Genomic DNA, 144,179 nt, shown 5'->3' on the forward strand with positions numbered 1-144,179 from the left:
GTCAGATTTTTGGAGGCAAGAGCTAGAGAAAGATTTGCTATTTTAAGGGGACAGAATTCCAGTTTTGCAATGTCATAAAGAATTGTGGAGGGTGCTTGCACAACAGTAACATTGCTGCCTCATATGTTTAATAGGAAGGTAATAAATAAGTTTTGTTGTGCATAGTCTATTGATTTATTTTTATTTTTGAGGACACATTCAGTGGTGTGTCCTATGTACTCAGGAATTATTCCTGGGGGCTCAGGGACCACATGAAGTGCCAGAGATTGTACCCTGGCTAACATCCTGCAAGGAAAGCAGCCTACCCACTATATTATTACTCTGCCTTTGTGTTCATATTTTAATAATAGAAGACATAAAAGTATTTGATCTGTCATAGCCTCTCTTGGAAACCACAACCTTTTGTAACCATGTTCTGCTTTGTGTAAAGAAAACTAATCTGAATGTCAAAGCACTTTTGTAAGAAGAATCATTGGTGTCTGCCTGTGCATCAGGATTTTATTTTGTTCTTTGACTTTTCTTCTGTGATGCCTTTAGCTACAACCTGGGCAGCGGTGTGGCATCTATCATGGTGAATGGCTCCTTCCACGATGGTCGATGGCACCGAGTCAAGGCTGTCCGGTGAGTCTTGACCTCAGGGAGTGGACCGTGAATTCTTATTCCCTCCAGTCTCATTATCCTTTCCTTAACCTTCCCTGGCATACTTACCTTTGAGCCTGCTCAGTCAGGACAATCTACTGATTCCCTTCCATGCTCTTCACTCACATGACAGGCTAGACTCGACTTTACACAGCAGCCTTCAAAGAGCAGAGCTTTCTGATGATTAGACTACAGCATGGTGGCACATTTCAACACAGTGGTGGCATTATCTAGTGGGATGCAGTTATGTCTATTGTGGCAATATTTCTGGTTCTGGGGTCTTTGAGGAATCCTTCAAAACCACCACCACCACTGCTTCCCCATCTTTCTCCTCCTCCTTCTCTTCCTTTTCATTCTCCTTTTCCTCATTCCTTTCCTCCTTGTCGTTCTCCTTTTTCTCTTCCTTCTTTTTCTCCTCTTCTACTTTTTCTACTTCATTTGTTTTACATCGCATTAACTTAAAAACCAAGTGTACCCTGCCCCAATCACAAATTCCTCCTCACAGAGGACACTCTTCTGATGTACTTTGGGTGAACTATTTCCTTTAAGTTTCTATTTACCAATGCCAAATGAAATCTATGGCTGTAATCATAGGGAAAAAGTAAAAATGGCTGGAAGGAATGAGTTGAGGTCTTTGTCTAGTGTAGGATGGCATGGGAACTTAGTGGTAGAAGTAATGATAATTATACATGCTGTAAACCAATGACAAATCAATGAAAAGTAACACATAAATGACAGTTCTGTTTCCTGTAGCCTTACTTTTTAATGCTCTATTTTGAGAAAATGATTCCCTGGCCCATACATAAATATACAAAAAATATCAATTCAGGGGTTGGATGGTGGCGCAAGGGGTAAGGCGTTTGCCTTTCCACATGGCTAACCTAGGATGAATCACGGTTTGATCCCCCAGCATCCCATATGATTCCCCAAGCCAGGAGCAATTTCTGAGCAATAGCCAGGAGAAACCCCTGAGTGTCACTGGGTGTGGCCCAAAAACAAACAAACAAAATCAATTCTTAGAAGTTTCTAGGAGATGAACTAAGGAGCTTTCCTGGATCAGGTTATGTGAGAATTTCCAACTGACCTTCTGAGAGGTCAATAGGTCATAGCAAAGCCAGGAATCATGGTCACCTCCAATTAGGATCTCACTAAGTTTGTGGTAAGAGCAGCTTGACTGAATCCCAGTTCTCCTATCCAGTTCTCTTGACTTAATATCCTAGTGTATGTATAAGAATATAGAGTCAGATCCCTGCCCGTTTACTGAAAATCTTGTCTAGAATGTCTGTGAGAAAGTCCTGACTGACTTGTTTAAAAACTGAATACTGGGGCCGGAGAGATAGCATGGAGGTAAGGCATTTGCCTTTCATGCAGGTGGTCATCGGTTCGAATCCCGGCGTCCCATATGGTCCCCCGTGCTTGCCAGGAGCAATTTCTGAGCCTAGAGCCAGGAATAACCCCTGAGCACTGCCGGGTGTGACCCAAAAACCACAAAAAAAAAAAAACCAAAAAAAAAAACTGAATACTGAAAATCACATGAACACTTACTGGCGTGAGCATAACTATAAATCAAAATGATCCTCTTCAAGCCTGACTCCCAAATACTCCTGAATTTGTGGTTTTAAGTTCTTCATTTCTCTTTCCTACTCATCTTTAAAATATATAACTCAGAAATATATAAAGGAATGTGTAATTCTTGAGTTTTCACCTTCATCCTACACATGATTCCTTATAATTCTCAACCTTGGAAATATGGAGGAATTTGTTGCTCTTTTTTGTTTGTTTTGTTTTGTTTTGTTTTTGGGGGGTTACACCCAGCAGCGCCTAGGAGTTACTCCTGGCTCTATGCTCAGAAATTGTCCCTGGCAGGCACAGGGGACCACATAGGATGCTGGGATTTGAACCAAATGCTCTACCTCCATGCTATCTCTCTGGCCTCGAATTTGTTGCTCTTAATTTCATAGGTTAAATAGTCTATCAACTAGAGAAACAGAAATAGAAGCTTCTAAGCCTGATCTACCAATTAGAGAAATTAGAGAATAGAGTTGGTAGACCAAAACACTTTCCTTCTGTTCATCAAGCTTGTCTTCATGAAGATACAGTAGTAGACTCAGTGTTATCTGATTGTTTTTATCATTGACACTTCTCCAGTGGGTGACAAGATACTGTGAGGGGTGAACAGAAGGAGCAGATACTAGGATCTGGACAGATGGAGAAAGTAAGGCAGTTATTACAGAGGTGCATTCAGGTCTAGAAGGTATAGAACAGAAGACCTGAGCAAGAGCTGGTTCAAAACCATAAACATCAAATGTGGCACCAAGATCTGAAATGAATGTTTTAATTCTCCGCAACAGACTCCAGGATCAGAAGAGGGAACATTGAATAGTAAGGCATCTCCCAGGGGAACCTGCTTATATCCCTGTCTTTTCTGAGTATTTCTGGTATTGCATTCCAGCAGGAAAAACATGTATTCTCACTTAATATCATTTCAGGACACCCGGCATTTTATGTACTTTATCTTAGTTCATAGTCACAACAGCTTGATTATGCAATTTTATTTTATCCATGAGAATGGTGATACCAAAAACAATATCAACATAATCTTCTGATTTTTTTTTTTTGGTACAACATGTGTGTATCAGGTGCTATGTGCATTGCTTGCATAGTCTCCACAATAATCCAGTCTCCACAATAGTCCTGGTCAGTGGCTATTGTTTTTAATCCTACTGCAAATGAGGTTGTAAGCTCCATATTTGTTGTTCATTCACATGCTGCTATGACTCATGCTCTGTTTGGGACATGCATTGAATGATATCAGCATCCTTACTTGAATAGTCTTGCATTTTTCTTATTTTTTGATTTAAACACTGTGGTTACAAAAATGTTCATACTTTGGTTTCAGTCATAGAATGTACACTAGCCTTCACCAGTGCAATCTTCCTGCCACCAATATCTCCCATTTCCCTCCCTTACTCCAGCCCCTGCCTGTCTTTTAGGCACTCTGCCTCTCTCCCTCATTATCATTGTCATGGTAGTTGTCATTGCGGTCAGTGCTCTAACTGCACTAACTGCTCTTTGTGGCAAGCTTCGTGTCATGAGCTAGTCTTTTGGAGAATAGGCAGTGAATAAGAAGGGTAATACAGATGTACATTGCTTACTGTGCTAAAAGATGGTAGTAGCTCTAGTTATTTTCAACTACTCACAGAGTTCTTTCCTGACCCATGGGAAAAATAAGGAGAGAAAGTGCTCTGGAGAAAGTGAAAAATGGATCTTTTAAGCCAGGAGATAGCACTGGAACATGAGGGAAACTTGGCTTTATCCCAACATTACATGAACCCCAAAGCACAGATAAGACCCATAAGCAGTGCAGGGGAAGCAGAACTTGTGCATCCAAGTTGTGCAGCTCAACCCTATTTCTTCCACCCCAATAATAATGGATGTCTTGAATATTATTGACACTAGTTATAACTAAATAGTCTATACTGTGTACATTAAGACTGGAAACTGTGAGGCTGCAGTGACAGTACAGTGGAGTGCTTGCCTTGCACATGATCAACCTGGGTTTGATCCCAGAACTAGATATGGTCCCTGAGTCTAAAGTATATATGAGTCTGCCAGGAGTGATTACTGAATACAGAGACAGGAGTAAGCCCTGAACACAGCTGGATGTGACCCCCAAACAAAAACAAAACAAAAAAGACTAGGAATTATACAAGTTTGTAGGTTAAGAATAAAGATAACTAGCATTGTTGCCTCCTTAAATTCTAGGATGGCAGCAGACCCACTTACCACAGTAGGCTAGTAGAAAATCCAACCATTCTCCAAGGAAGTGATTGAATTTGATCACAGTGCCATGACCACTGCCTCACTTGCACAGACTGCCCCCCATACACCCAGAGCTCCAAGTTAGCCCAAGTGAATCTCTAAGGTAGCAACCAGAAATCACTGCACTTTTTTGGGGGGGGGAGGGGGGGCTACTGGCAGTACTCAGGGGTTACTCCTAGCTCTGTGTTCAGAAATTGCTCCTAGAAAGCTCAGGGGAACATATGGGATGCTGGGGATCGAACCCAGTTCATCCTGGGTCAGCTGCATGCAAGGCAAACACCCTACTGCTATGCTATCACTCTAGCCCCAATCACTGCACTTTTAAAAAAGCATTTGATAAAGAAGATGGCCCTTAGAAAAACTAGACATAGCAAAGTAAGTAGGAGGAAGCAGAAACCATGAATAAAAAAGTGATCCCAAAATATTGGTTACAAATATCATCAGAGAGTGAGGTTATTAATCCAATAAATAGAAGCAGTTATTTGAAAAAGAAAGAGCAACGATGAAAGGTCAGTATAGAACTTATTTAAAAACAAAGTATGGTGTGGATTGGTAGCAACACAAGAGCTCAGAACCAGATATATTTCCATGAGGAGCTAGTAAAGTCGGGAAACCAATTGATAAAAATGCAAAGCCTTTGTCATGGAGAGAACACTTCACTGTATGTGTATAGAGGGGGCCGTTGTCCTTTAGCAACAACTTAAAAATCACTCTTTGCCTTCCCTGGGAGTAATCTTTAAACTACAGATTGCAGATTTTGTGCTTTGACCTACAACCAAACTCATCACATGCCAATGTTTCAGAACTCACTTTCTACTTCCTTGACCCCAAAATGACCCCAGCTCAAGCATCACCATACTCATCCCAGGCTAACCTGTCACTAAACTTACATCTGGGAATCCTGTCAGGAAAATCACCTTAAATCATCCCATCACCATACTCACTTCAGTCTACCCTGTCAGTAAAATTTCTTCAGGTCACCACAGCACCATACTTACTTCAGGCCACCCTGCCAAAACTGTTTTCCCCTTTGAATTCTCTGAGTCTCTCTTACCTCAGGAACATTCTAACAACTTTGCTCCCTGTGATGCTCCACTTTGCTCCACTTGCTTCTGGCTTCAGCTTTCACCATCCTGTTACCCACTTCAGAATTTTCTCATCTTTGTCATTCTACAACCTCATTTTCTCTCGGCTCACTTTTTTCTCTTCTCTAAACAGACTCCAGAACCTGTCTCCAACAGGGCTTCCTTGTGAGAAGTCTCCCTACCCTTTCACCAGTAACTTTCCTTCCTCATCTTCACCAAGTGTCCCTCTTTGGCATTCTATCCAAATGGCGATCCAATTGTCACATACAATTAGATTTTTTTTTTTTTTGGTTTATGGGCCACACCCGGCGGTGCTCAGGGGTTACTCCTGGCTGTCTGCTCAGAAATAGCTCCTGGCAGGCACGGGGGACCATATGGGACACCGGGATTCGAACCAACCACCTTAGGTCCTGGACCGGCTGCTTGCAAGGCAAACACCGCTGTGCTATCTCTTCGGGCCCCACAATTAGATATTTTTAATCTTGCTCAGTAGACCCAATTCCTAATAGTTGGGAATATTTTTTTCTTTCACATTTGCAGCTCTGTCTTTTAGCATAGTGACTGCCTGGAACACTGTAGGGACTTTTAATATACTAAAATGAATGTGTTCTTGAATGAAGCTCTCAAAATGATTTTTACAGGGATGGCCAGTCAGGAAAGATAACTGTGGATGACTATGGAGCAAGAACAGGCAAATCCCCTGGCATGATGAGGCAGCTCAACATGAATGGAGCCCTATATGTGGGTAGGTGCCCTTTGACTAACCTAAATGACTGTTATGCTTTATCTTGTTAGTCCTACACTCACTATGCTGGGAGTCCCCAAAACTGTATTCTTCACTGGTTCAAATACTTAGAAATCAGAACTTTCTCCATATATTCCCCTCCTCCATTTTCTGAATTTCTGACTTATGCCAGAAGAGCAAAAACATTTAGATGGTTTTGTGCTTTGGACTGATCTACCAAGAAAGTTGTTCTCTTTTTGTTTATGGAACAGAAATCTGCTAAATATAGCTTCACTAATTCCCTCGGAAGCAGGAGAATCTATCTTCTTGGCCCCTCATACAAATGGAATGAGTGGTATTTCTATGAACAGTGCAGACTCTGCTAGTGTTGACACATTAACATGAAAAGAGATCTCTATCCCAATGATACTCTCTAAAAATAGAGTTTAAAAGAACTGAACAGCAGTGCATTTCTAACTCCTACTTTTTGTTGACGTGATGCAATATTTTTCAATGCACTGGATTATACAATATTTAGTAGATATGGTCAGAAATCATACAGAACTCGGACATCATAAATATAGTCATATATCATACAGAACTCATACATTAAATATGTACATATCTGGAACCTTTGACTGTTTATCAAATTGACAACCTGTCTAAGATTCACAGAAATATTAAACAGTCTGTGATGGGTAGAACTGTTGATCATCCTTATACCTTATTTTTATTCTTAAGCCAAAGGATTTCCTTGGTCAGTAGACATAGAAGTGTCCCAATGAGACATCTTTCCCACGTGCTAACCTCTGTTCCCTCTTATTTCTTGGCAGGTGGAATGAAGGAAATCGCTTTGCACACTAGCAGGCAATTCCTTAGAGGACTGGTGGGCTGCATCTCTCATTTCACACTATCCACTGATTACCACATTTCCCTTGTGGAAGATGCCATGGATGGAAAAAATATCCATACTTGTGGAGCCAAGTAATACCAGTTGGCCTTGCTCAAGGGACAGAGCCTTCTATCCTGGGTCTACCAGCCCGAGATCTGCCTGATGGCATACCCAGAGGCACAGGGAATAAGTGTGTTTACTCTCATCATGAGCCTGTGCACCCTGAGAAGAAGCTGGCACCAAGCCAGGATTCCCTGTGAGGCCTTTCCTACTGATTCTCTGTGGGCCAAACCATGGCTGACTCTGTGTAGGAAGCATCAGACTTTGTCCATTAAATATGGAGTGGCTTCTCTAAGTCACACATTGATGGAAATTTCAGAGCTTGTCTGCTGTAGCTCAATGACTGTGTTGTGACTCATACTACTAAAAAAAGAAAAAAGAAAAAAAAAGGAGAGAGAGAGAGAGAGAGAGAGAGAGACCCAAAAGGCAGTATTAAAATACTTCTCTCCTTCCCTGATTCATGATACTCTTCCTGACAGCAGAATAACTCTGTGATCTTTAACCTTGAATTTTTTACCTTGGCCTATGAATTATTAGGATTAACCCCTTCCAGTTCTCACTGACTGGTTCACTCTTCCTAGTCCATGGAAATAAAGATGAGGGAAGACAGGCATGGAGTCATAATTATAATGCTGTCTCCTAAGTCTACCTTAATGAGAAATCCATAATTTTATAATGTAAACCTAAGAGAAAAGCACCATGATTTTGTAGTTGTCCTTTTGTATGTGTATATTTTTATAGCTGCATATTGTCCACAGAGTCTACTTTACAAGTGTGAGTAGACAATGCTGAATTCTTTGCACACTTCCTAAAAAATGTGTTCCCAAGGAGATTTGTTTGACCCTTTGTGCTAGAGGTGGAGTGTAATGGCTAATTTGGGGATAGGTACCTAGGGGCGCTGATTTCTTTCTTAGTAAATGTTAATGGCTTTAACATTACTTAACCATTATTTAAACAAGCAGATAAGAGGGAGCATGTGTTATGGAGGTGGGTCATTGCCAATTATGTATTAAGGACGTGGAGAGACGGCATAGTAAACTTGAATAAAGGAGACAAGAAAGCTAGATCCTATTCATTTGGTCCTTACTTCACTGTGTTTCTGACCCTTACAGATGCCTTGCTCAGATATGAGCTCACTTCTACATGAGTGTTTCTAAGTCTGTGTTAGGGGTGTGGCAAGAAACAGAGAGATGGGGTTGCTTCCTTTCACACTGCCATTGGCCATGTATCCTTGTTGGTAGGTCATGTGATTGACTGCTGGGACAGCTGGTTCAGTGGCTGGTTTCTAGGACTGGGATCACTAAGGGAAAGGTGATGAACGCTGCCCTCTGAGAGGGAGGGAAATATGATCCAATGCACACAGGAGCCTATAATTAGTCCCAGGCAAGACTTTACTCCTCTCTGTGCAGCCTGCAGTCAGCATGGAATTCTAAGCTTTGTGCAAAGCACAGTTTAAAGACACATTACAAAGACGAAAGAAAGAAGTCAGGCTAGAGGGTCACCTTATGGTTCAACCTTATGCTTCTGACCTCTAGGAACTTTGATAGCCAGGATTAGTCCAGCTATAGGCAGTGATTCTTTACCCGTGTCACCTATGCAGTGCAATTTAATGAAGGCCACATGGAATTTTCTTTATTTCACTGCCTTCTAGTGACCCTTAGCTCCACACTTTTCTTCAGAGAGTGCTAGGGACTGAACTTCCCCAAGGAAAAAGGGATGTCACTCCAAAATAATGAGCTGGGGATCTGTTGTTTCTGGCCAAAGAAAGCAAAGAATGAGTTCATAGCCAATTGACCTAAAGCCAGAAATTGTAGCTGAGCTATTGCGCTGTGCAAGTGCGATCCAGAGGAAAATACAATGACCCAGGGAGGGGAGCCTGAGAGCATGGGTTGAGGCTGCTGATGTCTGAACCATTATCTTTCTGGGTGGGATGCAGAGGGGACTCAGAGGGAAGGGCCACCATGGTGAAATCAGGGAAGTAGAAATTCTGTTGGCCTGAAGGAGGACATTGTAGGGTAGGGGTCCCAGTAGTTACTAGCTTACCCCTGGGAGACTCAGCGCAAGACACTGGGTAGGACAGGCTAGAGGAGACTGTCGCTTCCTTTTTTCAATGTCATAGACAAATAGAGATGGGAGAGGATTATCACAAAAGTGGTAAAACGATAATAAATGAGATTATCAGAGAAGTGATAGAAACAGTGTTGAGGCTTCTAGATTAAACAGAGAGTCAGATGGCAGGAGATCGTCAAAGAGATCTCCCAAGGTGGTTAGTTCTGGTTGCTCTTTGCCTGCATTGATTACCTGCAGAGCTCACAAGCACATATCAGAAATCTAGCTCGTGCACCTTGAGCAATCAGCTTGGCATCTCCACTTAGCCTATCTGGGCTTGAGGAGATGGTTATGCTACTCCCCACTAAACTTGCGTAGATAACCTTTAGGTAGTCCGTGAGAGATGGCCTTGCATGGCCTAAGGAGGAGCCTAGAAACTGCCCCCAAGGGCTCCTCCTCTTCCTCCTGTGACCAGGAGGCTAGCCTGACATGCCCTTCTCACAGAGACTGACAAGGGCAAAAGAAGAGGTGAAAGACCTTTTGCAGCCTAAAACTCCCCTGTGTCATGTCAGCCAAAACATATTCATCAGAAACTCTTAGGTTCAATGGATAAGGAAACAAACTCCTGCCAAAAGGCCCTTGGCAAAGGTCATGGATGCAGGAAGGAATGAAATTTTGGGTATTAATGTAATCAATCTACCACAGCAAGTCAAAAGATGTAGAAAGATGTGCAATAGAGACTGACATCTGTTCTGAGGGAAGACTTGGGGTGGGGTGGGGATATATTGGGATGTTCCCAGCTACTGGTCCAATAAAGTAGCATCCACACCTCCTGCAGCCTTGCCTCCATGTCCTGGTATCTGTCACTCTCCCACCTGACACCAGTCAGCCCTTTGAGAAGCTGGGCCTCCCCAGAGTATGGGCTCTGTCCCAAGGTTCTAGGGAGGTAGCTCTATAAAGATGCTGCTGGAGAGTGTGGGTTCAAGAGCCAGGTTTGTTTAGGGGTGTTAATTCCATCCTTGTCCAGTGAGAAAAGAATTCCTGAGAAACTTTTGTCTCACAACCAAGATCATGGAGAATACTCTGAACTTCTTGCATGATCTAAGCAAATTTAACTGGAAGGGGTGAGGTGGGAGGAAAGCAAAACATTATTTTTTTTTCCTATTGAACTGACAAACTCCTAGGTTTCCTCTATGTGGTGGTTTTTATGACAGGAAAATATGTGGGGTCTTCTTGACCCTCATACTGCCCTTGAAGTGAGAGGCCCCAATGACTCCAGCCTCCCAGACACCAGTTGGCCTGCTGTCTACCTTTCCTTTTATTTCCTGTCTGGTTCCTTGCAAGCTCCAGGCCAGCTCCAATACAAATAGGACCCCTGCTTTCCATATGCAAACACCCTGAAGTTCAGAGCCACTGGGACTTTCCTTCAGGCTCTCCCAGCCCCACATCCCACCTCTGAGCTTCTCCCTCATAAGGAGCTGTCGCCTCCCTGAGTGGGAGGCAGAATTTCGGAAACGTGCCCAGAGCTGGAGCTGGCAGGCTGCTTGCTTTCCACTTGGAGGAAAAGCTACATTTTTCACCTTTAACCCAGAAAAATATGGTTCTCAGCTTGTTTTTAGCAATGAGAGTTCCCAGAGGAAGGCAAACCAGGAGCAGGAGGAGTCCCGGAACCTCTTCAGCCACCTCCTGGTCCCGGAACCTCTTCAGCCACCTCCTGGCCCCAGAGGGTTGCTCATTTCTGGGAGGGGAGCACCCAGGGGCAGCCCTCAGAGCCTGCTGTGAGGGAAACAGTGGCAGGAATTCTCATGTCAAGGAGAGACAATAACAATTGTAAGGATGGGTCTGGGCAAGCCTCAGTTATTCAGTGTCTAGGACAACAGATAGGCAGAGACCTTGAAGGCAGAGTTGAGGGCAGGGATGCCCTTTGCTAGCTTAGACCCTTTGCTGAGTAACTGTGATCACTTAAGTGGAATATAAATAATGTAGAGCAAAGAAATGCATCATCCACCAAGACTCATGCTGTGCCTCAGGAACTCTAGGGATTCTCAGAAGCTGGGGACAGGCAATGTTGGCATGGTGAGTGGTGAATTCTTTAGGCCATCGAATGGTGTGAAGAGAGTCAGAATTCCTATCCTGATATTAAGGATGGGTCTTGAATTCTAAAGGGGACCAGGCAGGAAGGAAATGCTCCAGGACTGTTCCCCTGCAGGAGCCCTGAAGATGCCCAGCACAGGCAATCAGTCAAGATCCACAAGAGGATACCAGTGCTGCTTTAGTCCAGCTCCACCTGGGGAGGATGAGCCTCCTTCCCTGCATCCTGACTGAGTGCCCTGCTAATGGCATTTACTCAAGTAGCCAAGGAAGAGGGGAGCTTCTTATCTGGGAGAGTAGTTTAGAACACATCTCTCCTGCAGGGATCTAGTAAATGTGTTGTGGGGGCAGTGAAAGATGTCATTAGGAAGCTGTCCCCTTGCAGGTAGCTGTATTCAGGTAGCAAATGAACGAATAAAACTGAACAAGATACTTCTAAGAACTCCTGAGGGTCACTATTCTTTAATGTCACTTCAAAGGCGACATTTTTCTCCCCAGAGTCAAAAAAGGGATACACAGAAGGCTCTCCACTATTTTTGTTTGTTGGTGGGTGTCCTAGAAGGTACATGGTTCTCAATTTTCCTGAAGAAAAGGAAAAGCCTCTCAGCTTTGAAGTTAAATGCTTTTTGGTTATCTTCCTTCTTGAACTCTGCCAGAAATTATGGGAGCACAAAAATCTCCAAATATGTGCTATGGTTCCCTCTACACTCCCCAGCATCTGCCTCAGCTGCCTACCTAGAAGACCCAGTGGATAGGCCACTACTCCAGGGCCACAGCTCTGCCTTGACTCCAGGAGGCTTGGGGCTGGAATGGCTCAAAGAAGGATGGCCAGGGCGGCTCAAAGAATTTGCTCATATACACTCATTTTCAGGAACAAAAATAACAGGCAGCAGGCCAGAGGGATTAGCAAAGGAAAACCCTGCTAGGAATTTGGCTGAGTGAAGAAGCTGTCAGACCAAGAGAGGAGGGAAGAGGAGATGGCAGCTTCTGATGTCAGCTGCCTGGCGTCGGCCCTCCCTGCTAACTGCCCAATTCTCAATAAATTGGGGGTGAAAAGGGTGTGTGTGTGTGTGGAGAATAGGGGTGAAAGGAGGGGCACTGTTCAAATGAGCAGGGATGTAGCCACATGGCTGGGCTTTTGGAAAGAAAAGAAACAGGAAAGGAAACTTGTTCCCCACAGGGGCTAACAGGATTCAGGGATCGGTCCAGGGCTAAGGTTGTTTTCATGGCAGAGCAGCTGCCGCTGGCCTGCAAGCATGAAACTTCAGAGCTGATCTATAGGCTTTGGGGTGGTTAAATGGAGGGTGGAGGAGTAAACTGCTTCTCTGTATCTTCATGAAGGGCATTGTGGTTGCACATACTTTTATGCAAGCATCCCCATGTTTGGTCATTTTGTGAATGTTGTCTGAGGCTGGAGTCTGTATGAATGAGATGCACATGAGAGAAGAAAGGATCAAGAAGACTTGGCTCCTTCCCTCAGAGCTGGTCAAGACTGTGATCTCACTTGGGGTCCAAGCATATGGGCTGCCTGCTTCCTCACAGCCAGCAGGACAATCTCTTTCAAAAAGAGCCAGTCCCTCTTGTAGGAGCCTTTTGATTACCCGGGTTTACACTGGGTATTCCCCACCTCTTGCTTTACAAAAAAAAGCAGTTTCCCTTTTATGAATTCCAAGTCCTCTGCAGTGAGGAGAGCATGGGAATGACATACTATCAAAACTTTCTGGGCCATACTCCAGGTATGTGCATCAGGGTTCAGAGACCTTGTACCATTTTAGGATTGTACTTTCCTTTTTTAACACTTAATTCCTAGTCTCTCCCATCTCCAGAGGATACTTCATTAGAAACCTGATTTATTTTTTCAGGAAGCACTTTTTTTTTGGGGGGGGGGCACACCCAGCGGTGCTCAGGGGTTACTCCTGGTTGTCTGCTCAGAAATAGCTCCTGGCAGGCACGGGGGACCATATGGGACACCGGGATTCGAACCAACCACCTTTGGTCCTGGATTGGCTGCTTGCAAGGCAAACGCCGCTGTGCTATCTCTCCGGGCCCTCAGGAAGCACTTTTGTGGTGGGTTGTCTCATCTAATAAAGGTGCTACAGTTGGTTTGTTCCCTAAAAACATGAATCAACCAAAGATGCCTAGAATAAGGACTTTCATCTCAGATTAAAGAACTAAAACTTCAAAATCTACATTTATTGTTCCTAAACATTTAGAGTTCCTTGGGACTAGGGATCCTTTTCCAATGACTAAGGGAAACTGAATGGTGATGAGCTATGGGTACCCCAGAGACAGAGGAAATTGAAGCTCACAAATGCCCTTTCTGATGGTCCCTCCGTGTGAGCTCCTGCTGGCCACGCTGGCCTGTAAGATGCAGGATTCTGCATTTGGTCAGAATTTTCATTCATCAGTTGGTAATGAGACCATATTTCACAAAAAGGCTAATTCAGAAGCACTCAAGTATAAGATGCTTAGCAAAAAATTCAAAGGTTGTTTCTTTCTTTTTTTTTTCTTAATCCCCACCAAGTTTATGCCAAACATTGTGCTTTCCTTTCAAAGACATTCATTGTTTAATAAAAAGCATAAGCAATGCAGATGACTAGAATGTGGAAGAAGTTAATTGATTCATCTTTACACAAGAATTTCTTATTCTCTTTTTGGCTTCTAGGGCCACACCCTTTGGAACATAGGACTTAACTCTAGCTCCATATTCAGGGAATATTCCCAGATTGTTCCAGGCACCTTATCAAACTCAGGCCAACAGTTCAAGACAAGTGCCCAACCCATTGCATAATATCTCTGGCCCACTACCTTGGACTTTTAAATAGTTATTTAAAAAACTCAAGTTATATTCTTTTGAATATCATATTCTATTGGTGTGAAATTTTCAAACTATGTTAAAAACTCAAACTCAGAAACAAAATATAAACTATAATCATCATGTACATGTACACTATATAGTTACATTCATAAATGGACAATGCCTAAAGGGATAACATCTGTTAAAATAGCTAATGCTATATAAAATTATGTAATTTATTTTGGTTGTAACTTATTTTCTAGTTTTTTTTTTGCACTTAGCCTGTAGTGAATATTGTTTTATTTTCCTCTGAAAGCTACCTTCTATATAGCTGCTCCAAATAGAAATTTGTGGTGGAAATATGGCAATAGATTATATGAGACCATAGATTAATGTACTATAAAAATATGGTCTCATTACCAACTAAAGAATGAAAATTTTGACCAAATACAGAATCCTGCAGCTTACAGGCTAGGGTAGCCAGCAGAAGTTCACAGTGAAGGACCATCAGACAGGACATTTTTGAGCCTCAATTTCCTCTGTCCTTGGGACACCCACAAATTTTACAAGGATTTAAAAGCCATCTTTAAACAGAACCTCCAGGGGCTAGGGTGAAAATACAGTAGGTTGGGCCTTTTTCTTGCACGTGGCTGACCCAAGTTTGATTCCCAGAATCCCAGATGGTCTCCTAAGCTCCTCTAGCAATGATCCCTGAGCACAGTGCAGAAGTAAGCACTGAGTATAGTAGGGGTGGTGGTGGTGGTGGTCAAACAAAAACAAACAGAATTTGTTTGGTGCTCAAAACTAAAACAAACAGAATCTCTGTCCACCTGATTGGACCAGAGATGGGCACATGACATAGGGTAGATAGATCAGAATCCTCAGTAGGTACTAAAAAGGACACCCATGTCTCTCTGTAAGGCTGAAAGTTTGGAAGAGCCTAGAGCCATAGGTCACCCTCTGAGGACAGTTAGCCTGAAAGAAGTATGATGAGGTATGGAGAAGAGATATGTATCACTTTTAAGTAGAATAGAAATTGCAGCCCAGTAAAAACTGAGAACATTCCAAGGCTCACTTGCCCATGAAGAAGACCCAGAGATGTGGTAAAGATGGTCTCCTAGAGAAGAAGATACACTGCACTGTGGGGAGAGAGGTGGAATTGGAAGCCACCACTTGGTCTTGCAAACTGTCATCTGGAAGGATGCAAAGAAACTAACCTAGGGAGTGGAAATGCATTCTAAAGTAGAAATAAGAAAGTATAGGAAAGATCTCAAGCAGGTCGTCTTTCCCCTGCAGTCACCAGATCAAATCCTTCAGCCTCCATTGCACTTTCTTCTAGGGCAGAAAAGCATCACTACTGACATTCTCACACCAGCCATGACTCACTTATATCACCTAGGACTGCCTTGGGTCACCACAGGGGGACCCTGTTCTCATCCTTGGGGTGCAATTTTGATTGGGCCAATTCTTTTATAGATGGAGATTAACCTATAGGCTAATAACTTTTCTATACAATTAACCTCTTTCTGATATCCAGGAAAACACATGAGGCCCCTTCACTTTTAAAGACCCTTTACCCAGTGTTGGTGACAGATACTATATGCTAAGCTCCGTCAGGCAGCTCACTGAGACACTGTCCATTTCTGTTATCAATGGCGTGTTAGAACTGAGGTGGGTGCTGCGGGGCTGTGGGGTATTAGCAAGGGAGCTACTAGAAAAGGGAGAAAAATAACCCTGAGATCTGTAAAGGGAAGGAGTTACCTAAACAAACAGGAAAGGCTGGACTTGGGTGGGACCAAAGCCCGAGGGTGATCTAACAGGCCTTTTGCTTTATAAAAACTCCTATCTGGGGAACTAAGATTTGGAACCCAAGGTTAAAGGCATTCCTAACTTTTAGAAGCTGGTCAGGAATGATAGTTAAAAAAGATCATTCTGATCAAGAAATGGGTACTGAAAGGAGATAAAGGGATATGGAACCCCTTCACTAACAATACTGCAAATCAGTGTCTAAAAGAAAATATCAATGAGGGAGAGTGAGGAGGGGGGAGGGAGCGCACGAGAGGGAGAGAGAGAGAGAGAGAGAGAGAGAGAGAGAGAGAGAGAGAGAGAGAGAGAGAGAGAGAGAGAGAGAGAGAGAGAGAGAGAGAGAGGGAGGGAGGGAGGGAGAGGGAGGGAGAGGGAGAGGGAGAGGGAGAGAGGGAGAAAGAAAAGACAAAATGTCTGCCATAGAGACAGGTAGGGGGGAGGCAGAGCAGAGGGAAAAAAAGAAAAGAAACGGGGCATTGGTGGGCATTAGGGCCAGGAAATCTGCAATGGTGAAGGGTGGTGTACATTATATGACTGAAAATCAGTTACTTTGTAACTGTGAAAAACTTTTATGAACAACCTTGTAACCACAGTGTTTAAATAAAGTAATTTTTAAAAAAAGCTGGTGGGGGCTGGACAGATAGTACAGTGATTAAGGTGATTACTTTGCCTTGCATGTGGCCAAGCCTAGGTTCAATATCTGACATTGAGCCACACCAGGGATGATCCTTGAGTACTACCACTGGCTGCATGTTTCTCCCAAACAAAAACAAGAAGACAAAACTATTGGTCAGACTACATGCAATGCAATGCAATGTAATGCATTGCAGATTATATGCAATGCTCTCATCTTTCAAAGGGAGGCATCTGCACCTAAGGGGTTTAGAAGAGTGGGAGGTGATGCAACTTCTCCAGTCCTCCAGGTAGAAAGTGACAAAGCTGACCAGACCCAGGTCTGTAACTCACCCAAGGTGGCAGGTATGCAGAGCATGAGACCTACCTATGTCAGTCATTACATGAAAGAGACAGAACCACAAAAGTTCATTGAGGGAATTAGATTCCAGGCACAGTTCTGAAGAGATGTGTGGTCTGTACTGGTCATTGGGAACAAATTGGGAACTAGAGGGTTCACGGATTCTCAGCTTTGCTAGTACAATATTTAAACCACCCCTAAAGAAAAGGTAAGGCTAGAGGCCGAAGCAACAGTATAGTAATTAAGGCAGTTGCCTTGCATGTAGCCAACCCAAGTTTGATCCTTGCCATCCCTGAGCCTATAAGAATAAGTACTTAGTGCAGGAATAACCCTGGAGGAGAGCATTAACAGGTGTGATTTCAAAACCGAAAGGAAAGAAAAAAGGTAAAGCTAAAGCTGAGGTGGCCCTAAGGAGAAGGATCACAGCACAGGTTCCGTCTTTGAAGTCTCTAAGGTGGAGATACAATCAAAGTCTTCTGGATTCTGCAGCTGGATCAAGATGACTGGGGGCATGAAAAAACTTTGTAATTTTAAACTGAAACTTAAAATTCCTTCTCACCCGAAAAAAACATTGTGTTAAGTATAAGACAGAATATGGAAAAAGATATTTGTTTTGAGAATGATGCATGCATGATTTAACCTTTGACACTTTTACAGTCAACTCTTACGTGCCAATGCAAAATACAACCACTTTTAAAAGTTCTGATCTGGGGTTCCTGCCTCTGGCAGAGACCAGTAGAACAAAACTTTTGTAGCCGTTTTCAGTATTTTGTTTGGTTTCGTTTTGAACAGAAAGGGGGAAATTGCAAATGCCACCCAGCTACTACTCGAAAACAAAGGAACTCATCCATCTTCCTCTTTCCTTTAAACCTATCCCTCTGATATGCAAAAGACACCTGGATCTTACTCCACCTTCCCCTACCTGGTTGAATTTGTACTGGAAATTAAAGAAAAGGTCATTCTGGTTTGGTCATGTTGCGAGACCATGAGGTGACTGACTCCAAGACTCCCTCCTGATTGGCTTGGCTTATTAATTCTTCTTGGCTACCCTGCTGCATCAGATCCATCTGCTCGGGGGTGGAAAAATGTGTGGGATGATTTCACAACATGGGGATTTACTTTACAACTGGCACGCTGGCCCCTGAAATTTTACAACTGGTGCTAGAACAGTGACCCAAGAACCCAAAAAGATACCAACGATGGTAATAATCACCCTGGCCTCCCACAGATGGACTATGTGCAAGTGCCTGTCACTGGAACATTGGTGCACATGGCCACTGTTATGAATGGCTTTGTGCTACTCTGGTCCGGTAGCAGAAGTCCCTCATTTGGGACATAAACAGGCAGTAAAGAGGAGAGAGCTGAAGACTCTGAGCAGTGTCCAAGAAGCTGATGAACACCACCTTTCTTCTACCAAATAAGCTTTATATGAGGACCTTTGCATCCCCAACCTGCAGCAGCTTATCAGGGTCACTGATGGGGTAGAAACAAAACATAAAGCCCCATTGGAGGTGGACCAACAGCAGGGAGATGAGTGGGTTTCTTCTCCCAGATTCCAGCCCAGGAGCTGAAGGTCTTTCATCTCAGTTGACTTTAGCAGCCTGCTAAAGAAGATGGAGTTTTCAAGCCCAACCAAAGCCCAACTGAGGAGAAGCTTTCAGAATCTCCAGCAACTTTCTTCTTGGTTATTTTCTTAACCTGATTTGTGTGTTCTACCTGTAGAGATATTAATAACAGCTACTCTTCTGTTCTATGCCCCTCTTGTTGGACCATGCATAAGGCATTTCCATTAAGCAGGAAAACAGCAGGCTCAGCAGTTGAGTGTTCTGAACATTCCTGACGTGGAGAGCTTATTAACCCCAGGAAAGGTTTGTCCAGCAGGCCCATTATGAATGTTTCTGCCCTACGTGAATTACTGGCAATATTTCTCAGATTTAGGTCAGAGTACTGACATTACATTCCCTTCATATTTGGCTTATTTCTCCCTTGAAAAATTACAGCCCAAAAATGGCCTCAATATTCTTTTGCTCAGAGAATTCTCAGCACCGAAGTTTCTCTCTCTTCAGCCCTATTTACATCTAAAAGCCAAGGCAATCACAAAATTTACATTTCTTTGACCTGGCCCTCTGCTATCCCCAAAAGCAACCTCTGCCTGCTAACCTGCAGACCTGTAAAACTGGTCCAGCTCCAAATATCAGGTAAAATATCCTTTTTATTATGTTACTTTCTCCCTTCTAACTTCTTGGATAGACCCTTTCCACCTGGGCTGCCTAGCCAGTCATATTATTATGTAAATACCAACAGGCCTTTTAATATTTCTGTTTTTTCTCTACACTCCTGCCTTTTGTCAACGCTGAAATTCCTTTCATGCCTAAGACTGTGGTTTTGCCTTATATGTATGCCCAACATGGAGATTAAATTTTGTCACACGCTTGCCAGAATGTGTTGTCCACATACTTCATGTGTGGTCATCAAATCTTCAATATTATTCCGTATGCCAGCTGTGTTTTTTCCCCACTCCCCTGAAGCAGGCTCATTGAAGTCCAGTTGGCATTGCCAGACAGAAGCCACAGGCAACACCACTGCAAACAGATAATTTTGTGTCCAACTCTCATGATTTAATATTAGTTTGCACAGTTCAGGGGAATAATGTTGTTAGATGCTTGATATGTTTATTATTTAGCAACTTACTCTCAAATTTTATCTGTAAAAATGTTCTAATGCCTGTCCATAGAAGTCAATGGAAAAGGAAGTTGGATAGAATAGACTCTTATTACAGTGCTCACCATAAGAATATTTTAGCAAAATTATTTTCTTTTTTTTTTTTTTTTTTTTTGGTTTTTGGGCCACACCCGTTTGACGCTCAGGGGTTACTCCTGGCTATGAGCTCAGAAATCGCCCCTGGCTTGGGGAGACCATATGGGACGCCGGGGGACCGAACCGCGGTCTGTCCTATGCTAACGCTTGTAAGGCAGACACCTTACCTCTAGCGCCACCTTCCCGGCCCCCGCAAAATTATTTTCTAACACATGTGGGGTGATTTCACAATGTGGATTTATTTTACACTCATCCTTCAAATGCTGAGGCAGGCAATTATGAGCTCAATAACCTGCAGTTATACTCACACATTTCCACCTCAGTTCTGATCAGATCATCCATATAAAGATACATAACCCATGTCATTCATTGTTTGGTTAGTTGATTTTTCAGGCTCTATTGGTGAAAATCAGGGTTTATTCTTGGTAGAGCTTGTGGGACCTTATGTGGTATTAGGGATCATCAAACTGGAGTTAGCCTCATCAAGGTGAATATCTTTTAACCCCAGAACTATATCTCCATCCCTATTACCAGTGTAATTGTTATGGAGACTGAAAGTATTAATAGTAACAAAGCAGAAGCCAATTTCTCAAGGGTTTAAAACATGAGGGAGGGAAAAACACTATGCACAAATCTGCTCATGTAAGTTGTAAGAAAATATATTTATTTTTTCCATGACAATACTATGATAAAATTGTTAAATACATGCATGTTTTAAAAAAGACATAAGTGACATCTTTAGTTAACAGCCAAGCATACTAATTTTACATTTTAGGTGTTTTAGTAATAGGTTATTTATAGTCTATATTCTTGCTATAACCATGTTTTTCCAAAGATATGGAAACTAAATTCTGCAATTAATGAATGTATGAAATGTCCAATTTTTATTTTAACCAAAGTATGATTTTCAAATTTTCACAAGGCAAAAAACATTTCATTTATCATCCCAGTAAGTGAATCAATTTTATTCCATATTAAACTTTAAACTTTATGAAGTCAGACTGAATCACACAAATCTATTGTGATCTACTGTTTCCTTCCTGTACATGTTTTATTTAACTGTTTACTTAAATAATGCTTTGACTAAGCATAATTTTAAAAACAGAATAAAACAACTGATCAACCACTCAGGTTAAAAAAGTAACCTAAAGTGGTAAAATTTCAAGAAATGAAAGGACTCTGGATTTATGGTTTGTTACTATCTTTAAGCTGTATTTGCATATACCTGACCAAACAAATATTAGAGTAAACAGTTACTAGTATGTACTTTTTTAAAAAAAACTGAAACTATTTAACATATAACATCCCCTTAAAAACACTCATTCTACAAACAATCTTATAAAAGACAAAAACTTATATCTGTTCACAGTATGTGTAATTTGTAAACAGTATAATGAAATTTTGAAAGTAAAAATAAAACAAAACAGTAATTACTTAGCATTGTAAGGGCTTCTCTCTTATGGTCAGCTAATGAAGAAGAAGAAAAGATAATAGAAAATATATCCACCTCATAGCAAAGCTTTCAATAATTTCACTTTTGGACTTACATTTAAAGCAGTTATCTCAAAATTGGGATGTGTCTATCCTTTTTTTTTAAAATCTAGGTAAAAAACCCTTCAAGTGATTCTGAACTAAAATATATTTAAGAAAAACACATGCTTTTTGGGGGGGAGAGGGACAAAATAATAAGAATAAAAATACAACCCGAGGATTTTATATGGGATTTATTCACTTACAAATGAATAGGATTATTTTAGTTATATATTATGGCTAGCTATTCATAATATTTCTATTTTCCTAACATTATGTTTTAAGAAAAATAAAAATGAACTATGTGAAAAGTAATGGTGGGAAATATATGAAATCAAAATGGGTAGAGAATATTAGAAAGATATTTTTAATGAAAATAATTCCGTTTCCTTTCAACAATCAAATGCAAAGTACTAATCTTAAATCTAACAACTAACATGTCCACATGTTTAAAAAACTTGAATGAAAGTTTTTATCACTTTGTCTAGTAATATTCACATTATAAAAATCAATACATTTGGAATGGTCAAGAAAAACATTAAGTTCAGAAATGGAAATTTACCCACTTAAAATGGAATCATTCTAAAGGGAAGTACATATTAAATATATAAAGAAATTCAATACATTGAGTGAGGCATTGAGTAAGCATACAAACTATTTTTGGCTTAAGTGTAACATAAGCTCTATGTTGTTAGTCTTTTGTTTTAAAAAATGTTTGATTAGGGCCCGGAGAGATAGCACAGCTGCGTTTGCCTTGCAAGCAGCTGATCCAGGACCAAAGGTGGTTGGTTCGAATCCCAGTGTCCCATAAGGTCCCCAGTGCCTGCCAGGAGCTATTTCTGAGCAGACAGCCAGGAGTAACCCCTGAGCAACACTGGGTGTGGCCCTCCCAAAAAAAACCAAAAAAAAAAAAGTTTGATTGGCAATCTTAGAAGATACAAATAAATAAAACAAAAATCAATTTCTTTATCAATTTAACATTTAGAGCTTTTCCATTCACTTCTTGTTTTCAGAACAATCATAGAAACCAAAAATAATACAAGTATTACTGCTTTGAATGTGGTTTACTATTTACTCCAATATAGATTTAGTTAAAGAATCTGAATTTTTTTGTTTCTCTGGTTCCTTAGCTGGTAGGCACTTGCAGATTAAAAAAAAAAAAAAAGCATTCAGAGGACTTGCCGTCTTAAAACACTACTTATAATGTTCATTAAAATGTTGTACAATTATAATCTATTTTGGTTAGGTAAATTCTGTTTATATCTTTGACATATAATTCCAAATATTATTAATCTTCTCAATTTAAGGAGAAAAAATTCTAATCATAGTTAAAAATAGAATCCTTTCATAACTCAATGATATAATAAAATTTTGAGTATATTCTAGATCCAATTACATCCTCTGAAATTTTATCATGTAATAAAGCCTTTTAAAGATACAATTGAATGTTCTTCATCCTTCATATAAATGACCTCAAAAATAACTCATATGCATTATAATTAACAAGTAACAATTAATAAAAATTAATTAAAAAAACTAATTAAAAGAAATCTTACCACCCAAGTAAAAGAAAAGGTTTCATGATTAATAGCCCCAATGTATAATTCATGAAGCCAGACCAAATTCAAACCAAGAAATTTCTAATGATATTCTGTCAATTTTAAAGTATGAATTCTAGTAAATTTAGCCATAAATCATTTTCTCCTGTGAAATGCTTTCTTTTGAGAGTACACAATCAGATGAGCTTAGTACCATGTAACTCCGCTTTATCAGAAACATCAGTTTAAAATTTCAGTTTAAAAGCTTGGAATCAACAGTTTATCTAAAGAATGAGTGCTTATATTATTCAAGTGAGTCAACACATCAATGTGCTGCTTGCCAGAACACTGGTTGGGTGGTATAAATAAGCATCTTCCCAGCTGTATCTCTTCTGAGTAAAAATAACAACGAACACTAAACTTTAGGGAGAAATGATTTCCTATATATACTTTTAAGTATGTGTCTCCCAAGTTTTCTTTCACAGCATGGAACCACTTCTAGATTCTGTTAGAATTTATTAATTGAGTCTCAGACCTGCTCAAGCTAGATCTTGATATATACATACATACCAGATCTTGATATATACATACATACCAGGAAAACTGTTTAATCTGTACATGCTGGGACAGAACTCAATTAACAAAAAGGTGACGACTGAACTTCCACTATGAACAATGTGACTGGCTTAAGAGCTCATACTATACTTTTGAGGTGCCCAATTTTACACTTTCAAAATAACATCAGGATGTTATTTTAAACACAGACAGATTTTAACATGGTTCAAAAAAAAAAAAAAAAGACCAGCAAAAATGTTCTTAGAGTAAATACAAAATGTGTAGCATATCATGTGCCTGAGCTGTAGAAATATTTGCAAATACGTCTTCTTCTGAATATGGACATGCTAGGAAGGACTAAATTTTAAAATACCCTACAATTTAAAGTTCCTTTCAGAAAAAAAATCCCTGATATTCTTCATTAATTATGCACATATAGAAAGACTATAATGTTCTTCAAATATGTATAGTATGAAGACAATTAAGAATAATAGAACTAGTTTTTAATAAAACTGAGCTGCAGGAAATTTTAAGAATGACTTTTCCCACTGTTTCTGTGTAGTAGTACTAAGGATTTTAAATAAAATCTTTCAGATCTGTGAAAGCTGGTATGGAAAATGAGGCAGCTACTTCTTTCTGCCCTTAAACTTGTACAAATAGCTACCCTCTGCATCTATTCTGCAGGAACAAAGCGCCCCAATTCCTCAGCACAAAAAACACAGATCTCAACCATCCAGCTACTCAGGCACAATCTTGCATCCACATCCATAAAATACATAAAGTACAAGGTCTATCTCATGCCCAAAACCTAGCCAAGTCCCCTAATAATAATTCTATATTAATTATTATTTATTTAGGATGGACTCTTGTGAGAGAAAGCCAGTTGTAATGACCACCATCATCTCTACTCCTCACAAAGGACACTTGACTTAAATTTGATTTTTAAGTGAATGGTCTTGATGTAATGGTACTTGGATCTGATCACGTCCCACCCCATAACAGATAGTGGTCCAGGGAGGTATATAAGAAAAAGACTGACAGTTGAGCGGGGATAGGGAAAAGGCAGGAGCAGAGCCTGTCAGCCAGAAGGCCAAAAGACCTGGACCGGAGATAAAGCATTATGGAGAAGCAGCCTGCTTCCTGTCTATTCCCCCTACCCCCCATCTACGGGCTTCCCTCAGCCTCTATGGCCCGTAAATTACCTATCTCTCTTAGAAAACCCAGGGCAGCAGAAGACTTCAGAATGCAGACTGGAATAAAAGAATAAAGAATACTTAGTTTCTACCTCTTTCTCTCTCCTGGTGGCTACAAATAATTAGGCAACATGTGAAAATGCATTCAATATGCAGTTCAGCACATATAATGAAATAGAATTCTAGTTCTAACATTTAGAAAATTGTTATCAATAACTGGGCTTTGGATGGGGGAAAAGAAGTGATTTCTCAATGAATTCCTTAGTTAGGATGCCCCCAGGAGTAGGACTGAATCAGACTGAACAGTCTGGCTGGGCCTTTCACAAGTGGGCATGGGCCTGGCATCTACCAACAGTGTACCTTAACCAGTGCCACCTATAACAGGATCTGTAGCAGAGCACATTTTCTCTCTTCCTTTCTGAACCCTCTGAGTTGAAGACGTCTCTATCACCTTAGGCAAGGCTGGGAGAGAATCAGGTCTAATATGTACAGTTGGTCTGGCTTGTTATTAATTCAGTGGGGACTGGGATGGGAGTCAGGAAAACCTGCTTTGATCCCAGATTTAAAGCCACATGCCTCAAAACATAGAGCACTTTAATCAGAACTTGCCCACAATGTTGGAGTTTCTTATTAAGCTAGTCATCTTTTAGGTGCAGAATTCTAGAGTCAGGTGAGGAAGACGCTATTACTATACCCATTCAGAATAGGAAAAGTCAAAGTCTTGGACAGAGGAGGACTTGAGAATCCCAGGGACAGTTGCAATTAGCCAAACAAATGAGCAATCTTATTTAGTCAGTTTCAATCCCTATTCATAATAACCGTCCCTTGACACACCATGATGGCTTTCTCACAACATGGCTTTTATACTGATACTACTCACAAGCTAGATGAAGGGCCGCCGGTAAATCACATGCAAATATGCCACACAACTTCAGAGAACCAGACACCAGGTTTATCCTCTTAACTGGTTCAAATTTTCTAGTACTTCAGACTTCACCAGCACAAGATCAGAGGCACGAGGGAGAACAGAAACATGGAAGAACATGTTTGGAGCTTCACTCTGCCTTTCTCCAAACCACATTCACTCTAGGGTCACATTGGGCAGCCGAGGTAGCCATGCACATAAGTTCGGGTGCTGTACCCTGCGCACAGTCGCGCCTGGAGACCCAGGCCCAGCACTGGCCTTTTTACACAGCAATAGTCCTCCACTAGTCACTCTTGACAGCATTCTTTTTGTAGGTTTATGTTTAAAATTCCAGAACCAGATCAATAGTCTGATGATCACATAAGAGGAAGGAACCCATCTCCCCACACCTACATACTATCAGGAGGAAAACCTGCTCCAAGAACAAAGGGCTGGTCTCCGAGGTAAGGGAGCCAGTCAGAAATGCCATGATATATTGCTTAGTAGTCGCATCAAATAGTAAATAATTGGAGTTAAATGCCATGAATAATATTGAATATGCTCAAGTAGCTAAAAAAAATTGACACTAGATGACCAAAAAAAACCCTCAATTAAAAAATTTAATATTTCTTGATATAGTCTTAGAAATCTAAGTTTTTTAGATTAAGGCAATTGACTGCATAAAGGAAGCTAGCAGAAACTCTTAATAAGAGAATATGGGAAGGTTCAGAATAACCTAGCCAAGCATGAAAAACACGGTTCTAATTTGGGCTGGTCAGTGTTACGCTTGCTTTCCAAGCTCGTACCCCTGAGACAACTGTTTGATTACCCATTATACAGTAGGTACAGAAATCAGCATACTTTATCAAACAGAACGAAAGGAAGGATGCTACATTAAACTTCAGGTTTGTTTTTGTAAATGCTGTGGACAGAGGCGAATCATTTGTGAAAAGATACAAAATCTGTGCTTGGTTTTCATCCAGAATGGAACAAATGTCAGGCAGAGAAAGGCTGCCTGCTACTTGGGACATTTGCTCCTGCTTGCTTGTAACCCCTCTTGCAGTTCCACGAAGTATGCAGATGAGTAAACCATCAACAGAACAGGATTCGGCTGCTGTGGAATTGGTTTTGCACACATGGGACTTGACAGTTTTAGCCTTGAAATGTTTCCGGAAGGTAGCGCAGTGAGAATTCTTTGGCTCAAATCACAAATAGCTGCAAATCTTGAGCTGAGTCGTTGAATTTCGGAGTTACTATGCCTTGGCTCTGAGACTACAATAAAAGCACATTAATACTGTGAGTGTAACTTGCACACGGTGATGGCCACCACCTCGTGGACAAATACTTCACAGAATCCCTCCAAGAGGCCCAGTGCTGATGCGGCAGACACTAGCAACGGGAGCTTATTGAGATGGCAGACTGAAGGGACAGGTGACATGGTTAATCGTTGGGTTTGTTCTGAAAAAAGTTTGTAAAGGACCACCCTCCCCCGCTAGATTTTGGAGAGTCCTCATCTCTCTGAGGAAGCAAAAACTGCCGGGAGTTAATGGAGCACGGACTCCCGAAGGAGACCACCTCACTGTTGCTGTCTATGGACCTCGGAGAGTCTGGAGACACCAAGTTCCAGGTATTTACATCCGCCTGAGGCCGGTATCCTGCAGTTTTGTCTAAGTCATCGCCTGCAGTGGGTTCTCCTAGGAGGGAAGTCACGGGGAGGTGCATCTGGGGCTTATAGCCTGCTGCCCCGGCTGCCTCACTGTCCTGCTCATCCTCAGGTTTGGTCTGTGGCTGGTACATGGATTGGACGTCGATGTAAATGACCTGTGAGGTGCCGCCAGCTTCCTCCATGCCAGGTGTTGGTACTTCTTCCTCAATGACCGGTGGGCAGTAGGAGACGACCACATGGTTTTCAGGTTCGGCCTCAGAGTTCTCTTCTGGGCGCTCAGCCACTGGTGAGATGATTTCTGTATCTTCAATTTTAGGGACTGTCGATGGAGCTTCCAGAACTTCAACATTATTGGGGGTGCAAGGATTCATTTCCAAAGTTTTAAGGCCACTGTTACCCTAGAAACAAATGTATAAATAATGATTACAGGGCACTGCAATGTGCCCCCTGGACAGAGGGACACTCATGTGCACTGTTCCACCATGCAGGTTTGTAAAACATGGCCCGTGTGCTCTCACCATACAAGTCAGAGCAGTGTTTGCCAACCCTTCTCTGGATTTACCCACTTCTGACCTTGATTCCTTGCTGAGCTTCAAAGTCTTAACAGTTGCTCCCATTCTGCATTCTGGCTCCCCTCTCCCCCAATTTTCACCTGTGTCTCTCAGGTAAGAAATGATGTATCTGAGCAAAGCCACATCTTCCAAGTTACCCACCAATGGCCAACCCCTACCTCATCCTCTACCCCTATTCTAATACCTTACTATTTGTGTGCTATTAATAGTAGTGGAGCAAAGACATAGTTCAGTTTATAACCTATAACTTTGGAACTCAGCAGTTAACTTTCTGTTAACTCAGCTAACTTTCTGTTAGCTTATCAATGAACTTTACTTAAAACAGCATCTGGCTGTTTAAAACTATCCCCAAAGGACAGAAAGAAGGAACTTCAAAGATTAATGTAAGAAAGATTACCTCACAGACACTCTTTTGAAATTGAAGTGCTTTGCAATTTTCTGGATTTGGAATATCTGGGTAGAAGGTTTCTTTAATCCTTTAAACAAAGAATATATTTCATAATTATAAGATGACAAAAAGACTAATAGATCATCACACTTATCTGAAATATCTCCTGTGAGTACTATGATGAACAACTAAAATTAAAAATAATAATAAAAAAGAAGATCCTAGGGGTTGAAACAATAGTGCAGTGATCAGCATGCTTGCCTTGCACATGGCCAACCTAAATTTGATTCTCGGTACCCCATACTGTCTTTTAAGCACTCTCAGGAGTGATCCCTGAATGCAGAGCCAGGAATTAGTCCTGAGCATTACGTGGTTTACCTAAATCACCACCCTTCTCCCCACCAAAACAACAACAAAATCAGAAGAGCCTCTTAGCACAGAGAGGTTTCTATTTGAAACCCAGAAACAGTTCATCTGTTTCTATGACTAAAATTTTTTGGTTGTTGGGGCCACACCCAGAGACATTCAGGGGTTACTCCTACCTATGTGCTCAAAAATCGCTCCTAGCTTGGGATGCTGGGTTTTGAACCCAGGTCCATACTGGGTCAGTCGTGTGCAAGGCAAATGCCCTACCGCTGTGCTACAATGTTTCTTATAAACATTAAAAGCAAAGAAGTATAAGAGTGATTGTGAAACCAAGTCCAAAGTAAGACCCGGGTACTCCTTCAACCATATGATCATTGTAGACTTGAGACACACAGCCCATACTCAGCTCATATGCTCAACACAGTGCTCACTTACTCCTAAAAGACTGTAGTCATAAAGAGGAGCTACCAATCTCTAGCAAAAATGAAATACAAACACCCACAAGATTTTTTTCAGCACTGTTTGTCTTTGTGGGTGTGTGGGTGATTTGAGTCACACTTAGTGGTTTTTAGGGGCCACTCCCAGCATTTTTTAGGGCACAAGGGAAGGTGCTAGCTATGGAACACAAGTAAGGTATGTTACCCCTATACCATCTCTGTATCATTTTTAACAGCTAAAAATAAAATAATTTTAAATTTTAAAGGAAAAATAAGTCTGTCAATGTAAGATTCTAGTATCTAACCCATTTGCTTATTTCAAATTTTTTAAACTGAAATCATTTTCAAGGTGATTTTTCTACGAGAACAATTATCATTAGAGGCTACCAGATAAGCCAGGATAAGTAAAAATCCATTCTCCTTTTTATTATAAACAGTGAGAACTGGCTAAACATAGTATCAGGCATTGGCCCTGAGTTTGGCCCAGTTCCCTCCAGGAGACTCATTCTGGCACCCATAGAACCTCTAGTTTCTCTAACCTCACCTTCTCTGACACATACCTCCTCAACTCACCCCAAGATTTCTGCACCTCTCCCTTCACCTTAATCTCCTCTTCTAACTTCTCATCTCTTCACCTCTCCCAAACTGCTGCTTACATACCTCACCATCTCCTACCATGCTGCCTTACCTCACAGGGCACCTCACCTCCTGAACAATCCTTTCCTCCCCTCCCCTCTCCTCATCTCATTCCATCTTCCCTTACTTGCTGTTCTCACTGTTCTAGTTTACTCAGACACACAGACCTCACTTTCTCCAGAAAAACAAGCTCCTTTTAATTTCTGCATCCTCATCATAAGCATATGATAAGCATATCCTTGCCTGCTACTCCCCCCCCCCACACACACACACATGGAGCTTGGTTCAAATGTACTTCCAACAGGGAAGCTAGCCTTGGCAAGCAACTTCAGGGACGTGATTCCACCTCTGACTTCCTCATGATACCCACGGCCCTCTTGGCTATGTGTTCACATACTCAAAAACCAAATAATAGAGCAAGCATGAACAGGTACCATTACCATTCTCGTTTCCGATAGCAAAGGATACTGGTGACCAAGCCCACAATGACAGCCACAGCCACAGGGATGAGAATGGCAATGATTAATCCCACAGCTGAAAAGAGAACATTGCAAAGGCAATTTTTCAGTGTGAAGTATACAAGAGGTTTGTATTTGAAGATATAAGTTACATTACTTGAAAGGGGGTGGAGGAATTCCTAATCAAAAACTGCTGGAACAAAATTATCAAAGTACCACAACAATCATTACATTGACACTTCAGTCCTTGAGGACAGGCATTCTCAAGGTTGGCACTACCAGTCATTTCTGCACCATGTTTGGGAGGAGACGGGGGTGGGGCTGTCTCAGGCATGACTGAAGTTCAGTAGTGCTTCTCAGCCTCAAAATCTGCTAACCAGTAGCACTTCTCATTTGTGACAACCAATAAAGTCAGTAGCCACGGACACAGAGATCACATCCCCTGACACTCTAGAAGAGAAGAGCTGTGTGTGCCCTTACTCTGGGTAAAGACTGTGCCAGGAGCAAGGTTAGACTGTCACTCTGTCTTCGATTTCCCTCTCCATTCTGAAGCACTGTGCTTCAGAAACTTCTCGGTCATTTCACAGGAATAATTTGGATAAAACCACGATAGACCCTCAACACAAATGAGAACTTCGAACTTCAGAGGTTTCGAGCTATTACATCTTAGGTACTCAGCTGGGAAATGGCTTCAAATTAGCCCCAGCTAAATACAAAGGCACTCATGACCTTGTGAGTACTGTCTTCAAAGCCATCACAAACTCTGCAATATGATGTGAAATTTCAAAATGGCTGTTTACATAAACATCCCTAAATAGCACCTGGTGCATTTAAGAAAGAAAACAAAACAAAAATAAACAAAATAAACAAAAATAAAAAAAAAAGAAAGAAAACATTCCCATGGCATATCTGACTCACAATTTTCCTTTGTCACCACAAACATGCTCCTCTCTGGACCCAATCCACCATCAGTGTAGGCTCGTAGGACCAGATGGTAACTTGTTTTACCCTGCAAATCAGCAATTCTCAGTGTCTTCTGGGATACATCAGTAATATTCTTAACCTTTATGCCAGAATGAGCTGTTTAGAAAGAGAAGAAAAGAATCACTGATTTCTACATCATTTTAGACACATTCAAACACTGAGGGTTTCTAAACACACTAAAGAAAAGAAGAGATTTCAACATCATTTTAAACACATACACAAAACATCCCTGATTTCTAAGCACACCCATCTCCCTTATCAGTGAGTCAGGCTGCTATCCCTTTGCAGTGGGGAGGCCCAGGGACCAGCTAATCAGGTTTAAGCTGCATCTCTGTAGCTGGCAGCAATGGGCTCTGGGTGAGCAAACTGGGTATGCACACAAACGTGTGAGAATGCATATGGTAGGTCTTGGGGCTGAAATCTCTGGTAACACACATGTGAGGCACACACAACAACTGAGCTATATCCCTGGCAGCCAAACTCATTATTTATAATAACTGAGTTTGAAATAACTATGAATCCAGGGTACCATGATATGAAAACATGGTTTTTGTAAACTAGAATTGCTGTGCCTACAGAAGACTATCACCACAAGTACCATCTCTTTCTTGCATTAAGAACATGAAAAGTCCTGCATTCCCATGGAGAAGGAGATGCTGTCACTGGGACTGATCCTCCTCCTTATGAGTTGAGTAGGACTTCGAGGAACAAGTTTGCAAGCAAAGAGACTCACTACTCCAAGCCAAAGTGGCTGAGTTTATGACTTTTCAAATAAGGCAAACAGTTTGGTACTAGTTAGATCATATTCAGTGGTGCTCAGGGATTACTCCTTGCTCAGTGCCTGGAGGGGACACTCAAGACTAATGGGGAACTATGTAGTGATTATCAAACCTAGGTGACTGTAAGCAAAACATGCACTCAGCCTTCTCTGGTTCAGGGATGTCTTTGAATTACTTCAAAAGCATAAAATCCTGTTAAAACTATTACTTAAAATATTTTCACCAAAAGGGAGCTGGAGCGGTGGCACAGGCGGTAGGGCATTTGATTTGCAAGCACTAACCTAGGATGGACAGCAGTTCAATCCCCTGGCATCCCATATGGCCCCCCAAGCCAGGGGCGATTTCTGAGCACATAGCCAGGAATAACCCGAGCATCACCGGGTGTGCTCCCCGCAAAAAATATTTTACCAAAAATATTTCACACTCTGGGTGTGGCCCCAAAACCAAAAACAACAACAACAACAACAAACCTGACAAGTTTGACCAGCACCTCCTCTTACCTACAACCCTGTGAAAAGCATTTCTTGGAGCATCTGCTTTCATAACTCAAAATAAACTTAGATTGGCAGTGCTTAATTTCTCTCAATCTTAGATATCATATATTCAAGGTCCCTGTTGTGTGATCATTATCCAGGAAAACCACTACCCCTCCCCCCAATTCATACTGTGACACCAGTATATTCAGTGAATTGTTTATGCTTTTGAGATCGTATAAATATGGATTAATGCTAAGGCAGATGCTCCCTTTCTTGTTTCCTGTTGTTATGACTGCATTTTCTCCTCATTTGCTTGATGGGCCAATTCCTAAACTTTCCCACACCCCCCACTTAATATTCAACACAATGTTTCATGTGGTCCCACATGAAAATTCCAGGGTCATCCCCTCCCCTCCACATTAGCTCACTTCCCTTCAAGAACCTCCTTTTCTAGGGTTTTCTAAGAGGGGTGCTGCCACCCAGGAATTCCTGGCCTGATTGCCTTCCTGACTTTGATGAATCCTTCTTGATGGTTTTCTGTTTTCTTTTTATTTTTTGTTTTGTTTTGTTTTTTGTTTTTTTGCAGGGGATGGGGGCAATACATAGCAGTGCTTAAAGCACTGATTCTAGGCTCTGGAGTCATTCTTGGAGATGTTGGGAGACTCTCTATGGTGTCCAGGATTATCCCCAAGTTAGCCATATGTTGAACTATTGCTCCAGCCCTTCTGATAGTATTTTATGCTTTTGGTTTTGGGGCCACTCCTAATTAAAGCATGACCAAAAGTGTAGGTCTTCTGACTCATGATCTACCTTGTCATTCCTGAACCAAGTTTTCTCATTAGTCTCTAAATTGGGAAAAACTTTCTCTGTTTTACATTTACTCTTGTCTTCTATTTGATTTTTTAATCTCTTCATCTCTTTATAATTTGCTTTATTTATTATTTTTAATTACAAGTTTTTCACAGTTAAATTTAAGGTACACAGTGACAGTGAATTAGGGCAATTCCCACCACTAGTGTTAACCTCCTTCACCACTGTTCCAGCATGCACCCCATACCTTCCCCCTTAGACCCCTGGACTGCTAGTGTAACAGGTCCTTTTTGTGTATAGCTTGTAGTTTGGATCTCTTGATTCTACTGTCGTTGACTCTGAGTTGGGTATTTAGGTCTGATCATTTTTATTTCCACTCAATGCTCATGAAACTGCTTTGCCCCTTGTACCATCCACTTTTTCTTTTCTCAATTTGTAGGAAGACATAGAAATATGATGCAGAACAAGATGATTCATGTTCTATAGTTCTGTTAAAAAAATAAAACAACAACAGAAAAAGAAAGTGGGCAAGAGCCCATGTTAGAAGCTATAAATATAAATTTACAAGAAAGAAAGAAAGAAAAAGTAAATTCCCTTGGCCTAAGAGATACAGAGTGTCCACTGTTGAAGCATACTGTCATGAGACCAATTACAGGCTCCTGACAAGTTCATTATCGAACCCTAAAGACTTTCTTTATAGTGCCAGAAAATGTCCTGCTCAGTTGTTGTCAAAGTCAGTCCTCTGTAATTGGAGATCTTGGTTTTTACACAGATCCTAGGATGAAATCTAGGTTAGAGTCTTTCTTTAGGGTTCCAGAAGTTCTGCTAAGTCACAGTTGTTGTAGTCAGTCGTCTGTAATTAGTGATCTTGGTTTTTGCACGGATCAAAGCTGGAGTGTCTTCTAATTTCATCTCACCATTAGGTGATGAGATAGGCCTTTAGGTGAAGTGGTTGTTGTTTCCTGTTGACAGGGTGATGTATGGTTTGTTTTTATTTTTTATTCTTTAAAAGTCTCTTGGATCATAATTTTTCATTCCAGTTATTTTCTAATAAGGTTCTTTAAATAAGTAATTTACTGAGAACTGACTATGGCATATATTAAACCTTGTTAGGATCTGATCATTTAGGTGATTGGAGACTTTCAGAAACCTTTCCTGGCTGCCCAAGCCCGGGATATACCGCCTCTTCATCTGCACCAGGCCTTCCTCTGGATGGCATTATACATTTCTTCTAATTGACAGTTTTTGTAGGAGGCATCCTAGAAGTACTTAGAAAATAACCTACCACTTCAGCACCTTTCATCTAAGAAGTTAGTATATTGCTCATCAACAGGAATAAGTAAATCTCAACTATAAATTCTAATCTGGATGCAAGAGTTCCTATTAGGAACTAGGATGCTTAGTCTCATAGCAACTCTCTTTTATATATTTTTTTAAATATATCTTTATTTAAACACTATGACTACAAACATGTTTGTAGTCGGGTTTCAGTTATAAAAATTGAACACCCCCCTTCATCAGTCCTAATAACTGAGTTTTATAAAATAATGACCTTCCAAGAAAACATCTCCTTGGCTATCCAAGGAATCTTCTTTTACATTTCTTTCCTCCATTTGAGTCTATTTTCTTGAACAACTTGCTTTTTTTCCTTTCATGTTATAGGCACTCTCAGCTCTCCCTTTCTTCTAGTTGCAAGTTGTGTTGAAGAGTGAGCCACTCAAGGGCTCAAGGGAAATGCTTTATCATGGGGATTAGTGACTTCACTTGGGAAAGTTCCCTAAGTATTAATATCTTTGATGTTTTTCCTAGGAGATCATTTAGTTTTCCAAAGAAAGATCAACTCACTTCCGGTCTCAGGCCCAGCTGCAGATTTCCTATCAGCTGGAAGGGTCAGGAAGGAGAGGCACGATCTACTAACTCACTCACTTACTCTGTGCCCTGGGGAGGGCTCTCTGGTTCTATTTCTCCTAAGAAACCTCTATCTACAGGTGATGACAAAGGCACTCCCATAAGCTGCCTGAAGCTGGTGTAAGGCTTGAGAATCCCAAATACTCCTTATACAGAGATATTCAATCAGTTCCTAGTGCTCATAGATTCATCCCACTAGCTGCCTCCTATCCCGATCCCGCTTCTGTAGCATGAGTCAAAGTGCTCTTCATGGAATCCTTGGCAGTTCACCAGGATTTCACCACCTACTGCTCCTCTCAGTCACACTCCATCTCCATCTCTCCCTTCCTCAATTGTCATTTTTAATGCAGACTGTTTTCTTTCTTATTTGCATTCCAGTTATGCTGTTGGAGCATGTGTGTGGAGGAAACCGGGGCCACTCATCAGGATGTGACACAGTTGCTTGCAGGCCAACAGGGTTACACTGGGGGCCATGAAGTTCCTAGGAGCAAAGTCAAGGCTCTACTGTTCTCTCTCTCTGTCTCTCTCTCCCTCTCTCTCTCTCTCTCTCTGTCTCTCTCCCTCTCTCTCTCCCTCTCTGTCTCTCTCCCTCTCTCTCTGTCTCTCTCCCTCTCTCTCTCTCTCTCTCTCTCTCTCTCTCTCTCTCTCTCTCTCCCTCTCTCTCTCTCTGCCTACCCTCCCCTTCTGCTGTACTCAAGTACTCCAGTTCTCTCTGTCTTTATGGTTCTATACTGTTGTTTTCTCTGTTACTAATTTTGTTGACACTGGGTGTCATGTGAGAATTTTAACTGGTTCACATGGGAAATTTCTGAATGTTAGAGAAAAATGACCAGATTCTGGTTGTTTGGAGAATTTGGTATTTAGTGCCTCCTTTATTAGAAGCAGTTCTGATAGTTCTGGACAGACAAGGCCCAGTGGCTGATGCAGGCACACATTTCCTGTGGCTGCTCTCAGAGGGATAGTGTGTGTGTGTGGGGAGGGAAACCCAACCTGTGCTTGGTCAGCACATCTCTGCAGCCTGGCTGTTCTCGCCATGTCAGGCAGATGTTAAATAATTAAAACGGCTTCTTTCCAAGGAGTGGTCATTAGGGCAATGGAAGCTCTCCAATCGTAGAGATGATAATCTTGTGATACATGGCTACGAACAAGAAACATCTGACTCCCAGAAGAAGTATGGTCCCGGGAAAATCCAGAAGCCAAAATGAACATTTCTGTCTTTGTATAGTTGAGAATTCTCTGAGGCTTTTGTACATTCACTCATCAACTGTCAAGAGTGATGACATCTGACACTCTCCTGGATAAATGCAATCTCACAGATGTCTATTCAGTCTCCAGCTCAGAGGACCCCATTTTCACTGGCTAAAAGCATGGAAAGCTTGGCCAGAACATCGCAGTATCCAAAGCTTCTCCCTGGGGTTCTGAGCTTCCCTCTCTCATTTGAAGTAGAATAAGTCTTTTATTTTTTCTTTCTTTCTTTCTTTTCTTTTTAAAAACCATCATAAGATGTTAACATGGGCTATGTAAAAAAAATGGTCCCTAGAGAAGAGACCATTATGACAATGATAATTGGGAATGATCACTCTGGACAAGAACTGAGTGCAAAAAGGAGGGAAAGTGATAGGCAAGATATTTTTATCTTCATGAAAAGAAAAAAAAATGATCTCTGTTCTATGAAGCTTATAACCAAAGAATTCAAAATAAATGATTTCTGAACAGACCACACCTGTCTGTCATTTATCATCTACTAAATTATTAAACTTCTCATATCCATAAAATGACTGTATTTGGATTTCTCCATTTTTAAGAAAGCTTTAGAAAACAGAACTAAACCACTTAGCAGTCTGTTCTTTTTTCTTTTCTTCTTTTCTCTTTTGTCTGTAGTTAATGAGGAACATCTATGGGATGTTATGTTTACTCTAATTATTTACTTACCCAAATCCAAACCCCCCAACTTTGATGTGTCTTTTTCTCCTTTTTCAAAGTAAAATAAATATCCTCTTAAAAATCCTCTAAGTTCTTCCACAGGAACATCCTCCCATCTTACTAGTATTGAATCTGCTGATGTATCCTCAACAATAAAATTTGGTGCAACAATCGGAGCTGTAAAAGAGAAGATATCAAGAGATGCAGGGTGGTTTATGAATAAAGAATAAGACAGTCTTTAATGAGCTTTTCAGCCTCAAGTGTTAAACACAGGATTGGAATTTCCATTTAAATCTTCAGGGATTTATAAACCAATACTTGTGTTGTGAGGCTTATATACTAACAAAGACAGACCTTAGACTTTTTAGACCAAACAGCTTAAACAAAAAACTTCTAAGATTTGAATATTTTTATCTTCCATGTTTATTTATTTTTGTGGTGCTGAGGATTGAACCTAAGGCTTCACTTAATATATCTTATTTAACACAAAATATTAACTGATAATTGCATGCCTCATTAAAATATTTTTCAGCTTCTATGTTATTACTATTATTTATTTTATTCAGTGGTACCAGGCATCAAATAAGGCTTCTCACAAGCTAAGCATGTGAACTAACCCACTGAGTTATCTCTGATGTGCTGTTTTAACTTTAAATTGGCAGGAAGTTTCTTTCTCATCATTTTGGGTATCAGGAGTCAGAATTGAGTAGTCAAGGGGTTGGAATGATAGCACAGCAGTAGGGTGTTTGCCTTGCATGAGGCCAGCACAGGATGGACCCCGGTTTGATTCCCGGCATCCCATATGGTCCCGGGTCTGTCAGGAGTGATTTCTGAGAGAAGAGCCAGGAGTATTCTCTGAGTGTCACAGGCTGTGACCCCAAAACAAAAAACAAACAAACAAACAAACAAAATAAACCCTAGAACCAAGTAGTTAGTTATCCTGGTTGGGTCTGCTTCCAAGCTCACATGAGCCCCTTCCCCAGTGTCCTTCCTCTGTGGTAAAAGGCTGAAAGGGTCTCCGAGACCTCCTGGTCACAGGCACCTAAGATCTTCAGCTCTCAACGACAGAATTTGTGAGAGGCCAGAACTCAAAACGACCTGTGGATGAGCAGGGAAGGGACCGGTGCTTGAGCACAGGGAGGCAGCCCAGGACCCATGCCAAGGCTGACTTGTATATGGACTGCACCCAGTGATACACATGATGACTCCTGGCTCTATGCTCAGTGTGGTGAGCACAGAATCAGGTAGTGCTCTGTTGATTGCTCAGGAATGCTGGAGACTGAACCCAGGTTAGCTGACTTTTAATCATAGAGTGAATGCTTAAACTTTTGATATACAAGGAACAAGGATTCCAAGCTCTCACATGGCAGTCTGAGATCATCTTATCCAGGTGGTGACCCCTGGGTCTCCCAGGAGGCCTTATAATGCGCTGATGGAGCTGTAAGGGCCCACTGGACTGCAGAGCCTCACTGCGTTGTGCACTACACTTGTGGCACAGGGACAGGCTAAGCCCTCTGGCCTTGAATTCTCTGCACAGGTGCTGCTGCAGGGAAGCTTGCTCTCTGGGCAAGTCTAGTTTCAGTTCCTGCTAAGGCAGCTGTCCTATATCTATCAGGCCTTTTTCCATGAAGGAAGATGGGCTTTTTTTTTCTCCTTCTAAAAAGAGAGCAGGGAAGAAGACAATACGCTAATTATAGACCCACTGTTTTTATGACCAACATGATTTTCTGTGCCAAATATTTTTTTTCTTCTCACCTCCTTTTTTTGACCATACCCAGCAGCACTCAGGGGTAACTCCTGGTTCTATGCTCAGGAGATACTCCTGGAAGACTTGGGGGACCATATAGTGTGCCAAGTATCAAACATGTGTTGGCTGTGTGCATGGAAAGTGTCTTTTCCACTGTACTATCAGTCCTATCACTCCAGCTCCCTTTTCTCACCTCTTTAATGCCCTTTGAGTATACATTCTTTGAAACAATACCTTGGCATTAACAGGGCTGACAAATGACTACACTAAAAAAATAACTTCTAGGTCTTTATAAAGCAACCCAAGGTAATTTTTGAGACATAATTATAGAGATATAGATGAAACAGTCAACTTTCAACTTACAATATGTCGAAGTAATTTTTAATATATTAACTTAATATTTTAACCCCTAGGAAAACTGTATATCATGATTTTGTTTCATCTAAAAGTATTTCTTTATATTTCAACATTTCTTGAAAGAGTATTTAAATGATGTATGTATACTATTTCTATCAATCTATCACTGATAGTAATTAAAATCATCAAACATATTTTTTACATTTATCTATGACTGATTAACTTTACTCAATGACAACTCACAGAGTTTTGAAATATAAATAAGAAAGTGGAGGAAGAATAAGTGATCAAATAATAAAATTTATCATACAAATATTAATTTATTGAGTTAATCTTCTTTTATAATTCAATCTTAATTTAGAACTTCTCAGATTACCTCAAACTCTAAGAAAATTGATCAACTTAACTTACCTAGTTCTTCTAAATATCCGACTATAACACGCAGCAATTGATATCCTTGAGTTCTGCATCCATACAAGTAAAACTTATATCTTACACCCGGTTGAAACTGATCTATAGATGAAAGCAATCAGTAAATTTCGTAAGTAAAGATTACTCTTAATACCTACTTAAGAAATATCAAATTTACAACAATTTATTCTGATAGTTCCAAAGCTAACTTGAAACAGATGTCTTAAAACAGTTACACCTGTATTTTCAGAATCAGTCAACAGTGTGTGAAACCTGATGAAACCACAATTAGTCACTTCTACTGTAATGCAAGTTTTGTGTTTTAACAGGGCCCCACAGTGCGGGGAGAAAAGTCATGATCAAGGTTTTCACTTTGTTCCTACAAATCCAGCCATGTTAGCTTCTTCACAGATTTGTTTTTAATAGCTTTTGGGCCATATCTGGTAGTGGTCAGGGTTTATTCCTGGCTCGATATTCAGGGATTAGTCATGGCAGGGGGACATACGGGGTGGCAGGGATCCAACCTGCATCCGATACAGGTAAGACAAGTGCCCTGTACTGCTCTAGATCCTTCTTCTTCCTAGAATTGAACCCAGCCAGGATCATATTGTGCTCCTATCATTCATTCCCTTCCCTAAGTAGAGATATTTGGGGGCTAGAAAGACCCCCACAGATCTCTCTTGCTCTAAAGGCCAGACACTGAAATTTTCACTGTCCCAAGTGGCTCCTGTGTGAAAGGATTAGGCCTCTAAGTCTGTTCTTAGGGTAATAAGTCCAGGGAGCAAACTTGAGTGAGACTACCAGACAGCCACAAGAATCACTCCAACTCAAAAAGCCATTCTCTCTTGTCAAAAGTCAGAATCACATATACTTTTGTAACAGAATCTGGCATAGAGAGAGTGCTAATTTTACAAGTTTAAAATCTTCTACACACTTTGTTTTGCTTTGGTTTTGGGCCACACCTGGCAATCTTCAGGGGTTACTTCTGCTCTGCACTCAAAAATTAATACTGCTGGTATTTGGGGGACCATATGGGATGCCAGATATAGAACCCAAGGTAAGCTTCATGCAAGCCAAATACCCTACCTGCTGTACTATTGCTCCAGCCCCCAAAATCTTCTACATGACTTTTAATACTATGTAATTAACACAAGGGACATTTCATAGATGTATCATAATTTACTCATTGTCTTAAAGACTCTATGAGTTGCTATTAAAGTTTACAGTTCTAAATAAGGCTGTGGTAGGCATTCTTTTGTGTGTGTGTGTGTGTGTGTGTGTGTGTGTGTGTGTGTGTGTGTGTGTGTGGTTTTTGGATCACACCCGGCAGTGCTCAGGGGTTCCTCCTGGCTCCATGCTCAGAAATTGCTCCTGGCAGGCACGGGGGACCATATGGGACACCGGGATGCGAACCGATAACTTTCTGCATGAAAGGCAAACACCTTACCTCCATCCTATCTCTCCGGCCCTGTGTGATAGGCATTCTTTATCTAAAAATATTTATCTGTTTGGCTCTCTGGGTATTTTTTTAAACCAGATTTCCTAGACTGGGGCGGGTAGGGTGCTTGCCTTGCACTCAGAAGACCCAGTATCTCATATGGTCCCGAGCTCACCAGGAGTGATTCCTGAGTGCCTCCTAAGCAAGTACTAACTGAACTGAAGGCCATAAATGCTTTCTAACAGATAATACCACAAATTACCTACTAGAAAAGTGAAACCAACTCATATCTGAGTCAGTGGTGAGGGAATCATCCTTGATTTCAACTGGTCTCTTTCCCATAAGATATTCTTTTAAAAGCTATTTGGTGGGGGCAGAGTGGTGGCACAAGTGATAAGGCATCTGCCTTGCTCATGCTAGCCTAGGATGGATAGTGGTTCAATCCCCCGGTGTCCTATATGGTCCCCCAAGTCGGGAGCGATTTCTGAGCGCATAGCCAAAAGTAACCCCTGAGTGTCACTGGGTATGGCCCTAAAACCAAAAACACCCCAGCTATTTTTGGGTAGCTTTCATTGAGAGGCATGTCCATAGCTTACCAGATTCTAGGACTACTTCTGTTTTGCTTGAAAGGACCTTTTTCCAATCCATAAGGCAGGGCTCAGGCTCAGAGGATTTACACCACTTAATGACATAGTCGCACGTCATGTTGGGATTGTAATCCCAACTCAAGAGAAAGCTCTTTCCCCTCCCAACGGCATTCTCTATTTTGATATCATCTGGAATGAGAAAAAAGAATAAAATTTTACAGGCATTCAATAGCAGAGGGAAAATCGCCAGAAAATGGGCATGCGCCACAAAAAAAGCACAGTGCAAGCCTGTAAAAAAAAAAAATGGTTCTTAGCCTAGATAAACCTTAGTTAGGCAAAGCCTTAAAGTACTGCTCTTCATGCTGTTAACAACAAAAGCTATTCTGGTACACAAGCAAGCAGCTGAAGCACAGCAGTAAAAGGCAGCTAGAGTAGAGTGGGACAGGAATAAACGAGCAGGGGCAGGGAACTTTTAGGGAACTGTGAAAAATTATAGGGTAGCAAGTTCTGAGTGTCTCAGCGCATCATCTTCTAAGGATGTGAGTGCTCACCACGAGCACAGGCAGGGCTCACGCTTGCACCTCTACCCCTGAACAGTGTCCACAAATAGGTATGTGATATCTTAGGAGAAATGACCAGCTGGACCTCCTGTCCTTCTTTTCAAGGACCCAACCATGTGTGAGGGCTGAAGAGATTCTGGAGACAGGGAAGCAGAATATGTTGAAACCCCATGGACTCAAATTTCTGTGTGATTAGGATGACAAGGGAGAGTGCACAGAAAAAAAGAGAGACCTACAAAAGCTGGAGGCCCAAGACTGGGGGTGACATTTATGCTGGGTTAGGACACAGTGGTCAAAAGGAAAAGAGAAACTTTTCAGAGAACAGGAGAAAAGAAGTAATTTATGACACTGATCTATATTCAAGGATGGGAGAAAAAGGTATAGAAAGGTTTCTATGCACTTGTAAATTTAGTAACTACCACTGAGCACAAAACAACAATTTAGCTTATAGTGCAGAGTATGGTGGGCATAACAGCCTGTTGGCCCAAAGCTAATAAAACTCCAGAGCAGGACTGCATTGAGGCCACAGGTCCCTACGTTGCAGTGTGGAGGGCCCAAGGAACATTCACCAGCTCAGCAGTTTCAGAAAGTGCTGAAAACTACCGAACCAACTGGTGTATAATTCTGTAATCACTATCTTTTTTTTTTTTTAATAATAATAATTTTTATCTTGACCAAAGTGGATTACATATCTTTCACAGTAATATTTTAGGTACATATTAGCATTGAATCAGAGGAGTTCCCACCACCAAAGTTGTCCTCCCTTCACCCCGTTCCCGGCATGCATCCCATATCCCCCTCCTTCCTCCCCCCTCCCCCAGACTGCTAGTATAAGTGGTCCCCTCTTTGTCTAGCTTGTTGTAGATTGGATATCGATTCTGTTGTCCTTGGCTTTGGATTTGGTGTTTAAGACTAATAATTTTTATTACTACTTAATGATCATTCAACTGTTTGATCCTGGTTCCCTCCATTATTTCCCTCTCAATTTGAGAGGCGGAACGAGATGGTTCAAATTATGTGGTTCTATTGGAAGAAAAGAAAAAGATAGAATGGAGTAAAAATCAAACAGGCGGAAATGGGCAGAGTCCTTCTAGAGACTCTAAACATCAGTTTGAGAGAGGAAGGGGAAAGAGGAAGAGAATCACCACTAGGGGCCGGAGAGATAGCACAGCAGTGTTTGCCTTGCAAGCAGCCGATGCAGGACCTAAGGTGGTTGGTTCGAATTCCGGTGTCCCATATGGTCCCCCGTGCCTGCCAGGAGCTATTTCTGAGCAGATAGCCAGGAGTAAGCCCTGAGCACAGCTGGGTGTGCCCCACCCCCAAAAAAGAGAATCACCACTACACAAAAAGAAAAATCAAAAAATCCAACGAGCAGTACTGAAACAAAAACAAAACAGAGCACAAACAAAAACAAAAACAAAAACAGGAACAACAACAATAACAAAACCAAAAAAATTTTTTTCTGATTTTTTGTTACTTTGTTTTTTCCTTCTGCATAGGCACAGTAAATATTGGGGAAATTAGAAAGGGAATTCCCTTGGCCTAAGAGATACAGGGTTTCTCTGCCCTTGAAGTATACTGTCATGGGAATAGCTACAGACTCCTTACGAATCATTATCTTTTTCAAGGGAAATGAAGAATATAGCTTTTGAATTAAAAGCGAATAAATACAGAGTACTAAAAATATAGTATAAGATAGTGTTATAAAACACAGTACAGCCAAATGTTTTGAGAGCAGTGAAATGCATAAATCAGATTATCTTTCACACATCTTTTGCCTGCTCTCACAAGTATGTAATTTTGCATCTGCACTAATACCCAAGGGCCTCCCCCACTTATGTGTATTGCTCTCTAAAACTTGGTCAGTGTTCTGAGTCTCAGATGACTGAGAGCACTGTGAGAGGACTAGAGTACTATATTACCCTCATTTTCCTTGTAATTTCCTTCAGGCTACTGAGCCAAATTAAAGACCCACTTAGGGTCTGCAAAGAGTACAGCAGGCAGGATGCTTGCCGTGCATTCGACGAACCCACGTTTGATTCCCAGCATCCCATCCAGTATCCCAAGCCTGCCAGGAGTGACTATGAAGAGCAGAGCCAGGAGTATGTCCTAAGCACTGCAGGGCATGGCCCCAAAACAAAAGCAAAACAAACAAAAATAACTAGTTAAAAAGCAAGCCATAAAAGAAATGGCATCAAGTGAGGGTTGAAAGATTAATTTAGAGAATCCAATTTGTATCTCTAGGAGTGAGTGGAGTGAGTAGTGATAGACAATGCCCCATATTGGGGAAGTTGTACCAAGCATGACAGGAATTTAGGAATGACCTGGAAGCAGAATCAACTAGGAGAGGTGGTATGATGAGTCCCCACATAAAACCCATGGCTCAGAAAGCTACCAAGGTGGTAGCAGACAGGATGTACCATAGGTGATTTGTCAAACTGCAGGTGGCCAGAAAGATGCTCAGAGGGTGAGAGCACAAATATTCATGCAGAAGCCCCAGGTTTAATTCCCAGTACCAAGTAGGGCCCTGTGCACCAAGGCAGGGAGCACTTTTGGTATGGCATCAAAACATAACCACTTAAAAGGACTGAGCAATTTTTAAAAATCTCATCACGATTCCTTTCCAAAGGTTATGTTGAAGATTTAATTTAGAAAAAATTCTTAGCAAGAAAGAATTCCTCTTCACAAAGAAAAGCTTAGCTCCTAAGCCTCTATTTCAAATGAGCACTTTGCTTTGCCTGATGTTTGTGAACTAGTGTAGCTGATGTCACATCACATTCATGGTCTTGGTGAGAAAGAGACATGAAAACACCATTTGAATGAGCTGCTAAACTCATTCTTCTTTAGAGTCACATCCACCATCATGGTTCTCCTACATACTACAAGATACCTGGGCACGGCGATGATTTTATCCATCACTGTAGATGTCTATGTCAATACTAACAACTGCTGCTGACTCGCAATGAAGACTTCACAAAAAATCTGTGTCTGTGCTTGTTTCACGAGCAGTGAGGAAAAAGCTGATCTATCAGAACTGGAATGAGTGTACAGCACATTGCACCTTCCTTTTCATTGGTTCCCTTCAGCACTCACCATTTGGAATTTCCAGGCTGCTTATCAGAGAAGGTGGTGATGCACCGGCGCCATTTTTTGCCACCACACTGATGTTGCACTCCTGCTTATCAAGTGGTATTTCTTCCCTGTACTGTAGGGGGGAGATCTTAGAGAAGAACAGTGTCCCCTCAGCAGATGAACAGGAGATGTTGTAGAAAAGTATTTTTCCATTAGATTCATTTCTGGGCAAAGGCTATAAAAACAAACAAACAAACAAACAACTAAAAACCAGTAACTCTGTTACTAAAAACCCACAAAAAAGAGTCCCGGGGACAAGGCAAGACCCGTTCAGTCTAAATTAGACGCTTCACTCATCCTGACAAGGAAACCAGAGAAGGTGAAATTGCTATCAGAGTCAGACACAGGCTGGCAGGAAGGGGCCAGGAAAGGGCACTGAAAATCCAGACATGCTGCAGAGAACATAGACATTCACCAGGAGCAGGGCAAAGCCACATTTGTCTGTCTGCATGCTTTTCAGAGGCAAACTGAAAGTAAGGAAGTACTGTGCTACTTAAAAACACACACGAAAAAACTAGGCATATCACATGTATCAGAATAAACAAAACAAAAACAAAAGAAACCAAAAAGTTTTTTTCTCATGTTGGTCACTTGCCCATGGCAGAAACTTTAAAAAATCAAAGTAGGATGGAAGAAGTTTAAAAAAAATCTCTTCTATTCCCATCTCCTGATTTGAGACTCCATTTCTTTTGATCTTCCCAGTCTGCTGGTATCTAGGGCTGTCTCTTCGGCCAATTCACCAGGTCCCTTAAGACTTTGATGAGATGTCTCTGAGCCCCATTGTTAGCTCTGACCTACCCTGGAGCCCGAAAACTATTGTTAAATCGCCATCCACATTGCTGTGACAAGTGCTGAAAAAAAGTCCACATGACCCCAGCAATTCAAGTCTCCCGTATTTCCTGGCCTTGTCAAAAAATGACAGATCTGCCCACCTCCTGGGTGAGAATGGGAATCATTCCAGCATCTTTGATCTCAGTTGAACATTTGTCTGGTTAGGACAGATGAATATTGGGATTATGTTATTTTAGGCTCAGGAACCACTCCTGGAGAGGCTCAGGGAACTGTCAGGTGGCAATGAAGCCCAGGTCAGCTGCATGTGAGGCAAGCAACCTACCCATTGTACTCTCTCTGGCTCCAAGGAACACTTTTTACTCCTGGTTAAGCACAATCATCTACTTTGATGCTTTTCCTGCACTGCATTATGCTCACTCTTAAGTGTTGAACTGGATACACACCTGGCTGTGGCTGGAGTGTGGAACTGAGAGCACAAAGCAATGGGCCAACACATGCAGAACCAAGCTCACTTTCCTCAGGGTTGCACAGATGGCACATTCTTGTAAAAACAAAAATGTCTTGCTTTCAAATAGCAAAATCTGATTATGACTGTTCTTATAAAATATGGCATTGAAAACAATTGTTCTGGGTGTTCATAAATTAGATTTAAAAAAAGCAACCAAAGTATTTGCTGTAATCAAAATGTAATTTGTATTTTATCTAAAAATTTTAAAACTATGCAGAATTTTATAATTGGCATATTACGATAATGAAAAATATTTAAGGTAAAAAACTATAAATGAGGGGCCGGAGAGATAGCATGGAGGTAAGGCGTTTGCCTTTCATGTAGAAGGTCATTGGTTCAAATCCCGGCGTCCTATATGGTTCCCCGTGCCTGCCAGGAGCAATTTCTGAGCATGGAGCCAGGAGTAACCCCTGAGCACTGCTGGGTGTGACCCAAAAACCACAAAAAAAAAATAAATAAATAAAACTATAAATGAAATAAATTAAAACACAGTTTTCTGGTCTAGGGAGATGCTCTAGGGCTGAAGTGCATCCTTTTCATAGGAGAGCCTGGGGTTTATCTCCAGGCACTATACAGTCCCCTGAGCATAGCTGGGTATGGCACAAAAAAAAAAAAAAAGCCAAAACAAACATATAAATCCAATTTTCTATCCACAGGAAGGAAAAAAGTAATATAAACACTTGGGATTCTAACTTGCAGCATACCTTTGTTTCTGGCTAAAACAACAGAGCAGGAAGTCAGGAAACCTTTAGGTCCTTAAAGGGTCTCATAAAAAATCAAACAGTGCATGCTCAGAGGAGACAAATGTCTTCCTCCAGTGGACCATGGAGAAATCAGGAGGAATCAGTAATAGGGAACCAGGGTAGATCTCAGCAACACTGTCAATTAAACAGCCTGGGAAACATAGAAGCACCTTGGAAACCAGAGTACCATAGGTAAGTTAAACTGGTGAGCATAATAAAAGCCACATAAGCATTCAAAGAAAATGAAAGATGTACCTTCCAATAGAGCATTAAATTTTTCCCATCAGCACTCCTCTCTCTCCACGTATCTGGTCCCTTTAAAGGAACTAGGAAAGAGATTTAAAAGTTAGTGTCAGAGATGTCAGTAGACAGTAGTTCCTGAAATCCTTATTTCTAGGTATTTGAAAGTTTCAAGCAAAGTTTGAAGCAGTTCAGGGAATTCCACTTGAGAAGGAGAAAGACAAGGGAGAAAGGAGGAGAAAAAGAGAGAGAAGGAGAGGAGGGAAGGAGGGGGAGAGAATGGGAGAGGAAGATGGAGAGAGGAGAGAGAGAAGAGAAAGAGATTGAGCTCTCTGAGGACTGAAGGGATGGAATCGCTGCCTGCCCTTAATAAATCCACCAGGGCTGACCATAGTCTCTGGCAGCAGCTCCTGACAGGCCAGGGCCCTACCCACTGCAGCCCCTTATCTCCTGTGCCTGGAACTCCCCTCTAGGAATCACCAGGCTTGCTTCCTCATAGCCCCAGAGTTTTTGCCCAGCCACAGGATTTTAAAAGGGCAATCCTCCACCCCACCCAGAGCCCAGTCTTCATTCCTGAGCCTTGACTTTACAGGTCTGTCTTTTTTCTGTGACACTCATACTATATATACCATATTCTTCGCTCTATAAGACACAGCTGACCATAAGATGCACATAGTTTTTAGATGAGGAAAACAAGAGACTTCAGTAGATGGCAGCTGGGAACAACCAGCCTGCGAGGCTGAAGTATATTTACAATACGTCAGTCCACAGTAGGTTAAACACATTTACCTAACTTTTTATTTTAGATTAGAACATTTAAAAAAAAACACTTTTTAAATATTTTTCATTAATATAAAAAATAAAAGTCCCCTGCACTCAGGCTTTAGATTCAGGTGGCATTTGCTCCATTAGAGGCAGAGACATTTACCCCCATCTTTTTTTTTTTTGGGGGGGGGGGGAGAAAAGTGTGTTTTATAGTACGAAAAATACAGCATGTGTGTATGTATGCTCCACCACTGTGGCAGCTCCTCAGGCTTATAGACCATAAATGTTTCACTTCTAATCCTATGAACTCCAAGAGCAAGAACTGCCCTTCCATTCACTGCATGCTCCTGATAGAACTGTTCCTTATATAGGGAACGTACTTACTCACCCAGAAGTATTTAAGTGAATTAATGCCTACATTTAAATGAAGTATAAATAAAACAATTTCCTCCCAGCCACAAAAGTTTACCACCTGCAGTTAAGAGTTGGTGTCATATCAATCTCTAAAATGCCTCCTCATACACCTGAGTTCGTAGCCTATTACCCATGAGCCTATCATACTGAGTCACGGACTCAGTGTTGGCCAGAGACCAAAAAAGAGATGGAGAGACAAAAACGGGCTTAACATCTATAATTTTTGGTTGTGCTAATGGTTAATATTTGTAAATAAATTTTATTTTTTATCACATATGCAGTATTTTTGCTGAATTAGTCCTAAAAATTCTAACTATATAATGTCTTTTTGTTTTAGTTTTTTTCTTTAGGGGGTCCCACCATGTTCCTTCTTTTCTTTTTCCTCACTTCCTTTCTTTCCCTGCAGTGTTCAGGATGGACCTTCCTCCCTCCTTTCCCTATAATGCTCAGGACTTATTCCTCAACAGGAATGTTTATGATGCTAGAGTTGAACTCAGGTCAGACACATGCAAGACAGAGGCTTATCCACAACAGTCCCAGGATTTCCTTATTTTTTTTCCCTGGGAATACTTAAGAGCAGAGCATCAGGCTCAGGCTACACTTGCGACCTTAAAATGTACAGGCTACACTCCCGACCTTTAAGCACTCCTCTAGCTCATTCTTGCAGGGATCATACAGGGACTTTGCTGAGAAAGGCAGCAGCAACAGCAGCAGGCTTTGAACCATGACCTGGTACTAACCACTGAATCCCCTTCCAGGTTCAAAGTCTTCATTCTTTCATTTTACGCTGTATCAGATTAATCATTTTGCCTTTTGAAATTGTCATACTCAGAAAATAGGACCAATACCTGTTTTATCTACTTTGATTTAAGCCTTACTACAGAAACTAAAATTCACCTATTTCTTTTTCTTCCCTCTTAACTTCTTCTTCTTTTTTTTTTTTTTTTTTTTTTGGTTTTTTGGCCACACCTGGTGACACTCGTTACTCCTGGCTATGGGCTCAGAAATCACTCCTGGCAGGCACAGGAGACCGTATGAGATGCCAGGTATTAAACATGGGTCCGTCATAGGTTGGCCACAAACAAGGCAAATGGCCTACCACTGTGCTATTGTTCTGACCCCTAAAATTCACTTATTTCTGAAGGCTAGATTGCTCCCAACAAATTCTCTCTTACTAGCTGTTTTAAATGAAAGACAATCCAGATTATTAAAACTTCGAGAAAAGAAAAGTATGACAAGATTCACCCTATAATTTACCTCAAGCCAAAGAAGGAATTTCAAGTTTGGTTTCCTGGGCCTAATTTTAAAATTGCTGTAGCCATGCCATAGTTGAAACAAGCCAGTCCTTTGATAACCAGGCCAAAGTCTTTTCCATATTGTCACAAAACTTTAAAAACCATCATTTAAAATGCCTAGATAATCTGGGATTAAGGCTCTTTCCTTGCAAGGCTGACCTGGGTTCAATCCCTGGCAATCCATAGATAGTCCCACAAGCACCACCAGGAGACACTCCTGAGCACAGAGCTAATAGGAAGTCCAAAGCTCTAAGCATGAACCAGAACTGCACCCCTCCTCCTCCCATAAACAAAATTTAAAAACAAGCCTACGTAATAGTTTATCCAGTTACACAATGTAAGTACTGTTCTTTGTAACTTCGGTGACATTTTCTTTTTTGGAAAAAAATGTTAAATTCCAGGATTTATAATAATAACTAAACATGTATTTATTGAAACTTACTGGCTTCTGTGGTTGAAAAGTGTACTTCATTGCTCCAACTGCTCCATTTCCAGAAAGGCTCAGTAAAACAACGAATCCGAAAAGTATAACTGGTATATGGATTTAACTTGTCCACAACAATGAAATAATATGAGTTATCTACTCCCTTGATTGTGACATTCCTCTGTTAGAAACAGATATGTATATATTTATATTTACATAATTAGATGCAATGTCATAGGTGTATGAATACACATATACATGACAATTTTTGATATGAAAGCTTTCCAGTTTGTAGTATAAAGTGATTAAACATCTACAACTGCTTCTTTATAACCCCAAACAGTTCCTCCAATACATCTTTAATATTTTACATCAATGCAGAGTCAGTTATATTAAATCATGCTGTCATATAAAAGCACATACAAACTTTAAAGATAAAATAAATTATGAGGAGGTGATATAATTTTGATACTCATTCAGTGACTAATAGTTAAACACTTAAATTTTGACAGCAACTAGTAATTTGAAATGGTCTAAACAATTATAAGACTTTTAGAGGTGAATATTGTCTTACACTTGTTTCATTCACATGCTTATCTTTTTTTTTTTGTTTTGTTTTTGTTTCTGAACCACATTCAACAGTGGTCAGGGGTTACTCCTGGCTTTGTGCTCAGAAATCAATCCAGGAAGACTCCGGGGACCATATGGGATACCAGGATTAAACCTGGGTCAGCCACATACAAGGCAAATGCCATACCCGCTGTGCTATCTCTCTGACCTCATTGCTTGTTTATCTTAATGGTCTCCCTGTTGGTGGTTGAACACGCAATCATCACCAGGGCCTTATCCAGCAGCACTGGGGAGAAGCAATTTGCAATGCTGGGATCCAGCACAGAGTCAGGCTTGCATGTTCAAGGGCTATCTTCTATTCCTTTGAGCTATCTTCCTGAGCTCACTTAAAGTTTAAAAAAAAAAAAACAACTAAACAATCTTTCTCTATGAGTATGGTACTCAACATGTAGAACATTCAACTGATAACTAAACTACATACATAGAATTGAAGCAATTTTAAGAATGCTTTTGATTTGTGCTCCACACCCTTAGGCATTACTCCTGGCAGGGATTAGGAGACTATATGGATGCTGGGGATCAAATTTGGGTTGGCAGGACAAGAAAATACTTTACTGACTATAATATTTGTATTAATCTGGTCCATAAATGAAGCAATTTAAAACAAATTCAACTATTTGCAAACCTCAATAAAATCTAAGAGGCTAGGGAGATAGTACAGAGGTTAAAGTTCAGGCCTTACTGTGGCTGACCCTGGTTTGATCCTCAGCATTAAATGATCTCCAGAGCATCAATGGTTGCAGGTAGGCTGGGTAATTCCAGCAACCCAATGTCTGAGTAGCATTGCATCCTTGAGCTTTTGCATTGAACACCTACCTAGTTGGCAGAAAGTCTCCAGAATTGGCTTCAGAGTTCCCCAACCACCCTGTGGGAGACCAACCTAAAGAGTGGTGAGTTTGGGGCCGGAGAGATGGCACAGTGGTAGGGTGTTTGCCATGCAAGCAGCTGACCAAGGACAAATGGTAGTTCAAATCCCGGCATCCCATATGGTCCCCGGTGCCTGCCAGGAGTGATTTCTTAGCACAAAGCCAGAAGTAACCCCTGAGTGCCACAGGGTGTGACCCCAAAACAAAACAAAAAAGAGTGGTGAGTTTAGGTAGAGAAATAACTACACTGACAACTATCATCACAATGGTAGTGAGTGAGAGAAATAAAATGTCTGTCTCAAATATAAGCAGGGGGTGGGGCAGAAGGGAGATGGGGGCATTGGTGATAGGAAGGTTGCACTGGTGAAGGGGGGGTGTCCTTTTAATATAACTGAAACCCAACTACAAACGTATTTGTAATCATGGTGCTTAAAGATATTAATTAAAAACAAAACAAACAAAAAAACCAATAAAGAACATAGTTGAACTTCTGATCACTTAATACAAATACAAAGCAGGTCAGTGGGCTCGCTTCAGCAACACATATACTAAAATTGGAACAAAGTGGGTCAGTTTTCTCAAGAAGACCAGGGTATGTGATGAAAATGTGCCCTGGATCCCACACCCCACAAGAAAATCTCAAAAGACAATGGGGAAACCTATATTTCCTTTATAAGTTTAAGACCTATATAATACTACCTTTTAACCTATTTATCCCCAAATGTAAGGTAGTCTCCTGCATCACTTTGTTCCCTTACTTTTTTAACTCATTAAAAAAATTTTTTTTTCTATATATATTTTGGTCTTGTTTCTGTTTTCTTCTCTTCCTTAACTTCACCCTTTTGGTTCTGCTTGGTACAAAAACCTACGATAAAAAGTCATGCTTGGGATAATAGCTCAGGTCAAAACCAGGGAACAGAGAGGATGGAGCCTGACACTCCCATCCCCAAATGCACCATTTCTTCCTGCAAAGGAATACTACAAAAGGGGGAATTTTACATATAGAAACAAGCTCTTATCTACTATAGATAAGAACTCATACTTTTTTACAATATAGGGGCGCCTCCCACCTTGAACATAATGTCATGTGGATCCAAATTAGACTCCAGGTGATTAGACAATGACCATCCAACCCAGAACCCTGGATTCCAGACATAGAATGACACAGTTTTCCGCAACAGCTCCAGGAACCAAACTCACTCTGGGACATTACTAATACCGCTCTGACACCAAATATGAGCCAGTTTTGACATGGTATCCTGACAATGAGAAAATGGCAACAACTTGAATTAAGATCAGGTTGTCTTACATCACCATCTAACGATAGGATGAAGTCAGAAGACGTGTCATTCTTTGATATGTGCAAAAGCCAAGATCGTTATCTACAAAAGACTGACTGTGACAACCATGACTGGACAGAACTTATCCTGGGACCAATAAAAAAGCCCTAGTCTAGCCTTTGGTCTACAACCTGTACAACAACCAAGATCTCTAATTCCAGAGGTCTGACTGAGACAACTGCAACTGAACAGGTCTTCTGGAAACATAATGAAAGACTCTATCCTAGGCTTCATCCTAGGATCAGTGCAAAAACCAAGACTACCAACTACAGAAGACTGATTAAAACAACAGTGAAGGAACAGAACTTCTAGAACCGTAAAGAAAGACTTCATCATAGGCTCCATTCTTTGACCTGTGCAGATACCAAGATTTCTAGATACACAGGTCTGATTTTAAGATTCATGATGGAACAGAAGTTTTCCATACTCTACAGAAGGACCTAGGGGAGAGTAAATGAACATGTATGGAATCTGTAGTTATTCCCATGACAGTATACTTCAAGGGCGGAGAAACCTGTATCTCTTAGGCCAAGGGAATTCCCTATCTAATTTCCCCAATATTTACTGTGCCTATGCAGAAAGAAAAAAAAAAGAAGCAGCACAAAATAATTTTGGGGGGGTTGTTATTGTTGTTGCTGTTGTTGTTTTCATTTTGTGTGTTTTGTTTTGTTTTTATTTCAGGACTGTGGTTATTGTGTGGTGGTAGTCTTTATTGCTGTGATACTTTTTGGATTTTTTGTTTGATTTTTCTTTTTGTATTGTTGTGTTTTTCTTCCTATTTCCCTTTCTTCTCTCAAATCAATATTTATAGCCTCTAGAAGGACTCCACCCATTTTTTGCTTGTTTGATTTTTACCCCATTTTATTATTTTTTTCTTTTTTCTTTCCTTCAAACAGAACCACATAACTTGAACCATCTTGTTTCACCTCTCAAATCAAAGGGGAATAATGGAGGGTACCAAGACCAAACAGTTGTATGATCACTAAATAGTAATAAAAATGATAGAACTTAAACACCAAAACCTAAGCCAATGACAACAGAATCGATACCCTATCTACAACAAGCTAGACACAGAAGGGACCACTTATACTAGCAGCTGAGGGGTAAGGGAGGGGGATATGGGATGCATGCTGGGAACAGGGGTGGAGGGAGGACAACTTTGGTGGTGGGAATTCCCCTGATTCAATGTCAATATATACCTAAAATGTTACTATGAAAGATTTGTAATCCACTTTGGTCAAAATAAAAATTATTATTAAAAAAAGAGTGGGTCAGATTTCACATTTGACTAATTTTCTAGAAATCAACAGTAAATTTCCAAATGAATGCTTAAATAAAATATCATTTATTTGAATTGTATAAGGTTATATTATAAAAGCAAGCCTATTTAAAAAAATGTAAGAAAAGCCATGTTCTGACTCATAATGACCAATTATTCCTTGTTCCTATTCTGCACTCAGCATTTTTAAAAATCCCTTCATATCTTTGGTGTTGATTAGTTCATTAACCATTGCTAAAGGTTATAGTCCAAGCCATTCATTCATGCACAAATATACAAAGTGCTAGCCTCATGCAGTACATCAGCAGACCTGGAAATACTTTGAGTTGTAAAAGCTGCCCTTATTTTCCATATTATCAAGCATTATAATTGTGTTCAGCATCAAATATTATGCTGCCATTATACTCATGTAGATAGAAGGTCTTGGTTCTTCATAAAGCTATATAATAACCTAAGTTATTTATTACAATTAATTTAATTAAATGCATTACAAGCATTTTAATTATTAAATGAATTAAAATTATTTAACATTATTTTAATTAAAATTATATTAAAATTACTCAACAGTTATCAACTAAAACAATTGATAACAGTTTTATCAAAGATAACATCAAATTTCTAAAAGAACTTTACTCACCAATTCTTTTGCTGAATTTTTTTCATTGATTTCATATTGACAAAAAAAATTAATCTTTGCAAAATTGCCCGCTAAATCCCAGGAAATTACAGCAACTGTTGAATGAATATCCTCCACTTTGAGTGAAGTAGGTGTACGGGGACAAACTGTAAATAGAAATTTTTAAAGATGAATTACTGTAAAGACTATTTTCTATGAAAAAAAAAAGTGATTGCAGAGGGGCCAAGGATCCTTGGCACCTACTGATTCCAATCACTGCTGGGAGTGAGTCTGAATAGAGCCAGGATCAACTTCCATCCCTCTATGGACCACTGGGTGGTGTTTTGGATTTGTTATTTATTCTGAAGTAACAGAATAAATAAGTCATTTCCTAATATGTCCAATAAAGATCAAGCAAGAAAAGAAGAGAGGAACTTTGATATGGTGTTATCAAAAATAATTTTTAAAGAATACACAGGCCATACTTTCACTGATAATACCATGTCCACATTTTTCAGAACTGACCAAGTCAAAGGTTCTTATTCGTGTTAGATTCACTAAATGACAGTACTATCACAGTAACTTACTTGGGAGACAACTAACAAGAAATAACACAATATTACAAAGATATAATGAGCAAAATTTAATTATATGGCATAGATTTAACTAACAAAGAAATTTTTAGTGCACTAATGATAGGGTAAGTCTATGGTTCTTCATAAAGCTACATAATAACCTAAGATTCAGATTCAGATTAGGCAAAATGACAGTTGATAAGAATTCTGGTTTGGGGGCTTGGCAAGAACAACTGTACCTTAAAGCCATTGTGCACTGGTTCTAGTGCGTATGCTAATGTAAGTGATGGGAAAGAATTATCAACAAGAAAAGAACAAAATAATTTGTTGAAACACAACTCACATGGATTTCAAGGGCTTTAGCCTAGAGATAAAATTCCTTTTCAAATAAATCACTAAACATTGTATACTTGCACACATCCTATCTGTTCTATCACGTTCTATCTGTGATGCATGATCTGTTCTATCATGTTCTCAAGATGACCAAAGATCACACCTTATTATGGGCAGGGATGTGAGCCCTGGAAAAGAGAGGCTGCAACAGAAAGTAATAAAAAAGGTCCTTGGTTGTGACTGCATATTTGTGTCTCTGTTCTGGATTGGGGTCAGCTGCCTGGTTTAAACATAATGCTACAGTTGGATGCTGCCATCTGCGAAAATCTTTGAGAGAGTCAAAAGACTTGATGACCACCAGAAAGTTTTAAAAATTTTTCCAGGAAGGAAAAACTATTAGAGTTATGTTTAGTTTCTATCTAAACAAGCAATTAAGATTTTATTTTAATCAAGTAAAATGGTAAAATTTACAGAGTCTAAAATAAACTCACAAGATTTGTATCAACTACTAAGAAATTACAAAAACCATTAAGCCTAGGGGTCAGAGAGATAGCATAGTGGTAGGGCATTTGCCCTGGATGTGGCCAAACTGGGATGGATCTGGGTTCAATCCCTGGCATCCAATATGATCACCTGACCCTGTCAGGAGTGATTTCTGAGCCCAGAGCTAGGAGTAACCTTTGAGCATAGCCGGTGTTACCAAAACAAACCCCCAAAACAAACAAAAAAACCATTATGCCTAGATGTATGTTTCATTAGTCTTGAGATCATCCTAAAGTTATTTTACTTTATTATTATTATTATTATTATTATTATATTTTTAGCTTTTGGTTCACACCTGAAGTGCTCAGGGATTACTGCTTAATCTGCACTCAGGAATTACTTGTGGTGGTGTTTGGGGGATGACCAACGTGGATGCCAGAGATTAAACCTGGGTTGAGCAGGTACAAAGCAAACACTCTTAACTGCTATACTACTGCTGCAGCATCTCTAAAGTTACCTACCTTTCAGGCATTGGTATATGCACTGGTTTCTTACCTTTTTCAGTTATATTAATTAAAATTGTTGATTCTGATTGACCAAGATCATTTTTAGCATCCAGAGTAAAATTAAATATTTCTTGACCAGGAGGCGCTCGAAAGAATATCTGATAGGTTTCATTTATGGAATAATCATTTCTTTTATAAATAGCATATTGTCCTGAAAAGCTGTGAATTACAAGAGCAATAAAAAATATGAAAGTCATTTTAGAATGGCAAGAAAAGAATGAATATGTTTCTAATAAGCTTTATTTAAAATAAGTGTATACTTTTAGGCTTAGACTTCTAATAATGAACTACTACATACAAGCAAGAAAATGTATGAAATTTTAAAAATAGAAGAAAATAATCTATTTAAAGGCCACTAATCACAAACAGTTTCTGTCCTTATTTAAAAGTTCCTTTTCAAAGCTCTTTTTTTTTAGGGGAGAGGGTGGGGGTGGGGGCCACACCCAGTGGTGCTCAGGGGTAAATCCTGGCTCTGTGCTCAGAAATCGCTCCTGGCAGGCAGGGGAACCATATGGGATGCCAGGATTTGAACCACCGTCCATCCTGGATCAGCTGCATGCAAGTCAAATGCCCTATCTCTCTGGCCCCAACAGTTTTTATTTTAAAGGACACAAGAAATAAAGACTTTATAATACATTTAAAATTATAGTATGGGGCTAGAGAGATAGTACAGCAGTATGGCCTTGCATGTGGCCAACACAGAAAGGACCCCGGTTCAATTCCTGGTATCCCATATGGTCTCCTAAGCCTGTCAGGAGCTATTTCTGAGTACAGAGCCAGGAGTAATCCCTGGTCGCTGCTGGGTGTGACCCAAAAACTAAAAATAAATAAATGAATGAATAAATAAATAAAATTAAAGTATGGAAAGATAATATAATGGGTAGGGCACTTGCCTTATAAGTGGCCAATCAGGTTCAATTCCTAGCAACCCAAAAGGGTCCCCTGACCCCATCAGGAGTAATCACAGAGCACAAAACCAGAAATAAGCCCAAAGCACCACTGGATGTAACTGCAAAACTAACTAAATAAAACTTTAGTAGAATCAAATTTCAACATTACTGTACAAAACATCTAGTCCACATTATAAAAGTGAAAGGACCTTTCTTTCCCTGCATCATCTGACATCCATCAGTGTCTCTCATGCTGAGTAACCCTGACAGAGTTTCTGCTGGCCTTTACCTTTCCAATAAAGTGTAATTAGTATCACGTGGGCCCGCCAATGACGTTGGTTTTCCTGGATTCCAAGTACATATAATGTCTCTTAAATCATGTGTTTCACAAACAAGTTTTTGGGGAATATCAGGTGGATCTAATAGGAGAAAGAGAAAAGGTAGTTACTTATAGTTATGTGTATATACTCTGAAAACATACTTCATAAATATTGAAGTTAATATATTAATATATTTTCCTTTAAAGTTAGACTCATTTATGGTTTGTGTTTTACTGTTTGAATAATAAAATCACACTTTTTTCTAGCCTGTTTTTCCATTAAAGTTCAATGCATATTAGAAATGATGAATTAAATATGTGGAAGAAAGAGGGGCTGGAGAGAAAGTACAGAGGGTAGGGCATTTGCCTTGCATGCAGACATTCTGGATTCAGTTCCTGGAAGTCCATATGTTCCCCCAAGTGCCCAAGTACTGCCTGAGTGCAGTGTGAAGAGTAAGTCCAAAGCAACACTAGGTGTGGCCCAAAACAAAACAAAAAGTAAATTAAAAGATATATGGGAGAATGAATATTAGGAGCACTAGGAAACTCCCCCTGAAGATACCAACTATCATTTCCACTTAAATCCTATTTCAGTCTAATCTAACAAATCTCCCCAAGAAACCTATGTCTAAGATGTAAGAAAAACCTATAGGTTAAATGTTTTATTATTTATCATCTATATGTTGTAAGTTAAAAAGTATATAAATTGGGGCCAGAGCAAGTGGTGCAAGCGGTAGGGCATTTGCCTTCCATGCACTAACCGAGGACGGAACACAGTTTGATCCACTGGTGTCCCATATGGTCCCCAAGCCAGGAGTGATTTCTGAGCACATAGCCAGGAGTAACCTGAGTGTCACCGGGTATGGCCCAAAAAAACAAAAAATAAAATATATAAATCATATGAAAGTCAATACTGGGGGGCTCTTGTGTCCAATTATCAGCACTGCAAAAAACAATGGAAATAAATATTGCACGTTTCAAAGTTCTTGATAAATAACAAGAACAACTATTCACAAATCAACTGCTGATGCATTCTGTACCTCCTTATGTTCAATTTTTTTCCTATTCTTTACTGAAACTGCTTTTTCTTATTTCTAGGAGTAAGGCCAAGATAAAAGAAAGAAACAAACAAACCTTTGTGTACTTTTATGTGTGCAAAACTTTTGAAATAATAATGTTATAATCAGACACTAAATATATTTCTTGAATATAGCTCAGAATAATGCTTAGTTAAGCATTTACAGAAATAGGTACTCTTTACTATTCTTTTTACTCATATTTATCATCCCTTGAGGTTCTTTTTTTTTTTTTTTTTTTTTTTTTGCTTGCTGCTCTTTTTTCTTGTGGTGGTGAGGATTGAACCCAAGAACTCACATATGAGGACTCTTCTATTGAGCTCCATCTAAACCCTTGAAAGTATGCTAAAAAATACTTTTAAAAAAATTTTATAATATTTTTATTTTTGAAAATCTAAAATTTAAAGACGTCCTTATGTTATCAACCAAGATATAGAAAACTTCACATTTCTTCCCAAGAGAAAAGCATTATATTATTTCAGATATTCTTAGGTAATATTAATAATGGATTAAAGAAACATTTAACCACTTGACACTGACATTTTGAAAAGTTGTTCTAAATCTACATCCAAACTATCAGTCACTGTAACAAGATAAAAATGATGAGCATATTTTGATAATTATTTTAGGGGTTAACAACTCGTGTGATGACAAACTTAAAGTAACAGGAGCCGGTCTGAGAAAGTGAAAGACTGAAAGAGAAAATGAGAGGTCAATTTCTGAAAAATAATAGACTGATTTTCTTTCCAAAGAAATTGACTTATAAAAGAATCAGCTAAAACTAAATAAAAGCTAACTATAACTTAACTCATTATATATTTATATACTGGCAAATAGAAAAATGTGATTTGCAAAACAATGCCTTTTTTTGTTTGTTTGTCTTTTGGGGTCACACCCGGCAGTGCTCAGGAGTTACTCCTGGCTCTGTTTCAGAAGTCACTCCTAGAAGGCACGAGGGACCTTATGGGATACCAGGATTCAAACCACTGTCCATCATGGTTTGGCTTGCGTGCAAGGCAAATGTCCTACTGCTGTGCTATCTCTCCGATCCCAACAAAGTCATTTCTTATTAGCACTGAAAACATCATTTAGGGATAAACTGACCAAAAAGTATTAAAGACCTCAAATCACTAAGGTAGATCAGGGCAAATCTAAATAAAATGGACCTTTATGCTATGTTCATCGACAGTTTGGAAAACTCAATGCTGTAAGAATAGCCTCCTGAGCTATTAGATTTAATGTAATGCCAAGGAAAATCCCAGCAGGGTTTTCTAAGTATCAAAGTGTGTATGTATGGAAAATTGACAGCTTGATTCTAAAATCCTTTCCAAGGAAAGGTAGTGAGAGAGAATAAATGAATCTTAAACCACACCAAGATTGTTAGAAACTGAGTGCAAGTTTCTAACATGCTCCCTCTGAAAGAAAATGTTCCAGCTACTTGTGAGTCAATACTAAACAAGAACAGTTCAACCCCAAAGCTACAAATGACAGATAAAATAAGAATTACAGTTGGTGAAATGGTGAAACAGAGAAAGTGATGGGAATAATGAAAATAATAAACACAGCCAACTTTGCCGCACCTACCACTTGCTCTCAATATAGTCTGCATAAGTATCTGTAAGGGATATTCCAAGTTATCCAGTAAAATTCTATGAGGCAAGAAAATATCCTTTTCTGGAATTTCTAACACTCAAACATGTAAATGTAACCCCTCTGACTTGAATTACAAAATGCATTAACTGAGAAGGCAGAAAAGGAGAGCAAAGTTATAGCCATCAAGTTAAGCAGTGCTTCTATTCCTGGTTTACTGTACAGGTAGCTGATCACCAGCAGGATATAATTCATCCTCATTTCTAGAAAACTGAACAAAAACGACCTGAGAGCTACTGATCCAGGGTAAAACTAAGAAGAAAAAGGCTTAATGAAGATTCCTAAGCAATCAGAATCCAAAACCCACTTTACAACCATTTTTCACTTAGTCCTTAGACCGAACTAGAGACGTGTTGCTCAGAATGCAGAGGCAGAGGCACCAGTGCATCACAGAGTCTAGGCAAGAGAGTAAGATCAGTAAGGAAATCCGGGGTGCCTGGCATCGCCATGGAGTACATATGCACTACCACTACTTCTGGAATAGTGGAATTTCTGAAAGAAAGGACAGCAAAGATACCTACAGAGCACAGTGAGTGAGTGATTCCCTGTTCTAAATACCCTCTTTCTTCTAAAACATATCATCTTAAAAGTCAGAAAGAATGTATATGTTATTGAAAGGTTTTGTGTTGGATTATTAAATCTTTTTTATTTAAATTTTATTTTTTAGTTTTCTGGCCACATCTGGCAGTGCTCGGGGCTCACTTATGGCTCTGCATTTAGAGTTCACTCACTTCTAGAGGGCTTGGGACTACAGAGGGTGCCAGAGATAAAATAGGAATTGAGAATGTGCGAGAAAAACACACTACCCACTGTATTGCTGTTCCAGCCCCATAAATCCTCCTTAATTTAGGAATTTAGAAAAGGCAAGTTGAAGATGTTAGTTTAAAACAAATAACTCCTAAACACTAATTACAAAATACAGCATTACTAAATCCCTTGGTTCAACAAAGCTGCTAAGAATTTAAACTAATTTAGTAGCCAAATATTTCAAATATTATTTAAAAACCTACATGTTATACAGATTCAGAAAATATAGATCAGTTTAGAACTCATCTTAAACGAGCAAAATAAAATCTGGTACGTCCTTATGTCATATAGACTAAAGAATAAGAAAAGAAAGATAAAAACCATCACCACAAAGCTATTAAGGCATTCTGAGATGATAGAAGCAGATGAACAGAAACTCTTTTCTTAATTTTGTATACTTACATCCTGCAAAAATAACTGTCCCGTACATGTCATAGTCTGTCTCAAAAACCACGTTGGTTCCACCACTATTTGAAGCAGAAAAATTATGAATCTCGACGGCAACATTTTCCCCATCAAGATGGATAAGAGGACATTTTATTGAGCCATACAGGGCTAATATCACTTTATCCCGGGTAACACAACAAATTGTGATATCTGATCCAGCAAGTATTACTTTATCCAGCGGAAAGACCTTAGGAGTGAGAGAAACAGGAGATCCTAGGGGGAGGGAGGGGAATGAGAATTAGTTTAATAGATACTTAGAATTTTTTTTGCTTTGTTTTTTAAAACCATGACATAACCCAGTGTAGCAGAAAATATACTGACAGGTGCTTGGAGATAACAGTAGATTAAGGCATGTTCTCAAGCAAAAGATGTGAGGGTGTTGTATGTGTGCATATAAACTATCTAGTTGGTTTATTTAGGATGAAGGAATCATAGGAAGCTGAAGAAATCATAGGTCAAGGTTTAACATCTCAGAAGTTTATAATTCAAATTAAATGAGAATTATAATCAAATGTGAAAAATCCACACTGGAAAAAAATCATTCATTAAATAATCATATACCTTTGCAATGATTCTATGCATTTAGGACAAGCTACTTGTTTATTTCCCACCTGGCTAATTTATGTTTAAATACACTGCATTCTCAAAAATTTTTTTTGAATTTTTATTTTCTGCAAGGACAAGCTACATTTGTTTTCCCAAAGAGCCAATCTTTACCTATTTATTTATTATTATTTTTGTTTTTTGGGTCACACCCAGCAGTGCTTAGTGGTTACTCCTAGCTCCACGCTCAGAAATCACTCCTGGCAGGCTCGGGGGTCCATATGGGACACTGGGATTCTAACCAATGACTTTCTGCGTGAAAGGCAAACGCCTTACCTCCATATCTCTCTGGCCCCTACCTATTTAATCCATGGCTAGATGGCATCTACCTGCACCATCAATCCACTAAAAGGATTGTCTCTGTGGCCTAACTACTAAATCAGTGGCTTCAATCTATTTGAAGTTCCACAGTATCTAAAATGTTGCCTAAAGTCTTCCTTCTCAAATTCCCTTCTTCCTAAGTAATTGTGAACCTGCCGGCTGATGTTTTCTTTGCAGGCTTCTCTTTCTGGCATCCCTACCCTTAGATACACAAAATTCTCCAGGATGTGGTTGTGGTCCCATTCCACTTCACCCCAATTAAGTGAACATCCAGGATCAGAAGAGAATAATCACACCAATTATATGTTGATGATTTTCAAAGCAAACCCATTTCCAAAGTATATGAGGAAGTGTATAAACACTTTATGCTCACCATACTGAAATATGTAGTATTTATATCTCCTTCTAATTTGTTCATATATACTTGTCTTACACGGCATCATTTGCAAATACCCAAACTATGTCCCCAATGACTCAAAATTTTTGACATCAAAATGCAAAGTAATGAATCCTAATTCTGACTCCTTAGTTTTTTCACATTTCACATCATTCCTAAATCCAAGGGCACAGTTTTCACCTTCATTGGCTAAACTGCAGTAATACTATCTTTATATACCTGCTTCCAGACCTCCCTTCCTGACCCCTTTTTCCCTATTATCACTAGAGTGCATTATCTATAATGTCCATCAGTCTTTTTTAAAGTACTGTATTTTTTTGGCCAACAATTTCCAAGGGTGTCTCTCTCACTACCAAAATTTACCTACATATGATTTATGTTTAGTGCAGTAATAGTTTTGTACATTTATATTCCCATGTATAAAATGGGAATTTTTTCCTACAACAATTCTGCCGCTTATGGAGGTCTGTTTTATGAGTGAGAAATTGAGAATACATATATAAAGTTTATCTCCTTACCACCTACATATATATTTTTTAATATTCTTCCATGTTTAGATACAGCTTTCAAGAAATTCTTTAACAATACCAATTCCTGGCTTGCTCTTCAAACCTCTGTTCTCCCTCTAACATGTCCCTCCCTTGTTTGACTCAACTGCTTGGTTTTTTTTTACTCTGGAGAAACTCACATTCTTTCAGAACACAAACTTCCTCTTTTTGTCTACTCTTACTTCTTTCTTAAGTAAGTTTCAACACAAACTCTCCTGCCTCAACATTTCACCTCCTCCTGAAACTCTTTTGTGTAAGTTAAATGCAAAGAATTCAGAATGCATATATGCTAGGTTAGGACTGTCTTTCTTTCCCTATTAGGAGCAATTCCTTACTGCAGCCTGAGTCCATGGCTCCCAGAGAAATCATGTAGTGGGGATCTCCTGACACACAGAACAAGTAGACATGAAGAGCAGCTTGATAACTGCCTTAAGATTTTGCAGGAGAGGGGCAGAGCAATAGCACAGCGGTAGGGCATTGGCCTTGCATGCGGCTGACCTAGGATGAGCCTGGGTTCGATCCCCGGCATCCCACATGGTCCCCCATGCCAGGAACGATTTCTGAGCGCATAGCCAGTGACACCCTGAGTGTCACTGGGTGTGGCCCCTCAAAAATAAACAAAAAAGACTTTAGTGGGACATGAGTGTCCATGATATGTGGTGCTTGTAGTTCACATGCCAGTCCTGCTCCAACCCAGGCATTTCCCATAACATCCTTAGATGAGGCGGGTGGAGCAGAGAGGTGGGAGAACACTTTTCTAGAATCTACCTCCCTCACATCCACTCTGCCAAACCACTGGTGATGAAAATAGATGAAGAAATGTTTAGAAAGTGCTTAAAAAGTAAAAGAACAGTAAGTATACATTCACCCTATTAAAAATCTCATTAAAATAATGAATAAAAAATAACACAAATTCCTCTGGTGGAAGGTGGTAGGTGTTGTGTGTATAGAAATAAACATTTCTATGGGATTATTATGTTACTGATCCTACCCTGATTGGTGATTGTGCCCTACCCTAGGGTGTGACCTAGCATTCTGCTCCCACCCTAGGGTGGTACCTGATTCGATGTATAAAAGCAAGGGTCTGTGGAAGGCAGGGGCTTTTTTCTGGGGCTGATTCTGGGGCTTTTGGCTTCAGCCTGATCCTTGGAATAAAGCTGTTGTCTTCAGAAGCCTGACTGCCTGTTAGCTTTCTACCCGCCGTATACACCTCAGAACCGCGGGCTGAACAGGGTGGCAGACGCATGCTTCGAGCTGGAGGAGAAAGACCTCATCCTCCATCCCTCCATCAGTGAACTCCATCAAGGACTGTTTTGCAACAGTAGGGAGTAATGAAATAGACTAGAAGACGTGTTAAGTACAGTGATAGAGAGACAAAAATGCAACAGAAGACAGTAATGGAGAACTTCAGGCACTTTGTGGTTATGAGGTGGAGCAATGATATACCTCAAAATCACACATTTTTTGTTCTGCCTTTGTTTGGAGGCCACATCTGGCAATGCTTAGAGATTACTTCTGGTTCTGCACACAGGAGTAACTCCTGGGAGTGCACAAGTGACCATATGGGATGTGTAGGATAAAACCAGGGTCAGTCGCATGTGAAGTTAATATCCACTCACTGTACTATCACTCCAGCCCCAGACCCATAAATGTTAACATTATTGATACCATGTTATCTAAACTAGAATGATGATACTTTTTAAAGGTTTAATCAAAAAGACATCCAGACTCCTGAGGCCTATCTCGGACCTAATGAATCAAAATCTTCTGGGATGGTACAAATTGCCATGCAAGATCTCCAAGTCACCCTTGGATAGCTAAGTAGGTTTCAGAGAAAGGTTTAAAAAATAAAAAGATCACTTTGAAGCAAGAATCTTAAATACACTTGAGATTAAAATTTGTTTTGAGGGGCCGGAGCGGTGCTGCAAGCCGTAGGGCGTTTGCTTTGCAAGCACTAACCTAGGTTGGACCATGGTTCGATCCCTTGGCGTCCCATACGGTCCCCAAGCTAGGAGCAATTTCTGAGCGCATAGCCAGGAGTAACCCCTAAGTGTTACCAGGTGGGACTCCCCCTCCCCCCAAAGTGTTTTGAATTCGAGATTACCGGGAATGTTCTTCAAAGGGCTCCAGGCACTCCACTTTTTGTGACCAGAGAAATGAGGAACGTCAATGTACCACCGAATTCCCACATAATGAGAGACACACTGGAAGGGCATGTCTGAGGTCCAGTTCCAGTGATGAACTGTCTCTGTCCCACCACTCAGAGTTGTGTTGAGGGTTACCTAAAAAATTGAACACAAGCACAAAATGTTATTTCCAAGAAGTGATTTTATCATGCTTTCCTTGAAGGCTGAGGACATAGTTCGAATGGCAGAGCATATGATTTGCATGAATGTCACCCTGAGTTACATGCAGGTGGATGGGACTGGCCTTCTCTAGATGGTCCTTCCATGAGAGCACTGTTGATAAAGACCCTAAGTACCATTACCACAACCAAAAATGCATAATAACCTTCAGACATGCACTAGAAAAGTAAGTTGAAGGTTTGTCCCTTTGAAAAACTACCTTAGTTTTCTATAAGGCAAAACAGAAGAATAACATGCATGCCACTAACCCAGGCTTGATCACCAGCATCCCACAGCAACATCAAGAGAGATTCCTAAACATAGAGCCAGGAGTAAAGCTTGCACAGCCATGTATGGTACCAAACCCCAAAACAAAACAATGGGTTTCCAGCAGAAGAACAGAAAAATAAAACTACACGAATAAACAATATGACAATGCCATCAAAACACTGGGAAAGTTTCCAACCAAAATTTTAAGGCTCAACTAAACTATGGACCATTAGTGCAGAATAATGGTACTTTCAGAATTGTGTTTCAATCATTACAACCTAGGACTCTTTACACTCCCACCAACAAAGCATGAGAATAGCAATTGGTCTGCATCTTGTCAATAATAGAAGTCTCTGATATTTCATTGGCAACCAATTAAAGATTTTCAAGATAAAATAATTCTGCAGGTCAATGATCATAGCCAGCCAAGACTAGTTACAATAAGCAATAAAAGATTAGAATAATGCCTCTGGGGCTAAGATATAGTAAAGTAGTTAAGTTTTTTGTTTGTTTGTTGTTTTGTTTTTGTTTTGGGGCCACACCCTTGATGCTCAGGGGTTGCTCCTGGCTTGGAGAGACCATATGGGACGCCGGGGGATCGAACTGCGGTCCATCCTAGGCTAGTGCTTGCAGGGCAGATGCCTTACCTCTAGCGCCACCGTTCTGGCCCTAACAGTTAAGTCCCTGATTCCTAGCACCATATGGTCCCAAAGCATCACTGGTACAGCCCCAAAAGCCCTGACCACTGTCAGCTGAGGTTTTGGAGGCCCTCAAGCATAGTTTAAGTTGACCAGGTACCCAAGTACAGAAGAACCTGAGCAGTATTGCATCCTTAAGTCCTTACATTAAACAGTCAGGTGAGACTCTGGGCATTCCTGAGCACTGCTTGGAAGGTCCTTGCCCCACAAAAATAAAGAATACACTTCTAAAAAATGAGGAAGTAGAAAGAAGAAAAGGAATTCAGATAACAGAGGACTTTTTACTAGATGAATGAGAAAGGAATCCCCTGGATGAGGAAAGCTCTTTGGATAATAGCTTCCTAACATCTGTGAAGACACTGAGGTTTGTTTCAACAAGGTAATGGCTATGCCAAGTGCACTTTCTTCAAACCTACGTTTGGCTGAGAGCTTCTGACACATCTCTGACCTAAAAATCCCCAGCAGGGAAGGCAGAGCAATAGTACAGCAGGTAGGGCACTTGCCTTGCACACAGCTGACCCAGGTTCAATACTGAGTACTGTCGATGGTTCCCAGAGCACTGTCAGAAGTGAACATTGAGCTCAGAACCAGAAGTGACTCTCAGATCATCAATATAAAATAATTCCTGGTTGTTTACCATACTCTATACTATACAGATTCTATTGTATCTTTGTCAGTCCTTATATTAATGGGCTAGAAAATCAGGAGCCCCATACAAGAGATTCAAATAAAGAAAAACTGATAAAATATCCATTCTGGTGGAAATTTAAGATTCAATTAATCAGACCAGAGTGATGGCGCAGTAGTAGGGTGTTTGCCTTGCACACAGCTGACCCAGAACGAACCTAGGCTAGATCCCCAGCATCCCATATGGTCCCCCGAGCCAGGAGCAATTTCTGAGCACATAGCCAGGAGTAACCTGCTGATCGCCACCTGGTATGGCCTCCCAAAAAAGATTCAATTAATCAAGAAGACAAATGTGAAAAAGCAAAAGAATGTAAGTTGCACCAAAAATGGAAAAGAAAAACATATACATATACTATGTGTTCCTCTGTGGGGAGTGTTTAAAAATAGGCCTAACATAAACAACAAATATTGGTCTATAAAAAAATGTTATAGCTCTCATCTCCTACCAGTCAAACGTAGGTTTGCAGAGTGTACTTTGTAGAGCCATCACCTTTTTAAGAAAATATGTATACTGATGTGTTACAATTAAATATATGAGATAAAAAGAGAGGGAGGAGATGAGAGAAGACTAAATTCTCATATCCATCTGTGGAAGACAAAAAAAGCATTTCTCAAGCAGGAGAAAGAAAAAGAAAACAAAAATGAGGCACATAAGCTAACCCTTGAAAAATGGACACGGGCTGGATTGATAATATAGTGGGTACGGTATTTTCCTTACAAGCGCCAGCCCAGGATCAATCCCTGGCATTCCATATGGTCTCTGTGCTCAGCAGGAAAAATTCCTGAGCACAGAGCCAGAAGTAACCCTTGAGTACTGCCAGGTGTGCCCCCCCCCAAAAAAAAAGCAAGAGAGAGAGAGAATAAAAGCAACAGCTATGAAACTTTCAGGCATCACACAACCCCCTATTCTGTGCTGTAAACAGCTCCAAATACTGTGACTGAGGCCCTTAGTGAAAACTGTAGATCCTACATGATAACCAAATGTGATAACCAAAACATTAAATCAATCATTCATTGATTGGCTACCTACATAGTCACTAAGTCTAGTCAGAGCTCAAGGACTAAGCAGGAGAAACTGAGAAAGACATTACTTGAAATATTCTGTGAATAGCATTCTTCTTTCCATTTTTAGCTTAATTTATACAGACCCCAGTTGATTAAAATTTCCCAATTTTTTGCTTCAGCTATAGAATTCATTTTTTTGATGCTAGTTTCTTTTTCATAGAGAAGCAATTAGAAACCAAAAGAAATAATCTTTCTTATAACCTCTGCTTCTGTCTTAGGAAGATTTTTTCCCCCCCAAGGACTAAAATGTCCTGCTCAGAGAAAAACTATTTTTCTATTGTTAAGTGCTCTTTATTTTAAATCTGATGTTAAACTGATATACATTATATTAAGTTTTAGGTACACAAAATGATGATTTAATATTTGTGTATGTTACAAAGATTTAAACAGTAAGCCAATGTTTACTATGGCTAAATATCTTTCAAGACATTTATGCTTATAATGTTACAGAATGAGAAAAATAGAGTAAGTTACATAAAACTGTATTTATATACTTTTATTTCATTTGTATAAATGTATATATACATATATATGTACATATATGCATATATGTGTATGTAAACATATACACACAAGGGAGAACATATGAAGATAAACTTTACTGAGTGGCTTATGCTATATATGTCCTCCTTTAAATTTCGAAAACCTTCTCTAATGGTTACACATAATTTGAATACTTACATGATTCCTGGGTTACAATGTATAGTTTTAATGACTTCTGAAAGAATATGTGATCCACTTCCTTAATACCACAAGGTTCTGTGTAACAGCAGTCTGTTATCTTAACAATACTTTTCAAAGAACGTTCTATTTGGGGGCCAGATAAATAGTACAGGAGGTAACATACTTATCTCACTTAGAGCAGCTCTAGCTCATGACCAAGCTCAGCACATGATCCACTGATCATTGCTAGGATTAACCTATGAGCATAGAGCCAGGACTAAGTCCTGGGCTTAGTGGGTAATGGCCCAAATACCATCCAAAAATATATTCCATTTCTTTAATGTGTTGGGTAAAGATTCTATTTTTGCTGAAACTTACCAAGTTTACAAGTTCCTTACTCTCTTTACGCAGAACTTTAATCTCCCAGATTACATTTGAGTGGGATGGGAAAAAAGAATCCTTGTTAGTCCACTTGAGGTATAATGTCGAAGTTTCCAAGTCAGTAGATACACTCAAGATTTCTGGAGTTTCTGGAATCAAAGCTTAGAGAAGAGAAGATTTATACTTTGTTAAAATCGCAATAATCTTTCAAACTATAATTTCATTTACCAAGCAATTTTAAATTGTCAATCTTGATAAAAACAAGAAAAGTCAACTCTGGAATCTATTACTGAAAAGATTACATTTGTATGTGTGATTTTTATAAGCAACTACTCATAATTATCACCCAAATTTGAGAAAATGATTTATCAGTTGTGGTCTCAAATTCATAATATATCTTCTGATACAAAAGCAACTGGCTGGGGCCGGAGTGATAGCACAGTAGTAGGGCGTTAGCCTTGCACACGGCTGACATGGGAAGGGCATAAATTCAATCCCCAGCATCCGGTATGGTCTCCTGAACCTGCCGGGAGCCATTTCTTTTTTGTTATTGGTTTTACTGGTTTTAGCGCCATACTTGGCAGTGCTCAGAGGTTACTCCTGGCTCTGTGCTAAGAAATCGATCCTGGCAAGCTCAGGGGACCATATGGGATGCCGAGAATCGAACCCGGGTCTGACCTGAGTTGGCTGCCTGTAAGGCAAATGCCCTACTGCTGTCCTGTCTCTCTGGCCCCCAGGAGACTTTAAAAACAAACAAACAAAAACAAACAAAAACAGCACGGAACATGATTGTCCCTTGGACTGAGGCCTACAAACTGACTTTATGACATTATCAAAGAAGCCAAAGCTTTCTTTCTTAGAAATACCCAAGAAAATAAAGGACTGGAACACTTGCTCCTTGCTCTGCCATCTTCCCAATCATGTCTCAGCTTCAGAGACTACCAGATGTAGGCATTAGAAAGTGTCAGGATATATTGAGTTGAGCAAGTCCACGCATTTCTCAGCAAAGCCAAGGGGTATACAGTCCCTCCGGAAAGGCATATTTAGCAGAACTGTGCAATGAAAGGTACAGGGGACTGAAAGTGGATAAGGTGACTGGGGCGGCAGTGCTGGAGAAAGCCTGGCAAGAATAAAGAGGATTGGGCCAGTGCAATCATATAGCAGGTAAGGCGCACAGCTGACTCGGGTTCAATCCCTAGCACCCTATGTAGTCCCTCAAACACTGCCAGGAGTATTTCCTAAGTAAAACCAGGAGTAAGCTCTCAGTACAGTCATGTGTGCCCTCCCTCGCCCCACCCCAAAAGCAACAATAGTGAGGATTATGGAAAAGTATGGAGAGAGTGAGAGAGAGTGAGAGAGAGAGAGAGAGAGAGAGAGAGAAGAGAGAGAGAAGAGAGAGAGGAGAGAGAGAGATATGCAAGATTTCTTCAAGTTTTAAGTCTGGAGAAGGCAAGCAGGACAAAACGATGGTAGAGACACAGGAGGGCCAACCAAGATATCTAAATGTCAGGAGAAGGAGAGACTCTAAGCGGAGGGTCTGCAGCCAGGTGAGTGAGGATGAGTCATAGTGAGTCAAGAGTGGGCCTGGAGAAACCACCGTGGTCTAAGAGGCATAAGATGGTTGTAACCATCAAGAATCCTGGGAAGGAATGACAGAAGTAGCAAGAATCCAGAGAATACCCAGGAATAATGAAACCAAAAGAAATGGGCTGACAGACTAGAAAAATCAAACCAAACCAAACATACCCCTCGAGCCTGGGACAAAGTTCATGACATCAGTAAGGATACTATCAATAGTGCAGAAATACATCAGGGAGAGGAGAGAACTATAAATTGGCATTACACAATGTAAGAGAGAGAGAGGAGAGAGAAAACAAGTTCTAGAGGCCTTTCTCACAGGAAAAAATAGGTAAACCAAAGAAACAGCAATAAATAATATTAAAAAACCTTCAGGATCTTCAAGTCTCAAAGGAAGTGCTAAATACAGAGAATTTTTTGGTGAGAAAAAGAAGAAATGGACTGTTCTAATCTAGGAATTATTTTTTGGCATGATGGGGTAGAGAAAATTGGTGCTCTCTCTGGCATGTTCTCTCTTTATTAACAATTACTTAAGAGTAGGTCGAAAGAAATCCAAAGACAGAGGTTCTCTGGCTTATATATATATCATAATGCTTTTCCACAAAACAAAAAATACTGAATATAATTCAGGGCAACCATAAACTAGTTCACAGAGGCAGGATAGCTGCACTAAACAACAACAAAATCACAGGGCAAGTCTATGTAAATGAGTTGGTCTTGGATCTTATAAATCTATTCTGAAAGATCAATTTCCCTAAATCACAGGTTTATAAGCAATGTGTAGGATTGTAACAAAAAGCGTAACCAAGGACGTAGAGTAAACTAGGCAACAAAAGTCTGCAGTAGCCCAGTTCTAGAGGGTCAGTGAAGGCTACTGTAGAGGACAAGCTTTAAGGTGCTTCAGAAAAAGAAAGGTATCTGGCAAAAGAAGAGCCAGCACCCAGAGAGGGAAAGCTCTAGGTGCCTGTGTGAGCTTTCACACAGAGCAGAGCTTCCAAAGCCTGACACATCTTTCAAAGTTTTCAAAGATACCAAGTTGGAGGGACTTAACTGTGCTCAAAGCGAGTATTTTACTGGGCAACATGAATCTATTAAAATGCCCCCATAACTGAAAAGTCCACATGATTTATATTTCATCTAAATAGCCCTAGGTTACTCTTCAAAACACGTCATATTACAAATTAAAGACAGTAATAGCTGTACTTACAAATAAAAGGATTAAGGGCACACACCCTTTTCCCTTTTTTTTTTTTCTTTCTTTCTGAGTCACACTTGGCAATGCCCAGGGCTTTCTCCAAACTCTGCACTCAGGAGTTAATCCTAGAAATGTGCATGGGTGGACCATATAGGATGCTGGGTATCAAACCCAGGTCAGCCATATGCAAGGCAAGTATGCAACTTAGTCCCAAAACACAGACACAGACATCTACTTTAAAGATTGCTTTTCTTCACTGCATATATGAAAGTTCCAAAGTTCCTATGCACTGCCAACTGCATTTCTTTCCAGCTAAAATAAATTCTAGGGAACAAGGTTAACTAGCTTTCTAGAAATCAGGAATTTTCAGCTAGGAAATACTTTTAATCAAAAGTGGGTTTGTTTATTTCTTTAAATCCAGTACAGCTTTACCCTAACCACCATGACCTTAGAGGATGGGAGTAATCCCAAATCTTTTATGGGATCCACATTCCATTCTATATTTTTGAAACACTGGACCTTGTTAGGTTATTTTTAAGAAATTTAGTCATTAGGCCCAGAGCGATAGCACAGCAGCAGGGCGTTTGCTTGCACACAGATGACCTGGGATGGACCCAGGTTCAATCTCCGGCATCCCATATGGTCCCCGAGTCTGCCAGGAGCAATTTCTGAGCACAGAGTCAGGAGTAACTCTGGACACCAACAGGTATGGCCCCAAAAACCAAAAAGGAAAAAAAAAAAAAAAGGAAGAAATTCAGACATTAAAAATCTTAAAGAATTACTTTTTTTTGGTGCTTGTCCTTATAAACAAAACTTAACTATATTTGTCCACAAGCACCAAAAAAAGAACATAACAAAGAATTCTATAATATAAAAATAATAACCTGTAGTTGGAAAAACAATACACAGCTTAAATGTTAAACTCTGAAAATTATTTGCAGCATATATAATAGCTAATAACCATGAAAAGAGCACTGTCAGGGCCAGAGAGATAGCATGGAGGTAAGGCATTTGTCTTTCATGCAGAAGGTCATTGGTTCAAATCCCGGCATCCCATATGGTCCCCTGAGACTGCCAGGAGTGATTTCTGAGCATGAAGCCAGGAGTAACCCCTGAGCGCTACTGGGTGTGACCCAAAAAAACAAAATAAATAAATAAATAAATAAATAAATAAATAAATAAATAAATAAATAAATAAATAAAAATAAAAATAAAAAGAAAGAAAGAAAGAAAGAAAAAGAAAAGAAAAGAGCACTTCAAATGATGCATGTGAACTCAAAATGTAAACAGCAGGTCTCCTGTGCATCTGGCATACAATTATAGAAGGAAAATAACTAAATAGTTCTTCCCTCTTTAGTTTGAAAGATGACCCTAAGTAGTATTTTACCCAGTAACACATCAGCCAAAACATATGGCAGATTCGAAATTCCTGGAAAGCATGCATTGTTATCCTTTTCGAATCTGTACTAACTCAGCTCAAAGGCACGCCAAATCTATCCCTGAAATTATACAGATTACCAAGTGAATTAGTTTTTCTTTCCCTTCTTTCAAAGTCAGCCATCCTTGTGAGGCGCATGATCAAATGACCATGGTGCCAATTTATGAGAGCAGCTAGCAAACATATCCACCAACATTAAAACAGTCAAGGGCTGAGGTGGTAAAGGGCTAACCCTAACCCTAATCCTAACCCTACATGCCATACATGCAGTCAGCCCCAGGTCGATTCTTGGCCCCACTGTACCATCCCCTAAGCAAAGCCAAAAAAGGGATACCTGATCAGCCAGAAATATGCCCTGAGCATGGCTGGGTGTGCCCCAATCCCTCCTCTACTGTCTCCATGAGACTACTGAGGTGTTCAGGTCATGTAAAATTCCTATCTTTTAGACTAGGTTTATTTTCGTCTGTTCCCTGGGTCAACAACAGTGTGAACAATGCCTGCTACGTGCAAGGAACTAGCCTAGACACTCACTGTAGAAGACAAAAGTCTCTGTTCACAGAGGAGAAGCACAGTAAGCACCTAATTACAAAAGAAATCAAGAATGCACTTGTGAGAAATGCACAAAGGAGAAACATAGATTGTCCAGGGGAAATGTAAGAAAGGCACAAACAGGGTCTTCTCTAGGAGCAGATGGCAAATATTATTACTAGAGCAAGGGAGCATGTGAGAAACTGTTTTGTTATTGTTGTTGGTTTTTAGGGGGGGCACACCCAGCGATGCTCAGGGGTTACTCCTGGCTCTGCACTTAGAAATTGCTTCTGGCAGGCTCTGGGGACCATATGAGATACTAAAAATCAAACACAGGCCGCTTGTGTGCAAGGCAAAAGCCTTACCTCTATGCTATTGCTTCGGCTCCCAACATGTGAGAAACTCTGAACAGAATGGAGCAATAATGAGGCAAAGAATAGGGGGAAAGTAACCAACAGCAGGAAAGCTCCTGAACCCTGTGAAATCAAGTCTAATAGATTAGGAGACAAGCTTTTTTTTTTCTTTCCGATTCTGGATACAGCCTACAATACTACCTACATACCTACATACTTACAGCATGATAAAGGGAAAAATAACATTTGCAAATGAAATTCATTAAACTAGGGAAGCAGGGGTGAAGGGACTTGAACATGGGTGGTGCAGAGGAGAGAAACAGCTCTCTATATAAATCAGTCAACAACACTGAGAGCAGAAGATTCAAAGCACAACAATCAGACTTTTAAACTGTGCTGGTCAAAAAGGAGAGAGGGAACCTGGAGACACTGGTGGAAGGTAGCTGACACTGGTGGTGAGATTGGTGCTGGAACTTAGTATGACTAAAACGCAATCATTAATAACTTTGTAAACCACTGTGTAATAAAAGAAAAAGTTAAGAATAAAAAAGTATGATACATTTCTTTTTTTGTTTGTTTGTTTTTTGGTTTTTGGGTCACACCCAGCAGCGCTCAGGGGTTACTCCTGGCTCTATACTCAGAAATCGCCCCTGGCAGGCAAAGGGAACCACATGGGATACTGGGATTTGAACCACCATCCTTCTGCATGAAAGGCAAATGCTTTACCTCCATGCTATCTCTCCGGCTCCAAAAAAGTATGATACATTTCTAAGCAAAAGAAAAAGGTTAGATTTCTGCCAACTATAATGCACCATAACACAAAGACTGTTTTCAGTTGTTTAAATATCATTTTTTTTTCAAATACTTACAAATGTTATTTTCACTTAGTTTGAATTTACTTATAGCATTTCCCAAACCAAGTAGAGATTTGATTTTTATTTCATGATCACCAGATGACAGAGCTGGGAGTCTAACATTTGCTTCCTTAACTTGGAAACAATGGGGACTGCAATAAAAAAAAAAAACAACACACATTTTAATTGGTAGACAAAAATCAATAAATAGTGTAACTTTCATAAAGATACAGTCAGCACAAAACACATTAGAAAACTATAGACAAAAGCATGATGAGCTCTATTGCATTTTTTTTTTTTTTTTTTTTTTTGGTTTTTGGGCAACACCCATTGACTCTCAGTGGTAACTCCTGGCTATGCACTCAGAAACTGCTCCTGGCTTGGAGGGACCAAATGGGATGCCGGGATCGAACCAAGGTCCTTCCTAAGCTAGCGCTTGCAAGGCCCTTACCTTTAGAGCCACCGCTCAAGCCCCTCTATTGCATTTTTTTGACTGAAAGAAAATGAGAAGTTAACAGGCTCATTTATGCAGGGGCAGAAAAAGAGCCTGTCTGCACTTAAAAGTCAAGTGTAAGCCTCCGTGAGTCTTTCAAGAAACAGCTTTCTAATTCCCACAGACCTTCCCTTCTCCAGACACATTTCCCATGGCACAATCCAACCTACCAAATACTGGCCACTTCACCAGAACATCACTCAGTCCCTCACAAAGATGTCCCTCAATACTCGAAGAAATGAAACCAGCCACCTGTCATGCCTTGAACATCACTCAGCATGTCCTCCCACTACCTTGGCTCACAATTCACTCCTACCTGATGCAAACAGATATTGTATGGGGGTAACAAGGAGCATGTCCCTGGGCAGATGTGAGTCCACAGCACATTACCATGTGGTATGGACTCGCTCTTCACCTTCACTGACTAACAAAGATCGAGGTAGGAGAAAAGTGGGCTAGGACAAGGGTTTGATCTTATCCCGACTGATGGAGGACTCAGACCATTTAGGAAAAACAGAAAGCCAAGTCTTCATGTAAAAAAAAAGTAAAATCTCAATATTTCACACTACTGAGAAGGGCGTCCCTCCTACTAACAAAAGTTTTTTAAGAAATAAAAATGCGGGGCTGGGCGGTGGCGCTAAAGGTAAGGTGCCTGCCTTGCCTGCCCTAGCCTTGGATGGACCGCGGTGTCCCATATGGTCCCCCAAGCCAGGAGCAACTTCTGAGCACATAGCCAGGAGTAACCCCTGAGCGTTACCAGGTGTGGCCCAAAAACCAAAAAAAAAAAAAAAAAAAAAAAAGAAATAAAAATACTCAAAAAAAAGAAATAAAAATGCTCATGTTCCAAAATGAGTGAGGAAGAATCTGAATGTTCAGGTGGTGGCTGTTAGCTCTTTATTCTATCCCCGTTACCTGTTATCGATGCACACTTCATAACGGATACTACGGCCTTCTCCAAAGGATGTTTTCCAAGAACAGTCCCACACTTGTAAATTGCTAGTTAGACACTTCAAATCACGAGGACTCCCTGGAGAAGGAGAAACCGCACACACTCTCAGAGAACAGCTTAAAGTAACTGCACTGTACCAGGTCAACAAGCCAAATTGTTTTCGGTGCTAAGTACAAGCATGTGTGTCTGCAGAGGGCCCAGGTTCTTAGCACAGAGACAGACTCGGAGCCTCTGGAGGCTCTTTTAGTAGCTTTAGTTGAAAAAAACTAGAAAGTCAACTGATGAAAATCGGCCCAGGGTTTAGGTGCTCATCTAAACCTCTCATTCCAGGGAAGGCAGGCAACTCAAGGCAATGACGGCCTCATGAGAAAGCCTGGCATTCTAAATTCCAATTTCTTTTCTGGTAATATTTCTTCACAGATATAAATTATAATTACAACAAGGAAAAGGTACTATCCATTTTTTTAAATTATGATTCCAAAAAAAAAAAAAAGAAAAAGTAAAAGTAAAAATAAGAGAGGGTACAGGTAGGGTGAAAAGAAATCCCAGGAGGGGAGAGAGAAAAATCACAGTGTGAAAATGATATCCGAGCTCAGATTCCCCATATAAACATCGATGGCAGTTTTTCACATTTACATATAGTAGCATGACATAGTAGTGAATTACTTGTGTATATAAGATAGAAAACAAGAGCATCAGAAGTGATCACATTAGAGGTCATCAGTAATTATAGTGAAGTCATTAGTCAATGGCAGTGCTGCAGAAATATAAGATCTCCTTAAAAAAAGAGAGAAGAAGAAAGTCTATGACAGAGGCAGGCAAGAGTGAGAGCAGTAGGGAGAGCAGGAGGAAAATTGGGGGCATTGGTGATGGGAAACATGCACTGGTGAAGGACACTGTATGCTGTACGACTGAAAATCATGAACAAGTTTGTAACTGTGGGGAAGAAAACCAGCAACACACAACATTGTAAACCATAATGCTTAAAAATGTAATTGTTAAAAGTTAAAGAAAGACATTATCCGTAGTGCCAATACACTTTTCACACAGTCTCTGTTGTTGGTATCATGTTTCTGTATTAAAGATTCTGGAATCTGCATATCCTACATTGAAGTCATGATGTGGAGTGTCTTCTCGTTTCACCTCACCATGAAAGGGCAATGCAGGAAGCCCTGTCCTGTAAGCAGGTTGTTGTTGTTGTTGTTAAGTCTTCTCAGTATTAAGGGAAGTCTCTTTTGAGCAGGACGATGTCTGAGCAGTGGTAGGGTCTTCCTGTCTGAGCAGTGGTAGGGTCTTCCGTGGTAGAGGATTGTTTCCAGGTGATGTTATAGACAAACCTCACAATTAAGGGGCAATACAGCAAGCCCTGTCCAGTAAGCAGGTCATTGTTCTTGTTAAGTCTTCTCAGTGTTAAGGGAAGTCTCTTTTGAGTAGATCGATGTCAGAGCAGCTGTAGGGTCTTCCCTGGTAGAAGAATGCCTCCAGGTGATGTTATATACAACCTTGGGTGTTTTGTAAATGTCTTCTGTAGATCAGGGGTGAATGGAGAATGCCCATTCTTCTGAGGCCTGTGCCAGGTCTTTATGTCAATGTTCAGGGTGTAAGGTCTCATTGCACTACAAGATTTGTGTGTTCCCATCTCTATTAGATAAGAACTTATTGGTATGTATAGTATTTTCTCATTTTAGTGTGCCTAAGCAAACAAGAAATAAAGCCACGTGGTGCTATCAGATATATGGGGGCGTAAGAACATTTCCAACAATACCCATGACTTAGTTCAAACATAAGCATTAAACTGAGGGATTCTTTCACACCAAATTCCATATTGAGCAGTTCACAAAAAGAAGATAAAAATATGGGGGGGGGGGAGAATCGTAACTGTATAAGAAAATATTCAGCAAAAGTTTATAGCCGTCAAAGAAAACACCCATAAAATGTTGAAAAGATATGTGTCGTTTTTATGCTTTTTAAAATAGTTGGGTGGGTGTTAACTCCAGGGCACCACTTTGGTCTGTGACTTAGGACTCTACAAAACTTAAGTTAGAAAGGGTAAATGAGGAGTAATGATGATAGGAGTTAAGGAAGTTAAAGAGAAATATGATCTTATGAAGGGGTATGCAAAAGGGCAGAGTACAAAATGGACATTCTGCATACATAAAAATATAATTCAATGATAGTGAGTACTATTAATGTTTCTTGTGCTATCGCCCCCGCGCGATTTTGAAAATACAGACTGGACAGAGATTACCAGTGACTTCAAGAAACTGATTTAATGTGATTCCTCTAAAGATACCCATGACATTCTTTAAAGAAGTGGATCAGGCACTTTTGAAATTCATTTGGAACAATAAACACCCTCGAATAGCTAAAGCAATCATTGGGAAAACGAATATGGGAGGAATTACTTTCCCCAACTTTAAACTGTACTACAAAGCAATAGTTATCAGAACAGCTTGGTATTGGAATAAAGACAGGCCCTCAGATCAGTGGAATAAGCTTGAATACTCAGAGAATGTTCCCATACGACCTAGCTATACCACTTTTAGGAATATACTCTAGGAACATAACAATACAATACAAAAATCCCTTCCCTACACCTATATTCATTGCAGCACTATTTACCATAGGAAGACTCTGGAAACAGCCAAGATACCCTGCAACAGACGAATGGCTAAAGAAACTATGGTACATATACACAATGGAATATTATGCAGCTGTCAGGAGAGATGAAGTCATGAAATTTTCCTATACCTGGATGTACATGGAATCTATTATGCTGAGTGAAATAAGTCAGAGAGAGAGAGAAAGATGCAGAATAGTCTCACTCATCTATGGGTTTTAAGAAAAATGGAAGACATTCTTGCAATAATAACTTTCAGACACGAAAGAGAAAAGAGCTGGAAGTTACAGCTCACCTCATGAAGCTCACCACAAACAGGGATGAATTTAGTTAGAGAAATAACTACGTTTTGAACTATTCTAATAATGAGAATGTACAAGGGAAATAGAAAGCCTGTCTAGAGTACAGGCGGGGGTTAGGTGAGGAGGAGGTAGATTTGGGACATTGGTGATGGTAATGTTGCACTGGAGATGGGTGGTGTTCTTTACATGACTGAAACCCAAACACAATCATGTATGTAATAAAGTTGTTTAAATTAAAAAAATTAAAAATAAAAGTAGTAACCTGATCCTAAAAGGATGCATTTTATTATGTGTAACATGCCTTATCTTCTTTAATGGAGAGAAAATATTAAGAGAAAATGTTAAAATCTGTTTTTAGGAACCTTTTAAAAACAAAAACAAAAAAAACAAAAACAAAAACAGAGCTGGAGAGACAGGACAGCAGAGAGGACACTTGCATTGCGTACTTCCTGCTCCTGGTTTGATTCCCCGTATTTTTATGGTCCCCTGCTAGGAATGATCCTTGAGTTCAGAGCAAAAGGTAATCTCTAAATATAACAATGTGACACAAAAACATACAAACAAATCTATGAAAACTAGTTAATAAAGTAATGGATTCTAACCACCAAAAACTGAAGTTTCATGATGATACAAGGCTCTGTAATAATACGAAATCAAAAATGACAAAAGCAATTGCAGTGCAATCAGTTTTGATGATGTACTTACCCCGTTTCTGGCTATTTACTTGATTCATCAAACAGGGAAGAAGAAATATGGTTAAGAGCCAGCGTAAATCAGAAGCTCTCATTCTCTTGATGTTCACCATCCAGAACAGTTGCCTCAAACACAAGGAGATGCCCATTGTCGATACAATACAGTCAGTCCTGGATGAGAGAGAGTTCAAATGGTAAACACATGCTCCAGAGACAAGCTTTGTACTGTGAACATACAGAAGATGGACACAGACACATGCAGATAGGACATGCTCTTCCTAGAGGGTGACATCACACATGGGGTCTCGGAGACAAGGGCTGTTAGAAAAGGCATATATGATCGATTCAAAAAGTTGAATCTTCATAGAAAGGCTTCAAGTTCAAGATGAACACTAAGGCTAGGTCTGCTCACCCCATTCCAATGCTACTACAGCACAGCAGTACCTGAAATTTCTGTGTGGACAAATTTAAGTGGTACATGAATGGCTTCATTTTTATTTTGTTTTCTTTTGTGGCCACACCCGGCAATGTTTCTGACTAAAGAATCACTCCTAGCAGTGCTCAGGGGGTTAAAATGAGATCGAATCCAGGCCAGACTCATACAAGGCAAGTACCCAATCACAGTCCTATAGTTCCAATGTATCAGTTTTTAAAAGTGACTTGTCCAATCACTCATTCAGGACAATATTTTAAAGTTCCTCTTCCACTGTTATATAAAGCTTCAATTTCAATGGGTGCTGATAGGCAACAGGCACCAGAGGCATTGGGGCCAGGCGCTCAATGGTCCTCTCCCTGGCACTGGGGCACCACACAAGCTAGACCCTCCCTCAAGGATCCAACACTCACTCAGAGACACAAAGGAACAAAAGACTTAATATCCCTAGGGACACACATAAGGCTGTTGTGGCAGAACTCTCCATGACACTGATTTCAGAGGTGTCTTGATTCATTGGCAAGGAAAACAAAAGCAAAAATAAACAAACCTTTTCACTGGCCTATATCCAACTAAAAAGTTTCTGCACTACAAAAGAAACCAAGGCTAAAAATAAAAAGCCGTCCTACTGAATAGGAGAAAATACTCACCCCCATGCACCTCACAAGAGGCTAATAGCTGAGAGAGAGAGAAAGCACACAGACAACTCAACAACTAAACAACTCCAGCAAGATACAGGGAAGGGGATCAAACAGACTCTTTCTCAAGAAGACATGGGGAAAGCTGAGGGCGTAAGCAAAAAAGATTTATTGTCTTGTACCATGAGGAAAGTGCAAATCAAAACAATAATGAGACATTAACAAAAACCACTAAGAAGACCGATTTCAAAAAGCTTGGAAACTAACTTTCTCTCCTGTCATACAAGTACAGAGTTGAGTTTCGGACCTAAAAGTTCCAACACTCATCCCTTTACCAGTGCACATTTCCTGACATTAATGTCCTCATTTCCCTCCCATCCCCATCACCTTAGCCTGCCTCTAAAGTAGACACTTTTCTTCTCATTCTTATTCCCTTTTTTCCTTTTAGGCACTGTGGTTTGCAATACTGTTGCTGAAGGAGTACCATAATACCACTTTACCTCCTTTCAGCACTCAGTTCTTCTCCAGTGTGATCATTTCCCACTATCATTGCCACTGTGGTCTCTTCTCTGACCTAACTTAACTGCACTTTCCCACCCCTACCCACACCTTTGCGTCAAGCTTTCTACTTAGACAAGTTCCTACCCTCACTTTTTTGCTGAACCTCATTTCTATTGCATTTGGAATACCATAGTATTTTGGGGGGGCACACCCAGTGATGCTCAGGGGTTACTCCTGGCTATGTGCTCAGAAATCGCTCCTGGCTTGGTAGACCATATGGGACACCGGGGGATCAAATTGAGGTCCGTTCTGGGTCAGCTGCATACAAGGCAAATGCCCTACCACTGCACCATCGGTCCAGCCCAATGTTTTTTTCATATCCTCCAAATGAGTGCAATCATTCTATATCTGTCTCTTGCCCTTCTACTCGTTTCACTCAGTAGGGTACTCTCTATGTCCATTCATGTATAAGCAAATCTCATGACTTCATTTTGCCTAATGGCTTTTCATATTCCACTATGTTGATGCATAATAATTTCTTTAACCACTCAGTATACCTTATAGTGATTAAATTAAAAAAATCCTGGAAGCAACCACCGTTGGTGCGGATACAGTGAAAAAAAGGAACCTTCATTTACTGTGGGGGGGGACTGTTCTCTGATTCAACCCCTATGAGCAGCCACATATAAAATCTCAAAAATTAAAAATAGGGCTACCAGGGGACGGTGAGGTGGTGCTAGAGGTAAGGTGTCTGCCTTGCAAGCGCTAGCCAAGAAGGACCATGGGATTGATCCCCCGGCATCCCATATGGTCCCTCCAAGCCAGAGGCAATTTCTGAGAGTTTAGACAGGAGTAACCCCTGAGCATCAAATGGGTGTGGCCAAAGAAATAGGGCTACCAGTGAGTAAAAAATATGATCCAGTGATTCTACTCCTTGGCATTTACTTCAAGAACACAGAAAGAATTAATTCAAAAAGATATGCATGCACACCTATGGTAGCTGTAGTGTTATTTACAATAGTCAAAACCTGGAAACAACCCAAAAGCTCACCAACAAATGAATGGATAAAGAAATTGTTGTATGTGTACACAACTCAGCTATATGATAAAAAAAAAAACTATTCTTCACTTCACTATTCTTCACTATTCATTTCACTTCAACTTGGCTGGAACTTGAAGGAGGCTGTGGTATTGAGTAAAATGAGGGGTCATCTCTCATTCAAATGTGATATTATATATAGAAAGAAAAAAATGAGGATGGAAAATAGCAAACAAACCCTTGGATTCTGACAACATAATTGGGATTACAGTGGGAGCACAACAGATGAGAAGAAAAAGGGGAGGAATAGGGAAGACTAGAAGTGATGTAGGGGCAGTGGTAAGTCTTTAGATGCATACTGATGGTGAATGGAAACCATAACCTTTAATACTATTGCATAAAATACACATTGAAACAAGCAAATGCATGTAAAAAGCTAAAATGAAAATAAGAAAAGTCAATGTTCCTGACAGTGAGATCTTCCATGACAGGGTCAAGGAAATGAACAAGCAAAAGCAAGTACAAAGTCAAATCTGAGTTTTCTGGGAAGAAGCCAGAAAGGAGGTGAGCTGGTAAGGTCAAGGGTCTCAGGGACATGCAAAGGATGACTATGACTATGAGTTGACTATGACTGAGATGAAAGCCAACAATGTGTTTTAATTAAGGGGGAGCCATAATACAATGTGCAATTGGGGAATATTTTTCTATCTGCCAATGGGAGGGTGGAAGAGATGAAAGAGAGAGGAGGCAGGAAAGCCACAAAACAGATGGAAAACTTGCATAAACCGGGGTTCCCCAAGTGCCAGTGGGAAGATATGATCACATTCAGATGCTATTCAGAAAATGGTTCTTAATCACCCTCTTCTGTCACTTAAACCTCTCTGTGTCTTGGTCTTCTCATCAGTAAAGTGGGAGCAATAACTATTTTCCTCCTAAGCTGGTGAAGGTTAAACATGCAAACATAAGGTTAAACAAACAAAGAGGTTAAACATGCAAGCATTTGGTTCAAGCACATAAAGTAAGTGCACACACATAATTTGTGAAGAATATGAGGTATAGAAAGAAGAAAGGAAGCAATAACAGCCACTTGTGTGGTGGGGGTGGAATAAAAAATTAAAACAGACCAGAATGGATGATGACGCCATGTAAATCCCTGCTGGGTGCACAAAGGAGGAGCATAGATTTATGGGGCTGAAATAAAAGACTCAGCCATCTGTTTACAGAAGGCAACCTCTGCATGCTTCCACTCTCCACACCAGGAAGAGGCCATCTCCCCACAGAACATCAACAAACTGTCAAGGAGCCCAGAGCAGTTAACACAGACATGGGTGCCAAACAGCAGGACCTCCTGCATTCATCACACAGGGATTCCTTGTAAGTTATGATGGTCAGGTTCACTCCCCACCCCCTGCAGAATTTTGGGATCACACCCAGTGGTGCTTGGGACTTCTTGGGAGGGACTGTTCTGGCAGCAACATGAAGGTTGGCCCTGACAGTGTTTAGGGAAACATCCAACATGGCCTTCTGCATGCATGTGCTCTGGGCACTGAGGTCACTCTGTCCTACACACCTACTCTTGTTGGATGACAGCAGCCAGTGACATGTCTTTTCAGCATCAGGGCACCCTTCCTTTCACTGGGCTTCGTTCCTTACACTTTGCAGGCACTGTATTTTATTATTTTATTTTTTATTTTTTGGTTTTTGGCCACACCCAGTGGCACGAAGGTGTCACTCCTGGCTCTGCACTCAGAAGTCACTCCTTACAGGGTCAGGGAAACATGTGAGATGTCGGGATTGAACCTGGGTCTGTCCCAGGTTGGCTGTGTGCAAGGAAAACGCCCTACCTCTGTACTATCGCTCTGGCCCCAGGCACTGTATTTTAAAACAAACTCAAGGTCAGCCACACCCTGCTAGGGAGGCTTGACTCTCAGCACTCTTCCAAGAGCATGTGACCATTCCTGGGTCTGTGTCACATTTGCTGAAGGCATGTGCACTGTTTTATTTTCAGGGCTAATGCTATTACATACTTCATGTCCCATAGCTTAATGTAAGCGTTATCATTGTAAGCACTGGGAAACAAAACAAAAATCATGCTCCTGGCTTTATTGAGATGTTATCTTTAGGTCTGAGGTCTGGAAATGAACCTGCAATATATCTTGGGAGGAGCCTGTACTGAAGAACTCTTGGTCAAACCTAATATTGCCTCATCAATTTTATCTTTGAACATACAACCAAGGATGACAAAATTTACAAGCGAAGTCTAAAACATTAATATTAGATAAACAGGAAACCAAATGGAAGATTAAAAAAAAATTACTCTCAGTGCAGAGGGTTCGTGTGTGAAACAGAAAAAGTCAACTAAGAAATAAACAGGATCTGGAGCAAACTCAGTTGGTAGAATGAGCCTCCCAGCACTGCTCCACATGCTGAGTGCCAACTGGGGTCTCTGATGTCTGGGGACTCCAGCACCCTCCCTCACAGTGCATGTCTTCATGAACCCCATCCAAGTGAATTCAAGCACTACCATTACAGTGTGACCCTTGGACAGAACCACAACTAACTATGGAGGCCCTTGACATCATAACAACAATAACAACAACCAAGAGGAGAGACGGGAAGGAGAAAACAAAGAGAGAGACATGAACTATCTCAAACAGTTTATAGAGAACATGACACAGTCATAAAAGCAGGTGATGCAATGCAAAAGGGGGTCATCAGATATAAAAAGTGGCTCCTATAAATTAAAATAGAATGACTAATATTAAATTTTACAAAGAAATATAAAGCACGGGGCTATCTTTCAGAGGGAAAAAAGATAATGAAAGAAGAAATCTGAGAAACAAGGACATAATGAAAAGATATGCAGCATCTCTCTTCTGGATGAAAGCAAAGGGCTAGATCGCCTTGTGCTTAGCACTGAGGAGAATGGGGTGAAAAATTCAGGTGGTAAGTCCTAAATAGCGAATATAATTGTCTAAGAAAACACAAACACAGGTGTAAAGCTGTTCTATCATCCTCTAGATGAGTAACTTCCTAGTGAATTCCAGTGTTACTGACTAGAATGAAAATGAAACATAGAAGGCCCTAAATTCCCTTCACTAAAGTCAAAATAGTAGTGAATGTAGGGCCACTGAATAAAGGAGATGAGCAAAGAGAGATAGTACAGTGAGCAAAGGCATTTGCATTGAGTTAAATCTCAGCACAATATACAGTCCAGTCCCTGAGCTAAAAAAAAAAAGAGACAGACAGACAGAGAGAGAGAGAGAGAGAGAGAGAGAGAGAGAGAGAGAGAGAGAGAGAGAGAGAGAGAGAGAGAGAGAAACATGACTGAACCAGGGGTAAAGATTGCTAACTGGCTGATTCTACCTTTCCTTTTCTTGAAATAGCCCCTTACTACAAGCTGAGTTATTCTAGAAAAGATGTGAGAGTTTCACAAAAAGTGTAATGAAGAAAGAGGTAGGTGAGGATAAGCTCTGGACTAAGTGCCACAGACTCCAATTTTTTTTCCTAGTTCTGTTACTAGAGGGACTGAGGTCAAGTCACATCATCCCACCCTCCTCTATGACACAGTGCTCCATGCCAAGTCCTTGAGAAAAGCATCCCTAAGGTGGTTCGAGTGTAATATCCCATTCCAGTTGGAAGCAACCAGTGAGCTGAGGGAGTGCTTCAGCGTATAAGGCAGTACAAACTTAGCCACCTGCCCAGGAGTGCCCGGGAGGTGAGCAGCAGCTGGATGGGGATGCTGGGGAACAGCAGACAGCAGGTTCAGTCACTGACAATCACGCCTGACTGACAATCAGCAGTGGGATGAGGAAGAGTGTCCTGTGGAATGTGAGTGGGAAACGAGAACAAGTCACTGAGACCATATCACGAACAAACCAATATCCATCTGCGTGTGTTTGCCTCTGAACACAACTTCCACACAACCTGCCTGAAGGCCAGACACCCCCAGAACAGAGTGGAAACAAACCTCATCTGACTTGCCTGAAACCTCGAAGCAGGCACTGTTCTGAAGCCATCTGGCTTTCCTCTCCCCCAGGCCCCAGTTTCTCACTCCTTAGCCCAGAAGAGGTTGGTGCATTCGGGAGCTCCAGCTCCCACAGGGAACAGCTGCCGCCCTCACTGTGGGGTCCAGCCAAGGCTGAGGCCACGACCTGACACCAGGAAACTTGCAGAAACCAATTCAGCTGGCAGGTCCAGAGCAACCAGCTCAGTTCACATTTCCCAAATTTTTCAAGTCAAGAAAGAATTCCATAATATGATAGGAAAAACTCTGGGTTTGTCTTTTTTTTTTTTTTTTAGGCATTTTAAAAATAGCCCAGGGTACAAAATATGCTTTCAGACAGCATCTGGCTAAGGGGCAATCAGGGAACCCGCTGGTATCTTCTGAAGAATCACTGCATTCAAGGACTTAAAAGTGCCAAGAGTTTTACTGTGTAAGGAAACTGATAATGCAGGATCTGTTTAAAAAAAATGCTGAGTAGGAAGAAAATAAAAACTGTATATTCCATGTCTATATGTTTGTCTCTTTACAAACATGTCCTGGACCTGGGGCAGGCAGACAGAGAGACTCTCAGGAAGATGCTCTGCTTTGCTTTGTCCTCAGGCTGCAGCCTTTAAGTTTGGGGACCTTCCTGAAGAGAATGACTAGACACAGGCTGAAGCAATGTTGAATGAAAGAAAGGCTGAGAAGCCTGCAGTCCAGACAGATTCTCTTTCATCTGCTTCTAGTTCTTTCTTCCAGGGGATCATGTGAGATTGTTAAGAGGGGCTTCTGTAGACTGGATGCTATGCCAAGTGGTAGTCAGGGCACCCGTCTATGTAAAGGGCTGGAGGAAAGCCTCCTAGGTCAGAGAAGGGTGAGTAGGAAGGACAGCAAGCACTGCTGATCTCTGAAATCATTATTACCCTGATAACTCTCTCAATCTTTAGTTTAAAGGGAGATGACCACTGAAGGGAAATAAAACCACTGACTTTGCAAAGGGCAAAACAAATGCACACGCAGGTCACTGAAATCGACAGGAGAGATGTGAGCTGGGGGAAAAGGCGAAGGGACAGTGGGCAGTGGCCTTGCTGCTGATTTACAGTCTTCCGAGGGACTTTATTGTTTTCTATTTGCTATCATAAAAACTGTTGAAAACATTTCCTATTTCCACCACTCCCAACCCCCCAACCCTCATAGGAAATTCCTCAAGCTTAACCCTTTGAAGAAGACTTTTCTGGAGCATGCACTGTGCATTGAGGTGGATAGTGCTGGATTATTTAAGTGAAATTGGAAGATTTAAATAAAATGAGGGGGCAGAGCTATAGCACAGCTGTAGGGCATTTGCCTTGCACATGGCAGATCCAGGAGGGACCTGGTTTGATCCCCAGCGTCCCATATGATCCCCCAGCCAGGATCAATTTCTGAGCACATAGCCAGGAGTAACCCCTGAGCATCACCGGGTGTTCCTACCCAAAAAATAAAAACAACAATAACAACAACAACAAAATAATAAAAATTTAAATGAAATGAGACCAATTGCTAGGGGAAAAAGCTAGGCTGAGTTGGGAAGTTCAATTTGGGAAGGCAGATAGAGACCAGGCTGAGTGGGCAAGGAGCTTCTGAGGGTGTTTGGGCAGAGGGAAGGACCAAGAAAGTGGTGCTTGACAGAATGTACAGAGAGAAAGAAAACTGCAATAATAGTTTTCAACTGTACAATCTGAGTCCTTTAGAGTCTGGAGCACCCTTCAGCCACTTGGAATGACTTAGTACCAGAAACCATTATTGAGAACTTTGCCTTAAAGGCAGCTCAGAATAGTAGGCACATTTCATTGGGTAAGACTCTTACTTGCCATGACAAGCCCTCTGCTGCCACACAATGAGGGTGTAGGCACCACTTCCAGAACTGACTAGATAAATAGCATGGTGCCATCAACATCAGAGAAGACTCTGAAGAGAAGATTTTTCACACTTGAATCCTATTCCCAGTCAAACTACTCAGAGAGGCCCAAAAGAGATTTATAAAGATAAATGTTTTATACCTTTATCAAAGGTACATATGTGTCATTTCAGGACAGATGCCTTCCATGCACCCATTCTCCAGGTGCTAACAGAAGAATGAAAATCACCTGCTAAAAAATGAGGTAGAAAAAAAAAAAAGACAAGAAAAGGATTCTAAAAACTGGAGCATGAAAAAAAGTGTCAAGCACTGGATCTATCATGTTCACTTGTGAGGGCTGATAACTCTGGGGCCTTCTCAGAATGGAGATAGGCAGATTCTACCACACACACACACACACACACACACACACACACACACATCTATCATGTTCACTTGTGAGGGCTGATAACTCTGGGGCCTTCTCAGAATGGAGGTAGGCAGATTCTAACACACACACACACACACACACACACACACACACACACACACACACACACACACACACACACACACACATGGACAACCCAGTAGAAACACAGCAAATTTGAAGGGGAAGCGGTGTAATGGTCTTCCTTCTGTTTCCACAACACTTTGATTAATTTTCCCCACTGGTGCTGCACAAACTATGGCCTTTGTGCCACAGTCCATCTACTTGCTTTTGCTCAGAAAGGTTTTACCAAAACTGAGCCATGCCCATTCACTTGGCCATTGTCCATGAATAGTGTACACTTTGTGATATGAGGTGCCTACAGGCCCCTCAGAGAAATTCTGCTCATTAACATCAGTTGAAAAATTCTGCCATTCCTCCCAGATGAATGTAGGCAAAAGTCTATGCCTATCCTAGTGCCTGGCACTGAGCGGGCACTCAAAAATATAAGCTGGCTAGTGGATGAACAGATATAAAACACATAAACATACAGCTATCCATGCTTCACTGCTAGGCTTCCTGCTAATCCAAATACTGCCAACGATGGAAATAAACTCAGATCCGTGGTTCCAAGGCCATATAGTAAGGAGCCCCAATGAATAAAAGAGCAAGTACATTGAGGTATCACCAAATATTTAGTTTTCAAATAAGCAAAGCAACATCTGCCCACCATGCCTGGACCTTAGCTGTAGATGGTGCTGTTAGCTGCAACACTATGCACATGTTGGTGGCATACATTCCTTAAACTTCACATTGGTGTGAAGTGGGGGAAAGTCCCTGGCTGCTCAGATTAAACACCAGCACCATCCAAAAACCAAATAGGAGAAAAGGGCAGGCTCCACTTTCTATGCAAGGCTTGAGAGGTTACGCAATACCTTACCCAGCAGATTCACACATGGGGCTTTTTAAGAATGAATTTAGAACACTGCTTTTCCTTTAAATTGATGAGTCACCTTTTTTTTTTTATAACTGCCATTAAAGTACTGGGTCATAAATGCTTGTTGTGCGTTTTGGGGAGATAACTACTCCATGAAAATAAAAGACTGCTAGGTATTTCATTTGACCTTTCTGCACCATAACAACATCAATGATCCCCAAGATGCACCAAGAACTGAGGAAGTTTGGGAATCTGACTTAGGACCAATTCAGATGCCAAATTGCATCATCATGCTTTGCTCTGTTTCTTGCAGGCAGGACAAGAATACAGAGCCAGGTTTACCATCACAATCTAAAGGCAGCTCTTTGCGCATACTGCTAGACATTGTTTCCTCCAGAAGAAATAACATAATTTCCTGGGCTTTTATTGATTCCGTTAAAAAAATTCCTCCCTTGCATTTCTGGATTATTATTATTATTAATTTTTTTCACAAAGGAACCTGTTTGTTGGGGGTAGGGGGATCTTTGCAGGGAACATAAATTTCTTTCTGTGTATCAGCTGTGTTAAGATCTTACTGGTTATTTACTGCAGCACCAAGGCAAAGAGAAGTAGGATCACATCACTCTAGGACTCAAGAGTAGTGTTTCGAATCCTTCCAAAGCTCCTCAGTGCTCCTACACTCAATGTGTGTTCTGTCTGGAAGGGAAAGGCCTGCAAGCACCTCCCGGTGGTCCCAGCACCACCCCCTGCACTGCACAGTGCCACGGAGGGCCTGCTCCAGCCTCCCACAGGTCAAACCTCCACTCCAATCTTTTTTCTCCTCCAGGATGTGTGCAATGATGCCCTCCAACTCCAATCCTGCCCACCCTCCAGGTGCCACAGAAGCTGGGCTCCACTAAAGGGTGACACAAGATTTCTCAGCTCTCACCTCCTAGGCTGCACCAGTTACTGGCAGGTGAGGCCCTTCAAAACACACTAATGAAAGTCCATCAAACACACACACCCGGGTTTCTTCTTTCCATAATGAAGGTGAAACCCCCAGGTATCACAGAAACAATCAGAAGGATATCCCTTCCTTTTCAAAACGTGCCAAAATTTCTTGAAGTGCAAGCAAGCCTGATAAAAACTCGCCTTCAAAAAATATCAGGAACACTCCATCTCCCAGAACCTGCTTCTCCACAAGCTCAGCAATGCTCAGGATTATCTTCTTCTTCTTCTTCTTCTTCTTCTTTTTTTTTTATTTAATCTCTTTCAACTGTTAGGCCACAAATGGCATTTCCTTGATAAGTTGTAGTCAAAACAACTTTTCATAAGTTCATTGGTAGTTTGCAATGCTTGTTATAAACTTTCTATTAACTCCTTTTCTCATTAGACGTTAATCTTTTCCTTACTGACGGATAAAAAAAAGAAATATAACATGCATGTTAACTATTATATATACTGCAAACGCAGTCCCTAGATTGCTTTCTTCCTTTCCCTATAAGGTCTGTGTTTGATTTTTCAGTTAAGTCAGATTTTTCCATCCACCCTCCCCCCAGTTTCAGACCATAAATTTCTTCCAATGCCAACACTATATATAAAATCATCCTTACAGACTTCAAGGCTTTTAAGATTTTAAGCTTTAATCCACAGGATGTTGAGGTTGGTACTGGTATGAGTCAGGGGTTCAGCTTTCCCTTTCTCTCCACTCATCCTAAAACCACCCATTCAACAGTCCATTAGCTAACTCCCCGCTGACCTGGCCTGACATGGAGGTATCATTCCTTCCCAGCTTCCTTGGTGGGGCTCCCTTAGCTGCTGCCCTCTCACCGAGCAGTTCCTCACCAAACCACATTACCTTCCCAGGCAGCTGCCCCAAACCTCATTAGGAAAGGATCTGCCCATTCTGGCTTCTCAGGGCCAGCTTCATCCTGCACATAGATCACCCATGTACCAGTGCCTTCTTTATCTACTCCAGGGCATATCAAATGAGGCCCTTCAGAAATGACAAGAGAAGCTAATGCTTTACACTGACTTATTGTCATCCAAAGTGCCACCTGTTCAGAATGAAACCCCACTTTTCTTATCATAAACTCTTGTGTCCTAACTCTTCTGGGTCACCCAATAAGGATTGGCCCTTGAGGAACTTTCTCCTCTCTCCTCCCCACCAATTCTACCCATCTACTCAGCAGTGCTTTATTATCGGGGCTGGGGGGCTACCGAGAGCTTAACTCTTAGCTCTGTGCTCAGGGATCAAACCAGGGCAGCTGTGAGCAAACCAAACACCCTACTCACTGTATTATCACAGCTTTATCTCCAAAGTAGACCAGGATTCTTTCCTATATGCTCTACACCTTTATTTCTTCTGCCACTGCTGTGGTGCGGGCAAAGTCCGGCATCTCCAGCAAATGTAATTTAAATCACTGTTTAATTTGTCTCTTGGCCTCCAGCTAGGGCCATCCACAATCCATCTTCCACAGGAGAGCTTCCACAGGAGACTATCCTGGCTCCAACCAGTACCTCCATCCTGAACCCTAACCATCATTATTTAGTTCCAGGCCAAACAGTCAGAGACTGTCCAACTTTCGCCTCCCACCTTAGGTCTGAACCCAAAGTCACTTCAACTCCCTAGCATGGCCTTGCTTTTCTCTTCCTGTCTACTCCTCCCTGACTTGGGGTGCCTCTGCTTCACTCTCCCACATACCATCACATCCAGATACCTGTTCTCTTAACACACTTTGTTTCACTTACATGCCAAGCATTTATTATCCCGTACCAGGAATTATGAAGATTATTCTTTCCCTCACTCCCATTCTCCTTTCCCATTAATCATAAGCTCCCTAAGAGCAGAGATTTGTCTTTATAACACTCTTGCATTTAAGATGGCTTTATATGTACTCTGTATTCAAGATGTATTTAGAATTGAACAAATCTCCCAGATGGAGTCTTTGGGTGAAATGTAAGATATTTTCGTGTCAACTCAGGGTTTCTTTAGATTCTGAAGAGAAAGCAGTTTTAGAATGCATCTCTTTGCTATAGAATGAGAACTACAAAGGACACTACTAGCTCAAATTGTTGGAGGTTTTTAAAAATATATGGGCTAAAAATTACACCCTTAAGGTCTAAATTCTAAGAAGATGAATCTGGGCAACAGTATTGCTTAGTAAAAATGCTGGTGTCATGGTCTGCTATGAAAAGATAAAATTCATAAATATGATTTTTCAGATAGCAGGCCATATTGTTGTTGATGGTGGTTTTTAATGGGCAAGCACTGTTTCAGGTTTTTCAAATGTGGGTTCAGAGTGAATTCCCCAAACAACCCTGTGAGGTCAGTGACATCATCTCCCTTTTGTATTACCAGGAGAGGGAGGCATGGCAAGATCTCTGACACTTGACTGCAGCTACCCAGCTGGTCAGGGCCGGATTTGAACTCAAATCTGACTACAAACCCTGTCCCTGCCTAATTACATGAAGCAGTGCTTTCTCAGTCAAGGGCCAGGTGGCCTGCTGTGGGGAGAGAGGGTGTCCTGGAATATTCCAAAGAGCCTTCAAGTAAACTCCTATAAATGGGAGAGGGGAGCATGGCACAAAGTTAGGTTGCTACCCAGTGAGGGAAGCAAACAGGAAGGAAGGGTACAAGGTTGGCAGGGAACCATAGTCACAGAGGCTGAGAAAACAGCACTAAATGGAAGACAATGGAGTGGGAAAACCTGGACCCATCACAGAGCTCAGAACCTTCTTCTACCTCTGATGAGGCAGCAGGTCCATTCTATACAAGTCATCTCCAGTCTGGGCTCCAAACTCACAGTCAAGTGTGGGTCAGACCTTCCTGTTTTCACTGTGACATGGGAGGAGGGCACAGTTGCTTCCCCTGAGGATACCTTGCCTTCCATTGCCCCGATGGAGGAAACCTGCAATATGATCAGCAGTGTGCTTCACTCTCACTGCACCCATTTATTTCTGCTAAGTCCTAAGGGGAAATGCCTGTGTGCCAGCAAGTATTTCTGATGGTTACCTCCTGACCAAGGCAGGCTGTCACACTCAGAGAATGAAACAGCAAGTAGCTGCTTATTCTCCTTCCAAGTCCAAATGCACCTTTAACTGGTCAGTTCTCCACTAAGCAGGTGTAAAGTCAAATAAGCTCCACAGACCAGCCAAGTAAGGGGGCACCTGGCAGGGCTGCCTGGGGTTCCCACATTACCTCCCTATTCTCCCATATCACCAGGAATGGGAAGCTGGCACACTCAAAGACCTTCACAATTTTCAAAGAGACAGAAATACATGGCTTTTTGTTTTGTTTTGTTGTGCTTTTTGAAAATGTAAAATCTCCTTATTTTTAAATACTGGCAACTAATTCCAGTTTCAAAAACAAAACAAAACAAAAACCCCAACAACATGTGGGCCAAACAAAATACACTTACAGGCCAAATCCAGCTTTTAGGGCGCCAGTTAACAACCTGTTTCAAAATGTATTGGCATTAAAAAATTCTTGTCTTGTTGAAAGAATCTTAAAATATCTATCATCTGAAGTCTTACATTTCAGTGCAGATATTTACCAGAATATGGCTGAATGTTTTCTTAACATTCTTTAGGGTCAGAATCAGAACGTTGTCTTTATTCCAAAGACTTCAAATGGTCTTTTCCCCTATTCTCTGCTATTATTTAATCCCAGGTCTCAAAAATCTTAAGCAGCATTTTGGAATAAAAACGATTTCTCTGGCCTCTCACCTTCAAACAATAAAGCAAAAAATCAAATGGGATCACTTCTCGGCCTTTTGGCTAAGTTAAAGTGAAGAAATCAAATGGAAACCGACATTCCAGCATCTGACCATGGTCTAAGGAGGTAGAAGCACAGCCCTTTCCTTATGTGGAGTCTTCTACATGAGAGACGGGAAAATGTGAAGATCCCCAACTGTCACTTGGCAAAATCTATTTCAGAAACACAATCAACAGGCTGAGCCCTGGAGCCATGTTACTAGTTCAATATGCCAATCAAGGGCCAATGTACATAGCCCATCTTTTCCTCCCACGCCACTTGATTACAGAGAGTACACAATGAGAAGTCTCAGAACCAGAAAACAGACATTCTGGTTTGAACACCCTCCTTCCTAAAACCTGGGAGATGTTGATGAGTAAGATGCAGAAGAAGACAGTATAGAGAGTAAGTGGAGGAAGATCTTTTGCTGCATTCAACTTTATCTAGCAGGTGCTACTGAGTCAATGAATGAGGTTAACCTAGACAAGGATTACAGACAGATGGGACAAAGTTCTGCTTTTCTTGAGTTTGCCATTATTGAACCAGATGATTGATATAAAAATTATATTCATCTATGATGCGGATGGAGACAAAAGGCAAATACACTGTAGATAATGAAGATATTGAAGATTTTAGTAATTCTAATAAAACAAAAGAAATAAACCAATACTTGAAGTTTGCCATGGATATTTGTAGGGCTCAAAATAAAATGGCTGTAATGTTATGAGAATAGCATAAGAAGATGAACAAATAATGACTGGAGATATGACTTGGCAGTAATCAGTAAGGAAAACAGAGACAGGGTAGTGAAATGGGCCAGTGACGTCTCCTAACTGCCAAAACAATCAGAAAAGGAACAAGGCCAGGGGGTTAAGGGTAGAGATATGGGATGCCTGCTGGGTGGAGGAAGGTCAACACTGGTGGTGGGAATGGCCCTAATTCACTGTCACTAGGCTTGAAATCCAACTATGAAGAACTTGTAATTCACAATGGTTTCAATAAAAAAAATTTCAAGTAAAGGGACAGCTCTGTTGTTCTTCCTTCATCAATGTCTAAAATCTTGTTCTCTGGCAGGACTGAATTCCAAAAAATGCATTTTCTGTCTGAAATACTGGGAAGTATACAATCCAACTTTAAGCCATTATTAATATGAAATATTTGTTATTAATTTCACTAAATTATTAGAAGCACTTGCTTCAACATAAATCATACTCCAAATATTCTTATCCTGTCTCTCCAAAAGAGCACCCGATTCCCTAATTTACTGACCCCCTCACTTTACCAAGATATAACTGACAAATGAAACTGTGTGCCTATGTTTGGGGGGCAGACCTGACACTGCTAAGAGTTACCCCAAGCAAGTGGCTCAGAATCATCCCCAGCACTGCTCAGGGGACCATATGCCAGGGAACAAGGCCAGGCCTCCATGTGCAAAGCAAAGACTGGTCCTTGGCGTGATCTTCCCAGCTATAAAATTGTATATATGTAATACCAGGTAAACCATATGAAATCATTGCCATAATCAAGTTAATTAAAACACCTTAGTGTGCTGCCTGCAAACACCCCAAATTTGAACATGTAAGAAGAGCATACTTAAGTTCAGAAAACATTCATTCACACACCTGCAGGGCTGGGAGAAAAGCTATCATCCCACAGAAGGAATATAATCCCCAGGGTTGTCTCCTCATTCCCTCACTTCTCTAGCAGATTCCCCATCTGACAAGTTCCTGTGGCCTTCTCCAGGCAACTACTAGCATTGTCTACTTAAAGCAGAATGAAGAACTATTCAGCATGCTATTAACACAACACGATACCAAAACACACACACACACACACATATACACACACCAGACCAGCCACACACACACACACACACACACACCAGACCAGCCACACACACACACACACACACACACACACACACACACACACACACACACACACACAGCAGACCAGCCGCCCTGCGCCCAGAAAGAGGAGTGCCAGGGTGCCTCCACAAGTCCACCATGGCCCACAGGACTGAGACTGCTAAGTGAACCGGAAATTTCCAAAACACAGTCACTGCAATTTTACTGAAGCTGGTGTTGGGAAAAGCAAGCTGGCTAAGTGTTCCCTCTAGTCAAGCCATTATAATGCCTGTGTGCCAGCACAGCCTGGCTGCTCTTGATCTGCCAGGACACGCTCAGGACAAGCCACCAAGGAAGAAAGTATTTCTTTGAAGAAAGTAACCCTTTAATTAAAAAAAAAAAAAAGAGAGAGTAAAATGGGGAGAGGGAGGAGACAGGGAGAGTCAAGAGGCCCACAAAAAGCAACAGTGGCAAGAGAAAAGAATGTGAGATCGAAAGAATGAGTTGTTGATGTTGCTGGTGACTCCAGCCTCAGATGTGACCTAGACTTTCTTGCTTTCTACGCAGGAAACAGAAGCCGACGTCTGGGGACACCCTTCTTTGACTAAGACGGATGAGGGATCCTTGGGTGCAGCGAGGTGGCACCCAGGCTCCCACAAACACCTTAGGTCCCTCTGACCTCGGTTCAACTCCATGACCCTGAACTTTACAGACTTGTCACATGAGGCTACTGAAGACAATAGAAGAGGAAAGAAAAATACTCTCAGCACAAAATAGAATCCGCTGCAGTCTTAAAGTGAACATATCCAAGTATTTCCCAGAGAAGCAATGTAGCATATTCAGTCACAATGCCCTGAAATGGTCTTAACAACAGGTTGACGTAACTAATAGTATCTTCCTGCTTTGAAATCCTTTATTAATAGGATAATAACATTGGCCATAACCATCATATCGGATTACTGAGATTAAGGTAAAACCTGACAGTGTTGTCCAAAATAGGAGATACCACCACCACCCTCCTCAGGGGCTTGAGGCTCAGAACCATGGTGTGTGAGAAGGTGGAGGGGGGGAGTGGTGGCATCAAGTACAATTTGGGAGGTGCTTTCTGTGTTCTCCCAAAGGCACCTGATTTCCAGGGAGGTTCTAAGTGAGGTTTTTCCCTGAAAGGTGGACAAGTAGACCCAGTACATCTGAGAAGCTATGCTCTGGCACTACCTGAGGCTCTGTGCTGTGGGCAATATTATTCCCATTTTATAGACAAGGAAACTGACACAATTTGTCTAAATTCACAAAACCAGTAAATGGAAAATCCAATTTCATTTCTTTACTGCATGACCTGCTTTACATGTTGGGAAATTCAGGGAAACAGAAGTGACACTCTCTCTGTCTCTCTCTGTCTCTCTCTGTCTCTGTCTCTCTCTGTCTCTCTCTGTCCCTGTCTCTCTCTCTCTCTCTCTCTCTCTCTCTCTCTCTCTCTCTCTCTCTCTCTCTCTCTCACACACACACACACACACACACACACGCGCGCGCCCTCCACAAACTTAGCTCAGATGCAGGCTTGCCATCTACTTTTTTCCAGTTTACAAATTTTGTGACTCTTCCCACATCAGTTAAATATTCCCTTGCCTCATACTTTTAATGAGGAAAGGGTCTTCAATTACTTTTACACACAACAATTTGTGCAATCACTCTCCCTACCACTGAGCATTTATGTTTTTTCCCAGTTTATCACTATCATAAACAAAGCTGCAAAAATCATACTCACAAATTAGAGGTGGTTTTTTTCAGCCTGTACTTTGTGTGGAGATCACCACAGACTAGATATGAGTATTTTTCCCCAAAGTTTAGAGTGCACCCCCCAATTTTGAGACACCCTGCTAAGGATACAGTCATCGCACTAAGCTCAGAATCTCTGTGGAAGAAACCGCTGTCACAAATAAGGTGTCCACGTAAACTGCTTAGGTCAGAACCACAGACAGAGTCTGGTCCTGAACATGTGCATTATCCCCTCTCCCCCAGTTCAAATTCCTCCTGATGGAACTGCCTGACTGACAGACATGGCACATTTTTGAGGCTTTCAATGAGTAACACAAAATTGCCCTCCTGGAAAGTCAGAACAATTGAAACACCCACCAACAAGATCTGAGAGCGACAATTCCCAAGACTGAATTTTCAGTCAGCTCGATTTGCTTTAAACAATCAAATCCCTGTTTGGCTCAAGGTTTACATGAGAGTGAAATTACTGATGAAACATATTTAGAAGAACAATATTTCAATGACCTCCAGATTTTTTTCTTTTAGGCCTTCAAATATAAAACATAAGACTCTAATGATGTTAGATTCCAAAAGACTAAATTTTCCAAGATGACTCTTGGAAAATCCAGTGAAATCAAACTCCCAAAGACAGACTGATGTGGTAGCATGCTTCATGCTGACTGGTCATCTGGCTTCACCATTTGGGTTTTAATAGCAGCATACTCTACTATTCATCAGGAAACTTATAAAATCGTACATTCTTTCAAAATGTACAAGTACTGACTTAGAGCTAATGTGGCAATCTTAAATTTTCCAAATTCTTTTAACTATCCAATCAACAATGATCACTGTTCAAGACCAGGCAGAGTGGTGAGCCCCACACAACTCCTGCCTTCTGGAGAAACATATCAAAGTTCCAAATTCTACAATGAAGCCACTGATAGTCAAATATTAATGTGCAGCTAATGGATTCGTGTTCACCATATCCGTCAGTTTTGGTTTTCTTTACCAATGGACTAAATTATCTACTAGGTTATCTGTAGTCATTCCCCTTCGGACTTGCAAACCCCTGGGCTTGGGTTTAGTTTGAATGTTCTGCTCTGGGTTGCTTATACATGATTGTAGCTTTTGCATGTGTGTTAAGCTCCATTCAGTTTTCAGAACACTTAATTTACCTAAAATAATTTTATATATATAGCAAAACTTTGATGTTCTAGATACCTTAAAGGAATAAACGTAAAATGAAGGTTCCGGTTAGCTGAAGACTCTGGTCCCAGATTTTAAAGTTCTTTGAAGAGGGTTCTAACATTCTAGAACATTCTCCCCTTTTTCTTTTCCTTTTCCTTTTCTGCTTTTCCTTCTTTCATTCTTTGTGCTGCAGGAGATTGAGCCTGGGTATACCTGTAAGGCACATACACACTCGCAACTTGAACCTCATTTCAAGTGTCCACTCCTTCCCTTCTGTGTTGTATTGCAAATATTAAGGCACAAACTGGTCCTCAGTGGCATGGTGGTGGGTCACCAAGACTGCCAGTGAAAACTGACGGCATTCCAGCTCTACAAGTGTACACTGGTACACACTGGCACACTTCAGCCTGCAGCATTGAAGCCCTGGTGCTTACCTTCCTCCTACTTATCCACATCCTGGAAGAAGCACTAGTAATTCCGTCTGCAAAATGTCTACAACTTACGGCTCCTCACCCACCATTCTGAATACTAAAAATGGAAAAAAAGCTCTGCTTCTGCCTCACTTGATCTTTCCCACCATTATACCCAATGATTGTTCTTACCATCAATTCACCTACAAGCTCTGTACAGAGTTTGCGTGGAGATGCCCATTTCTGGTAGCACTTAGAGAAAGGCTTGCCAGCGGGTCCCTGCAGGCCAATCCAGGCACAGTCCAGTGAAATCACACACTCACAGGAAGTAATAATGCCTCTTTGTGGCAGTATTTAACTAAGAGGTGCATCGGCTCAACTGTGTACCTTTGGGATTCCGTCTACTTTCTCTGCATCTTCCTGCTCTGCAGGCTGGAACAAGAGTAGAACTAAAATTTTTCTCACAATTCTTGTGTCAAGTTACATGAATAAAAATTCATATATCAGGAGATTTTTTTCCCATCAATCTTTAACATGAAGCCTTAAGATAGGATCTGAACCACACAGGCCTTGGCTCTCAAGATCTACAGCTGCAACAGTGGCTGGTAAAAACATATACATTGGGGCAGCAGAGGCACTACAGAGGTTAAGGTGACTTCCTGCTACTGATCCCGGTTCAATACCTCATACTTCATAAGCCCCCCTAAGACTCTCCAGGAATGACTGCTGAATAGGGATAAGTCCTGAGTAAACATTTTAACTTTAGATGACATCCGACAAATTCTAAATTCCTGCATCTCTACAGTTCATAAAAGATGTGAAAGAAAACAGAAAATAAAGCATTTCAACTCAAGTATCTAGGTCTCTAAACATACCATAACCAGTTATATGGAAAACAGATGATTCCTTGATTCTGCAATTTGCTAGAATAAGGACAGTGACTAAGGATAAATGACACTTTACTTTAGGTCTCAGGAGTCGGAACCACTTTATAGAGCAATTTTATAAAGCTTAGAAGGAAAGTCTGAAGGTAAAATGATCCTACATAGAAAAACATTTAGTGAGCACAAATACCAACTAATAAGAACAGGAAATTAAAAAAATGAAAAAATCCTCATGCCCCAAGACTGGAATGATAGTACAGCAGATAGGGTCACTACCTTGCAGTGGCCAACCCAGGGTTTAATTCCTGGCACCACATATGGTTCCCCAAGCGCTGCCAGGAGAGAACCCTGAGCATCATTGGGAATGGCCTCAAACCCCTGCCTCACCAAAAGAAACACCAGCAATAAAAATATCCTCATTGGGGCCGTAGTGATAGCATGGAGGTAAGTCATTTGCCTTGCATGCAGAAGGACAGTGGTTCAAATCCCGGTATCCCATATGGTCCCCCGAGCTTGCCAGGAGCGATTTCTAAGTGTAGAGCCAGGAGTAACCCCTAAGCACTGCCGGGTGTGACCCAAAAACCAAAAAAAAGAAAATACCCTCATACAATCCAATCTAAACAGGCGCCCAGAAGTCATAGTCATAGTCAAGAAAAGATGACAGATTCCTATTAGATACCAATAACAATTGCTTGGCACCAAACTCATTTCCCAAGCTCTCAATTAATATAAAGGAACATATATTTAGAATGACAAATAGATCGGAAGTTGGGAAGAGGAAATGCCACAGTTCCTGATATTCCCTAGAATAGAACATGTTCCCATTCTTCCTGTGAGAATAAAAGTACCTGCAGAGCACATCTGTGTTCTTCACACTTTAATTTGTCTTCTGCCCAAAAGAAAGAAATCATTTGGGTATCTTTGAAAAAATGTCATGTTTAAGTAAAATTTCATTCTGACAGATCAATGACAAAACTTTTGGTAAAATTATTCAGCAATCACTGTCCAATCCTAGAAAATGAGGTTGATTTTAAGGCTTCCTATGTTACTACCATGGAATAACACACATACACACCTGAACCCCGGCAGTCATTGGGATATGGGAGCTATGCAGCGGATCCAGTCAATCTGTGTCAGAGTGAGCAGCACTAAGGAGGATGCTGGATCAGTATGTACTGTGTGAAGCACTGTGCCTAATCCCCAGCATCCCAATTCTCCAAATAAAGTATTTTAACCAATACTGGGCATAATCTTAAACTCTCTAGTCACTCATGGGTTTCATAGTCACAGCCCACTGGGATGAACCCCATGGGTACTAAGGAAGAAATGAGGAGTAAACAGGCCTGTGCCCATCAGCCTGGACCTTACAGCTAGAGGAAGAAAGCCACCAGCCAGGGCCTCTCCTACTTAAGACACCACTCAGGCTCCTGCTCCTCAGCATCATCTCCAGCCAGGCAGGCCACCTCGCCCTCTATTCTCTGCATCTCAGTTCCGTCTGGGGGCATTTAGGCTTGCTGTTCTCTGTATCAGAGCCTCTTTTCCCCCAGATCTCCAAAAACAGGCTTCTTCCATTCTTGGCTCAAAGCTCCATCCCACCAAGCAGTCAGGAGCAACTCAATCCAACATAGCAGACGCCAGCCAGCCTCTTCCTGTCACTGCATCTGTTTCATCACTTCACCGATCGGTACTTCTTGCCACTTAAGATCATCTCCTTTCTCATGTTCTGTCTATCCATTTGCCTCACTTGGACGAGCACTCACTATAAAGGGGTCTGGTCTTTGCTCTGCTATAGTCTTAGTCCCCTGACAGGTGCCTGGGAGATAACAGCTGCTCAGCAAATACTTGAGAACAAATAGACATCATTAGAAGTTCTGTGTCACAATGAGAAGTTGCAACGATAAAGGAATAAACATGGTGCATGCTAAAGTATTTGTTTCATGGATTAAAAACAAATTAGCCTTAAAAACACCCTCAAAAACAAGCATCATGGACATATCAAGTTCAGCACAGTAAACACTCCAACACACTTGTGTCCTAGCAGCAAAAAACAGCCTTCCTTCTACAATTCATCCTGCTTTGCAAGCACTATAAGACCTCTAACTTTTAACTTCAAAACAGCACATATTTTCTAAAAAGAAAATTAACTCCCTGGAGAGTCATTAATGACCTCCTTCCCAAATGGAACAGAGGCACTGTTGCTAATCTACAGGAGTCAAGCACTTTAGTGCCCAATGGCAAACAAGTTCCATGAAATACAAACTGCTCCTATCTCTGACCCAATGTCCATGTCTTTCTGCCTCATTCAAACTTAAACTCTTAGGCATTTCTCTTACAGGTTAGTCTTTGCATGTTATATCCGGGGCTGTTCTTTCTTTTGCTGAAAGAACAAGCAGAGTTATGTTAATCAAGGAGTTCTGTATGGCATTCTTTACTGACCCTTTTGGCTCAGTTTTGACAGCTTAGCGATGTCTCTCAAATTATATAAAACCAAAATCTTTCTTTGGAAAGAGAGAAGAGATACTCATTTCCTGGAGCCTGATGCAGAGAGGCATTACAACTGCCATGCACCTCAGGAAATAGTGGAACCCACTTCAAAAGCCCCCAAACAAATGTTCTTCAATAACTTTGCATCAATAGTCTACACATATCTCAATGAAGAGGTTAAATAAATTATGATTCTCCATTAATGGAGTACTTAGCAGCTGTCAGAGGGCGAGAAGGCTTTCTGAGGTCCTTGTAGACAGACTGCCAAGAATTAGCCCTGGCCGCAGAGGGCCAGAGAGCTGGTGCAGAACAGAGTATCCTCATTTGTGCAGAGACAAATACAAAGAACACTTATAAAAAGGGTGATGCTAGAGGCTTTGCCAGAAAGGGCATACAAGGGGAGCTGGTACCCTTATCTCCTGAGGAGGTCAGGGGAACCAGGTGCTGGGGGGCATGGCGGGAGAGAGGGATCCTTCCCACTCTCCCCCTTTCATCCGCTGAATCTTCTCTAGGGGCAAAGACTGCCCATCCCACAAATTAATATGATCCAAACACCAGGAACAGATCCAGAACCGGCTGCCATCGCCAACAGAGTATTCAGGGATCACCCTCAAGATACAAAAAGCTTTAAAAGAAAAATGAGAACGAATCATCAAAGTTAAGTTTCCTTAGCACAGTTCCTGATCCTTAGTTCCCAGAAGAGAATCCAAGTCTCCACTAATTGAAAAAGGCGGCTTGTGATCTCACCTTATTACAAAGCAAATACGCCTCCATTCAGTTCTTGGAAAGGAAAGAGCTTACCGGTTCACCTTGAAAACAAGGCTCATTCTAACATCTTGCCAGGGCCATCATCTGTTTAACCAAGTCTCCGAATCTAGCAGTTTCCAACTAGCTGTAAAATAAAGTCCCTCTAAGAAATGAGAGGACAGGTTGGTGCCTTGAAAGAACAGACTACTTAAGTTACCTTTGCTGGGGGCGTGGGCGGGGGTGTGGTGGGGGGCGTGGGTGTGGTGGGGGCGTGGGCGGGGGTGTGGTGGTGGTGGGGTTCTGCTTAAACAAGGAATCCTCTGAAGTTCCTGCAACAGAATTTCAGTTATAAAGCAAAAAGATCACTGAAGCAGGTGGACATGCATCCTTTGCACTGAACATAAACCTTAAGTTTTCCATCTGTGCGGGAAGGGAGCTTGCTGCAAGCAGAAATGTAGGGATTTTATTTATTTATTTTTTGGGATCTCTGACCAAATGACACTAAGCACATTCATCTTGCTGCAAAGTCATTTTGAATCACAAATCTGGAAACTGTAAACAGCCTAGCAAAAGGCACCCTTTCAATCGTTCAATCAGGGGAAGAAAAAAAAAGGCTATCTTCAAAGGACACATTAAAATGAAAAAAAAAATCCTGCTCATACAAACGCCTTTAAATATCAGTACACACATAGTATCAATATTTGCATTAAATACACACATGGCCGAGTGCAAATAAAAAAAATCACACTGATATTGAGAGTCACACACAAAAGCTACCCGAGTGCAAATACAAGGAGAGCTCAATTATTATATATATAGTTGAAAATCGGGTCCAGATTCACAAGAATTTCAGCCCGAATATAAATTCCCATTTTAAATGCCTGTCCATCAGAATCATGACCCCCCCCCCCAGCTCCGTCTTGAACATTACAGACCCAAAGTGGCGTTATTTCTGGAGTCTAACTTAGATTTCCCATACCAAGTTGAGCTTTTAAAATCAGTCTAACGCCTTAGGCTCGAAGCACGGAGTGCAGGTAACGGGGTGAGTAGGGAGTGCAGGTAAGTCCAACCACACGCCGAGAGACCCAGAAGGGACGCGATCGCTGACTTTGAGGGAGACCCGAGACTCCTAAACTCAAAAATCCCCGGGCTCGGGTGGAAAATACAAATGCAAAGCCGCTTCCCATCCCCCGGCCCCGAACTTGTCCGCAAAGCGCCGGGCAGAAGAAGTTGGAGGCCGGGGAGCCGGGACCCCACGCACCCCGGGGATCTGCCGCCCTCCCCGGCGCTCGGGGCTCCCGTTGCCCGCGCCGCGCCGCGCCCACGCCAGTCGCCCCGGGCGGGCAGGCAGGCACTCACTCTCGGGCCGCTGCCGCGCCGCTATCTCGCCATCCCGGGCCGTGGCCTCCGCCGCCTGGGCCGCCGCCCGCAGGGGGCTGCCCGGAGCCAGCAGCCAGTCGCCCGCCCGGGGACTGGGGGCGACGGGGATTGGGGGGGCGATCCAAGCCGCCGCCGCCGCCGTCTCGCCTCCGCTGTCCCAGCGCCCAGCTACGCCGGCGTTGCCCTTTCTTCCTCGGCGAGCCCCGGGCACCGCAGCAGCCGCCCCCGAGGCAACGGTCACGGCGACGGTCACCGCCGCCGCGATGTCCTGTCGGGATTGCGGCGCGCGGGGGCGGCGCCTACACGCCGGGAGGCTCCGGGACCCGAGGCCCCGCCCCCGCTCCGGTAAACCACGCCCTCTACCCCTAAGCCACGCCCCCGCCGGAAGCGGCCCGCGCGCCCCCGCCGCCGCCGCCGCCACCCCCGTGGACGGGCCGCCCCCCCGGGAGTTGGGAGTTTTGCGCGGCCGCGCGCCCAGGGTGGCGCTTCCGCCGAGAGCCCGGGGCGGAGGCCAACCTCGGAAGGTCACGGGAGTGAGAGCCCGGCGGCCCGGCCGGTGCAGAAATGCGCTGCGCGTTAGGCCCGCTCGCTGAGTTTGCGGCGCCCGGGACCCCGCGGCTCTGCACCCCGACACTGTCCGTGCAAGGCGCCTTGCAAATGGTGCATGGCTCTGGGGGAGACTTGGGGTCGTATTTCAGCCTCCCGGGGAGCCTTCTTTCGAGCTTTTGGGAGCTGGAGGTGTGAATGCTTGGATTTTGTGACTTATCAAAAAAAAAAAAAAATACCCTCTAGCTGGAGTGTCGCTGCAGTCCTGGACGCCTTCCTCTTTCTTTCTCCCCCAAATCCAGTGCTGGAGTCGTTCAGCCGGAGAAAGGCCCCACGGGGGGCTTTCTGAGACTATCCCTGGCGTCTTGTCATCTCTCCCCCTTGCTAGGCGTGGTGGGTTTATTTGTGCTGAGAAAGAAGCGGATCCCTTAATGGGGGTGAGACTTTTTTTTTTTCTTCCTCAGCTCATTGTTCCCATTTCCGCAGTTTCACTTGGCCTGGATTTTCTTCCAGAGCCGTGCACCCAATGAAATTAACTGGAGAAGGGTTTGATGGCGCAGAATCAGGGGTTTAGAAGATGTTTACACTCTGTGCCGGACGCCTTTGAGGATGTTCTCTCTTTGGCGCAATTAATTTTTTGCCAAGTTCAGAAATGTGCCAGATGGGAGTCCCTGGCACGCAGGGACATAGGGCTTTGCAGACACACCTTCAATGGGAAGCCGACTTGTTTGTTTCGCTGGTGATTTATCTGATGCACCAGCACCAGGGGCAACGCAGTTGTTTGAGATCTTTGGGTGAAATTCCAAAACCGTTTCTAAATGGGCAAAATGAAGCATGTTTTCTGAAATAACTGTTTCCTGCCGGTAATGATATTTAAACAGGCAACAAAACATCAGCAAGTACATTGACTGAAAAGTAGGCTTCCTCAGACGGTGACATAGGGTGATGGATGGTTGAGGGGTGCAGTGACTTGGCCCTGCAATACTATAAATTTAACAGTTGTCATCATGGTACCTAAACTACAATAAAAAGGGTACTTGAAACTTTAAAAGTAGCCTTCCTTAGGTGAAAATACGCATTTCATTGTACATGGCCCACCATTTCCCGAATTGCCAACTTCAACCATAAGCATATTTTAACATCAAAACTAAACCCAATTTCTTCAAGATCTTGTTTGAAAAAGATGCTTCTATTAGGACCACCTGCAGCCCTGTTGAAAGTATACATCACTACTTTGTGTTCGGTCCCCTTTTTGAATCCTTGATGGCTGGAAACATTATTCATAGGAGAGAAATCACCAGCTTTTCCATTAGACACAGTTCCTAGGGCTTACAGTAATTTTGAAAGCCCATGAAATGTCCTAATTTCTTTTTAAATTGGAATAACTAAACACAATCACATCCATCCAAGCAAGCAAGTGCCACCCATCAGTGAATGTTTAAGGTACCGTCTATAATCACATTTAATCCTCACATCTCTATAGAGTACCCCCTGTCATCACACATAGAGGTTTGAGCAGGTTCCTGAGATCTAAAACTTAAACAATTTGAACCATCTCTCCAAGTAAAAGATATACAAAACAAACAACACCCAAGCTTCTCAGGACCACACCCAGTATGAGGGAAAGTGACAGAAGGAAAGTCCAAGAGGAAAGTGCCCTGTGTGTCAGCTGATGTGAGTGGATAAACTAGTGTACCTCTACCTACTATACAAAAACACAGGACCAGGTGAATGTATTGCTAAGACTCCTACTAGGGCCTTGGAGAAAGAACTGGAAAAGATGCACTGGAGCTTACATTTTAATTAACTTCATGTAAAGCTTGTTTCCCGACTTCGATCCATTTGATAGATCAGGAATAAAGCACAGGAACTCGCCATATTTCTAAAAAGTCCTATAGTGCTTGTACCATATTGAGGTCTGGCTTTTCATGAAAAAATAGAGGCTTGAATATTTCCTTCACTATAGACTTCCTTAAGCAAAGGCTTTAAAAATTCACTGGCAGTACAAATATCCTGATTATGACTAGGCTGTAACTCAATTTGCTTGAGAGCTGAATATGGTTCTACTATCTGTGCCAACAAGAGTAAATTTATCTAATTATTATACAAAAGGTGAATTAACTGCTGTGGATCCTTAAGGGAATTTCTGCTCAATAGAAAAATGCCATGGATTGATCTTGTGCTGTATTACTTTGCATATATTTTGCAGTTTCTGAGAAGTTACAATATAAGCATCATGACAAAAAATTGTTTTGTTTGATTCTTGCATTATATACTATGAAGAGCCTAACACAGCAGTTCTCATCAAATGTGCCCCCAAAATATTAAAAAAAAATCAATTGGAAGTAAAAGAATCAATAATACAACAAGCTAAGGCTGAATGGGAATAAAATAGCAAAATGTAACTGTTTACTGGAAAAGTGGAATAGGGTTTTTTGTTTGGCTGGTTGTTTGGTGGTTTTTTTGTTTGGTTGGTCGGGTTTTTGTTATTTTTATTGTTGTTTTTAGGCAATACCATACCCCCAGGCTCAGGGGCTACTCCTGCCTTTGCACTCAGAAATTGCTGCTGGGCAGTGGGATACCCAGGATTAAACCCTGGGCAGCCACATGCAAGGTAAGTGGTCTTCCCATTGAACTCTCTCTCTCTCTCTCTCTCTCTCTCTCTCTCTCTCACTCTCTCTCGCTCTCTCTCTCTCCAAAAGAGTAATATAGGCTCCTTCGTCAATTATTTTGCATCTAAGATTTGTGTCCTTTCTAGCTATTGTTAATTTAAATCCACATTTATTGATCAGGCTTAAAACATTATATTGTTTTGTTGTGTTTAGTTAGTTCCCCCCCCTCTTTTTTGTAAATAAAATTTTATTTGAAATGTTTATAAAATAATCTTTAAGAGAAGAAAAAGAAAGAGTACCCATACTCTTCATGAAAGTACTCTTCTGGAAATGGGGCTGGAGCAATAGCACAGCGGGTAGGGCTTTTGCCTTGCACGCGCTTATCCGGTTTCGGTTTTGACCTTTGGCATCCCATATGGTCCCCTGTGTCTGCTAGGAGTGATTTTTGAGCATAGTGCCAGGAGTAATATCTGAGCACCACTGGGTGTGGCCCAGAAACCAGAAAGGAAGGGAGGGAGGGAGGAAGAAGAGAAGAGAAAGGAAGGGAGGGAGGGAGGGAGGGAGGGAGGGAGGGAGGGAGGGAGGGAGGGAGGGAGAGAAAGAAAAGAAAGAAGAAAGTTCTGAAAGTGTGGAAATGAAAGGTTTTGTTCTTTGAAACGATCAATTCCTCTTAAAAGCACCAAACTTGAAGTGGTGATGCAGCTCAAATGGTGGAGTACATGTCTCAGTTGTATAAGGTCTCACTTTCAATATCTGGCAAAGCCCTGGCCCCCAACCACCATCACAACAAAATGGCAGCAAACTTGAGATGCTAGAGTTTTGTTATTAAATCACTTACATCTTGGCCTTTCAGTTGGTTTCTTGGATGTGTGCACTGATACATGGAGTGTTTATCAATTTCTGGGATGAGATATGGCTTTGTTCCTAGAAGAAATTTGGGAACTAAATAGAAATCTACAAATTAAGCATAGCTATTACCCAGTGAATATTTGAAATGAGTAAAGCTGTTCTTTGTTTTCAGCCTGACTGATAAATGTAGATTCAAATTGGTTTATTTTAGAGCTCAGTTCTGGATATGACACAGAACTTTAATTAGACCTCTGTAACATTAAGACATATGAGAGCAATCAGCTAATTTTCTCTAAATGTTACATTCTTTACCCAAAGTGATTTGGATGTTATTCGAGGAACATGATAAATGTTACAAACACTATGGAAGATAGTATCTGCATAGGATTCTGTTTATAATACTTTTTTTTAGACAGAAAGGTTTCAGGGTGTTATGTAAACCAATTTGGTAAATTATTACATCCCCCCAATAGGATTGCATTTTATTTGTCTTTGTTTATTTATACTGTGCTTTCTTCCAAAAGGACTTGACAGCTTACAGTGAAAGACAATTATTTAAAACAATAAATAAAGTTTCAAAAACCTCTGGATGAGGCAAGGGTTTGAGATAGCACTAGAGCATACAACTTCCTCAGTAATAAAATGAAAGAGGTAAACTGAAGATTTTTATGATTCCAGTTGTCCAGTTGGAGGAATCATATAGCCTATCTGGGGGTAAGTTTTCCTGGAACAAACTTTAGGGGAAATTTGTCAGAGGGTCACTTGATGAGGTCTCCAAAGGTGACTTAAGAGGGAGACTACACATTTTTGTGGCAGGCAGGATTTAGAATGTTTCTAGTGAATAAGTTTGTTTTGATGTGTGTGTGTGTGTGTGTGTGTGTGTGTGTGTGTGTGTGTCTGTCTGTCTGTCTGTCTGTCTGTCTGTCTGTCTGTGTGTGTGTATTAATTCTGGCCTTTGAAAGCAAGTAGGGGTTGTAATAACCAAATCTTGGTGGAAAGTTTCCATTTCTGTAAAGAAATACTATTTAAAGTACCTACATTCTGGGGTGCTAGAGAGGACAATGGGTTAAATTCTTTCAAGTGTCTCTACTTTCTGTGTTAAATTGCTATAGTAGTTCTTAAGGTATGGATATGTATATATAGCTTTTCCTCCTCTCTCATAATTTTTCCTTTAATGTAAACCAACTCAAATACTTTTTGGAAGAATGCAAGTTATATGGGCCTGACCCAAAGTAAGTAATAGGGATAAGTCATAAATTGTCTTATTGTTAGGATTTCTCCCCCAGCTAAGTCTTTCAAGACGGATTATATAAGCCAGGTTTGGAGCTAAATATGGTAGTGAGGTAGTTGTCCTTAGTAGGCAAAGCTTTGGGGAATGACAAGGAATAAATGCGTATAATTAAGTCTTTGTTGGCAATTCCAGGATAACATTGTAGGAAAAAAAAGATACTGCCTCATAAGCAGTAGGCCATGAGTTTTGATCTCTGTTCTGGCTCACATACAACCAGCTTGGTCCCAGCCATTCTTCTGTTTGGGACTTTCATTGCTATAAAGTAGTATGTGAAATGCAGTATACTTAAGTCTGGTGTGTTGCACAAGCACAGCAGATAAAGATGTGCAACCTAGGGGAGCAGTACAGCCAGTGATGTCTGCACACATGACCAGGAGTACCAGCTCCATGGAAGCTGTGAGCACCAGACAAACACTCATGGCAACAGTAACCAAGGAAAAGAGAGAAGGAAACAACAAAAATATAATTTAAAGTTTTTAAATACCCTATTGAAAAAAATCTTTGTTTGAATTTTCTTTTGTAGTTTGCCCATCCATAACTTCACATTATTGTTTGATTTGAGATCACAGAAGCAGGACCCTTTTCCCCAGCTGATCAGCATCAAGTTAATTCCCAAGGTTTTATAAGACCTGTCACTTCCAAGAGTCAAGCTGAATTTCTTAGACTCTTGTGAGAGTGAGTGCTTGACCCTTTAAAGCAAATTCCCAGAGTCAGAAATCTAGGGTTGGAAATGGAAGCATAAGAGGAATGTGAAGAGGGAGTCACTGAAAGGAGATGGGGAGTTGGGGCATTGTGAGCAAACCCCCACTCTCCTGCACACACCCTGGCTGCCTTCTCTGCTCTGACCCCTCTCTTTCAACTGCCTGTTCAGTTGCAGTGAACCACTGTCTGATCAGATCTTCATTTCAAATCCCTGCTCTTCCTCTCACTCAGTAATCTAGTTTCTCTCTTGTCACTCCTGTGTTGTGTTTTCTGCACCTGTCTCTATTCATACTTGTCTTAGAGCCTCCATTCATGTCTTATCTTAGTCCTCCATCCTTTCACATTTTATCTCTTCCTTTAGACTCTATGAGCTTTCTCCTTTGTCCCTGCTTTTCTCTGTCTCGCCTATATTCCTTATCTATTGTCTAGAGTCATTTAGGAGCAAAGCAAGATATTAAAATTGATGCTACCTGATTGCTTATAGTCCATCATGGACCCAGAATCCCGTGCTAATATTCTCAGTTGAGCTAATGGATCCCGCAAAAGAGCAATTTACTCCACTCTCAGTGGTGATATTAAGCCCATTATTTAATTTATTTCTACAGCTACTGCACTCAGTGTGTTGCCAGAGGCATCTGGTGCAAATGAAGAAAGAAGCCAGAAGATTAAGGATTTGAATTGAGGTCAAGCCAGAAGTAGAAGAGTGGGTCAAAATTGAACCCAAATTCCTTAAATCCTCAAATATATTATTCTAACTAATGCACTTAATCCACAGCCTTCAGTGCTCTGTAGAAGATCAAAAAAATCTAAAACCAAAGGAAAATGAGTTCTGTTTCCAGATTCTAACTGTGAAGAATTTTCAATGGTTGCACATTTGCCAACAGGCTTTATCCAAGGTCTAAGACACTGGGTAACTGAAAAAAATAACACCTTAGCTAAATAATTCATCTCAATAACTACAATGTCTCGAAGGGTCCTTCAGGCACCTAATCTGGTACCCATGGGGCTGGAGTTGAGAAACAAAACTGGCTCTTGCTTTAGCAGCTCTGGCCAACAGAGACATTTCTGTCTATGGTTTTCTCACTGGAATTTAAGGGAACCAAGACACCTCTCCCAAAGAGATAGTCTGCCGCTCTGACAGGCTTCTTCTCTATATCATGCTCAAGAAGTTCTTGGTTTTACTTTTTTTGTTGTTTCATCTCAAAATTTTCTGTTAAGGAATTGACCATATCTTTGATACTATCTCAATTAAGCAGACATCTGATTTGAATTTCTGTGGTTTAAAGAATCTCATTTTACCCAACTAATGCAAGTTTACCCTGGATGACAACAATGAATCTAAGGTCCCTAGATTTGCACTCACTCCAATCTGGGAAAGAAGCACAGTTGTACAGATGACTCTAGGGTCTTCGATCAGAGTTAGTTGATAATTGACAAAAACAGTCTTGGTGTTGTGCTCTGCTCTCAGAGCTGGCTGCTAATTCTTTTGCTAGCTGTAGTTTGGGGAATTCCACTAGGATGTTGTTGACACTGTGCTGCTGTAGAGGACTCTGACAAAGTTGGGTTTTGACTGGTGCTTTGCCAAATCCAATTCAACCTTAACTCATTCTTTGAGTATCCCTCTGCATAGAGCACTTTGCTCCCTTAATTCCAGGGTCTTGAATAAAACTCCTTTTTCATATGTTCCTGCTTCATCAGACTCATCAAGATAAATAACTGGGGGCCGGGCGGTGGCGCAAGAGGTAAGGTGCCTGCCTTGCCTGCGCTAGCCTTGGACGGACCGCGGTTCAATCCCCCGGTGTCCCATATGGTCCCCCAAGCCAGAAGCGACTTCTGAGCGCATAGCCAGGAGTAACCCCTGAGCGTTACCGGGTGTGGCCCAAAACCAAAACCAAAAACAACAACAACAACAAAAAAGATAAATAACTGGCTATTTCTTTTGGGAATTATCTGAGTTCTGTCATATTGTATGACCTTGTGTCTCTGTAAGACTTAGTCCACATGTCCATCTTTAAGCTTCTCTCATTTCATTGAGACCCCAAGATTAGATTTTCACATGACCATTAACCTCTTCGGTGTTACTGTTTTCTTCAACGTGGAAATGTCATTAGGTTCAAAATTCTCAACAAAATCCAGGACTACCCAAATGTATCTATTGGATTAGGGAGTGTCTTGAGAAAAAAAAAAAAACTTTATCATATACACAGCAGTTTCATTCGATATTTATAGGATGGTAATGGAATTTAATTTAGTTAATGGACATGTATTATCAATATTTTGCCTATCTTTAAAAAACAAAAATTTTTGAAGAGCAAACAACAGGGGGTCATAGATATATAACAGTGGGTAGAGGGCTTGCCTTGCACTTGACCTATCCAGGTTGGATCCCTGGTATCCTATATGGTCCCTCAATCTCCTCTAGGAGTGATTCCTGAGTGAAGGCCCATAGTAAGCTCTAGCAATGCTGGGTGTGCCCACCCAAAAAGCCAAAAAGAAACATTTAAGAGCAAACATTAATATTCCATAAGTATGTTTCTGTGTGTTAGATATTAATATAGATTCTTTTTCTGCAAGAGGTAGAAATGCAAGCCTCACTAAGAGTGAAAAGAGAGTGATTTGTAAATATCTTGAAACTTTCAAATGACTAGATAGGTTTATGATCAGGGTTGTGGTGAGGAAATCAATACCTATGTGAAGGGATGTTTTATGTGAAGATCTATGGATAAGCATAAAATGAGGCAAAATGCATTTGTCATCATTATTAGATTTTTCATTGGTCATCAACTAATATTGAGTGCTGTTTTTATACAAAAGCTAAGTATTGGGGCTGGAGAGATAGCATGGAGGTAAAGCGTTTGCCTTTCATGCAAGAGGTCATCGGTTCGAATCCCAGCATCCCATATGGTCCCCTGTGCCTGCCAGGAGCAATTTCTGAGCATGGAGCCAGGAGTAACCCCTGAGCACTGCCGGGTGTGACCCAAAAACCACAAAAAAAAAAAAAAAAAAAAAAAAAAAAAAAAAAAAGCTAAGTATTGAACAGTTAGCAAAGAGTTTCATCATTCTAAGTCTCATTCCAAGGATCATGAGACACTTTCAAAACATGATTAGAATGATTTTAAAGGCCTGAGTTACCACACTTCCGTCAAATTAACTTATTATTAACTAGAGTTTTCTGTTTCTCTCTGTTTTCATTTTTCCCTCCCTATCAAAATAGTAGATTAAACTTTGCCTATATGTCTAATATCTTCACATCTGACTTCTCAAGGATCAAATTAGTTATATATGTATTAGAAGTTAGCAGGGGTATTCAGCCTAAAAGACAGAAGAAATTTGTTGTTGCTTTCATTTCAAAGCCATCTTAGTGACTACAAGTAAAAACATAGATATGGTAGTTGTTTGTAAATAAAGAATTTCTTCATTTTAAAATTTTTTGAATTTCATTTAAGTAAAAGCATTACATTGGCCCAGGTCCACAAACTCACAGATTCTTGGAAGAGATACAAGCCAAACTGCTAAAATTCATAGGTACACTAGTCTTCTAGCTGAAAACTCTGGAGCAAACTCAGGAGGTGGTGAGGCCAAGTCCCAGTCCTGCTGAAGCTGCAGCAGCTTCACCAACACCCCACAACTGCCACCATGCAAATGGCCCACAACTGTCAATGTTTCATGACTAATCTCTGCAGGGACATCAAACTGACAAAAACTCCTGGCACACTAATTTGGGGGCTGAAAACTCAGGCCTTCTCAGGGTGGGGTAGACAGCCGTCTCCCAGCCCCAGCAGCCACATGCATAGACACAGCTACCAAAAATGTAAACTCATTGGCCCAGTTCTACAGATCCTGCATATGTAACTACATATGTAACCACATGATACCTCCAAAATCCTCAATACTGACATCCCAGTAGGAGTACACCAAATTAAATGGGAAAACAGCATAGAAGTCACCGAAGTTCTACAAACTAAACCAATAACACAGAATGTTCAACTAATAGAAAACAGTTAAGTAAACCTTAAGACATGACTTAATGGCCCCACTGTGAGACATAATAATTTCCACAAATTTTCTTTTACTGAATTTTTCTATAAGTCCATTACTATTTAATTGTAACAACAATATAAAATAAATTATTTGTGCCAGCCAAGGAGGCAGGCTTGGCAAGTAAGTGGGAAACAGGGAGACAGTGGTAAAGGAAATGATACACTCTTGGTGGGAGTGGTATTGAACAATCAAATGCCAGAAACAACTGTATTATGAACAACTTTGTGAGTTGTGGTGTTTAAATAAAATAATAAAATAAAATCTAAAACAAGAAATAGTGCTACATAAATTTCTCCAGTCACTAATACAACAGTGAAGCTATCTCTTAATAGTTATTTTGTTCTTAGCTACATTATATCTTATACTTATATATACTTATACTCTGGTTCACTATTTTCCAAAGGTCTTGAGAAACTAGTCAGCATTTTATGTAAAAAATAAAGGAATCTCCAATCAATAAAAAGTGTCTACAGCAATTTAGTAAAAACCAAACAACTTTTTCAAGGCCATTTTAGAAAAGTCAGTTCATTGTTGGTCTCCAATTATAACAATATGATGATATATGATAACATACCATGACAGCATTACACTAACATAATATAACATAGCATAACATAACAACATAACATAGCATGACATAACAAACATAACATAACCAAAACATTGCCCAATGTTCATTTTCTCTTCTTTTAGTAACAGTATACTGATTGTCCTTTTGCCACTGTTACCACTCTCCTTAATTATAAGAGTTTTAGTTAACTTAAACTGTAGAAATAGTTAACTTAACTGAAGAAATAGCCAAATATCTAGTGATATATTGGTAAGTGTTTAAAAACCAATTCTCCAAAGAAAAATAGTTTTGGTGCATTTGTTAATTTATTTGTAAATACTTGCACCCTGGCCAATTTCAAATGCCCAATCACTGAATGTAGAGAGGGAGAAGCATACCATCAAATCCTGGGCATTGTCCATAACACTGTGTCAGGAATTACCCAGACCAGGGTATCAAACTGTGGCTCCTGAGCATGTGACTCAAGTCAGACTGATTTTTTAGATTCAATTCACTGAAATTTGGGAGGAACTGTTAAGGACAAGACAGCATCTTTAGAAGAGTCTGCTCATAGGAAAAGATCATTCTGAGTTTTATTTTTCAAGTGTTCAAGCTTGAAAGATGAAGCCTGAGGAAGCAGTCATCTCAAAGAAGAGAAAGCACAGCTGAGAGACGAAGAAGCTATCAAGTTCTGGGTCATTGTTTGAGGCCTTGGGTCTGTCCAGCCTGCTGAACTTCTGCACTCTACAGCTCCAAGGAACCCATTAATTCCCCTTCCTTCCCTTCTCTCTCCTTTTCATTTATTTTTATTTAGATAAAATAGAAATTCTATTTATTTTTCTTTAGTTAAACCTGTTTGAATTGGATTCTCTTCCTTTGAGAGAATATCACTGCCATTTTAAATTTTGTGCTATTTTTTTCCCAGAATTTCTCTTAGGATGAATATTCCCTAGAACAGCTTGAGAAATGCTGTCTGAGCTGTTCTCTTCCATACATACACTTCACAGAATAGTGGCATTGAAGGACTTCCTTTCTTTGTCTTTAGCTAGAAAACAAAATCAATAACTCTTCTAACCCTAGGATGTTGCTATTTAGACTTGACATAGGAAAACAAGAGTCATTTTCTGCTGAAAGTACACTCTGTCCCAAATCATCATTAAGTCATATAGTAATTATGAGTATGGCTAGAGACACAGCAGTATGTAGAGTAAAACACAAAGTTTTTGTTTTCACACAGCTTCTCTTTTTATAGAAAAATATTGAGAACATGAACATATAGACAAAACAATAATGTCAAATGGAAATAAGTGCTTTGGAAACTGTGTTTGGACATTGACTAGGGTTACTATTCTAAATGGCCTAATTGAGGAAAACTACTTGGGCCAGAGTGCTAGTACATATAACAACTTGTTTTTAACTTGTTTTTTTGGGGGGGTGGTTTGGGTCACACCCAGCAGCACTCAGGGGTTCCTTCTGGCTCCATGCTCAGAAATCACTCCTGGCAGGCTTGGGAGCCCATATGGGATGCCAGGATTTGAACCAATGACCTTCTGCATGAAAGGTAAGCGCCTTACCTTCATGCTATCTCTCCGGCCCCTTTTAACTTCTTTTTGACTTTGTTTGTTTGTTTGTTTGTTTGTTTTTTGAGCCACACCCGATGACACTCAGGGCTTACTCCTGGCCATGTGCTCAGAAATAGCTCCTGGCTTGGGGAGATCATTGGCGATGCTGGGGGATTGAACCGTAGTCCGTCCTATGCTAGTGCAGACAAGTCAGACACCTTACCACTTGTGCCACTGCTCCGACCCCACAGACAGCAACTTGTGAGTTTGACTTGCATGTGGCCTATCCAGGTTCAATCTCTTGTACTACATATGGTCCCCCAAGCATCACCAGGAGTGGCCCCAAACAAATAAACAACATAGAAATATTTTGAGAGGAATTTGTGCTTGTTTATTTGTTTTTGGACCACACATGGTGGTATTCAGTGAGTACTCCTGGCAAAAACATGGAGGACTGGAGAGGATGTTGCATTGAAATCTGGGTCAGCCACATGCAAAGCAAGAAACCTACTACTGTGTTATTGCTCTGGCCCCCTCAAGCAGGGATTACTATATGAGATATAAAGAGAGAAGAAAATCCCATTTACATTAGTGCCACACAAACTCAAATATCTTGGAGTCAACTAACTAAAGATGTGAAGGATTTATACAAAGAAAACTATAAAACGATGCTTTAAGAAATAAAAAAAGGATATGCAGAAATGGAGGCATATACCCTGCTCATGGTAGGAGGATTGGCATAATTACAATGGCAATACTCCCCCAAGGCATTGTCAGATTTAATGCAATCCCTCTAAGGATACCCATAACATTCTTCAAAGAAGTGGATCAAATGCTCCTGAAATTCATCTGGAACAATAAACACCCAAGAATAACTAAAGCAACCCTTGGGAAAAGGAATATGGGAGGCATCACTTTTCCCAACTTTAAATTATATTACAAAGCAATAGTCATTAAAACAACATGGTATTGGAATAAGAACAGACCCTCAGTTCAGTGGAATAGACTGGAGTATTCAGAGAATGGTCCCCAGATATACAATCAATTAATCTTTGATAAGGGGGCAAGAAATGTAAAATGGAGCAAGGAAAGCATCTTCAACAAATGGTGTTGGTACAATTGGTCAGCCACTTACAAAAAATTAAACTCAGACCTCCAGCTAACACCATGCACCAAGGTCAAATGCAAATGTATTAAAGACCTTAATATTAGACCTGAAACCAAAAGATATATAGAACAACACATAGGTAAAACATTCTAGGACATTGAAACTAAATGGATCTTCAAGGAAGAAACAGCACTCTCCAAACAAGTCGAAATAGAGATACACAAATGGTATTATATTAAGCTGAGAAGCTTCTGCACCTCAAAGAAAATAATGCCTACTATATAAAAGCCACCACAGAATGGGAGAAGCTATTCACCCAATATCCATCAGATAAGGGGCTAATATCTAAGATATACAAGGTACTGACAGAACTTAACAAGAAATAAAAAAACATATAACCCCATCAATAAATGGGGAGAAGAAAAGAACAGACACTTTCTCAAAGAAGAAATACAAATGGCCAAAAGGCACAAGAAAAAATGCTCCACATCACTAATCATCAAAGAGATGTGAATCAAAATAACAATAAGGTACCATCTCACATAACAGAGACTGTCATACATCACAAAGAACAAGAACAATCAGTGCTGGCAGGGATGTGGGGAGAAATGAACTCTCATTCATTGTTGGTGGGAATGCTGTTTAGTCCAGCCCTTATGAAAAACAATATGGAGATTCCTCAAAAAACTGGAAATTGAGCTCCCATTTGATCTAGCTACACCACTCCTGGGGATATAACCTAGGAACACAAAAATGCAATACAAAAATCCCTTCCTCACACCTATATTCATCGCAGCACTATTTATAATAGTCAGACTCTGGAAACAACCAAGATGCTCTTCAGCAGATGAATGGCTGAAGAAACTGTGGTACATATACACTGAAGAGCAATAAAGTTGAAAGAAATAAAATAAAAACTTCCTACAGCCTCCTGGGCCCCACCTTATCTAAAGCCCCTCCACCCTCATGACTGTTATCTAAAGTATGCAGGCAACCATAAGGTTGTCACAAAATGTTCTACTGTAAGTCACTCTGTGGCTATTGCACATATTCTGAAATATGTAACTATCATGAGACTGCTTTGTGGTTTATATTTCCTAAAACATATGACTGTCACAAGAAGTAGCTGATGTAAATCCACTCCCAATGATACTCTATAAAAACTCAGTCTAAACCTGTTCGGGGTTTTTGTTTCTAAGCCTGCCTTTAGCAGGATAGAGCATTGACCCTGGCATGTCAGAATAAAATCTCGCCTTTGCTCTTGCATGGTTGTATGTGTTTCTTGGAGCCTCCAGGGACGCTGAAGCATGGAAAGTTAATCTCAGTACCCTAACAACACAATGGAATATTATGCAGTCATCAGGAATCTATTATGCTGAGTGAAATTTAGAGGGAGGGAGAGAGACACAGAGTAGTCTCACTCATCAATGCGTTTTAAGAAAAATTAAAGACATTGAAATAATTCCCAGAGATGAGGGCTAGAAGGACCAGTTCAAGATATAAAGTTCACCACAAAGAGTGGTGAGTGCAATTAGAGAAGTAACTATGCTGAGAACTAGCATAACGATGTCAGCAAGTGTGGGATGTAGAAAACCTGTCTTGAATACAGGCAGGGTGTGGGAGGGAAGAGATAGGGGCATTGGTGATGGGAAGGTTGCACAGTGAAGGGAGGGTGTTCTTGTTATGAATGAAACACAACTACAATTATGTTTGTAATCAGGTGTTTTAATAAAGAAATTATTAAACAATAACAAAAATAATAAAAAGAGAGAGAAAGAAAGTGTGTGTCAGAAAGAGAGACAGAGACAGAGAGAGAAAGAAGGAATCTTGAGCATATCCAGGCAACCCACAGGTTTGTGAGTGACATGTTCCAGCACTATAAGTACCATGAGTCAGGGGCATGGAAGGTTTTCAAAATGGTATTCAGGAATCAATAAAGCATAATAGTCATAATAGGGCACATGATTTTTCTGCTCTACATTCTAAAGAACAGAGAGTAGCAGGGATGGAAGTGGGCATTTATGCACCGATAACGGAGTGCAAAGGCAAGACCATAAGAGCTCAGGTCATCAGCCTACTAGCTACATTATCCTCTTTATTTTAGCCCTCTTTCATTTGTCCTTCCCTTTCTCTTTCCACATTCCCAAATAATTTTGGGTTTTGTTTCTAGAGTTTGCCACATAAGCATTGGGAGCAGATTGGGTTTCCACCAAACTGAGACTATAAAAGGTTACTGCAAAAAAGTTCCATTGTATACACTGTGGGATAATAGTCTGTCAAAGAGAAGGAAGCAGAGATGAGCAGTGAATTAGGTCCCACTACAGGGGCAGGGGGTTCCAATTGCAAGGATGGCTCTTGGAACTATTGAGACCTGTGGAGAGAGGCCAAGATCTTTATCAATTATTGGATGTCAATGCCCATCAGCAAGAGGGCATTGTCTCGGGTGAAGAACTGTTGAAAACTGAGGACTCTCTATGGGACATTTCCAAGATCCTGGAATGTAAGACTTATTCTTACAGGTATCTAGACACAACTTCCATTGGGCCATCCCGTTGTACTTTTTGTTGTCTAGAACTGTCCTACTTTTCTTATGAGAGCTCATCACCCCATCAAACTACACAGGTTCAAATTTGGCTTAGTTAATTTACTTGCTAGAGCCACAGACCTGGGTAAATTTTACTAAGACTTAAATAACTACCTATAATGTCAGATAACAATCTATTTCCTTAGGTGTTGTCAGGATAAAATGTATTAGTATAAGCAGAGTATTCTGAATAATAGATGCCACTTAATGAATATATTTCAGTGTTGATTGATGAAAAAAAGTACCTTGAAATTATTAGGAGACTTGTTCATGTCACTAGTTTTTGTGTTGACCCATCTTGACCCTTGCTGACCTGTGCTCATCAAAGCTTTCACAGAGGAGACAGAAGCTCTTGCTATAACTCAGTCCATGAAAGAACCATACAGATCTTCAGAGGAGAAATCTGTTAATAGAGTTCTTGTTTTCTCATAGGAACATGCCTTCATTGAGGGAGAATATTCTTGCAAAACACTAGCTCTGTGCTTTGCCGGGCTCTTTCAGTCTGGCTGCAGAACTGATTTTATAATGAACATTATGCACTTTTCCAATGTTGCAAGAAAAAAACAAAAACAACAAACCTTAAAGGACAAAGCATTACATTTTTCAATAAAAACAATCAGAAACACCTTTGAACTGAAGAGGACTTTAGATAGTACCTGGTCCAAGAGATACACAAAAACAATATAAGGCTTGTCTCATTCATAGAAACTGATACAAGTTAATAACAAAGATTACTCAGTAATACAATTCAAATTTTGCCCAAATTTTCTCCAGTATGTATACTTCAAATAAAAGTAGATCAACTTGCCAAAAGTCCATAGAACAAAAATAGAATTCTTATTTATCATGGTTATTGTTTGACTTCAAATTTCTCCTATACTTGTTTCAGTACTTACCAACCTTATAATAATCATTTCTTGTTTCAATACTTAACAACCTCATCATTACCATTTCTTGTAAGGACAAACAACTGAAATAATTATTCACTCACTTATGTATTCATTTATTCAAAAGATATTTGTGAAGTGCCTTTTATGAAACAAGTACTGAATAAAATTTGGGAAATTGAAAAATGAATAAGCCCAAGTTTTCCATGAGTAACCCACATTTGTATCTTCAGGGTAGTCCAAATTCAAGCATCTTCAGAAAGGGCTTCCTGAATTGATTTTCAATAGTCAATAATTAAATATTCTTAATCACAGAGTTAGTGAGTAGGTTTAGAGCAAAGTTGTAACATCTGCAACATCAATTGTCATTAAATGAGGGTGGTTCTCTAAAAACAAATACTGTGTACTGGTCTTTTTCTCTTTTTCCTTTTAAGGACTGAGCTCTTTAAAACCAGGACCAAAAAGAAGTTCATCTGATAAATTCTGTAGCAGAATATCATGAAATTATAACACAGTGTTGATGCAGATGTTATGTTAATATGGAATTCTTTTATTGGGTTTTGTTGTTGTTGTTGTTCAGGGCCACATATGGTGGTGTTCTGAGGGCTATATGGTGCCAGGAATTAAACACAGATCTCCCTTTTATAAAGTATGCACTCAGTCCTATCTCTCTGGTATAAATGTTAGTTGGGGCATAAATCTTCCATCTAATCAATTTGGAAAAGTCTGGGTGGAGTAATGTTAAACTTTTAACATTAAACATACTAATATGCATCATAGATCTCTAAGCAGGGAACAAATATTTGACCTAAGTCAATATTGGAACCCTTATTTACAGTTCATTGCCCATGAATGTTTCCAAATCCAAGGCCAGCTAAGTTGGCTTCTATGATACATCAAGTTGTTTTTTTAAACAAAAATCTGTTACAGACCAGAGAAATAGTTCCAGGAGATAAGGCATTTGCCTTGTATACAGCCAATGCTAGTTGGATCCCCAGCACTGCACATGGTCCTCATCCACTGCCCAGAATAATTGCCAAGGGTTACTCCTGAGCTCAGAACCAGGAAGAGCCCCTGGTAATCATGGGGTGTGGCTCCACCCCATCCTTACCTTACTCCCCAAATCAAACAAATCAAAGAAAAATCCCTTTATAGTTTTAGCCTACCTATCTTTATATATTCTAATGTTTTATGTTATTACTTTTATACTGGAAATTGTCTAAATTTATTTGTTTAAGGCACTTATCTTTATTTAAAATGTTATTAAAATACCCCTTACCATGAGCTTATACAGATACATCCCACCTGTCATAGCAATTTTTCCCTAATGGTTTGAAAGGTGTTTTGACTCTTCATGGTGCCTCATAATGTCTCAGGCTTTAAGCCAACGATTTCCTTGTTGAAATGATTTCCCTTCTTTGTTAATAATAACCACCTCTTGCAATGTGCCTATTCTGTGTCAAGCATTTTTCTTAAAAACTTCTATTTCAAGTTCTTTTCCATTGCCACTAGTCTAAGTAGTCTCATCCTGGTCTAACTGGCCAGCATCTTTCACTCAGTCTATTTTTTTTGTTTGTTTGTTTGTTTGCTTTTTTATCACCTCCTAACCAATCATGTCCTTTCTTTGTGCACAAGAAAGCAATTCCAAACCCTTCCAGTGTGCCACAAAATATGCAGGAATTGCTTCCATGGCTGGGGTTCCCAGGTTTTGAAGGTCAGCCTTTTTAGGGGATAAAGCCAGAGAGAACCAAGCCAATGAATAAACTCACAAGAAATGAATGGGTAGTGCACAATGCTAACGTATTAATTTAAAATAGGAAGTGAATAATCACACCGACCAGATGTTTATGTCAACTTGTTTGTAACGTCTTTATGGAGGCTATAAAAAGTCCTTGCTGAGGGGCGGGAGCAGTGGCTCAAGCTGTAAGGCGCCTACTTTGCCTATGCTAGCCTAGGATGGACCACGGTTTGATCCCCAAGCCAGGAGCAATTCCTGAGCGAATATTCAGGAGTAATTCCTGAGCGTCACCGGGTGTGGCCCAAAAACAAACAAACAAACAAGTCCTTGCTGAGATTGTGTAGCTTGGAATCAGATCGCCTGCATATAAATTCTGACCTTTAACTGGGTCAGAACTGGGTGGGTAAGTAGATTCATCTGATTTTTTTGTGTTTATTTCCCATTAGTAAAATGGGGAAAAGGGCAATAATAAAATACACTCCCTGGTTTGTGGTGATCAGGATTGTGTTCCACACTGCTTAGAATGAATAAAAGCAGGTGAATAATAATATATAAAAGCTAGCCACTGTTTCTTGAATGGAAATCTACATCTTTATGATGAGTCAATATTAAAGCAGGATTTAAATAATCTTGAACAGTTTTAAAAAAACTTCTGTATTACTATTTATGTATTATTCATTCAACAGTGAATGATATATCAAAGCTATTTCAGACAATACTAGACTCAGGAAGTAATAATCCAGTTAGTTTATTTTTATTTATTTATGGTTTTTGGTCTTGGGACCACACCCAGTGTTACTCAGGGGTTACTCCTGGCTATGCGCTCAGAAATCGCTCCTGGCTTATGGGACCATATGGGATGCAGGGGACTTGAAACGAGGTCCATCCTGGGTTAGCCACGTGCAAGGCAAACAAACGCCCTACCACTGCACTATGGTTCCGGCCCTATCAACCAGTTAAATGAATTCATGGATAAATACTGATTTTTGTGAAATTTGTGAAGTTCACAAATCAACTTTTATTTTTCAAAGGTCAATGAGGACAAGTTACTTTTTGTTTTTGTTTGCCACTGAATCTCAGTACACCACAGATAGGTTAGAATTCAGTCACTGGATTTTAGAAAATGAATTTAATCTTATAACACAATTCTTACAATGGAAAGTCAAACTTAGGGGTTTGACTGAAGCCACTTGGTTACATATGACAGAACAAGGTGCAAATTCAGGCCATTATGATTCCTACACCTATATGACTGAGGATGGAAACATTTTAAGCCATGTGTCTCTATATTTTCCATTCTATTTTTATGACTGGACATTTTTATTTATCCTTGAACCTATACAAACTTTTCCTATTATTTCTAAATTAAATAATTACTGATCTTGCTTTATTATGCTACATTTTATTTGATTAATATTTCTTCTTTCTTCTATAATTTTGCAATTCCATTCATAGATGCAGATCCAACAGAATTGTGCATGCAGATGCACCAAAAGGCATGCATTGGAATATAGTTTTAATAACCTCAAGCTGGAATATCTTAGTACATATACAGATAGAATAAATCAACTGCTTTATGTTTATACAATGGCATGCTATATAACAATGAAAATAAACTTGGACCATACTTTGCATTTCATAAGGATGAATCTTATAAAAATAATACTGAAGGAAAGAATCAAGTATATTCTATATATATAAAAAGAAAAAAAAAGAAAAAACTATCTATGGTGTTAAATTAAAGGAATACTGTTGACTCTTGGAAGATTAAAGATTCAAGATATCGTAGTGGGGTTTAGATTATGGCTAATATTCTGTTTCTTAATTTGAAAGCTATAATATATGATGAACATCCATCAGTACATATATTGATAATTAGCACACTACTTTATATATATTATACTTCAATAACAGGTTTAACAAACAACTTCTTATCTGTTTTGGATTACTTTACTGAGATGAATTTAAAATGGCCAATGTACTGACCACTTACTGTTTGCTTGGTGCAAATTTCCTATGCTTATACAGAGCCTTTGTATTTTTAAAGTCTAAATGGAAACAAATAGCCCACAACTGAACATTCAAAAATGTCTGTAAATATTGTTAATGGTCCACTCAGAAGCAAATTGACACCATTGAACTGAATTCAACTTAATGGTTTCCTTTACTCTTTCTCCATTTCTCTCTTATGTCCTTCTATTCTGCCCCTCACTTATATAAACCGAATTATTATTCTTTAAACAAACTATTATGGAGATGGTCCCTTTGATGTTCTTTGAATACTCTGCATATGCTCTCGTTCTCTATTCACACCTTGTTTGTTTGATTATTTTTTTTTTGGTTGTTATGATCTTCCACTAAGTAAACAGAAGTTCTCAAACTAGGGCTCACGGGCCACATATTGTATTTGTTCCCATTTTGTTTCTTCACTTCAAAATAAAATATATGCAGTGTGCATAGAAATTTGTTCATAGTTTTTGTTTTTACTATAGTCCGGCTCTCCAATGGTCTGAGGGACAGTGAACTGGCCCCCTGTTTAAAAAGTTTGAGGACCACTACTTTTTCATGGATTTGTTCAAATTTCAATCATTTGGTAAAACTCCCTAGAATTTTTAGTTAAAAATTTAGTTAAAATTTCCTGAGCCAGAAAGATAGTATAGAGGTTAAGGTGTTAGTCTTGCATGGAGCTTATCTAGTTAGATTCCTGGCAGAGCATATGGTCCTCAGATTACTGCTAGGAATAATCCATGAACATAGAGCCAATAGACCTGAGCACAGACAGATGTGGTTCATAAATCACAAATTAAAGTAAAAGTATTTTTTTAATTATAAGGGAGCAATAATATATATAATATTAATATATAATATATTATATAATTATATTGTGATCGTGTAATTATAATATATTAACAATACATTATTAATATACATCAATAATAATATCATATTCATATATAATAATATAAGTGGAGCAATAATAAAGAGGCACTTGCTTTGTATGTGGCCAACCTAGGTTCAATGGTCCCCTGAGTACCACCAAGAATAATTCCTGAGTGGAGTAATACCTGAGCATTGCTGGGCATATCTCAGAAGCAAACAAATATTATATATTTATAGTATATAAAGTTTTATTTATAATATATAATTTGTAGGGGCCGGAGAAATTGCATGGAGGTAAGGCGTTTGCCTTTCATGCAGAAGGTCAATGGTTTGAATCTCGGCGTCCCATATGGTCCCCTGAGCCTGCCAGGAGCAATTTCTGAGTGTAGAGCCAGGAGTAACCCCTGAGCACTGCCAGGTGTGACCCCCCCAAAAAAAAACAATATATAATTTGTATTTACAAATATACTTGTTTTATTTTTTCCTGAGCATGTAATCCCCTCTAAGGCATTATAAAGTTTGTCAACTGTATCTATATGAGAATGTAAGACTTATAGAAGGAAGACTAGTTTTGTTTTCTTTATTACTCTACTTCTTGTGCCTAGAACAGTGCCTGGCATATATTAGATATTCATTCTAGATTAAACCTTGTAGAATAAATGAATGAATCCAATCTTTAGTCCCAAATCCTGAGGGCAACCCTAGCTCTTTGTGACCAAACATTGCTGTACCCAGGGTTTTCTTGTTTTTGTTTTTGTTTGTTTGTTGTTGTTGTTGTTTGCTTTTTGGGCCACACCCGGTGACGCTCAGGGGTTACTCCTGGCTATGCTCTCAGAAATTGCTCCTGGTTTGGGGGACCATATAGGATGCTGGGGGATCAAACCACAGTCCATCCTAGTTTAGCGAGTGCAAGGAATATGCCCTACTGCTTGCACCACCGGCCCTAACCAGTTTCTTTTCTTTTTTTTTGTTAATAGAGGCAGAATTTTTATTTTCTTTATTTATTTTTGTTTGTTTGTTTTGGGTCCACACCCAGCAGCGCTCAGGAGTTACTCCTGGCTTTGCACTCAGAAATTGCTACTGGGTCAGGAGATCATATGGGATGCCAAAGATGGAAACTGTGTTCGTCCTGGATCAGCCAAGTGCAAGGCAAATGCCCTACCGCTGTGCTACTACTCCAGCTCCTGTAACCAGTTTCTTTAGGGTTTAATTATTATTTTCTTCTCATACAGCTCATCTTAAAACTTTTTTTCTCTAGGTTAGAGTCTACTTTTTAAACTTAGATGCCAGTTGTTGGTTTACAACTTGTGTTCACCTTATTCAAAACTGGCTTCCTGCCTCTTCCCTGCCCTCTTTACCTGTCAGACTCACCTACATGGGATTAATTCTAGACAGGCCTTTTGCCACCTCCTCCCCACCCCCATCTGGGGGTGGTCTTGATGCTAATGAAAAGTGTGGTTTGGGTGGGCAGTTCACTTTCTTTCTCTCTCTGTCTGTCTCTATCTTTGTCTCTCTCTTTGCCCTCACCCATCAAAAGGTGAAGCCTCCCTGACTACATGTGTTTCACCCTCTCAAGCATGGTCTGGTTTGTTTCCTGCACCAAGCCCTGTTCCAGACCCATTTTCTGGGGTTAGATTTTGGTGTGTGGAGCACCACAGCAGTATGACTTTAGTTGGAGGCTAGGTCAACTTTAGTTCAAAACCAATCACCCTGGACACTGATTTTTTTTTTTTTTGGGCCACACCCGGCCATGCTCAGGGGTGACTCCTGGCTGTCTGCTCAGAAATAGCTCCTGGCAGGCACTGGGAACCATATGGGACACTGGGTTTCGAACCAACCACCTTTGGTCCTGGATTGGCTGCTTGCAAGGCAAACGCCGCTGTGCTATCTCTTCGCCCCCCCCCCCTTTTTTGACACTGATTATTTTATTTTATTTTATTTTATTTTATTTTATTTTCATTACTTCTCTGCATGCTTAGAGCATCTACCAGGACAATTGGGATCCGATATATAGCCAGTTCCTGTGCTACCTCTTTTCCCCACATTGGATCTAATATTTCATCCCTTCCTTTCAGTAGCATCCCCACCCTCCAATTCCCCAAAAGTAAAGGTAGATCTGATCTCCAATTTTAATGTAATCTCTCTATATCCCAAGCTCTGCCATGCTCTTCTCTCAAAATCTTGCAGAATGCAAGAAAGATTACATCTATGTTCTCTGATCATTTATCAAGAAACCTGAAATTGTGGCTGGCCATGAAAGCCACGTGAAACTTGCTTGAATTTTCTTGCTTCCCCTTGACTGAAATGTGAGCCAGCACTTGGAACCATAGAAACCTGACACCATTTAATAAGCAAACAACTGTAAATGCCAAGAGTCAACTTGCCACTAGAGCCTCCAGTAAAGGAAAACTTGCAGTCTGTGTTGGTCATCATTTTTATTTTGTCAATGTGACCTGAGGCCGTTTCTGGCAGACCTTTCAACAATGTCAGCTGGGGCTTAACTGGATATAGTTAGTTGCCTTTATTGAGAAGAAAAATAAAGCATCCAAACACATATTTCTACCCGAGGTTCCTTGTATAGATTTTGGGCCAGAGTAGGGAGAGCTTGGACAAAATCCAGATGCATTTAGATAATAAACTTGTAAAAATTGGTAAGGCAACACTCTGAAAACTGGAATTTTAACTCTCAGTAGATTCATCATGTTCACAATCTTCAAATGAAAACTGAGATAAAATTGAAAATCTTTTATAAAACTATCTGTGGAATCCATGATTTGAACTGACACTGATGACATTAACAGATATTTGGGATTATAAGAGTTTCATGAATAACCCAAGGAATTCAAGGGCATCCATTAAAAAAGTTATTATGACCTTGATTCTGGACATCTGACCATACATAGTATCTAGCCAACTCATTCTCCTCCTCCCACATTCTGACTTATTTATTCATAAAAACTACTAAAGGAAGGGTCATTACAGACAAAGCCTCCATATCCTTGAATTTGTCAGGTGCTGAATACTATGTGGGACAAGTCTCATTCATCAACTTCACAATGGTAAGGAAGCTGCAAGGAGTCCAGTCCCTGGAGAGACCTGATTTCTGAAAATAATACTCTTCTTACTGAAAATAATATACTATTACTACCAAGGAAACTTGAAGTGAGGAAGGGGAGAAACAGCTCAGTTTGCTAGATCACATAATACTCAATTTGAATATGGATTATATACATATCAGAGATATGCAGTCAGATGTTGATATTTCTAGTTTGAAAGCTGCCAGCTACAAGATAGCATTTATAGTCAGACTAAGTAAATCTAAGTAAATCTAATTTTATTAATTGTGCTTTACTTAATATTTTGATAAATAAAAATAGCTGTTTGTTTTGATAGTTTTACAAAGCTAAATTTAAAAAATATTTTATTTTTGGAATTTCCCAAATCTCTTATAAGTACCCGGATATCTAGATCTTGGCAGTACTCCAAGTTGTCTCAAAAATAACAGTATTGTAAATCACAATGACTAAAAAAATCTTTTTAGTCTCAGAATTTTACTAGACAGTAGTATAATGCAAGCCACGTTAATTCTGTGTTGTCATTAATTAGTAAATTTATTCAACAATGGTATGCAAGACTTTACACTAATAAATCACATAAAAAGATATGAGAACAGGAAATACCAGAAGGATAATCAGAAAGACCTTTCTTTGAAAGGAATATCAGTGAGGAAGCTACTTATAAATTTCCTTACTTTAAAATTGCTCTATAAAAATAAATTGACTTTATATCACTATAAATAAATATAATGACACAGAAAAATCGCAAGCTTTCTGTAGAGCCTCAGGATAAAACAATGAGTGAATTAATAGAAAGCAATAATAAAGGCCAAACTTAGCTTTTCCTTGTAATATTTTGAGAAGTCACTATAGCAAATAACTCCAATTCTAGCCTTTTGTAAGTAAATAACTTAAAGGGACAAGTTCCCAGCATATTTCTACTTAGATCTTATACATCTGCAGAAAATCTAGCTTCCATGAAAACAAAATTATTGGTTAATAAGTATGCAAGATAACATGTAGTTAAGAAGTTTTATTGAGAGTAAAACAGTCCCTATGATCATAATTAGAATTTATTATAGTCTATAAAATTAATTTTTTTCTGATGTTAAAAAATAAATAGAGGGGGGCCGGAGAGATAGCATGAAGGTAAGGCATTTACCTTGCATGCAGAAGGTCGGTGGTTCTTATCCCAGCATTCCATATGATCCCCCAAGCCTGCCAGGAGCAATTTCTGAGTGTAGAGCCAGGAGTAACCCCTGAGCGCTGCTGAGTGTGACCCCCCCCCCCAAAAAAAAAAACAAATAAACAAATAAATAGATACCAATTGCTCACCCAAAATCCTTTTGAAAAAAATTGTTTGCTGTATTAATTTGAGAGAATATTCCCTTTTAGGTGTACAGGGCAGGTGTGGGGGTGGGAATGTTTAGTATGTGATTTCTCTTCTCCACCAGATTGCTAATTCGATGAAGAAAAAGGGTGATCAACTTTATAGTAGACAGATGAAATTTTCTCTACCTAATCCTCATATGAATCACTTTATTTTTAGAAACAGTGACCCAATTTCCCTTTGGAGAACCTTTACAATGCAGGTAGCTGAATCACATGGCCACAATTCTAACCACATGATTGGTCAAAAACCAGTCTTTACTTACATCAGATAAAATAAGATACCGTTTTAAAATGATTAAATTGTTGGCTATTATCTTCTTCCTCAGAGGACAGTCAGCTGAAATGAGGTTAACATGAAGGAGAGCAAAGATCTGAGAAGACATAGATTCTCAAAGCTGCAAAATTCTAGATAGCCAGTGGATTGATAATCCCTTTTCGTAATCTTTATCCCTTGTCTTTACCTGTCTAGATTTAGTTTGATCATACCTTGCCATTTTTCTCTGGTGAAAATTATCTGTTCTAATTGCCTTTTCAGCTTTCCTCCATTCTCTTCTCGTTTTTGTTTTTTTGTTTTGACTGTTTATGCATTTGTGTTTGGGGTGGGTTTTTGGTTTTTGTTTTTGTCTACACCTTGCAGTGCTTAGGGCTTTCAACTGTTTTTTTGCTCTGGAATCATTCCTGGTAGTGCTTAGGGGACTAGAGGTGATGTGCCAGGGATCAAAATTGGGTTGACCACATGGAAGGCAAATCTTAACTCTTGTACTATCTCTCTGGTTCTTGTTTCATATTCTCTAAGTATTTACTTGCTAGTTCTTTCTCCCATGATCATCTATCTATACACAATCCTCCGCCTGCCTTTTACTCCCCACTTCTGACACCTTCCCCCAAAAAGGTCTGATCTCCAATCCTAACTTTTCCTGCTAATTCAACCTGTCAATACACTCAATACACTTTATTTTCTCAAAATCACTGATATATTAGGGGCCAGAGCACTGGCAGAGCAGTAGGGTGTTTGCCTTGTACATGGCTGCCCTAGAACAGAGAACCACAGTCCAATACCCTGGTGTCCTATATGGTCCCCCGAGCCAGGGGCGATTTCTGAGCACAGAACCAGGAGTGGCCCCTGAGAGTAGCCGGTGTGGCCCCAAAAACAAACAAAGTAATCACTGATATTTTAGTTTTGTAATCAATATATTTGTTTTGCATAAGATGATCTGAATTAGGTTTCTTCATAGCTGATCTTTGATTTTTCTTTAGTAGCAAATATTAACAATGATTAATAATAATGGAAAAAATAATAGTAGCAGACATTAACCTTAAATAGATCAGCTTTATATTTTTCATTTCTTAATCTTACTTCAAAATTTATTTGTTTAATTAATTTGGGGCACCCCAATAGTGCTCAGAGACTATTCCCAACTCTGTGCTCAAGAGTAACTTCTGGTGGTGTTGGAGGATAGAAGCGGGCTTGGTTATATGCGAGGCTAGCTAGCAATTTACTACCTGTAATATCTTGGTAATATGGTTACAATAGTGCTAAAGTTTATGGCATTGATGTACAAAGTGTTTGTAACGCCCACCAACATCAAAGAACCCACGACCTTCACCAATGTTTCTTTGTGACCTCTGGTCTAATGTATCTGAAATAGTCACAAGTCATTTAGAGTGATCCTTTTGGACAAGATTTTCAAACTTGAGAGTATCAATGTGTGTGCACTAAAAATAAATGCTAAAATGTGATGAATATAATTCCATAGATTTCTGGTGATTCAAAAGATAGGTCTTGTGGTGCCTTTTTAAGTTGGATAGTTTTAAATCACATGTATAGATTCATTTAAAAGTTAATAAAATGAGTGGCTTTGAAACAACATACCACCAAAGTATGAGTGATGAGAAAACCTACACTGATAATATCTTGTGACAGTGGTTTAAATTTCAGAATCCTTGAGCCTACTCCACAGAATCAGAATTTTTGGTAAATGGGATTGGGAAAATCCATTTTTCCCAAAATTCATGTAACTTTTTGGCATAAAATAATTGAGCATCATTGCTTTAAATACTATGCATGCACTTTTTTTTACACTCACTTCCAAATGTTACTGTCTGAACTTAAATAATTCGAAGAACATATCTCTAAGATTGAGATTCAATGAGTACACCTGCAAAATGCAGTGAAGTTCAGGTACTTTAAGAATGCTTATAATAAATAATAATCCTAGGCTAAGTTAGTTGTGGTATAACAAACAATCCAAAATATTTGTGATTTACAACTCTGAAGGTTAATTTCTTACTCATTTGTACTTCTTTCACAAGATACTCAAGGCCCTCTGAATTACTGACACATTCTCTCTAGAGCATAGATAATCTTAATGTAGTTGGTAAAAAAAAAAATAGGTGAATTATAGATTGGCTCTTAAAAATGTTTTTTCAGGGGGCCGGCGAGGTGGCACTAGAGGTAAGGTGTCTGCCTTGCAACGCTAGTGTAGGACGGACTGCGGTTCGATCCCCCGGCGTCCCATATGGTCCCCCCAAGCCAGGGGCGATTTCTGAGCGCATAGCCAGGAGTAACCCCTGAGCATCTAACGGGTGTGGCCCGAAAAACCAAAAAAAAAAAATAATGTTTTTTCAGAAGTGACACATGTTACATGTAGTCACATTATAGTGAATCTAATGATTACTGTCACAGTGAATGAGAAACAGAAAGGAGCAGCAAAAGTTCTTCCCCTGGGCAGGGTGTTTGCCTTTCATATGGTTGACAAGGTTCTATCCCATTCTGTCCCTGATATTCCATATGATCCCATGATCCTGTCAAGAGTAATTTCTGAGCGCAGAGCCAAGAGTCACCTGAGTCCAATCATGTGTGATCCAGAAAACAACAACAACAATTTTTTTTTTTTGCATAGTTGGGGCCGGAGAGATAGCACAATGGTTGAGTGTTTGCCTTGCATGCGGCAGACCCGACAGAGACCTGGTTCAATTCTCAGCATCCCATATGGTCCCCCAGCCTGCCAAGGGCAATTTCTTTCTTTTATTTTAATTAAATCATTATTTTTAATTTATTAAATAGTTGACACAATTGATCAGGAACAACAAAGGCAAAGTTATTTAAAAAATAAAAAAACTAACAAGATGGAAGAGAAAGAAAAGGTTCAGTAGCAAGTATATTTTTGAAAATCATTGAATCCCCAAATAACTCATTAAAGGCCTAGCAGAAGGTTTAATAAGCTTTTCTTCCTCTTTTTTTTTTTTTAAGGATAAGAGTTAAAGAAGTACAGCAAAAACATTGTTAGAGTGGCAATTGTTGTTTGCATAGGCACAGAAAAATATGGGGGACATGGAAAGGAAAAGACTTAGCCTAAATACAAGGAGACCTTACCCCTGATGTAAGACCTGGCATAAGACCATTTCTAGGCTCCAGGCATACTAGGTTGTCCAACCCAAGTCATTGTCTGTAATGCCAATAAACCTCCCCCCTCCACCTCCCCCCACAGTTGCTGTTGTTGGTGTCGGGTTTCTGTAGTTAAAGATTCTGGAATCTGTGTATATCCTACATCGAAGTCAAGATGATGTAGAGTGTCCTCTAGTTTTACCTCACAATTAGAGGGCAATGTGGATAGCCCTGTCCTGAAAGCAGGTTGTTGTTGTTGTTATGTCTTCTCCATGTTAAGGGACCTCTTTTTGGAGTAGGTCAGTGCCAGGGCAGCAGTAGGGTCTTCTGTGGTAGAGGATTGTTCTCAGGTAATGTTATAGACAACCGTGGTTGTTTTGTAGATGGCATCCTGGTTCAGGGGTGAATGGACAATGCCCATTCTTCTGAGACTAGAGCCAGGTCATTATTACAATGTTCAGGGTGTAAGGTCTCACTGCATTACAAGATTTGTGTGTTTCTATCTCTATTAGATAAGAACTTGCCTGTATGTATAGTATTTTCCCATTTTAATGTGCCTATGCAAAAGCAGAACAATGCCTCATGGCATGATTAGTGCATATGGGGACCGCTAGAACAAGACAACAATCCCCATAACTTGCTCTAAATCTAGGGACTTATCTACCAGAATTTCTTATTGAACAGATCACAATGAGAAGAACAGACAATAAACAGTGGGGAAAATCATCACTGTATAAAAGAATATTCAGTAAGGGTTATAGCTGTTAAGGGAATACATACAAGATAATATATATATGTATATACATACATACATACATACATACATACATACATACATACACATGTTCCTTTTATGTTTCTGAAATAGTTGGGGGGGGGTGTTAAATCTGGTGCATCACTTTGGTCTGTGATTTGGCTTGTGCAGCCTGATAACTGGCTGGTGATGAACCCATATTGGGAAAAATCCTTAAGCCATGACTTCTCAGAAACCAAGTCTCTTAGCAAGCAAAGGTCCACAATGAAGGAAGGAGGAGGGAAGGAGGCCTCTGAGAGTAGATCAATAGCAGCAGAGTATTGGGATCCTCTTAGGCTGAAAGTCTATCATATCACTTAGGGTATGCGTTGGCAGCTGGTTTTGTGTGGGGATAATTATCTGCTTCTTGAGGAGTCAAGAACTGAAGGTAAAAAGGGTTAAATGTGGGGTACTGGTGGTTGGGGGTGAGGGGGTGAAGGACTGACTACACATGAGCTTGTACAGCAGTAGGCAAGGCAGAATATAATATGGACATTTGCATCTGCAAAACATACATTAATCAGAAAATCCTATTGATTAATATCATACAGCCCTGCAGTTTTGAAAATGGAGACCAGTAAGAAAGAAAGTTGCTGGTGATTGCCCCAGCCCAACCCTCTTTAGAGTTCTCCCCTGCACCCACCTTTCTGGCTGCCTGGGCCAGCACCCAGGCATGCCCCTGGAGTCCGGGAGGAAGGGGGGAGATGGGCTGGGAACCTCCCTGGCCTCCCAGCACCACCCAAGCTAGGGAGAGGGCCTTTGGACTGGAGTCTCCCCTCCACCCCATGCCAGTCGGCCAGAACCAGCCTCCAGGACAAAAAAGGATTCAGTGTAGAACTGGAAGGTAGAAATCTGCCCGCCCCCTCCCTAATCTCTTCCCCTCATGTGCTGGGTGGGGGTGGGGGATAGTCCTGGGGTTCCCTCTACAGTCCTCTCTGGCACCCACCTTTCTGGCTGCCTGGGCCTGCACCCAGGCATGCTGCCAGGGGCAATTTCTAAGTGCAGAGTGGCCCCTGAGCACTGCTGGGTGTGACCCCAAAACCAAAAATAAATAAATAAAGTTAAAAAAAACTTTTTGCATAGAAACATAATCTAGCACACAGATCAAGTAGGTCACATGTTCTTTTTTAAAAAAATGGAAGGACTCTATGGTCAGATTAGTTTGGGAATTGCTCACACTGTATCAATCTCTAGAGTGACATCTCAAACTTGTGCATCAAAGCCTCTCAGAAATTCTACAACTTGAGTAATAAGATTGTTTAACCCAAATGCTTCTAAGTTTTATTTTTATGGAATCCTTTCTGAATACCATCTCAATCTACCCCAACAATTGTTGATGTCAGTTATCTGTGTTGAAGACAAACATATATTTTCCTTTTCTAGTACAAAGTTGCTTATGAAATAGTACTAGTTAGAACTTTGCATAATAAATTTGTGTAGCTTCAAGCAATTCATGTGTAAAAATAATTTGCTATTCTACTAAATAATCAGAAAATCCTGGTAAATCCTCCACAAACAGCTTGAATATTCATCAATATTCACTTAATGAGCTGTTGAAATTTAATAGCATGACTAGACAGCATATACTCAGCTAGTTCTTCCAGTATGGGAGAGTTCCAGAAAAAAGACTTTGCTCTTAAATACTTCTCATTATCGTATTTGGAATTAGGCAATTATTGTAAATTGAAGCAATGTACTTTACTCCTCCCCCTTTCATTGGAAACTGCCATTTTAAAAGCTTATAAACCATTCTGTATTATAATTTAGCATAATAGCTTTCAACTCTATGTGAAGAATGGTCAGAGAAGAAAATTATCTGCTGTCCTCTACCTTCACCCACTGCACTGTCCATCTCCACTTAGTTCTTCTGATGGACAATGTGTATATATATACCTTGTAAGTGAGATTCTTATTTCTCAAAGCCATTAGGTGGCTCATGAGATCCAAAAACAGAGGTGGGCATTGCAACATCCTAAATTATTCAATTTTTAAAGTGTTGGTGATCATATCAGAAAAAATCTTAGTTCTCTTACTTTGTCACTGCCTCTGATTTTCTTTGCCCTATCCTCCTAGACCTACTCACTGCATTCATGTCTGCCCTTAGTCTTCTTCATCTTACTCTCTGTGTCTGCCAGGATGAAGAAATCTCTCTGAACTTCTACCTCATGTAGGTCTGTCTCTAGTACACACTTATTCTGAGGTTTAATACAATATTCTAGTGACCAAAATAAATCTCCACTGATGCCCACATCAGCCTCAAAATTAAATGATCCTAAACACAACTTTTCATTTTCCTCCCCAAATTTGTTCTTGTTGTTTTCCTATTTCCATGATTTTTATCACTTATTTCATTTTCTGATTTTTAATTTAATTTAATTTAATTTAATCTTAATTTTTGGGCCACACCTGGCAATACTCGGGGCTTACTCCTGGCTCCTCACTCAGAAATCACGCCTCAGAATGCTGGAGATTGAACCTGGGAAAAGCCGCGTGCAAAACAAATGCCCTATGCTATTGTTATACTATTGCTCCAGCTCTTATTTTCTGAATTTTATTTTTGTTTCTTTTTTTGTTTTGTTTTCTGGGCCACACCTGGTAATGCTCAGGCTCAGGGGTTACTCCTGGCTATGCACTCAGAAATTGCTCCTGGCTTGGGAGACCACATGAAATGTCGGGGGATCGAACCACGGTCTATCCTAGGCTAGCGCAGGCAAGGCAGATGCCTTTACCCCTTGCACCATGGCTCCGGCCCATCATTTTCTGATTTTTAATAGCCAAATACTCTGGGCCTTTTATTTCCCTCACCTGAAAATCCCAACTCATGCCCACATTCTTCACAACCTCAGAAATGTGAGTCGTGAGATCTTTATCTTTTTCTTGAAGCACTGCCTTTAGTTCAGATGCTGATAACCTTTGGCTTTGATTTTGAGAATGTAGTACAACAAAGAAGATTATGGGTTGGGCACTCATAGTTTGGGATAGAATTCTAACTTTAACTCTACAGCTTCTTGTGGCACCTAGTCAGTTTACTTAAAATTTTCTTCGTTCTGATTTTTTTTTAACAAAATGGAATCACAAAAATATCTACCAGATGAATTTACTCTGAGGATTCATTTGGCATATTTACAAAAATTTTCTGGCATATAGTAAAGCACAATTAATAGTACTTAATCGTATCTTAACTTTTTAGTCTCTTCCAACTCTTATTGTCTCAAAAAAGTCACCTCTTTAAAAAGCCAATCTTAGCATGTTAAGCTTCTAGTGGTATAGTACCATTTAGTTACAAAATAAAGTTCAACTTTCTTAGGGTATTTTATACTCTTCAATAATCTGTTTCCAGAGGCCACAGTGATAGCACAAGGGTAGGGCATTTGCCTTGCATGCGGCCAACTTGGGATGGGCCCAAGTTCAGTCTCTAGCATCCCATATGATCCCTGAACCTGCCAAGTGCAATTTCTGAATACAGAGTCAGGAGTAACCCCTGAATGCTGCCGAATGTGGCCCCAAAACCAAAAAAAAAAAATCTGTTTTTTTAGCTTTCTTTCTGGCTTCATTTTTGACTACTGAGATTGTAGACATTGAGCTTTTAGATTAGTCATTGCTCAGACCCAGCATTCCCATTCACAGTTCCGTGTCTGTGCATTTATTACTTTTGTGTTAATCGGTCTCTTAAACTATGCTGCTATACTAACCACCCTGAGGTTTCAATTACACAGAATTATTTCTTGCTAGCATTCTATATTGCCTGAAAATGATTTCAGGTTCACTTCAAGGGTCTTCACTCTGACAGACTCTAAAGAACAGTCTGTTTATGGAAAAGACTTGAAGAGATAAGAGAATAGAGTAGAGAGAAAAGAGTATTCCTGAAATGTGATGGAGAACCATAAAGGCCTTTTTTCAGAAATGGCCAAAACATTTATTTTCACATTTTATATGGCCAAATCAGATCTTAATTGGATAGGGAATTATAAATCACTCACATGAAGACAGAACAAATACTTAAAAACAATAGTAGTTGAGTTTACTGTGATGCTCTGCGTCTATAATTTTATCTGAAGGCCCTCCTTTGCCAATTCTTCAAAAACTTCTCAAAGCTTTATTATTATCACTGTTGTGAGATTTCCTGTTGAAGTCTTGGGATTTCACACACTAGAGATTTCACACTCACTTGGGAAATTGAGTATATTTCTTTTCTTGTCCTCTGGACAGTCCACCAACCTCTAATAAAGAGCACGTGACAGTATATTAAATATGTTTGTATCTCTTTATCTCACTTTCTTTAAAGGCAAGAATCACAACATCTTGATTCCTCTATCCCAGTACCAAGCATCCTACTTCTTAGAACATATTAAGAGTTGAAAACATGAGAGAATTTGTTGGTTGGCCATTATTGGGCAAGATTGGGATAGCGTATTTGCTAATATGCAGTGGTAGGAAAACAAGGAAGAGACTTTAAGGCAAGGAAGAGACTTTAAGACCAGTGAAAAAGCCAGTTGAGTTTTATTCCTACATACCTATCAAACTATAGATAAATTTTTAATTTTTCTCTCAATCTATTGCTAGGTGCCAAGAGCAAATGTCTTGACGGTTCATGCTTATAGCTTTGGGCATTCATATATAGGTATAATTAAAAGGAAAACAGACTATCATTCAAATGAAAACAGTAAGTCATCTTGATACACAGTAGATAAATGGAATCATTGGTATTCTTTTGAAAAGAAACTAAATCAATTAGACAACATGTTTAGCTTTATTTCCTAACTATAATAAGCATTCCTTGAAGCTCCTCATTACTTTAGTTCAGTTCTTGTCATTCCTTATCTGCACTTTACTCTGAACTCCCTTCTTAGATTTATGACTTCAATGTATCAGGCCATTCTCTCATTTCCGTCTAAACAAGAGAAGCTTTTCATTAGGCTTTCTATATTGTTCATATTCCTACTGAATCTCTACATTGCCCTCTCCTCTCACTCTTCTAAGTTAAATCCTGCCCATAAAAATAAATATATATTGGTTGAACTCTAATGGAACGCTGAAGCCTGGCACATCTCTCTAGACTGTCTGTCTTCTGTGTGGCATCTACAGGCCTGATTTCCTGTGTGTGTGTGGCTTCATCTGAGGACGGCTAGCCTTCCCTGGAGGTGAGTTTTTCCACCTAGAAAGGGAGGAGCGTGTCCGCGTAGTGAAGCTATGCACACATAATTTATCCAATGAATACATTGGCCAATGAATCATTTAGCCAATAAATACAACCACAACACGTAGAAAAACCCACAATAAAAGTGTGACAATGGGGAAAAAACGCAGACATAGAGAATGAAGATGACAACTCTGATGAACAGAACATGGCCAACTAATTAGCCAGCCTCTCAGATAAGGAGTTTAGAGTCTCAATATGGAAAATGTTCATAGAACTCAAAGAAAGTATAAAAGAGAACACTAATAAGAATCAAGAGAATATGAAGATAGAAATCAGAAAACTCCAAACTGAAATTTCAGGTCAAATAACAGGTCTGAAAAACTCAGTAGATGAATTGAAGAAAAAAATGGATGAGCTTTCCCACAGGTTCACAGCAGGTGAGGATAGAATTAGTACACTGGAAGATGAGATGAATAAAAACTCCATACAGCAGAAGAGATTGGAAAAAAGCCTTAAAGCAAATTATCAAACAATGGAAAAATTACTCAAAGAGTGAGAACAGATGAAAATAGAAGTCTATGATAAGCTCAACAGAAACAACTTAAGAATCATTGGAGTCCCAGAGTCCCAGGAAGAAAATCTCCAGGAAGAATCAACGGTCAAGAACATCATTAAAGAGAAACTATCAGAGCTAAAGAATACATGCGATCAAATCCTGTATGCCCAAAGACTATCAAATAAAAGAAACCCCAGAAAAAACACCCCAAGACACATCCTAGTCACAATGACGAATCCCACAGATAGAGACAGAATTCTGGAAGCAGCAAGATCAAAAAGAGAAATTACATTCAAGGGAACATTCTTGAGATTTACTGCAGACCTGTCACCAGAAACATGAAGGCCAGAAAGCAGTGGTGGGACATAGTGACAAAACCCAATGAAATAAATGCTTCGCCTAGAATACTGCACCCAGCAAAAGTCACTTTCAGGTTTGAAGGAAGAATACATGGCTTCACAGACAAACAACAGCTCAGAAACTTTACAGACTCAAAACCAGTCTTAAAAGAAAAACTGAAAGACCTACTTTAAGACAAGACTGATCAACAGACACACCAAACTTCGATAGAAAGATGGCACTAACTCCGAGGACAATTCTTTCTCTCAATGTCAATGGACTAAATGCACCAGTTAAGAGACACAGAGTGGCTAAATGGAGCAAAAAACTCAATCCAACCTTCTGTTGCTTACAAGAAATGCATCTAAATAGTCAGAACAAACATAGACTCAAAATAAAAGGCTGGAGGAAAATCATCCAAGCAAACAACACCCATAAAAAAGCTGGAGTGGCCATACTAATATTAGATGATGCAAACTTTATACTCAGGAAAGTTGTAAGGAACAAAGATGGACATTTTGTATTAATTAAGAGACATGTACAGCATGAAGAAATCACCCTCCTAAACATATATGCACCAAATGAGGGGCCAGCAAAATATTTAATACATTGACAAATCTGAAAAATAATATTAATAACAACACAATAATTGTGGGAGACCTCAAACGGCATTGTCAACTCTTGATAGGTCAACCAGACTGAAACCCAACAAAAACATACTAAACCTGAAAAGAGAAATTGAAGAAAGAGGCCTAGTATATATATGTATATATGACACTGCACCCCCCAAAACCTGGATACACAATCTTCTCTAATGTACATGGGACATTCTCCAGGATAGACTACATGCTAGCACATAAGACATACTTCCATAATATCAAGAGGATAGAAATCTTGCAGGCTACCTTCACTGACGACAAGGCCCTGAAATTATATGTGAACTACAAAGAAACATAGAAGAAAAACTTTACTACATGGAAGTTAAACAGCCTCATACTGAATAACCAGTGAGTTCGAGATGAAATCAAAGAGGAAATTAAAACCTTCCTGGAAACAAATGACAATAGAGACACAAACTATCAGAACCTATGGGACACAGTAAAAGTGGTACTGAGAGGAAAATTTATAGCTTTGCAAGTATACATCAGGAAAGAAGAAGGGGCATACCTGAATAACTTAATGACGCAGCTCAGAAAATTAGAAAATGACCAACAAAAGGAACCAAAAATAGGGAGACAGGAAGAAATAACAAAGCTGAAATCAGAACTCAATGAAGTGGAAACCCAAAAAACAATTCGAAAGATCAACGAAGCAGAAGTTGGTTCTTTGAAATGATAAACAAGATTGATAGACCACTGGCAAAACTAACAAAGAAAGAGAGAGAGAAACTTGATAACTCATATTAGGAATGAAAAAGGAAAGATCATACTGATATGACAGAGATTCAAAGGGTAATCAGAAACTACTTTGAGAAACTCTATGCCACTAAAAATGAAAACCTGGAAGAAATGGATAAATTCTTGGACTTTTATAATCTTCCACGGTTGAATGAAGAGGATGTAGCATATCTAAACACCCCCATCACTATTGAGGAAATTAAAATGGTAATTAAATGTCTGCCCAAAAATAAAAGCCCTGGCCCAGATGGATTTAACTAATGAATTCGTTCAAACCTTTCAAGAGGAACTTCTAACAATCCTGGCAAGACTCTTTCATGAAATCAAAAAAACAGGAACACTTCCAAATAG

General features: G+C 40.3%; 2 protein-coding genes across 2 annotated transcripts in view; one reads left to right on the forward strand and one right to left on the reverse strand.

Moving 5' to 3' along the window:
- The window catches only part of LOC126000328 (pikachurin-like), a 24,253-nt gene extending 16,949 nt beyond the window's left edge, over positions 1–7,304 (forward strand). Inside the window, exons 5-7 of the mRNA XM_049767706.1 lie at positions 538–621; positions 6,188–6,291; positions 7,104–7,304. Of these exons, the coding sequence (XP_049623663.1) occupies positions 538–621; positions 6,188–6,291; positions 7,104–7,258 (343 nt within the window). The 3' untranslated portion in view covers positions 7,259–7,304. The remainder of the gene's footprint in view (positions 1–537; positions 622–6,187; positions 6,292–7,103) is intronic.
- An 18,762-nt stretch (positions 7,305–26,066) lies between these two features.
- Positions 26,067–81,312, reverse strand: LIFR (LIF receptor subunit alpha). Its single transcript, XM_049767674.1, has 19 exons — positions 81,162–81,312; positions 77,498–77,612; positions 76,108–76,244; positions 70,144–70,307; positions 66,142–66,319; positions 62,124–62,381; positions 58,159–58,288; positions 56,969–57,138; positions 55,044–55,189; positions 50,310–50,472; positions 47,409–47,479; positions 45,072–45,285; positions 41,428–41,607; positions 39,394–39,495; positions 36,888–37,055; positions 30,917–31,078; positions 29,981–30,074; positions 28,111–28,189; positions 26,067–27,539 (listed from the first exon to the last, which is right to left on the reverse strand). The coding sequence occupies exons 1-19, from the start codon at positions 81,295–81,297 to the stop codon at positions 26,916–26,918; spliced, it is 3,291 nt and encodes a 1,096-aa protein (XP_049623631.1). The 5' UTR covers positions 81,298–81,312; the 3' UTR covers positions 26,067–26,915.
- Positions 81,313–144,179: the final 62,867 nt, after the last annotated feature.

The sequence above is a fragment of the Suncus etruscus genome, chromosome 2 (assembly GCF_024139225.1).
Source record: "Suncus etruscus isolate mSunEtr1 chromosome 2, mSunEtr1.pri.cur, whole genome shotgun sequence".
NCBI lineage: Eukaryota > Metazoa > Chordata > Mammalia > Eulipotyphla > Soricidae > Suncus > Suncus etruscus.

Coding starts and splice junctions, on each gene's coding strand:
- LIFR (XM_049767674.1), bottom strand. CDS start 81,297: ATGGGCATCTCCTTGTGTTTGAGGCAACTGTTCTGGATGGTGAACATC. Junction 37,056..39,393: donor CGGATATTTAGAAGAACTAG/GTAAGTTAAGTT, acceptor TCTCTTTTACAG/CTCCGATTGTTGCACCAAAT. Junction 31,079..36,887: donor GTTGGGGGGTTTGGATTTGG/GTAAGTAAATAA, acceptor CTTTCTAAACAG/CTCATTCTGGCATAAAGGTT.